This window comes from Chanos chanos, chromosome 6 (genome assembly GCF_902362185.1).
Source record: "Chanos chanos chromosome 6, fChaCha1.1, whole genome shotgun sequence".
NCBI classification, from domain to species: domain Eukaryota; kingdom Metazoa; phylum Chordata; class Actinopteri; order Gonorynchiformes; family Chanidae; genus Chanos; species Chanos chanos.
In genome coordinates, this window is record NC_044500.1 from 40,319,283 (window position 1) to 40,441,178 (window position 121,896).

The 121,896-nt window shown below is 39.5% G+C and overlaps 11 protein-coding genes across 14 annotated transcripts in view; 7 read left to right on the forward strand and 4 right to left on the reverse strand.

Moving 5' to 3' along the window:
• Positions 1 to 2,771, reverse strand: part of bap1 (BRCA1 associated deubiquitinase 1) — a 6,809-nt gene extending 4,038 nt beyond the window's left edge. Inside the window, exons 1-10 of one of the 2 annotated variants that reach the window (XM_030777144.1) lie at positions 2,626 to 2,771; positions 2,216 to 2,245; positions 2,050 to 2,104; positions 1,776 to 1,908; positions 1,407 to 1,526; positions 1,260 to 1,321; positions 974 to 1,116; positions 666 to 744; positions 405 to 528; positions 72 to 216 (exon numbers count right to left, since the gene is read on the reverse strand). In XM_030777144.1, coding sequence (XP_030633004.1) covers positions 72 to 216; positions 405 to 528; positions 666 to 744; positions 974 to 1,116; positions 1,260 to 1,321; positions 1,407 to 1,526; positions 1,776 to 1,908; positions 2,050 to 2,104; positions 2,216 to 2,245; positions 2,626 to 2,662 — 928 coding nt within the window. In that variant the 5' untranslated portion in view covers positions 2,663 to 2,771. Of the gene's footprint in view, positions 1 to 71; positions 219 to 391; positions 529 to 665; positions 745 to 973; positions 1,117 to 1,259; positions 1,322 to 1,406; positions 1,527 to 1,775; positions 1,909 to 2,049; positions 2,105 to 2,215; positions 2,246 to 2,625 lie in introns of both variants that reach the window. The other variant, XM_030777145.1, reaches the window with a different exon arrangement.
• Positions 2,772 to 3,342: 571 nt separating this feature from the next.
• Positions 3,343 to 17,660, forward strand: rad54l2 (RAD54 like 2). The gene is made up of 22 exons (XM_030776869.1): positions 3,343 to 3,421; positions 5,901 to 6,085; positions 7,107 to 7,401; positions 7,699 to 7,829; positions 8,107 to 8,247; positions 8,940 to 9,178; positions 9,354 to 9,536; positions 9,681 to 9,814; positions 9,913 to 10,109; positions 11,959 to 12,301; positions 12,634 to 12,811; positions 12,910 to 13,134; positions 13,325 to 13,443; positions 13,582 to 13,700; positions 13,842 to 13,941; positions 14,139 to 14,344; positions 14,689 to 14,864; positions 14,977 to 15,173; positions 15,598 to 15,782; positions 15,886 to 15,975; positions 16,082 to 16,171; positions 16,303 to 17,660. Exons 2-22 carry the CDS (start codon positions 5,953 to 5,955, stop codon positions 17,313 to 17,315), a joined length of 4,494 nt encoding a protein of 1,497 aa, XP_030632729.1. The 5' UTR covers positions 3,343 to 3,421; positions 5,901 to 5,952; the 3' UTR covers positions 17,316 to 17,660.
• A 1,799-nt stretch (positions 17,661 to 19,459) lies between these two features.
• On the reverse strand, positions 19,460 to 21,027 carry cyb561d2 (cytochrome b561 family, member D2). Its single transcript, XM_030777482.1, has 3 exons — positions 20,830 to 21,027; positions 20,645 to 20,682; positions 19,460 to 20,439 (listed from the first exon to the last, which is right to left on the reverse strand). The coding sequence occupies exons 1-3, from the start codon at positions 20,954 to 20,956 to the stop codon at positions 19,936 to 19,938; spliced, it is 669 nt and encodes a 222-aa protein (XP_030633342.1). The 5' UTR covers positions 20,957 to 21,027; the 3' UTR covers positions 19,460 to 19,935.
• Positions 21,028 to 27,626: 6,599 nt separating this feature from the next.
• rassf1 (Ras association domain family member 1) lies at positions 27,627 to 31,118 on the forward strand. Its single transcript, XM_030777372.1, has 4 exons — positions 27,627 to 27,635; positions 29,960 to 30,251; positions 30,355 to 30,470; positions 30,760 to 31,118. Exons 1-4 carry the CDS (start codon positions 27,627 to 27,629, stop codon positions 30,907 to 30,909), a joined length of 567 nt encoding a protein of 188 aa, XP_030633232.1. The 3' UTR covers positions 30,910 to 31,118.
• A 1,985-nt stretch (positions 31,119 to 33,103) lies between these two features.
• Positions 33,104 to 36,139, forward strand: tusc2b (tumor suppressor 2, mitochondrial calcium regulator b). Of its 2 annotated transcripts, XM_030777702.1 has the most exons (6): positions 33,104 to 33,196; positions 33,274 to 33,356; positions 33,685 to 33,713; positions 34,049 to 34,321; positions 34,663 to 34,783; positions 35,122 to 36,139. In XM_030777702.1, exons 4-6 carry the CDS (start codon positions 34,173 to 34,175, stop codon positions 35,185 to 35,187), a joined length of 336 nt encoding a protein of 111 aa, XP_030633562.1. In that variant the 5' UTR covers positions 33,104 to 33,196; positions 33,274 to 33,356; positions 33,685 to 33,713; positions 34,049 to 34,172; the 3' UTR covers positions 35,188 to 36,139. The 2 variants fall into 2 exon arrangements, with proteins under 2 accessions (XP_030633562.1, XP_030633561.1); XM_030777701.1 differs by lacking the exons at positions 33,274 to 33,356; positions 33,685 to 33,713.
• Positions 36,140 to 41,527: 5,388 nt separating this feature from the next.
• Positions 41,528 to 47,516, forward strand: hyal2b (hyaluronidase 2b). The gene is made up of 4 exons (XM_030776261.1): positions 41,528 to 41,730; positions 42,425 to 43,401; positions 45,082 to 45,171; positions 45,400 to 47,516. Exons 2-4 carry the CDS (start codon positions 42,457 to 42,459, stop codon positions 45,784 to 45,786), a joined length of 1,422 nt encoding a protein of 473 aa, XP_030632121.1. The 5' UTR covers positions 41,528 to 41,730; positions 42,425 to 42,456; the 3' UTR covers positions 45,787 to 47,516.
• A 3,527-nt stretch (positions 47,517 to 51,043) lies between these two features.
• On the forward strand, positions 51,044 to 53,408 carry abhd14a (abhydrolase domain containing 14A). Its single transcript, XM_030776262.1, has 4 exons — positions 51,044 to 51,397; positions 51,711 to 51,826; positions 52,165 to 52,400; positions 53,217 to 53,408. The coding sequence occupies exons 1-4, from the start codon at positions 51,066 to 51,068 to the stop codon at positions 53,397 to 53,399; spliced, it is 867 nt and encodes a 288-aa protein (XP_030632122.1). The 5' UTR covers positions 51,044 to 51,065; the 3' UTR covers positions 53,400 to 53,408.
• A 1,727-nt stretch (positions 53,409 to 55,135) lies between these two features.
• Positions 55,136 to 61,392, forward strand: LOC115814423 (aminoacylase-1). Its single transcript, XM_030777262.1, has 15 exons — positions 55,136 to 55,207; positions 55,918 to 56,057; positions 56,669 to 56,733; positions 56,817 to 56,921; positions 57,037 to 57,131; positions 57,356 to 57,432; positions 57,646 to 57,735; positions 58,172 to 58,228; positions 58,376 to 58,449; positions 58,558 to 58,607; positions 58,690 to 58,834; positions 58,981 to 59,049; positions 59,369 to 59,448; positions 59,871 to 59,931; positions 60,387 to 61,392. Exons 2-15 carry the CDS (start codon positions 55,925 to 55,927, stop codon positions 60,549 to 60,551), a joined length of 1,266 nt encoding a protein of 421 aa, XP_030633122.1. The 5' UTR covers positions 55,136 to 55,207; positions 55,918 to 55,924; the 3' UTR covers positions 60,552 to 61,392.
• Positions 61,393 to 65,579: 4,187 nt separating this feature from the next.
• cacna2d2b (calcium channel, voltage-dependent, alpha 2/delta subunit 2b) lies at positions 65,580 to 83,885 on the forward strand. The gene is made up of 38 exons (XM_030778368.1): positions 65,580 to 65,695; positions 69,765 to 69,846; positions 72,038 to 72,154; positions 72,494 to 72,553; positions 73,490 to 73,534; positions 74,375 to 74,495; positions 74,649 to 74,780; positions 74,906 to 74,963; positions 75,096 to 75,146; positions 75,275 to 75,374; positions 75,652 to 75,813; positions 76,008 to 76,118; positions 76,367 to 76,445; positions 76,679 to 76,728; positions 76,896 to 76,985; positions 77,286 to 77,351; positions 77,467 to 77,541; positions 77,672 to 77,746; positions 78,253 to 78,324; positions 78,712 to 78,783; positions 79,041 to 79,102; positions 79,224 to 79,300; positions 79,404 to 79,464; positions 79,718 to 79,815; positions 79,976 to 80,066; positions 80,264 to 80,326; positions 80,477 to 80,580; positions 80,693 to 80,791; positions 81,059 to 81,150; positions 81,277 to 81,324; positions 81,437 to 81,508; positions 81,649 to 81,801; positions 82,044 to 82,096; positions 82,197 to 82,252; positions 83,036 to 83,159; positions 83,294 to 83,403; positions 83,588 to 83,670; positions 83,784 to 83,885. The coding sequence occupies exons 1-38, from the start codon at positions 65,580 to 65,582 to the stop codon at positions 83,883 to 83,885; spliced, it is 3,282 nt and encodes a 1,093-aa protein (XP_030634228.1).
• A 2,715-nt stretch (positions 83,886 to 86,600) lies between these two features.
• LOC115815412 (myosin heavy chain, fast skeletal muscle-like) lies at positions 86,601 to 98,513 on the reverse strand. The gene is made up of 39 exons (XM_030778369.1): positions 98,310 to 98,513; positions 97,756 to 97,899; positions 97,507 to 97,663; positions 97,231 to 97,258; positions 97,015 to 97,126; positions 96,843 to 96,935; positions 96,647 to 96,710; positions 96,454 to 96,552; positions 96,261 to 96,364; positions 96,039 to 96,177; positions 95,810 to 95,928; positions 95,512 to 95,661; positions 95,246 to 95,416; positions 94,826 to 95,132; positions 94,658 to 94,731; positions 94,449 to 94,536; positions 94,061 to 94,178; positions 93,743 to 93,866; positions 93,491 to 93,627; positions 93,071 to 93,326; positions 92,695 to 92,937; positions 92,436 to 92,612; positions 92,181 to 92,326; positions 91,797 to 91,887; positions 91,313 to 91,702; positions 91,103 to 91,229; positions 90,913 to 91,031; positions 90,536 to 90,732; positions 90,270 to 90,453; positions 90,004 to 90,169; positions 89,792 to 89,916; positions 89,375 to 89,683; positions 88,122 to 88,325; positions 87,902 to 88,027; positions 87,522 to 87,692; positions 87,327 to 87,431; positions 87,136 to 87,231; positions 86,740 to 86,898; positions 86,601 to 86,621 (listed from the first exon to the last, which is right to left on the reverse strand). The coding sequence occupies exons 1-39, from the start codon at positions 98,511 to 98,513 to the stop codon at positions 86,601 to 86,603; spliced, it is 5,844 nt and encodes a 1,947-aa protein (XP_030634229.1).
• Positions 98,514 to 106,698: 8,185 nt separating this feature from the next.
• On the reverse strand, positions 106,699 to 119,469 carry LOC115813868 (myosin heavy chain, fast skeletal muscle-like). 2 transcript variants are annotated; one of them, XM_030776536.1, is made up of 39 exons: positions 119,266 to 119,469; positions 119,042 to 119,185; positions 118,794 to 118,950; positions 118,568 to 118,595; positions 118,256 to 118,367; positions 118,081 to 118,173; positions 117,833 to 117,896; positions 117,636 to 117,734; positions 117,432 to 117,535; positions 116,965 to 117,103; positions 116,710 to 116,828; positions 116,412 to 116,561; positions 116,146 to 116,316; positions 115,754 to 116,060; positions 114,935 to 115,008; positions 114,755 to 114,842; positions 114,543 to 114,660; positions 113,676 to 113,799; positions 113,428 to 113,564; positions 113,062 to 113,317; positions 112,732 to 112,974; positions 112,470 to 112,646; positions 112,193 to 112,338; positions 112,016 to 112,106; positions 111,533 to 111,922; positions 111,195 to 111,321; positions 110,938 to 111,056; positions 110,654 to 110,850; positions 110,388 to 110,571; positions 109,560 to 109,725; positions 109,345 to 109,469; positions 108,911 to 109,219; positions 108,624 to 108,827; positions 108,404 to 108,529; positions 108,098 to 108,268; positions 107,902 to 108,006; positions 107,543 to 107,638; positions 106,924 to 107,055; positions 106,699 to 106,719 (listed from the first exon to the last, which is right to left on the reverse strand). In XM_030776536.1, the coding sequence occupies exons 1-39, from the start codon at positions 119,467 to 119,469 to the stop codon at positions 106,699 to 106,701; spliced, it is 5,817 nt and encodes a 1,938-aa protein (XP_030632396.1). The 2 variants fall into 2 exon arrangements, with proteins under 2 accessions (XP_030632396.1, XP_030632395.1); XM_030776535.1 differs by having other exon boundaries at positions 114,935 to 115,011.
• Positions 119,470 to 121,896: the final 2,427 nt, after the last annotated feature.

Below are 121,896 nucleotides of genomic sequence, written 5' to 3' on the forward strand. Positions count from 1 at the left end.
ACAGTTCAAAAACAGTCCCTGGTTAGGGAGACAAATGAAACTACAAAGCAGATCAGAACACTAGATGGTACCTGAGGGTCCTGTCTGCTCAGTACTCTGTGATGCTAATGAGTCAGAGTCTGTCTCCTTTTTAACAGCTGGAGCTGCGTCTTCAGAGGAAGACGAGTCCTGTTGCTTACGGTCCTGGACAAGGTCTGGCTGGGTAACTCGAATCAGCTGGAGAGAGGAAGCACAGGACACAGACGCGCAAAACAATAAAAACATTTGGAACTGATGATAAAACCTGTACAAAACATTCACGATAATTAAAAAAAAAAAACGGAAAGGTTCAAGCATCACTCAAAGCAAATCTGTTCCAAACATGCACATGCAGACATATGAATCAGATTATTTTTAATACAGACCTGCTGTAGCCCTTCCAGAACAGTCTGGCGGTTACGTTTCAGAATCTCCAGTTTAGATTCGTATTTCATTCTACGGTCTGGAACCACTGCCATGAGGTTGAAGCGGATGTCATGGTAAGGTTCCCTACAGAGCACAAGGCAGTTCCATTGAGAGTGTACTGTGACATTCTGACAGTGTACCGTAAAAATAACGTTTGATACACATCTCTCCTTGTCTTTAAGAAACTTAAGAAACAAAATCAAACTGCCTTGCCATCTTACCCTGCTGTTGCCAGTCCTATTCTTTCCATGATGACACGTCTAGCTTTGTCAGTCCATTCCTCCTCCTCTCCCCAAGGACCTGAGAAGGAGAGAGAGAGAGAGAGAGAGAGAGAGATTCTTACCAATGAAAGTTTCAAGGGCATAAGACAAGAATTTCGCAGCATAAACTTGTATTAGAGGTGCCACAGACTTTGTGCTGACAGACGGTTGGAAAGGGAATGTTCCATGACTCAAGACATGTACCATTGTAACAGACTTTAAAACGTCAATAACGTAGGGGACAATTCTCTCATAGACTAAGCTCTCACCATGGTCGATGGGATAGGCCTTAAGGCCATCCAACTCAAAAAGTCTGTCTTTAATAGGCACATAACTGACGAAGTGGAATGCTTCCATGGTCCTCACAGCACTGATGCCATTCTGCTTCTCAGGCAAGTGTCTTGGCTCCGGTCTCCATAGAAACAAGGGAAAATGAAACAGCTTAAGGTGACGAACAGAAACAAACCAAAAGCCTTTGACTGACCAATGAAGCTTACATAAGATATTCACACATAAAATCAGAGGAGTATTTAATTGTTTAGAGTTAAGACCTACCTTGCATGGCTGTTGTGTGCCTTGGCCAGCTCTGGAGCATTTCCAATAGCATAGCCTTTGCTCTGCAAGCACACAAAAGGGACACCTTTGTTAAGTACACAAACACAGAAGGCGCATCCATAAATACAGAACAGTATGCATCCTTACCTCTGGACTAAACCCTTTTGTGAATGCCTTTATTCGACTGAGGGTCGCACCCAGCTCCACCCCACTGCAGTTTAGGAGCACACTTAGTAAAGCATGGGTGGCACAGGAGTTTGGAATAAGCTGCAAAATGGGAGAAAGGCAGGACAAGACAAAGGCGTGTTTACAGATGATAGCCTCTCTGTTCATAGTTAAGTGGACAGCACATTTCCAGAAGAAAAGATATCTGTCTTAGTTTGCAGATGACTGATGATTTACTAAACTCCATATTCAGCATTTACATATCAAGTGTCTAAATACTCTTCTACTCATATTATTCTTCTAAGTACTGAATGCAATGATGAATTATATGGTTTTTTCAAAGGTTCTTACCTGGTGAGCAAAAAACATGTCATTGACAATCTCATCGTCAATGACTGATGTCTCGTCCACAAGTGTTGACACCTTTCTCCTAGATCTTCGCTCCTCGATCCATTTGAACAGAAAAATGAAGCCGTAAACTGGGCTTCAAGGGTCAAAACAATAAACAGCATTGGTAGTCAGTCAGTGGATCCACATCAACATAACTACTCCAGTGACAGGATCATGTCTACAGAACTGGAGAACGCACTACCATAAAAATACCTGTACTAAATACAAATCATACCTTTGACATTTGCTTTGCAGGTCATAGATCTCCTCCACCTGAACACCTTTGACACCTAAGAACACCACATATTTTATAAACATTGATTATTTTATCTAAGAAAAACAAAGCAGCCCACATATGTGAACTACAAATTCTGTTCGAGCTTCCCGTTAAGTCAACTCACCGAAATCTTCCACCAAGAGGGTGAACAACCCTGAAAAATTATAAAAACGTTATAGAGCAAACAAGAAGGGTGAGATTATATTTACAGAGTAATGAAACAATACCTGATTTAAGAATTACTCTTGGTTACCTATGGCGCTATATCCAGCTGGTACAATGTAAGCAAAACACGGTATATCGCCCATTCGAGTATCAGAGCTAGCTGTACTCACAACTAGCTAGATCGTTGAACATGGATAAAGCAAAGTTCACATCATTTAGGTGAGAGTGATATCATAGATTGATCAAATACACTGAGCCACATTTTCATTGATGATCATGCATGTTCGTTGTTTAGTTAGGTCGTAAAGAGTTGGCTAGGCTAGCTAGCAGCATCAAGTTATAGGCTAGCAGGTTAACGTAGCGACTTACCGGGATCACTCTCGAGTTCCAGCCAGCCTTTATTCATATTTAGTCCGACCGAGTCACTTCTCCTGTGACTAGCTCATCAACCGACCCATGTTGTGTGAAAAAAAGCTTGACAGATTACGTGACTACATCAAGAGACAATTATCTACTTCAGGTTTGTGACAACAAACACAAAAGAGGCAGTTTGTCGATTGCTTATTACGTCACTAAACTAGCGCTCGGAGGAAACTTATGGCTGTGCTCCAATTGTTCCTAGGTAGGACCGCACGCTAGTTTAAAGTCCTGTTCTATGTGTTTTTGAGAGTTCTCTGTGAAAATGCCAGCAGTCAGCAATTGTTGGAGCCAGTTTATCTTCATGATAACCTCTAATATATTCTAACATTTAGTTACAGAATTTAAAAATTGCAGTGAAAAAGCAATAATGTTTATGGAATGCAGTCATAGCAAGTGAATTACTGCAGTTCTTTCATTTTATACTGTTTCCTCGAAAGGAATCAAGGGCTGAGTAAATGAATGCAAGGAGGAATGATGGAATGAAGAAAAGAAGGGAGAGAGGAGAGAAGTGGGGTTAGAAACAGGACGCGACCTTTGTCACTACGGCTTGAGTGCTTCATCTTAACTGTTCCCGGACCGTTTCATGTGCGGAACCTTTAGACTGGTAATTTTGAAATTGTGTCGGGGGATTTCTCTTACTGATACTCATAAAAAACTGTGGAGAAATATAAAAGAATCAACTGTTTATTAAAATTGATGAAATATCAGCATAAGATAGGCAATTTCTACGAAAGGAATGCAAAAGGTAAGTGTTTAATGGAAGACCCTCTTTATATAGACCGAAAAAAATCGTTTTTCTAATGAATATATAATGAGAATGGTCCTCAGAATTAGCTCGCTAGTTTAGTTAGCCATTTTTGTCAACTCTCTGCACAATAGGTTAGCATTTCTAAGCTAATTTATCGTTAGTGTCCCGTCCCTCATTGATAGCTAACGTTAGCTACACAATTAGCCAGCGTTTTCAGTTACCATTGTGCATAGGGATTTAAGTGAAATCATAGCCACGTTTATTCATTGCAAGCGGTTAACATGCATCATTTCTACGTTACGGGTCCCACAGGGATGTCGTTTTGACGCTAGTGTACGTTGCTAGCGCATGGGCTAGCTAGTACAGTTATATAAATGTCTCGTTCCCCTCCATTCCGGATGTACACTCAATAAAACTTAAGGTAATATTGCTTGCCATGCACACATTACGCCTATCACAGCACCCATTATCAGGAATGGACATCAGCATTACTGGCGACTCATATTCCCTCCAAGACCCCTGTGACCACTAGTTATTGCAGGCATCGTCTTGGTGTTATGAAACGTAGGCACTTAAGTTGTTATTGGCAAATTTGATTATTAGTATCACTATCCACCTACATTGCCTTACCTTAATGCCACTGTTGTCCCTCATATATTTTCTACTCTATGTTTTTATGGTTTGAGAAATAGAGGCTGCGTTTATGGATTTTATTTTTGTTCGTATATGCTCTGACTGGTGTGACAAAACAATATGGTATTGTGAAAATTTAAGTGCGTTTAGGTATGCGTGAATTCACACTCTTTATAGTAACGTACCAGCTGTGTTGCCTATCAGCACGTGCATTTGAGTGTTTACATCTTGTTACCGGAACCGTAAGCAATGAACCCCCCTGAACTTATTTTCATTCTCGCCACACTACGCAGGTGTTTGTTTAAAAGAGTTCTCACTTAGAGACTCAGATGATTCTACATTTGTGAATGGACTTGGCAGTTATCTCTTTACACGATCTAGTGGTGGAATGCAGAACATTTTAACAATACAGCAAAGTTATCAGCTAGACTTTGTCTTTCTCTCTCTCTGTCTCATTTTGTCTGCTTTTTCAGTATGTATACGAGGATATTGTTTTTGTGATTTGCATTATGGTGAAGTTCATATATTTTTTATGACAAGTTGTGCGGGAATTAGTAAATATTTAATGGTGGCCATGTATTATGTAGGCCTGTTCTACACTGGACTTGTATGTCCACAAACATAATTCAGTAGTCAGCAGCAACTAAGACATAACTTCTCATTGTGTTGTGGTGATTAGTCCCCAGTCCGATTTTTACTCCGCGTATATGATATAAACTTGATATATGATTTCATGTAGATTCTTCAGCTGTGTCTTCATGTTGATCTATACCTGGAACACTCCACAGATGCAATGAGCATAATGTACCCACTTTGTTAATGTGGGCGTTTGTTTAAGCCATACACAGATTGTATCCCGCTAAATCAGCGTAAGCCGTGTCTAGTGTGTGAAGTGCTAATGTGTAATACATTTATCTCTTATTGTTTGCCTTTGGTAAAACTCATTGTATGAAATGGATTGTGTGGATGTTCGGTGTCTTGTTCAGTGAACTTTATACTTCGGTTTCTGCCTGAGAAGCGAGAGCACCAGTAAAGCGTCGTCTGTGTGGGTGGCGGACTGTGGTGGGAATATCAATGTACTCATTGAGTGATAGACTGCAGAACAGAACAGAATGTGCTGTGTGAGTGCGTTAGTGTGTCAGAGAAAGGCTGGTGTCTTGTCATTTTCTGTCTAGCCTATACTTTAAACTACATGCTTGTGAGGAACAGCAGCATTAAGCAGTTCTTATGTAATGGCAGCTGTTATGTAATTTTCTCTCTCTCTCTCTCTCTCTCTCTCCCTCTCTCTCTCTCTCTCTCCCTCTCTCCCGCTCTCCCTCATAGACACCGGCCATCCTTTTTCCCTTTTTTGTGATGTCTTTGTGATTTATGTAGCCTCCAACAAAAATGTTTCTTCGTGGTCATAGTTCAAATCGTTTTATATGCCCATCCACTGAGATAACTGCATGCTGAAAATTCCTCTGTTATAGTTTTCAGGTGGTCACTGAGTCACTCCATTGATATGCTTCTCTCTTGTGCAGCAGAGTTTGCACAGTTTTTTTTAGTAATTACGTTTTTTATTTTTTGCTGTAAAGTCAGCTGATCTTAGTGTTATGGAGGAACAATCACTGTTGCGTTTCAGCAAGATAAGATTACTTAAGATTACTAGTCATGAACTCCAACAGGTAAGGCTTGACTCTCAATTCCTTGCGACTGTATTTAGCAGTCACCACTTTAGACTTGTGGTGTGGAAAACATCAGTGGAGTCAAAATTCTTGTAGACAGCTTAAGGTTTGTACCACAAAGTATGACAGAGTGCTCTGTATAGAGCAGTGTGTGTTAATGCTAAAACTCTCTGTGTTAGGTGGCTCATCTGAGGATGTTTAGGTAATGCTCTCTGAGACCCAGGGGACGCCATGTCTGAAGAGGCGATCTCAGGGAGCGATCTGGAGCCGAGCCTTAACAGCGAAGAGGAGGATTTGGAAGAGGAGGAGGAGATGGATGAGGAAGATGGAGAAAACGACGGAGATGACGAAGACGACACAGTGGGTGAGTGGTTTGATTTCATATTTCTGAATTCCACGTAGAATTTGCGCTTCAGACATGTGGTTGATGTGTCTCACACATCTCACTTAGCTTGTTCACCTGTGACAAATCGTTTTTAATATAGATATGAAGATTTGTCAGGGAGTTAGAAACAAACTTTAAAAGAGGTTTAAGAGAATATGTTTACAAAGAGCCAGGTAGAACTGTGCTTTTCATTATGTATGCATCCAGTAAAAGTTTGGGAAAATTAAGAGTGAAGTTGAGCTGTTTCCACAAGACAGACAAGCTTACCAGGATAAAAATCAGGTCATGACCTGACTCGTATAGTCTGGAATAGAACTGAGAGTCTGAAGCCTCTGGCAATAGTGTCTGCCCTCAAAACAGCGTGCTCAATGTCGGCAGTGCAAGTTCAAACCCGAACCACCGAGTAACCTGAATCTTACCCCATGTGCATTGCTCTGCAACAGTAACTTTTCTTTTCACTTGCTTTTATTGCACAGACTCTGAGCAAGTTTCTGTTGGAGCCAGCCTCTTTGTTCATAACATCCCACATGTTGCACTTGAGCACGAATTCTTCGTAGGGGTTTCACAGTACATATACTGGATAGTACAGCACAGGATGCTGACCTTGTTTCACCTTGCGTTGTGATACAAACAGCTTTCCACTAAGCTTTAACCAAGCAGTGAAATAAAAGCACTGCACATTGCACACATAGCTTACCAGTTGTGCTGTGCACCTCTCAAAGCTGTAAGTGAAATTGATTCCTCTAATGTAACTGCCAAGAAAAAAAAAAAGATATTAATTGTTCATTATTAATTGTTCATTCCACTCTACAGAGAAATGACCCAACAGTGACCAAAAATCTAGGCATGCACTGCACTATGGGTTTGCTGAGCCCTTAGACCTGACTTGAATGAATTGTTATTTGCATTCCTTTGTGAAATGATTGAATCCTTGAGTTTTTACTACACCGTCTGTCTACAGATCCTCCTGACAGCCCCTCCTCTGCCATGGAGACGGAAGACCACCCAGCAGAGGGAACCCCTCCATCTACCTCACCTTCCAGAGACTCCCTCCCCGACACCACCCATCAGCCTACATCCCGACCTCCCTCTAGACCCATGTCCAACCATTCCTCGAGGTCTACATCTCGCCCCTCATCCAGACAAGCGTCTCATCCGCCTTCTAGACCCTCGTCTCGTGCCCCTTCTGGGGCAGGGTCCCAGCCCCCCTCCAGCCCAGAGAGCCCCAGCACTGCCTCCAAGGGCAGTAAAAAGAAGAGGTCCTCCAAACCTGCTCACATGAGGCGGAATATTCGGTAAACTATCACAGACCTTTATCAGAACGAGAATTGCCCTATCTGCATAAGCTTGTGCAGTTATGTTTGACTATATCAGACAGCTGAAGTCGTTAGCCAGACCCAGAGCCACTCCACTGATGTTTGGTCAGTTTCCACTGAGTTTGTTCCACCCATCCTGTGTTATGAAGACATACAGGAGTTTATATATTAATATGATTTTCACACATTTTTGTTTGGCATTTACGTCTGTCACACTCACAACCTATTTTCCCCTTATTTAGTGCTCCTCAACATTTTCTCTTCTTCACCCTTCAGAAAGCTCCTAAAGGAACACCAGCTGGAGGCAGGTACTAAAGCAGCCCAGCAGGAGGAGCTGGAGAGGCGACGGCGACTGGAGCAGCAGAGGAAAGATTTTCCTTTAGCTGTACCCCCTGATCCGCCTGTATGTGAGTATCACTCTGGTACCCTCTCGCATGAGACCCTTCAAAGTGAAGAGAGACGTTATAATGGGATGTGCATCTCATTTAACCGAAATGCCCAGTGCTCACTTCTAAAACCCAGGTGCCCAGACTTAATTGGGAATGGTTGGTCACATTCTTTTGTTTTCTGTCATTTAGGTTGGGTAGTTGCTCTCTGTGTCTCTCTCTTGCAACTGTCATCATTTAATATGATTGATTTGCATCTCTCTTCCTTCTTTCTGACCCATTGCATCTTCTCTTAAAGGTGAAGAGGCATCGTGGTTAGGGGAAGGTTCTCAGGTTCTCAAGTCAACAGCAAGACAGGAAGTGATCTGTCTAGATAGCAGTGGGGATGAAGAGGACTCCAAAGAACCTGCCCTTCCACAAAAACCCTTCCACAGAGATGGTAATAGTGCGAACAGACACATGCTGATATGCCAAACCCACCCAGTGTGATTATTATGATACAGAATGCACTAGAAATCAGTAGTGCAGTCAAGACCATTAACCTCAAGTCCAAGTCAAGTCTCAAGTCAACAGCTCACAAGTCCAAATCATCTCAAGTCCAAGTAAAGTTCTGAATTTTGAGCGGTGTCACAAAAAGTGGATAAACAAATCAAGACATTTTAAGAAAGAGAGACACTTAAAATACTTATAAGATGTATAATTTCAACAATGAAATCGTAATAAGATTAACAATATCTTTTTAATGAAAGCAGAGATAGTAAAACAAGTTATCTTCACAGCAGAATGCTCATTTAGCACTCTCTTAAGGCCAAATTTGGAAATTGTGAGCCACTTCGTAGAGCCAAACCTTCCAAGTGTAAATATATGCTTGATTATTGCCAATATACTACTGGAACAAGTCCTTAGAAAATAAAGTTGTGGTTAGAACACAGCTCTTAACTCACAGCTCTCACACTCTTGCTACATTTTTGAATTGCAGTTGGCTGGGGACATGCTAAAATGTTGGCACATGTTGTTGATGTTAGCACAATGCTAGATTAGAGCTAGTGTCACAGATTTAAACTCACATACTGTCCATGATGAAGTACAGACATCACTAGTGTTTCACTCATATTCCTTGTCTCTGCCCAGATGTTATTGAGCTGAGTTCGGGTGATGAGGATGCCTTGCAGATCAGCAGTGAGTCAGCCAATGAAGATGAGGACAGGTCAGCCACCCCTGGCACAGAGGAGAGCAGTGGAGCTCATGTAAATGATGCCCTAAACCAGCCAGATGCACAGGGTAGAGTACTGGTCAACATAAACCATCCAGCTGAAGAGAGTGACCTGTTTCTGGCCCCACAGCTTGCCAGGGCAGTCAAACCTCACCAGGTAGGCTACACATGTCCAGAATTACAATGGAACCTTATTTGTAGCAACCATATTTTATATATTTTAATATATACATGTTTTATACTTAGAAAAAATATAACTTTTTGTTAAAAATTTTCTCCTCCCCATTTATGTGTTATTTTCTCTCTGTCTTTCTCTTCCTACCCACTCATAGATTGGTGGAATTAGGTTCCTGTATGATAATTTAGTGGAGTCCCTTGAGCGCTATAAGAACAGTAGTGGTTTTGGCTGTATTCTGGCTCACAGTATGGGTCTGGGAAAAACCCTCCAGGTCATATCCTTCGTTGACGTTCTTTTGCGGCACACTGAAGCACACACTGTCCTGGCCATAGTGCCTGTGAGTCCGTCACACTTACTTCAGTTTTCCCATGATCAAGAATGCTTTATCTTCCTTTTTTTTTTTTAACCATGTAAAGAAATATCTGACCATTTCATTATTTTCTCTCTGTTTCTCTTGTTCATTGGAAACTCTGCACTTCAGGTGAACACACTACAGAACTGGCTGGCTGAGTTCAATCTTTGGATCCCTACCGCGGACAACCTGCCCCCCGACAATGACCCAGAACACACTCTACCACGTTCTTTCAAAGTGCACATCCTCAATGATGAACACAAGTATGTAACTCAAAGCTGTAGCTCAGTCATATGTCAGTCTGCTGCGGTGCTGTGTCTTGTTACGAAGCAGAGATGACAGATGCATGTTTTGCCTTCAGGACGACAGCAGCGCGGGCCAAAGTGGTGGAGGACTGGACTCGCGATGGTGGGGTGCTGCTTATGGGGTATGAGATGTATCGCCTGCTGTCTTTGAAAAAGAGCTTTGTGACAGGACGCAAAAGGAAGTCCAAAAAACCTGTCGGACCCGTCATCATTGATTTGGATGAAGAGGATCGGCAGCAAGAGCTGATGAGAGGTCAGTCAGATAAAAAGAAAAAAAACACATTATATATATATATATACACACACACACACACACACACAGTCATGTGAATAAGTACATCATGGAAATTGTTGACTTTTTCAGCATATTTGAACAAACAAACAAACAAACATTTGACCCTCTTTGATACAGTGCCTACAGATAAAGGTGAAATACTTGAACAGAACCACAAATGAGCTTTTTCAATCATTTAATTCAACAAAAATACCAATAGATAATATTCTTCTGTGGAGAAAGTACACACTTGGCCTCAGAAGCTAGTATTGCCTCCCTTAGCAGAAATAACTTCTTGTAGGCGTTCTGCATAATTGTTCACCAGTCTCTGACATTGGCTTGCTGAAATTTTTGACCACTCTTCCATGCAAAATTCCTTCAGCTGCAAGATGTTTGGGGTTTTCTTGCATGTACTGCCTGTTTCAAATCCCTCCCACAACATTTCAATGTGATTCAAATCTGGGCTTTGTCTAGGCCATTCCATAACCCTCTATTTCCTCTTTTTGAGCCATTCCTTGATTATTATCCTGTTGAAAGGTCCACTTCCGGTTCAACTTCAACTTCCGGACGGATGGCCCCACATTATCTTTGATATGATGCAGAATTCATAGCTCAATCAGTGACTGCAAGCTGCGCAGTCCCTGAGGCAGTGAAGCAACCTTAAGCCATAGCCTAACATTTCCACCACCATGCTTCACAGCTGGTATGAGGTTCTTCTCCTGAAAAGCTGTCTTTGGTCTGCGCCAAAAATGTCTACTGTTACTGTGACCAAACAACTCTTTGAATCGTCTGTCCAGAGCACAATGTTCCAAGAGGCCTGGTCTTTGCCTACATGTTCATTGGCGAACTATAGTCTTGTTGTAATTTTCTTTTTTTGGACAGCAAAGGCTTTTTCCTGGTACGCCTCCCATGCAGGTTCAAATTTGTGCAATCTCTCTCTGATTGTAGACACATGCACTTTGATACCAACAGTTGCAAGAGTTACCTGCAGATCCTGTGATGAAATTTTGGGGTTCTTGGAGACTTCTTTTTGCATCAAACGGTCTGCTCCCGGGCTGAATTTGCTGGGGCGGCCAGTCCTGGACAAATTAGCTGGTGTTTGAAATCTACGCCAGTTGTAGATGATTTTCCTTATAGTGGAATGATTTATTTCAAATAATTTGGCGATCTTTTTAAATCTCTTGCCGGACTCATAGGCATCCACAACCTTTGTTTTAAAGGCCTAGAGAGAGCTCTTTAGATCTTGGCATGATGATACCACACACTTCAATAACTAAGAGAACACCAGACCCTAGATGTTAGGTTTAAATAAGACAGGTTCCACCTGCACTCCTTAAGAAGGTTCTAATCACTGGCGCCTAATCTGGAACACCTGATTCTAATTTTATGGATTTGAAGGTGTGATAAATGTAAGGGTGTACTTATTTTGTCCATGTGACTGATCTGGTTTTTTTTTGTATATTTAAATTATGAAAATGACTACAAAATGTCAATTTTATGTGTCACTTGTTGGAGTATATCACCTTAATTAATAGGCGCTGTTTCAAAGAGGATCAAATGTTTGCTTTCAAATATGTCAATATGTCAAATATGTAAACAGTCAACAGTCAGTTTCCACTGTCATCAGAAATTTTTTTGTACTAGTATTCATAGCTCAGGAATGTCCACTGATGGTTTTAGATGCATAGGTTATCTATTTTCATGTGAAATGACCATTCTTGAGTCTTAATAATGATAATTTCTCTAAATAATACTGCTCCACATGGAAAATACCAGCTGAGTATGAGGAATATGTTGAGATGACCTTGCCATGAACGAATGTTTGTAGGTATTGAGAAGGCCTTGTCCCGACCTGGACCAGATGTGGTTATCTGTGACGAAGGCCACCGAATTAAGAACTGTCATGCCAGCATCTCCAAGGCTCTGAAGAACATCCGCTCACGGCGCCGTGTGGTTCTGACAGGCTACCCACTTCAGAACAACCTTATTGAGTACTGGTGCATGGTGGACTTTGTTCGGCCTGACTTCCTGGGTACTCGACAGGAGTTCAGCAACATGTTTGAGCGACCCATCCTGAATGGACAGTGCCTGGACAGCACACCACAGGATATCCGCTTAATGCGCTACCGCAGCCATGTCCTTCACAGTCTTCTGGAGGGCTTCGTGCAGAGGTGAGAATACTGCTCTGCTATGGATGGATTGTATCAAGATTGTTTTGGTGCATTCACAGTATCTTAATTATTATGATTTCACTTGTAGGGTTTTCAGTTTGTAGGGTTAGCCAGTTTAAGCCATTGAAGGCTGCCCTAAACAGTAATACTTTAACTGAAAGATCTTGTGAACATGGAATGAACCTCAAAAGGGGACTAGAAGGTTTTACTCACAGTGTGTCTAAAAACAAAGTCACTCCTTCAGGCAGAGTTGCTTGTGATAGTTTTAAATACAGCTAAGTCCAGGCTGACCCTATCATAATTTTACTCTGATCTGTTTTTGCTCATTGCAGGCGAGGCCATGATGTCCTGAGGACCCAGCTAACCCCCAAGGATGAGCATGTCATCCTGGTGCGTCTCTCGCCTCTTCAGAAGGCTCTTTACACAGAATTCATGAACCGTTTCCGGGAGGCTGGTAACAGCGGATGGCTTGGCCTCAATCCACTCAAAGCATTTTGTGTCTGTTGCAAGGTAAGGATGAACCCTTGCATTTCCCCCAGAAAACGAAGTGTAGTGTAAAATGTTAAAAAAAAAGGTAATTTCCTGGACTCCTTCTGTTTTTGCTGTAGATCTGGAACCATCCTGATGTGTTGTACGAAGCCCTGCAGAAGGAGAATCTGGCGAACGAGCAGGACCTTGACCTTGATGACTTGAACTCCACTAGCAACACACGCTGTGCAGCCTCTGGGTTGAAGAGCAAGCCTTCAGACTCTACAAACAGCAAGATGGCAGTTGCTGGCGTTGGGCTTAATCCCCTGCAAGAGAAAGCTAACCAAGTCATCACCTATGAATGGGTATATCTCAAAAGCTTTCGTTTGTTTGCTTGTTTGTTTGTTTCTTTGGTTGGTTGGTTGGTTGGTTGGTTTTGGTATGTCATTTGTATAAAAAAAGTGCCGTAAATGTATATTATGATTCTCCAAAATCTGATTGCTCTCAGATATTTAAACTGTATCAAACAAAAGTAACTTTTTCACCTTATTTTAGGCAAAGGATATCATGACAAACTACCAGACGGGTGTTCTAGAGAATTCTGCCAAGATGGTGTTACTCTTTCACTTGATTGATGAGAGTGTAAGCAAGGGAGACAAAATCCTTGTATTCAGGTGAGAACTCATGACAGGTTTGTCTGCCCATACACTTGTGGCATGATATTTACACAATTGTCCTGACCCAAAGACATAGCTACACTCTTTTCTCCGTCTCCACATATGGAAACTGTGTTTTTGTTTATTTTTTACCAGTCAGAGCTTGTCCACTCTGACAGTCATTGAGGATTTTCTGTGCACAAGGCCCATGCCGGCATGCAGAGTTAAGCCTGACAGTCCCAGCCCAAACTGGATTCGCAGCATCAACTATTACAGTGAGTGGTGTTCCCTCTCTACTTGCTTTCCCTCTGATAACTGTAGAGAGTTCTCTCTTGCCCTTGGCAATGTTACAGTATGCTGTTTGTCTTTGTGGCTTTGGTGCCTGTGTGTTTGGTTAAACATGATCATGTTTGCAGGGCTGGATGGGAGCACGTCGGCCTCAGAAAGAGAGCGGCTCATCAATCAGTTCAATGACCCAGCCAATGACGCAGCGTGGGTCTTCCTACTGTCGACCAGGTAAGACATGCTTAAATCTGTTCTCGACGGTTAACCCTCAAAAACTGCAAGTTTGCATGTCTTTATTTGGATAATTGCAACTCTCATAGCCCAGAATCAAGTTGTTCATACCTGCCCTGGAAACACAAACTTGCTCTTCATTAGATAATGAAAATCATCCATAGTTTAACAGGCACGGTGGTGACATTTCCTTGCAGAGCGGGCTGTTTAGGGGTTAATCTGATTGGGGCCAACCGTGTGGTTGTGTTTGATGCCTCGTGGAACCCATGCCACGATGCCCAGGCAGTATGCCGTGTGTATCGCTATGGACAGAAGAAGCCCTGTTACATTTATCGCCTGGTGTGCGACTTCACCCTGGAGAAGAAGATTTACGATCGGCAGGTCTCCAAACAGGGCATGTCAGGTGAGAAAGAGAGACTGTTATCGTGCATTTAGTCCTTTGGCTATTCCTGTTCTCTTACTGTGTCCACCTCCCAGCAACTGCTTCTCCATTCTCTTAATTGAAGGAAATAGACAGTTGAGAGAAGATTGATCAAAGCTCCACTGAGCCATTTGGTGGGGTTGATTGTACAAAAAGGACTAGGTGTTGTTAAATTAGAGATGTGTTTTTGTGGTTATAGGGGAACCTCCAAGAGTAGGGTGTGCTATGTGTATTGGTGGGATTTGAACAAAGTACATGCATTAAAAGCCAACAGAGCTGTTCCGGACAGTTTACCATTGTCTAAACCTGTCTTGTCTCTGTGATAGATCGTGTGGTGGATGACTTGAACCCGGTTCTAACGTTCACACGGAGGGAGGTGGAGTCTCTGCTGCATTTTGTGGAGGAGGAGCCGGACCCAACCCAAGCACCTCTTGAGCCCTGTGAAGAAATGGAGGCTGTCATTAAACAGGCCTGTCTGCTCTACCCTCACCTTATAACCAAGGTAGACACATAAAAACAAAGACACACCATCAGCTCAAACCTGAAGACGTGATATTCTTCACACACTTAATTAATTATAGTTGCTGAGCTCTGTTATTTCTGCATTGCACCAGCAACCTTTCCACCATGAGTCTCTCTTGATGGACCGCAAAGATCTGAAACTCACTAAAGCTGAAAAGAGAGCTGCTAAGAAGAGTTACGAGGACGAGAAACGAGCTTCAGTGCCCTACTCTCGCCCTTCTTATGCCCACTACTATCCAGCCAGCAATCAGAGCCTCACCAACATACCAGCCTTCAGCCAGCGCAACTGGTGAGTCTCTCATAGCATTTGTGTCCTGTCTTTCCTTCTCCAAATTTGTCATCTCAGAGATTTCAGTTTGAGTCCTGAGTGCTTTTGACATGAGGTTTTACCAAATACCCTTAAGACTTCAGTTGGTGTGGATCTGAGTGTGTTTAAATTACAGTATCTGCAGATATTGATATTGTTTGCTGTTGACACACTGGACTACTGTCCATCAAACATGTGTCCTCAGATATGTTGCTTTTATGGTCCACCCTCAAGGTCAGCTGCTCTTTTGTAATTGTAATCATAATCCATTTCTAACTGGGGCCAGTGAGATAAAGAGGAAAAGGTAGTACACATCTGGAGTCAGATGAATTCCTAAATGATATCTCTTCCTTCTATCTCTTGTCAAAGACGCTTGTCCTAATGACAGTATGAACCTCACACACAGGCGGCCCAATCCTCGGTCAGATGAGAAGCCGATTGCCAGCGTTAGGCCTGTCCAGTCCACTCCAATTCCCATGATGCCACGGCAGGTGCCTATGGGTCTTGCTGGCTCCAGCACTGGTGTTAATTTTCCAGTCAACTACTTACAAAAGGCAGGAGTCTACGTTCAACGGATAATCACAACAACTGGTATTTGTTCTTCAGGCTTTTATTCTGTCTGTGTCAGTTTATTCTTTTTTTTTTTTTTCATCAAAGTATATCTTCCTCACTTTTTATGTTTTGCTTTGACCAGACATTGTGATCCCAGGATCCAACAGCACAACAGATGTTCAGGCTCGGATTGGCGCAGGAGAGAGTATTCATGTAATTAAAGGATCAAAAGGTACAGGACTTTCCATGTCACAGTCATATCCAGACTTAACTCTTTGTGAAAGTGATCTGTACTTTCAGTATCCTAAAGAGTTACTATGTGTATCTCTGCTGAACAGGCACCTATATTAGAACGAGTGATGGAAGAATATTTGCCATCCGCTCAGGAAAGACTAGACCAGCCGAAGGTGAATCCAGTGCTTCAAGAGGTATCGCATTCAAACTCAAACTTCACCTTTATAGTTGAATATGATATAAATATCAATAACAATATATTTTTGTTGTCACTTAGACTTCTAAGAAGAATTTGTGCCTAACTGTCTCTCTCTCTCCCTGCCAGATACCCAGAGCTCCTTAATGACCTCAGTCAGCAATGGCTGTGTCTCTCCTCCTGAGAGGAAGCGATTAACCCCGGATGGATTGGCACATCCATCTCCACTCGACAGTCCAGAGATCCTCCGAGAACTCCGCCGTTATGCTGTCAGCGAGGAAGCTGCTATGGTAAGAAATGAACTGACATCCTCAGAAACAGCAGAAGCATCTGGTGGAGACCAGACTACACAACAGAACCAGAACCAGCCTTCAGATCACAGCAGGCAGCTTGGCAACAATGTCATCACAACAGCCCCAGACATACGCGGCAACAAGCGTAAGCTGATGTCCGAGAGCCGCATTGCCAAGCAGCTACAGGGCAAACGGACGCTACCATCCACAGGAGCTGGAGGGTATGGGTTTGGATTCGGCTTTCCGCCTATGGGGCTCAACCCTGCCCTATTGGGTACTCTTGGTCACATGACACATCCCCTGCTGGCAGGAAGTGGTACAAGATCTCATTTCCTCCAGTCTCACGGTCAGACACTCGGAGACCTACACAACATGTTTCCTTCAACAGGGCCTGATCCCCTCAACCTTGGAACTAGTGGAAACACTTCCCTTACCTCATCTTCTGCCACCTCCTCTCTCAGCACATCCACTACCCCTTCAAGCTGTGCTGCCACCTCCTCCACCTCATCATCCTCCTCCTCGACCCTAACTTCTGGCTCCCTACCGCCATACTTGCTCAACCCTGGGATGGCGAGCCTACTGACCTCGGGGTTCCCTATGTCCTACAGCCAGTCTCTGATGCCAGACTCCAGGATGTACTCAAACCCTTCACTTCTTCCTGGAGGACTCCCTTCAACTGCCACCACCACCCCGACTGGCTCATCTGCCCCTGGCTTTCTGTCCCATTTGCCTAACTCCACTACCAGCCTGCTAGGGGCAGCACTAAGCCGACCAAACACCCACCCATCATTAGCAGAGAATGGAGGGAGCAGCTCGGATGATGATGTCATAGAGGTAATGGGCCAGTAGAGGTCACAGACAGAGATGATGTGCCTAGAGTGGCTATGGCTCAAATCTATCACTGGACTGGACAAAACAAAAAGAAACAAAAAACAAACAAACAAACAAAATCCTTATGCTGAATATGCATGTAACTGAGGACGTGAATAACCTGTGATCATCTGAGTTACCTGAGACCTGTGTAAGACAGACTGGGTAAATGTTGCAGTAAGGGACCAGAACTTTGGGCTTCCATTGAGGTGCCCACTCTCCGGAGCTTGGCTATGAAATGACTTTTACTTGTTACTAGGGGAAACCAATCAGAACTCATTGTGATTGTCTTTCTGGACTGTTTGCATTCTAAAAAGGTGACTGTAGAGTTATTAGCTGTTTGATAGAAACTGTAGCATCACCTTGAGAAAAAAAGCATATGTGACAATGCTCTTTTTATTTATATTACAATATTATATGTCTATCATTTTTTTTGTAAAAGGTGATCTTGATCACATATTCACATTCGTTTTGACCATTGCAGGGAGGGGTTTGTAAAGATAAACATGCCACAACGCTGTGCTCATTTAAGTGCGGCTGTAACTTTTTTTTCTTTAATGGGGAAAATACCCCTTATAACTCGAATGTACTTTCATGTTAGCCTTTAAAGACATTTGGTGGCAGGATGTGGGATATTCATACTATGTATTTTCTTTTATTGTCAGCCTTAAATGAGACACAGGGATCTTGGTTGTAGTTTACATCTGTGTAGCAACAAGTGATTTCTTTATTCCATAGAAACTAACCTTATCTTTCCTGATAATTTAATATTCAGACTGTTATAGTTTCCAGGACATTTCTTCATAGACCCAGATTCTGTCTTTGTTTAACAGTCAACACCATGACCAAAGTGAAAGTTCTGTTGTTCATACGTAATCAGAAGCCTTTTCTGTTAACCTTGTCTCTGTCATCTAATGCATATATTCTGTGACCATCGACAAATTACAATATTCCACTGATGTTCAGAGTGCCCGTTGGTGCACTTTTTCCATAGCCCTCCCAACATCTGCCTTTCTGATTGGTTGACACAGAATTAAAGTGGGTTGTTTTGTTTGTTTTTGTTTTCCAGTTGCCTCTCTCTAGATGCCCTAGATGCTGTTATGACATTCTAATGTGTATTTTCTATGTAATTATAGTATTCTTTTGTAACATCTTATCAGTGAAGGCACACCTGTGCTGGTTTGTCATTTATTTTCAGTGTACGAATTCAGTGTACTGAATTTATTTATTTATAATGGTGAAGATTAATTCATTGGCATTTTTTATTTTTGTACTTTTTTTGGTCGGCCTGTTTATACAGATCCCTGTTTTGTCTTCATCAGATGTCTCGTTACATTTTGTCAGAGTATATGACCATTATCTGTGAGAGACCTAGACGAGAAGACATTCATGTTGGTCTGATGTGTGAGAGACATGAACTTGTCATCTCAATTAGTAGTACAGAGGAGTGGTTTAAAATGACATTGTATTTATTTAATGTTATTTTAACAGACAGTAAACTGTATTTCTCTTGCTGTATTCAGAATATGTTGTCTAGTTTCTTTTCTGTATTTTTTTTAATCTGATTTAATCGGATATGTGTAGAGAAGAGCTACAGCTAACAGTGCACTCAAAAGGCTGGTCCACAGAAATGTAACTGGCCTTGTTCCTCGGGTGGTCTGCCTTCTCTCGCAGTGGTGCTCAGCGATGGGATTAATTCTGTTGTGGGCAAATTGACACAAAAAGAACTCTAATCAAAAGGACATTACTCTCGACAATACTATGCAATCTATACAATACTATGCAATCTATAGTTTGGACAAATGAATGGTGGAGGAAGCATGTGCACACTTCACTCGCCTTGCCTGGGGTAACTCATGGTGTAGGGTTATGGATTAGACTGTGGGTAATTGGGAACTGAGACACAGGTTAGGAGAAAAAGGAGGAACATTTAAAAAATGCTTTCATGTCCCACATTGCTTGAGACGGAGGCTGTGGACAAAATCCAATTAGATAGGAGGACAGTTTTTAACCTTTCATTAGTCTTCAGAAACAGCATATATAGAAACATTTTAATGTATAAACTAAACAAACAACTTTTTGTAAAAAGAAAAAAAAAAGTACACTTTTGGTCAGGCTTTACACAGACAGCTTATCGGCATTTGCCTAGTCACATAATCGCATTGACACATTACATAAATACACAAGAATAATGATCAGCAATGCCTCACGACATCGTTAAAAAAAATAAGATTTCAAATCATACAGTATACAGTATGTGCATGTATCAAATCTCAGCCAATAGCACTCTGCCATACACAAATATAAGCAATTTTTTCAGTTATAAGCAATAGTGTAAGCATTTTCATGACAGTAATTTAAACATAGAAATGACTAGACAGTACAGTTTGTCCCTGATTTTAGTAATAGTTTAAGGTACATAAAATGGCATGGTAAATTATGCTGAATCATTATCAAGGTACATTATAGCAAACACTGGTGAGCCTCCCTCTTTAACATCAGCTCAGTGTGGTCAAGTTTTCAGTCAACACCAGCAACACTGTCTGTAGTTATTCCAAGATGATTCATTTTTTAAATATATCCTTTGGCAATGTTGGCATTAAGACTGTAAACGCTTCTTGGCCATATAAGCATTTGTGACCTGGCTCATGATGGCGAATGCACTGAAGGTTGGACAAAGTGCTGCCAGGTACCAGGAATTTCCAGTCACAGAAGCAGTGAACCAGAGAGAACAAATACCCAGTAAAAGGCTGGCACTTCCCAGCAGGTAGGTAATAAGACCAGAAGCAGCATGGTAACGCTTAAGCTTGGCCAGTGACCAGCCTTTGGCCAGCTTATGATAGATCAAAGGCAGAGCACCCACTGACTGCATCCCTACAATACACACTGTAACCAGGCCAACTAGTCCATGCCAAGAGGTGAAGTGGGGCTTTCCATTTAGATGCTTGTTGTAGGAAATGGCTCCAAGACCCAGGACCGAACAAGAGGCACAGAGAAATTGTAGAATCCAGTGTAGCCGTCCTTTGGTTTTATGTGGGAACTTCCGAGCAGGAGAGGAATGTGGAGAGAAGATGAGAAGGGCCTCGGTCATAAGAAACGAAAACTAAAGAGAAAAAACACACATGGTCCCAAGAACGTGTTAGACACAGACAAAGCCAGGTGAGGAGGGCATTCAGGGTCACTCACTATCAAAATAAACAAGATGAGCTGCTCATCTGTGTTAAGATACAATATTTTATATACAAAGAGTATGATTTTGCAATACAAGTCGACATACGAGTCCTGTATGCAGAATCGTGTCAACCTACCGCCAGTGTCATCAAGAACGGATGCCACGAAAACAAACCTGGGCCAAAAAAAGTTGAGGTGTTAAACTCAATATTTTGAAGTTCAATGCTGAGGGTACGATAAGCATCAATAGCTGTGTCTGAGCCATCTATATTGTTACTCTGCATTGAATCTCGTAGTGAGAACTAACTTTTGCGCTACTTACTCGACCCCGGCTTTGCCAGTACTGACACGAAAACAGTGAAAGCCGCACACATTACATGCGTAAAAATCCCGGACAGTATCCTGGCATAACTGTATATTCGTGATTCGGATTCTGTATGCGATACCATGATTCCCCCGTGCCTACTCCACTTTACTGAAGAGATTAAGAAGCATCAGTTTCGGAGACTGACACACAGACACCCCATTTGAACTGTGATCTTGCAGTACTTCTGCTACTCGTCCGCCAGAGGAGCAATATGACGGTAGCAATGAAACAATTTTAAAATAAAAGTATCACTGAGTGATTAAAAACAAATATATATAATACATATCTAAGCCCTTACATCATTGTAGCTATTTAATTGTGTATTATATTAATTTTAAGCAATTAATTCCAATTAAATAAATAATCTAAGCCTAAATAAAGTAGGAAACTTCTGTTGAGATCTTTTATTATGACGTTTTAGTAACGTCTCAAAACCGGAAATACCCAGTCACTAAATATCTCGCCGTGCTGCAGGCTGTGCTGACGTGGGAGAAGGAATTTTCTTTACCAGGACTTTATTTTATTTTATTGTACTACTTACTCGCTTGCTTACTTACTTACTTACTTACTTGCTTGCTTATCTTGGTAGATAATTTACTTTTCCCAGTTCTATGCAATAAATGTGAAGTTGAAACACTTAACTGTTCTTAATTAAAGGATGAATATATAAGAATGGCATCGCAGTGAACCTTGTATGTTCTGCATTGGCAAGTTCACTGTAAACTCATTAAAAGACCTATTTTTGGAATACCCTTGTTTATTATGTTCAAACATTTGTGCAAACACCTATGTGTTAGTACTTGAGTGGTTGAGACCATGTTAGTGAGGTTTTAATGACAGACCATACAAGGTGTGCATTCAGAAAGGAACGTAAACTCTTCGTAGGTCCTGAAAGATACATAATTCAGATAATTCAAGTTTTTCCAATTGTGAGAAATCAAGTCACGTCATTCAAAATTGCTCATTCAGTACACAGCTTCTATGTCGAGCAATGACATGAAGGGTATTTTATTAGTAATTACGAAGTACCAGTGACCATACTAAGTGTTCCTATTTAGTCCATGTGAAGAGAATCCAATGAGATATCTGGTTAACATGCAAGATTCAAGAGATTTATTTGTTATGTGCTTGATTGTACAACAGCAGTGAAATGAATTGCAACGACTCCGACAACTGTGCAAACGTAAACCTATATATCAGTATAAAATTGAATAACTGAATAACTAATATGAAATTAGTGTCTGAACTGATTAACTAATATGAAATTGAAAACTGAATAACTAATAAAGCTATATATCAGTATAAAATTAGATAACTGGTGAATTGTGAGAGTGTCGTATGAGTGTACTCGTGAAATACAATGGTTTTACTGTTTACTGGAAGAGTTCGATACAACAAATCCTCTCTTACTTGCTCTCTGTTACAGTTTAGTGGACCCAATCAATATCAGTTATTCAAAACAGAAGTGTCCCTGTTCCTCTCCTGCTACAACCCAGGTTATATACTTGTCACTGCATGTTATGATGTGATGATAATTAAGATTATAATTAAGAATGAAGAGTTCAAATTTTGAAGAGGAACAGTTCAAATTTTGTGCGTATTAACATATTAATTCTTACCTTTAGATTTCACTACCTCTCTGCTTTGTTTTCTTGTCAAAGAGAGGAGCACGGATTATCCAGACACATGCCATTAAATAACTAGCTTAATTGGGGAATCCAGTGACTGTACTGAATCAGACATTCAAAACCAATTAAAACATTTTTCCACACTGGGAAAGAAAATCCTCTCTGCCTTGTGACTCATGGCATTCTGCCAGAGACACAACATTGCACAGAGCTCCTGTTATCTACCACAATGGCTCCCCAGAGTACCACCCCTTCCACTGCAGATAACATTTTGTCAGATTCACCAGTGGGACAGAGAAAAGCACATGAAGTGGTTAACTACATTTTGAAACTGGGTACATGTACCACTGCGTGGTAACACTCCACAACCCTCCTTTTGTCATCTTGTGAATGCTACCACAGAAAGGAAACAACTTTTGTATATTCATTTCATTTTGAATGTCGTCATTTTCTTCTTTTTGATTGATTGTGATCTGTTGTTCTGTGATACTCATGTCTCAAGCCCTTTCTTTAAAATATTAAAGTTAAGACTGCTGTTACCTCTGCTCATTTATAGTGACTCAAACCCAATCCACTGAAATCTTTTTTAAATTGTGCATGTGTGTGTGTTTATGTGCATATGTGTTTGTGTGTGTGTGTGTGTGTGTGTGTATGTGTGTGTGTGTGTGCGCGCACATCGCTGAGAACATTACTGGCTCCAAGAAGTGACCCTCTTTGGAACACACCTGAGTGATATCCACCTATTGCATCTGTATTTTTTTAGTGAGGACATAAAACTGTCTTAACTATCTTTTATGTAGTTCTTTCTGAATGGTCTGCATTGTCATCATAAATGAATCATAATATTTAGTGTTTGCATACCATGGGTCACTGTAAGCACTGACAGCGGTCCAGTCTAGATGGTTATTTCAGCATTTGCGATTTAAGCGTAAAACACAGCAGCAATTGAGTCCTGAGAAACATGAAATAGGACAGCTACTAATGCGGGATTAAGCACTAATCTGGTGTCTGGAGTGCATGCGCAAAGTGCACGATTGCCGGGGATGAACGAAATGCGTGTAAAGGGTTCTTAATATGTGAGACGAAAAAACAACTGGCACTGTTTAAAATAGCGATTTCGGAGCCGAAAAGACCATGAGACCACAGCAGCCAGCAAAACGACTTTCTATTATTTGTACATATAGAACGTGAAACGTAACGCAGAGATTCAGCAAACTAAAGAGGAGAGGGGTCCAAAGGAACATGTTCGGATTACACAAGGATAGAGTCAAAACTGAGTTTCGAGAGATCTGTTTAACACTAACTGAATCGTAATTTTGACTTTTGTCATTTTTAGGAGTGTCAGCTCGGTGATCAACATGTAAGGTAGGTTTCTTCTATTTAGACACGAATGTTTGTTAACAGTGGGTTTAATTACGTGGAAGAATGCTTTCGCCCATAAATGCTCACCATTATGTTGACTTCATACTGTTCAACAACAAAAACAAATTAAATTAGCAAACCACACTCACTTTGGCTGACATAATAGAACATTGTACGATATACGAATAATTTTACCTTAAAGATATTTATTTATTTGTTTATTTATTTACTTATTTATTTATTTACTTAGAGGATGACCTAGTTGCCTGTGGCTTCCTGCCATTTCTCAGTTTAGTTAGTATGTCACCGAGAGCCATCTATCTTTTTGAAGCACATTTGCTCTAAGTGCAATCACTGTTAATTTATTTTTTAAAAGTGAAAAGATTAATAGAAATAGTAATATAGTTAATTTATGTGATTAAAGGAAATTTGGAGAATGTGGAAAGTGTGTTTCAACACAAATATTGTGTTATACTGGTGTGTTCCATGTGGAAGATGATGTGAGAATTGTGTGTTCCAGTATGATGACAGAGTTAGATACTGAAATCTACATTCAGTGCCTTCCATGTGTCATTTGCTTATTTTCTATTCATTATATCAACATTCTTGGTTAGTTCAAATCACTTTTATTACTGAGGTGCATTCACATTTTCTGCCTCCTGTCAGAAATGTGACATATCTAGATATCTTTTTGTCCTGAAGAGATCATATTGCTTTTTACTGATTTACTTCCACAACAAAAAAAAATGTAAGGTAGGTTTCTCTTGTTTTGACATAGATGTTTGTCAACAAGTTCAATTAAGTAGAAGAATTTATTCTTTCCCCCATAACTACTTAGCATTTTGTTCATTTTGCCTGTTAAGAAACATAAACAAACTGAAGTCATAAACAAGTTACATTCATTCTGGTTGACATAATAAGGTCAACAAAGTATCCCCAGCAATGATAAAAACCCACAACATTATTGCAAGGGATTAACTTTAACCACTTTCAGCTGTAACCTACCATATTGATATAATCTTACCAAATTGTCATTTAATCATATTTAATCTCTGTGTTTTTTTTTTTATTTCTTATATTAATCCAAATGTGGTTGAATGGACAGAAGAAGTATTTCCTGGCATGAGACAAAGAGAAGATTTAGCTTCAGCGAGCTGTTTTGTCATACTGGTATCATATGCATTTTGTTTTGGCAAAATTTCACTGCAAGTCGTCTGACATAGTTGAAATCTGTTATATTTTTCTGACGCTTGCTGATTTTGGAAACTTTTGTTTGTATGTAGGGATACCACAATAGGGCCCAGAATCTGGTCTACCTCTGAGAGGGGAACATTCTGACCTGCATCTTTGGGAGAAACACATAACTTACAGTTATAATCACATATGTAAGCACCTTAGTGCTGAACATGAACCATGGTCCTAGACCAGTGACTGTTCGGGGAGTAGTGTAATCCCATCCTCACTCAGGGAATTGACATCTGACTGGCCACGCTTTGACTGTTCCAGGAACAGTATGGCACAGTGTGAGCTGATTGAGCTGAAGGACCTCACCTCCGATGACAGGATTGAGCTAGCTCCGATTTCCGAACCTCATCCTCCTTTAACTCCTCGCCTGGGGAAGCCACCAGAAAAACTTGTGCGTCTGGTGGGTGAGAGCGTGAGTGTGGAGGAGCCAGAATGGTTTACTGGGAGACCTGGGGTAGGCCATGACTTTCAGCTCTGCAGCTCTGTTCAGTTCACATGGTGTGACCTGTGTGGGGACTTTATCTGGGGTCTGTACAAACAGGGCCTACGCTGCACCAGTAAGTTCTCGACATGTCTCTGTGTATTGGTCCAATTACTCATGATATTTTACATTATTTGTTTTAATCTGCATTGTCATGTTTCGTACTGTAAGCACTGCAACTATCTATCACATTAGGGTGTCTAATTTTCCAGTTTGTATCACAGCAGTTTTTAATCAGTTTCATGTTTCAGTAAAATTAAGCGCAATGTCTACAGTGTGACCTGCACTACTGAAAGAAAAACAGGTCAGAGCATATGTGCCTGCAGTCATGATGAGTGACCAGAATATTATCTATTCACTCTTGCAAGCCTGTGTTTTCCACCGCTGAATAAACATTGCCATTACGGCTTCATGGCTATCTGGTTCAGTGCAAGCTCAGTTCAAAAGGAAAAGGATGTTTAGGTTGAAACACAGAGAGAGAGAAAGAGAGAGAGAGAGAGAGAGAGAGAGAGAGAGAGCAGATTTTGAAAGCTTATCACATTACTGCTTAAGTAAATGAAGGACATGCCATCTTTTTTTCTGAGCTCAGTGGTGAGATTAGAAAGGTTTTGGAAAAGTATAGTGCTGTGACAATGGGAGCAATTAGGACTGATGAACTCAAAGCCCCTTGAGTTAAAGTGGAGCAAGCTATTGTCCAAATCAATTATTCATTCAAGTGAGCCAAAAACTGCGGTCTTCTGTATTTGCAACACTAGGGGACGCTGGAAATCAACTTTGTGTTTGAGGCTCCAATTGAAATTACAAACTTATTTACAATAGTGTGGTGGACAAGGGTTAGATCATCTTCTTCATGCAAAGCAAAACCATTGAATATAGTCCAAAGAAAACGTAATATTGTTGTGTTAAAATTGAGCTCTTTCTAAGAGCCATTCAAATCAATAGGCTGTTAGTGTCACAGTTTGGCAGTCTGCGAGTTATACACAAGTGTCTGTTTATAGTCATTTCCACATCTCTATGTTTTGTTTTGTTTTTTTTCAAGAGCCTATAACACTAGATATTTGTATGTGGAATCAATCACATGAACTGCTGTGACCAAATATTTTATTCTTTATGAGTTGAAACCAATCTCCATGAGATGAGATTTATGAAGGCTATGCATGTTTATCTGTATTTCAGTGGCCTACAATGTAGAATGCAAAGTCCAAGAGCTTTTCTGTTCATGTTTCCCAAGACTGCAGATATACCTGTCACCACCGCTGTCAGGCTTACATTCAACTGGACTGCAGCTCAAACAGCAACCCAGTCACTGACCAATCAGACTTCACTGAAGATACCATAGAGACAGACACAAATGTGGTAGGAGTGACTTGTTTATCACGGTATCTGATATTGTCAACTTTTCTGGAAATCAGAATGTTATTCTTGTATCTGTCAGAACAGAAGATGAGTAAAACTGAGGCCAGCCATAACTTTAAGACACAAATGAATATGCACTCTCTCTCTCTCTCTCTCTCTCTCTCTCTCTGTGTGTGTGTGTGTGCATTTGCACATAAATATATAATTAAATCTCTCCCTCCCACTCATCTGTACAGTCTGGTCAGAAGGGGGAAGGTGGTTTACTGCTCTGTCTATATTAGTCTCAATGTGCCATATGCTCTTACAGATTTTATTGCCTTCCTCCTCCAGCACTGTCAGGTCAGTCACCAGAGGCAATTTATGACAGGGTTGGTGAAGAGAGGTTGCTTAGCAACCATTCAATAAGGCAGCTGTTCAGTTTTTGACACAGGCTACTGAAGGTATAATGCAAGAAACAAATGGGGCAAAAAACAAAACATTTGTTTTGTAATTTTGTATTTTAGTGCATAAAGAGAGGAGATGTAGATTAAAATTACGAAGGCTCTCAGAAACACGGATCTAGAGATCTACAAAGATACTAGGCTTTATTAAGGTACATTTAGCGCTTGGACTGTAGGCGTTATCTTAAAATGTCCCATCCCTCCTGACAGTCTGAGATATTAACTGCGATGTTTATTAAAATGTCCATTGTCTACGGTCATTATATAGTATTTGCGTAATTACAGTTCACAGGCCTACAAGAGGTTATACCGTCTGGAAAAAAAAAACATTTATACCGTCTGTGATTCCGTGAACGCTATAGGTTGATAAGAGGGTTGAGGGAGTGGCCTGGTTTGTCATGATTACACAAATTATCAGAGAAGCGATAGGATAGGATGCTGATTGCGCTTACGCTAGTGTTTGTTGTACTCTATGGAACAGCTGAGCGACGTATGACTTACTAGTCTGTAGTCTTACTAGTTCAGATGCTATCCTAAAGCATAATTTTAGTTTAATATAGGCTCGTTTTTTTTTCTTAGCAATTTTTTTGGTGAGCAAATTAACTGGACTTGCCCGAGCCATGAGTGGCGATGTTCGTGGCATTGCGCAAACCCCCTCTTTTGAGATGTCATGGGGTAGCACTGCCAGTAGTGGATATTGCAGCCAGGACGATTCTGATTCCGAACTCGAACACTTTTTTACTGCCCGAACGTCCTTTTTTCGCAAGTCTAAGTGGAATAAGGTAAGAATGCTCACTTTTGCTGCCCAGAGTTGGTTTGCTTTTGGTGTTTGCTATGTTTTACGACCTTTAAATTTATCTTTAAGATTTCATACTGCGTGCTGTGGGATGTTTAGAGCTATTTAAAAAAAAAACAAAAAACTTTTTAGTGTTCTTTGTTTTCTTAAGTTACAATAAAATCAGAGACGAAATTACTGATGACTCAAGGATGATCGCTATGAAAGGACGCTTTACGTTATGGCTTGAATAGATGTTAAGTGAATATTTAGAGATGGGAGGGGGTGCTCTCTGATTCCGGCAGTCGCATGCGGTTTCACAGGGTTGCCGGCCACTTAACTAAATTAGAAAGCTTTAATAACATTACAGGCTGTGTATATCATGATGCACTAAAGGAAAATCAATTAAAAGCAATCAGTTCCAGTTTTTTGTCTTTAGATTTTGTAGACATAGCAGGTTATATCAGCTAAGGAATTATAGGATTGTTTTCCTATAAGTGGATGTCCTATTCCGCAGTCCAAATAAGCCTCACTGTTTGAAATCACTCTGCAGTAGGTCGAACATTAGTATATGTGCGTTTTTTGTTTTGGAGCCCCCCGCCCCCACCCCCCCAAAAAAAAGGCATTAATATTTCTATAAATACGTTAAAGATAAAACTATTCTCAGATAACTAGCAAGAGCAAATATAAAAACATACTGAACTAAACAAACACACACAATAATGTTACATTTGCTTATGAGGTATTAGAACTGAAGTTCTATAGAAAGCTGTATAACTATGGTCAGTGTTGGTCAAACTAGCTCCAGACTTGGTTCTAATGATTTGTACATTAAAAAAAGCCCTCACACAAAAACTGTGATTTTCTTGTAGCGTTTTAGCCTGGCTTATTGTTCTCATGTCCCTGCCCTCCACCCTGCCTGCACAGCACAGCTGTCACGTTTGCCAACAAGAAGAAAGTCCATTTCCTGTCCCGCCAGGAACGTCCAGTTTTCAATCTCTATTTTTTCTGAGATTATCCGCGCTTGGATTTCAATATTTAAAAATGTGTCTAGCACAAATAGACTCAATACCCTCTTTACAGAGGTATCAAGTGTGTGTGTGTGTGTGTGTGTGTGTCTGAGAGAGGGGGGGGGGGGGGGACTGCTTGTGCACGGTAACTTCCTCCCTTCTATTTTTGTAAAGGAGGTGGGGTTGCTGTGTTCTGTCTCACTGAGCAGGAGGTAAAAATGCCTCATTATATCACCCACAGGATCTGACTGTGGGCTACTGAATGTAGTATTTAATTATCATTGCTTATGTAATCAACTTCTGCCACTTAAGCTTAATGAGACATAACTTTCTATAGATACACCAAACGGACAAATGTAGTTTTTTAGTGTTGCCTTTTCCTTGCATTTTTGTCGTACCATCATCTGTCAGGCAGAGACTAAGGAGACGTCTGTGTAAAAAGGCTGTGTGAAAAGAATATAGAGCTCTGGTAGCTACTACAAAGATTATTCTTGGAACGCTGACATTTGTCTCTTGATACAGGATGAACAGATTGACTGGGGTAAACAGCAGTTATCCATCAGTGAGATTCAGCAGAAGGTGAAGGAGTATAATGCTCAAATCAACAGCAACCTCTACATGATTCTTGTAAGTGAACTCACCATTATGTAACACACACACACACGCACACACACACACATACACGCCACTCTTTGTTTTAAGACAATATTGTGTTAATGTTTCCTTGTAAAGTCCTGCACCATATTTATCTAGTGGTTTTAATTTGATTTCTCTCAATGTATGTTCAGAATCGAGACGGCACATACACAGGCTTCATTAAGGTCCAGTTCAAACTAGCCCGGCCTGTGTCACTTCCCCCACCTCGGAAAACGACGTTAGTGCAAGATGGAGGCTGGCTGCAGTACAAGGGACTTAAACGTTGCACCTCATTCTATCTCCCCAAGGACACAACTAAGCATCTTCATATCAGCTCACAAACAAGAGTCCGGGAAGTCATCGAAGCACTGCTCAACAAGTTTACAGTTGTGGACAACCCAGCAAAGTTTGCTCTGTTTGAACGTGGTGAACGAGACAATCAAAGTATGCCCAAAAAGCTACTCGTTATTCATAGCGTAATCGAAGCTGTTTTTCTTCCTTAAAATACTCACTCTTGTCCCGTATCATCGTCTCCTGTATTTCTCAGTGTACCAACGCAAGTTGTCTGACGATGAGCGTCCACTTCGCCTTCGTCTGTGTGCTGGGCCAAGTGAACAAGTTCTCAGCTTTGTGCTCAAAGAGAATGAAACTGGAGAGGTTAATGTGAGTATTAATGTTTTAAAGAAACATGTAGACACGTCTTTATAGGTGAAAATGTCATCACGCTATCCCCCCATTTTCCATAAACCCCAGCTCAGGTTCCCAGGGGGCAGGAACTGAACTTCTCTCTGCTGTTTTTGCTAAGTCATGTAAATACAGAGCGAGAAGGAAACCAAATTCAAAATTAAGAGAGTCTGAGTTAAGTATGTTAGAAATACTTCAGATTGATCAGGCAGGTGAGATCTAATTAAAAAGAGAATTAGACTCTTTAACTTTTCTTTTTACCACACAGTGGGATGCCTTTAGCCTTCCTGAGCTAAGTAATTTCCTGCGGATTCTTCAACGTGAGGAGGAAGACCACGTCCGACAGATCGCACAGCGCTATGCCATTGCACGACAGAAGATAACGGAGGCTTTGGAGAACATAAGCACACCTGGTTGATAAGACGTGGAGTGAACACATGTACCTCAGACTAACATGTTGTGGGATAGTTTGGCTATCTCAATCCAAAGACTGAATGGTAGCAACAGGACAGGGCATGTCTCCTCCCTTAGTCAGTAGTAAATGAGGGAGAGGGGGGACAGAAAGGGAACGTTGAAAAACAGATGAAGAATATTTTCATTAAAGAATGACTGTGCACTGGAGATAAGGGTGGCTTGGATGATTAGCTGATATTAAAATTCATGGGCTACCCTTATCACATCAAAACTGGATATTGTTCATTTTATAGATGCACTAAACTAATATATGTACCATTCAGGTGTCTGTGAAAAGTGTTATTTTCCTACATGTCCTATATGTTTGTGTTTCAACAATGGTGTCTGTTCTCTGAATGTATACAAGACAGTCTAGTTTGCCACATCTCTGACAGCTGTTCACACCTCTAATATACTATAAGTTAGAATTTATTTGTCTGAGCATTTAGTTTTTCTGTGAAGTTGTCATTTGTAAATGTCCCTCTTTATCATACAGTTTTGTCTCATAATAACAATAATATAAGTCAAACTTCACCAGTGACCCTCAAAATTGCACCCCATTGCTGAATAATGCATGTTAGGACTCCATCATGAACAGTAAAGTGATCTTCCAAGAAGTCCATAACTCACATTCTTCAGCGCTTGGTAAAGATAATTACTATGAAGTAGTGGATGTATGGCACTACAAAGGGCATACCTAGATCAGGATATCACTTCAAACTAAGTAATCACCTGAGATGACTGATCAAAGAGACTGCAGGGAGATTAATGGCAACTTTTAAAGAGCCTCTTCCAAGGCTGGTCACAAGTGCGCACAAGATTAAACGCCCCAGACTCTCCGTTGTTTCTTCTGTAACAAGACCCAAGAAACCCATGCTTGAATTCTATAGTCATGTGGCCAAAAGATTTGTGTTCCGATTAAAGTTAAGTGGAATATGTTAGGGTAAATGTGTCTCTGGTTTTTCCATGAAATGAAACTATGGCATAGGTTGATGGCTAATATGACACAGAAACATGTGCTCAGGTTGTGCTCTTTGTCCTCCATCAACCAGATTTAAAAATACATAGAATGATATGCAAATCGTTAACTGAAGTTAAATTATCTCAATTAATTTAAAGTAACTTCTCAGTAATTTCATTGGTATATAAATAGAAACAGTCATGCTAAGTAATACTGTCAGGAAATTTTAACAGTTTGCTCTTAACTATATGAAGACAGTTGCAGTAAGACTGTAAGCTACTGTGAATACTGAAATGTAATCAACAAATTTAATGACAAGAGAGAGAGAGAGAGCACAAACATGAATGTTTGAGGCATAATGAAATCAAACAATGGACAAAATAAGTAACTGTTTTCAAATCACAATGAATGTAGACGTGTCATCTCCCTTTAGGTAAGACTTCTTTGATGGCTGTGACACAACATGAGACCAGAGGTGGCAAAAGTAAAAGTAGAAGTGCTTTTGCTTAAAAAAAAAAGTACTCTGAGTTAAACTGACAACCATTTTTGGAAATTGTAAGCAAGTGACTATTTCACTCTTACTTAACTATTATTCAGGAGGGATATTTTAACTCTGTTTAGAATATTTTTTTTAAGCAAAAGTACTTCTACTTTTACTTTTGCCACCTCTGCATGTGACTGTGCCATTAATTTGCATTTATCTCTCCAGATAGATATCCAACATTTTATTGGTGCCAGCCAGAAAATAATCCAATATTCAGAAATAAATGTATATGTTTTCATTTAGGGTTTATTTAAAAAAAAAAGAAAGAAAGAAAGAAAACTGACATTAATTAATTATTATCTGCACGTTTTTCTGTGGATGTTTTCATGACATTTGAACGACTTTCAGAATTTAATTTACCTTTCTTGTAGTTCGTGAAGGGAAAAACAATTAGCTGGAGATCAATTTAGACTAAATTTCACCTTTGTGCAGTTCTTGAAATATGCTCATCTTTTCAAACTAAGTCTGGAGACAAAAATGAACGTCGCCGAGTTACATTTTGAAATATTTAGACCTGAGCACATAACTTTAAAATGTGAATGAGCGCGGGCGGAAAGTAAGGACTTTTGTTTAGAAAATATTCCAGAGCAGTCAACACCATTTCCGGTTTGTGCTGTTGCTTGTTCTTAGAGGCTTCATAACACACTACAGCAATCCATTTACTGTACTGTACCAGCTAGCCGATGACAGTAGGAAGCTGACTTGATTGCCAAACAATAACTGTGATATCCATCAGAGCTCAACAAGGTACGTATTTTGTTTCCTCCTCGTGCGATTAAGATATTTTTATGAATCGAATTTCATGCTGATTTTTATGTCTCTAGACATAAACATCATACACCTGGCTTCCTTGGTAGAGTGAGCCACCATATTGCACGGATTTAGCTGAGCTGGATCAGATTGCTAGGTCAGTGTATTGGCAAATTTGACTACGTAAAATTGGTACAAGGACACCTCCTTGCCCTAAAACGAATTTACTATACTCAGAAAACCAAAGTAATGCACACAACTGTGAACTTAAAACAGCAGCACGAGGACCTCGTTACTTTTGCTGCTGTGATATACTCCTAAGGCCTAATTGATAATGCTAGCTAACTGTAAGCTTTTGCTTAGCCGTGACTAACCATTGAATGTACGCTAAAGTCATTTGTTCTGAGGTCAGTTACATACCATAAAATGATGTCATTTGAAATCATAAACGCTTATCTGTGCTAACGTTTTCTATTTTGTAGCAGCAGTTCTGTATAGCCTCTACCCAAACGTGGTACGTAACCATTGTTAGCGTGTAAGGCTTCAAACAATCGAACAACTGTTTATCTGAGGAAGTCATGGTGTTTTGATAATTTAAACGAATATTCTTTTAATGTACCAGCTTGCGTAATCATTTGTCTCTCCCCTCTTTGTTCTGTGTCAGCTTCCATTTCTAGTTTAAATATCTGTTTTTAAAATCTCGGACACTAAACAGTTAACTCCAATTTTATTTTGTCATTGTCCAAATTACTTCCTATTAAAATTTTAAAATATAGTTTAAAGAGTTTCATGCTGAAATGCATAACATTATAAGCAACTTATTGTTCACTTCATGTTTTCCTCCATTAGGTGTAATTGATGGATCAACTCTAGCACTGAGTAGCTCTTAGCACCAGGTCATCAGTGTCCTTACAGGGAATCACGTCTCTTACTAGTGTGCACTTGCCAACAAAATAATGTCCAGTGGTTGAAGATGGGAGGTAGCAGCTCCAAATCAAAAGGCTATTGGCCTTTTGGTGGTTCAGGCAGTGGTGATGAGCCAACCAAAGAGGGAAATGAGCAGTCCCTGGCAAGAGTCCGAAGCTTCCGAAACGCGACTCCCTTCGTGTTTACTAGAAGAGGGTAAATATAGCTTTGAGACATATTATGGTGGAAATCACAAGGGCTCGGCACATTGGAGTTGTATATCTGTATGACTGAGATATGTTTTGTAAGGATTTAAATACGTATGTATGTATAATATGACATGCGTAGCATTATATTGTACAAGATGTGTTGTTCACACTGTTGTAAGGAAAAACATTTTCCACACACTTTCTGTACTTGGTATTTAGTTTTCATGATAGCTTTCCCAAGCTGAGGAAGTCCACTATTGGTAAACAGTGCTCTAGTGAAATCATGTACATCCTAGTTGTGTAAGTCTTGTGTAGTCCTACAGTTTTGTGTACTCTGTACATTTGCAGCTCTATGTTCTTTGATGAGGATGGAGATCTGGCTCATGAATTCTATGAGGAGACAGTGGTGACGAAGAATGGACGAAAGAAAGTGAAGTTGAAGAGAATACAGAAGAACCTCATACCTCAGGTGAGTGACAGTTCTCATAGTTACTGTTGTTCTACGATTTTAGCCAATCAGAGCATCACCTTGTTCCTGCATGCATACATTTTCCTCAAGCCGCTTAGTATCCCAACTTAGGAAAAGCAGTAACTAATGTTATTTTTGTTTTGGGGTGGCAAACAAAGGAAACAAAACAAATTTTGTCATAAAAAGGATATTTTTCAACTGGGGGAAATCTTAAAACAAAACAAAACAAACAAAAAAAGCCAGACAGTAAATCCACTCTAATCACACCCCCATTACCTTATTCCTGTAAATTTTCTTTTTACTTACCCTTTATTCTGTCTCCCTTCATCTTTCCACAGGGGATAATTAAGTTAGATCACCCTTGCATCCATGTAGATTTTCCAGTTGTCATCTGTGAAGTTTGACACAAGGGTATCAGACTCATTAAATCTACCACAGCAAAGATTCCGTCCCTAATCTGCCTGGACTACCACCCTTTGCTGGATCCTGGATATAGTCTGTTTGTGAAGATTGGAGGCATCCTCCTGTAGCTGAGCCGTCTCAGCGGGCTCTGGTCCCCCTGCATGTGGAAGCGAGGCCAGCAGGCTGTGATGCATTTTTGAGCTGGCTGCCTGTGAACACTAAAGTTTTGCAGAAGACAATGATACCCTGACTATGTTTTTCTTATTTCTTTTTCCTTACCAACAAGATGTACATTGGTGCCCAAGCATGAGTGTGTGTTTTGAGGAGAAGTTATGAGTTATGATACCTGAGGATGAGCACTAGTGTGGTGTGAAATGTATGTGTGATACCTCTCCCTCCTCATTCTGTCCTGTTTTGTCTAGTGATCGTAAATATTCAGGAATGATTCACTGTATCAGATGCAGAATGTATGAAGCCAGTCTAAGCTTTTCTTATGAACATTTATAAACCTAATGATAATGGACAAGTGGCTCAGGTGAGACAGACTGTCTTAATGCTTTAACACTGACTTGCTGCCTTTTAGGAAGACATTACTGCCTCTCTGTAATGTCTTTGACACGGCAGATGTTGATGCAGAAAGCATCCTGAAGTTGTATGGCTTTGAGGCTGGGGAACATGTCAGATTTGAAGGATGCACATGAAGTGTAAAAATGACCTCATGCATTTCTAGATTTCAGTTTATGCCATGCATGTTGTTCCTGAGCCCAAATTTGCTGTCATGTCATTTTGAGCTAGGAACCCCCCCCCCCCCATTTTCTGGTTAAAATAATTTGATTTGGGATGTTGTGATGGAATGGTATTGGTGCCTGCTGTGCTATCTGGTGACAGAGCCCAGACATCTGTACGGTCACTGTGAAGCCTCACTAGTAAAATGCCACATATATCTGTGCAGGATTCATGTCTCTCTTAATTTATTACAACTGGTACGATTTGGTTGCATTTTTTAAATACAGCTGTAAAGACACACATTAAAATGCCTGTTGCATTTATTTCTTTGTATCAAACTCAATACAGACCCTGTTGTTGCCAGAATTGTCACCTTTCCTCTACTTGGCTCTGTTAAAAGTGCTTAGGGTTTGTCCATCCACTAGAGGGCATCTTTAAGGACTTAACTCCTCATAGGTCATGCTGGTATTGCATCCTTCTGACATTGTGTTTACAGGATGATATATTAACATGCTCTCTAATGACCTTTAGATGAACCACATTGTCCTGCTCGCTCGTGTTCCCTGCAGCATGCCATCTAAAGGCACAGTTTTATCATCTGGGTTTGGAACGGAGGAAGTGTGCGGTGTGCGATATTGGGCTGTTTTCCAACAGTCGTTTCACCCCAAATGTGAAAAACAACGTGCAAATAGAGTTATCAAGAGCCTCTTGGGACAGTTTCTGTAACCATTCTTGAACTGTCACAACAACCCTCCCAATGGCAGGATTGCTTCTAAACCACAGTGAGTCTTCCCAATTATCTGGATATAGGGTGGAAAATTTAGACTTATGTCACGGTTATTGTATGTTCACACAATACATATGAGGGCCTCCACCTTGTTTTTTAGATGTTTACAGGTCACACTACCATTGACTTTGCCGATTCTCTCCATTTGTCGGAATACTGAGAGGACAGTGTGATTCCCTCAGGGAGTCTTGAAATTAGTTTTAATGTGATAGCAAATCTCATACCATATGGGTCACAAAACTCCATGTTTGTGGATGTGGTTTAGATGTTCTTTCATTGGTACCAAACAGTCAGAATTCCACGATGCTGACATAGGGCCAAGGCTGAATCCTAATTAATGTAATGGCATGTAAGAGAAAGGGTCCTGGGTTGACCTGCTTAGCAATATGAAAGCAAGAGAGAGAAATTTCTGTGCCATACTTAAAAGAAGGCCCCTCTAGCATTTCCTTGGCTGCTGTTAAAAGATTTCTCTGACTAACTTTTCCTTATAACCTCACAGCTGACCTCTCACACAGATTTTCATGAGCTGCAGTCTATTTTGTTAAAACCCAAAATGACATTAGGTATTTAGTGTTCCTCTGCATTGTTTAGAGGGGTCTGTCCCCCAAACCATGCATGACTTAATTGTTTGGGAAAGCAAGAAAGTGTATGTGCGTTGTGTGTGTGTGTGTGTGTGTGTGTGTGTGTGCGTGCGTGCGTGTAGGCCTGTTTTTTTGGTCAGCAGTTACTGTCTGATTACTTTCAGATGATAGATTTTAATCACAACCATGTCTCTGTTTAGTTGAAGAGTTAAACACAAAAATTATGGAAAAAAAACTGCACAGAAATATGTCAAGCAAAAAGCACTGTAATAAATCCGTGAGCAATATTACATAACAGGGTGAGGAGAGAGCACTCGAATGATGGCTTCAGTCTAACTCTGCATCCACACTCACTTTGTTACATTACCAAAGTACAGATTAACACAGACTCAGAGTAGCTTTCTACATGACTTCAAATGGAATTTTTGAGCGTAAATCCAGAATAGTGATACAACGAAAAGGTAATTTATCTGGAATGCATTATCAAGGAAGTTCAAACTTTAGGGAATTTTTATAAACTTGGCTTTGGGTATTAGAACAGATTTTGAGTTCAATTAATAATTACATTTGGAAGAAAGAGGATCAGTTCCAGTCTTAGAAAATAGTTTATGTAAATTTCCTTATATGCCTTTAGAAATGTCCACAACCCATTCCAACAACACTGGCACGTCCTTGACAGCCCTGACGTTCTGTTCTGAAGTGACGTATGGGACATCGTGCCATGCTGTGACAGAGGTCACTTTAATGGTGATGTTGTTTGTGAAATTCCTTCCTGTCCATCTAATGTCCAATGGCCTGAATATACTCAAAGAGCACAGCATGACTCCAGAGAGGATGTCCCTGTCCCATAGCTTGGTGGAAATGACCTCTGCTTCTTTCCAGGAAGCAGCGTGTGTCCTCTTCTTTTACTCAAAGAAACATTTTTTTTTTCATATGTGGGCATGTGACGGCACATCATGGTTCATGTTTTTATGAGAATGGAAAGATCCTTATTACCAGCTGTGTTATTGCTCAGCTCAAAGGATCTAAGAGTTCTTATCCTCATAAAACTCCCCACTTTATTACTTTCTCTCACGTCAGTGGTATCCACTGAAATCAAATGCGGTCACCAAGGAGGGTGGTTTTTATGCTGAGTCACAATGATGCAGGTGCACCAAACACAAAATCTCAGTCTATGGTTCACACTGTGCCCTTCATTAAAGCACACAACAGGGAGCAGAGGTCAGATAAAGGTCTATTGAGCAGTAATGAGAGAGATTGCAGCGTGCTTACGACATGGCACATTTTTCCATGGTTGATTTGATGGAATTCTTCTTGTTTTTTATCTCCATATCTAGCATAATTCCACAAAAAAACAGGTGGTGTATGTGCATTTTGAAAATGGATGCAGTGTGAACACAACATGTAATAATGTCAGACGGTCATTTTAGATTCAAGTAACAGCAGCAGTGGAATCTTCATTTAATTTCACTTGGACGGAAGAGAATCCCATGGTCTCTCCTGTTCTTCTTGTTTCTTTTGATACAGATCTATTGTTCTAAAATATTCAGAAAAAAAAAACTGGGCTGTAAAGGAGACCCTGCACACAGGGATCCATGTCCCATGATCTGCATGTGAGATCTGAATGCTTCTCCTTAACGTGTCCTAGCTTGGAAGGGCAAGGCCCAGTCTGTCTCTGTCTCTCTGTTTCTCACTTAGAGATGGTCATAACTATGTGACACACAATGTCAATGTGCTTACCACAGGACTCTTTAAAAAGATTATGATGAAATAAACGGTTTCTGATGAAGTCAGCATGACACTAATTAATAAACAACTTTTCTTTGAGCTGACTTCAGCGATGCTTGGGTCAAGTAAGTCTCCAGTTTTACAAGCCAACAATAAACACCTGGATCTTGGGTGTGTTCTTGTCCCTAGACATAAGGAGCTTCTTGTACAATCCTCTGTCGTCTGAATTCCACCGTGCTCTTCCAAAGCATTGGAGACAACCCAAGGAAGCTCTTAGCTTCATATATCACTTAATCCCTTATCCAGAAACACATCCACAAACTAATATTTTTTTACAGACCTAGTGGAGAGTGATTGTTTCGGCACTTCTAAGGCTTCTACACTTCCATCCATGTCCCCTTTCCTATGGCAATTTGCCAGTCTGCTAAATGTATGTAGGATTGTTCAGATGTCCATCCTGCAGGGGGAGGCTTCAAAGAGGGGGGTCTAACTAGAGTCTGTTTAGCTGGGGGGCAGACAGGGCAGGACTGGGGCTGGATTATGGGTGGGATCTGTCAGATGCACAATTTAAGGCTGGTCCTGTCTTAGAAGTTGCTGAACAGATTCATGAACACAGCATCATATAAAGAAGAAACCGGTGAATGTAACATATCTGGTAAGGGTTACTCCTCAGTTTGGTGAGTGATATTGTAGGGTGGATTAAGGCAATGTTTCCATCAGATTTTTTGAAGATTAAAACTTGATTATGACATTGGTTGATAATGGTATGGTTAAATATGTAAATTCTCTTGAACAATTTAAGAATATATTCGACGACCCTTAACGTGTTTTGTTTAACTGTATTAACAAATTTGTCTTAATAAGATTCTGACATATTTCTACTTTACAGCTTCTCTTTACTGTTATAGTATAATCATGCTATTATTCTGTAATTCATTTCTGAACATGTCTGTTCAGAAGAATAATTTTAAAGATATTTTTAATGCATGTACCCTGTGAGCTCCAGCTCTCTGGATATGAGACAGCTTATTAAAATGGTCTAAAGTTAACAGCTACAAATAAGTAACAGAATTTTTGCTCCATAAAGCGTAACACAACCATACCACACACACACACACAGTCTACTATGTCAGTGTAGTCACTCATGCCTCTGCTGCTGTTTGTTCCCTTGTCAGACCATCATGTTGGCAAAACGAACTTCATAAGCTGAGACTTTGGAGTTAGCCCTTTGACCTACAGCTATGCGTGGCAATCACAATGGTTTCATAACTGTTAAATATGTTAATGCCTTTAGGGCATAGGCCCTGTGTCACGAGGCCTTAAGAGAAGGTTTCAATTGAAGCTGTCAGTAATCAAGCACATAGTGTTATCTGACCGTGGAATGTATGTACGACGACCAGCTTGGTTTAGTTTGTATGAACGAAAGATACGGATAGACTTAAAAGTGCATTCAGCTTCTCCATTTCATCACCAGGTGAGTCAGCAGGAAATGGATGTACACTGCTGCGTCAGCTGACACCCCCTCAGTGACCCCCCCCCAACCCCATCCTGAGGTCAATTTTCAGTTGTAGTATGAAATGCTTGTTTGACAAATCCTGAGGTCAGTCTTCAGTTCAGTTGTAGTTTACGGTGTCTGTTTGATTAAGACTTATAGAACGGCATCTTTGCGTTTTATTTAATGCACTGATTTTTATAACGAGTACATAATCCAATTCAACTACTTCACTATAATATTTTCTTTATTTTAAGTATTGTGTGGCATTCGTGCCATCAGATGTGTGATATGAATAAACTACGGCCCTCTCTTCCACGCCTCTGGGATTTTTTAGCATGTCTGCACCCTTGCTTAAGTATTCATTGTCTGGTTTAGCTGAAATACAAGGTGTTGACACAAGAATGGTGGCGTGCCAGCTGAAAGGCACAAGTACCACGTAAGCCCGCGAGTACACACATAATATTGTGCAAGCCATGTTAAGATACGATACCACATTGTATATCGTTTTCAACCTTTTGATAATACGATGAAACAGTTTAAGAACTAGAGGAAAGGCGACGGTATAATCGATTTTTAAAAAATAAATAAATAGACGAATTTGAAAAACATGTCTTGACTTAAATGACATCCGCTACCATTACTCAAGTGGCACACTCCTGTTGGCCTTCATGCAGACAAGTTCTCTCTCCTAAACTAAAGAAATCTGGGCACTATAACTATGATCTTTGAAAAGGGGGGTGGGGGTATAAGTTTTGAAAACGCTGGCTCTATTGCGGCAACACTGAAAAGCAAAATCTACATTTAGAAAAGTATTTTATGGTGAAAGTGCAAAAGACGTGAAACTTAGTTCCTCAAAGCACTTTAAAACGGATTGTTTCGAATAAACTTAACACTAGTCGGACACTGTAGGCCTGTTTACTGGTTCCCCCCATTTTCCTATCATGGAACAATCCGAAGCAAAAAGATCAGCACATTGAATTAGCTACCCTACCGAGCGTAAGGTCTCCTTGGCACGTTTTTATCGTAATTGGCTGTAAGCAAAGGGGAAATTTAATAGGATGAAAAACGAAGCTATAATCCCCTAATTTCTCTTTACAAAGAAATAACCGAATGGACTTCCGTTTTTAAGAAGACATTTTGAGGCTGACATGGATAAAATCTCCTGCTCTGTAGTTTGTTTGAAACCAGAGTGGAATAAGCCGGTGTCCTGAGACTTCGTCTACTCCAGGTTAGATTTTGATAGAGGGATTCCGTACTCGGAGAAAGTGATATAATTCTTGAATCCGCATTTCCGCTAATCCTTACTTGACAGGGAAACAGTGTATTAGTTGTAAGATCACGCCGTCATCAGTTCAGGATTTAAAGTTTTTCCGTGTATAGAAGTTGGAGCGCGTGTCCGCTCCTCGTAAGCGGGTAATTGTGTTTACCTCATAGTCTAATAAATCGTAATAAATCGTTTTGGTTAACGTGCATAAACAATTTGCAAGCAATTTGTTTTCTTTGTCGCTGCGGCTTTGGTTTTACTATTTCCGTCTGCATTCTATACTTTTTCAGTTAACCAATGAGTAGATAATTTCCTTTTAAACCTATACAGCGGATGTTTTAGCATATCTTATAGTCCTTGATTTAGGCTGTTCTCAGGTAAAATTTCTGTGCAACAGGAATTAATTTACATAAGGCTGATCGGCTGGTATGTGTCTCGAATAATTTATGTCAAATTACAAAGCTCTGTAGTACGAGGGTATCAATGTTAGAGTTTAATTTGTGTCTCGGTTGAATTGTCTTGTCGCGTGCCACAATCATAGAGCTGACAGTTGTTGAAAAAGTATAATAGTGAACAGTGGTTGGTTTGTGCATAATGGTCTCATGCACATGCCTGTACTTGGTTTCATTGTTGCCTGGTGTTATTGTCTCTTTTGTAGGGCAAAAAGCCTGAAGTTGGGGGTGAAGAGTCATGCCTACTTCTCCTTGGGTTCTGTCCAGCCAAGGCACATGGCTGCAGTTCTTAGCTCTGATGATACTATGGACATGCCTATATGCCCAAGTTTTGAAGTCTACAAGATGGCCTTTGTTTCCTCAGAAGCCCTTGCTCCTGGCCTGGAATGCCCCAACAGAGGACTGTAGTCCACGGCATGGGATACGCTTTCAGCTGGAGCAGTTTCAGATTGTTGCATCACCAAATGAGGGTTTTGTGCGCCAGAACCTCACTATTTTTTACAAAGACCGTTTAGGTCTTTATCCATACTATGAACGGGATGGAACTGCTGTGAATGGTGGACTACCACAAGTTGCCAGTCTTACCCAACACCTGGAAAAGATGCCACAGGGTGTACAGAAGTATATTCGAGAACCAGCAGCCAAAGGTCTTGCTGTCATCGACTGGGAGGAGTGGCGACCGCTTTGGATTCGCAATTGGGATGCCAAAGATGTATACCGAAATCGATCGCGTCATTTAGTCTCTCAGAAGAATCCCACCTGGTCCCAGGAGCAAGTCGCAAAAGTGGCCCAACAGGAGTTTGAATTATCAGCACAAAAATTCATGCTGGAGACACTGCGGCTGGCCAAGAGCTTGCGACCTGAGCAGTTGTGGGGTTTCTATTTGTTCCCTGACTGTTACAACCACGATTATCGAAATGGTCTAAAGAACTACACTGGTCGATGTCCGGATGTAGAGATGACACGAAATGACCAACTGAAATGGTTGTGGACTGAGAGCACTGCTCTGTTTCCATCTATATACATGGGTACAGTGTTGCGCTCAACACCTTTTGGGCGGCAGTTTGTTCGTAACCGGGTGAAGGAAGGAATGCGTCTAGCAGCTGCAGGTGATGGGTTGGCACGTCCTGTCTTTGTCTACACACGACCAACCTATGCAAATGAGCTAACCTTGCTGACTGAGGTGAGAGGATACCCTTTTGTCAGATGGGCTCATATGGAAGTTATGTTGTTTCTTTGGCCCTTGCAGAATTTGGCATAAGGATTTAGTATGATTCCTGTGGTTTTGTGCCTAATGAAGTGCGTTCCCATGCTTAGATTTTGATTTGGTTATAAAGCAGGAATTTTGGATGTTGGCTTTTTTTGTGTTGGAAACTAAGGAGAACAGTGCTGTCTTGTTTGAAGAGGCCCATAAACCTTCTTACCCTGTCACTTCAAGAGCCATCAGAAAGCATTTGGTGCTGCCATGTATACAACTTTAGTGAGGATAGACTGAACACAGAACTAGACAAAGGCCAATCATACTGAAAGTTCTGAGATGTGGACAGATTTTTAGTTGGCACACAGAATTCCTAAACACTGCTGTTGCAAAACTTACTATGATGCCCTGACTTTCTCAACTGCTCTGAATGCCAAACCCCCTTTTTTTTTTTTTTTTTTTACATTTTTTACATTATTCATATTTCAGAAGCAGGGTGTTATGGTATATTTTTCCTGGCAGTGGTGAGAGAAGGCTCCCTAAGGGAAGTTGGGAGCAAACAGTATTAAACAGACTGATATGTCAAGCCTCAACCTAAATTTAGAACTCACACAGTCATCTTGCGTCCCACAAAACAGACTCATCTGTGTTTCACAGAATCCCAATATTGGCCCTGTGGTTTCCATTAAACCTCCTCCTCCCCCCAGTATGATACCCATCAACAGTTTTTTTTTTTTGTGCTTTTGCACATACTTTACCATATAAGAAGCTCAAATTCTATTGAAAACCCATTCATTACTTTTAATAATGTGCTCATAACAATATTTTTCATGACCGTCATTTATCATTGTGAAATAGTAAGCCCATAGCATCCATCAGTACTCAAGCATGTCATAAAAGTCTGTGACTGCATTTGAAAGGAATGAAGGCTATGTGAATGCAGGTTAGTTTAGGATAATCTGTGAAGTTGTGAAAACCATTAAGTGCATTCACCCTTTCCGTACAAATACAACAGAAAATACATTATTTTCTTCTCTTCTCGTGGCAGTGTCAGATTAGTTAAATGTATAAATGGATTTGAGATGTAATGATCAGACATTTGGAGATGTCGTACAGTAATGCTAAGAGTAGTTGAAGAAAAGCTAAGCTCTCTTTTGTGATGGATGCATAGTAATTCTCATGTTGATATCTCATATTTTTTATGACTTTGATATTGTTATAATGTGAGATTAAATAAGTTATTGAAAGAAAAGGCAGGAATGACCAAGGGAGTGAACGAAAAGTTGGCACTGTGAAGATGAATGAGGTGCTGTCAGCTCATTGTTTATTTTCTCGCTGGAGTACTCTTTACAAAGACACACTGCAGCAGAATCAAGTGTGGGTGTGTGTATATGCGTTAGGCTGGTTGTACAGAAATCTGAGGGAATATGATGATTCAGAGAAGTAGAATGTCCGAAACCAAATACTTTTTCCCCTTCAGATTACACACCCATTACTGAGGGCCAGTGTGAACCTAATAGTCTGCATATCTCACGGAACTCTTTGGCCCTGTTTTTCGTTGTTGGTTTGGTTTGGTTGTCTTTTGTGATCATTATAGTCTGGTCAACGTATGGGTGCATTTATGTCTATCTGCGTGTGTGTGTGTTTGTGTGCGTATGTGCATAGATGGATCTGGTGTCCACTATTGGAGAGAGTGTAGCACTTGGAGCGGCGGGTGTAATCCTCTGGGGTGACTCTACATATGCCAGCAGCTATGTAAGTATGATACAACAGATTGATTACCATGAATTTGTCAGCTTCTGTTAAATGACCACGCCTTGATTTTTTTTTTTTTTGTCTTGCATTTTTTACCGCACACACACAGGATGAGATATTGTTGGTTTCATCATTGTTCCCTAACAGTCATATCAAATTCTTTTTAAATCTCATTCCATCCCATCACCACTCCCAATCTTGCCCCCCCCCCCCCGGTTCTCCTTTCAGTCAGCCTGTCACAGTCTGAATGAGTACCTGAAAGGCCCACTGGGTCGCTACTTGCTCAATGTGTCCACGGCAGCAGAGCAGTGCAGCGAGACGTTGTGCGGCTCACGGGGTCGCTGCCTGCGCAGACATCCTGACGCAGACACCTACCTGCATCTCAGCCCCCTCACCCACAGCATCGAGAGCCAGATGGGTCGGCTGAGCGTCAAAGGTCAGCTCGGGCCAAAGGAGCAAGCAAGGCTGCGAGAGGAGTTTCAGTGCCAGTGCTACAGTGGGTACACCAGTGAGTGGTGTACTCAGAGGGAAGCTGGCAATAGAGCCACGCCAGTCTGGAGAGTCTGGTTACCCAGTCTGGTGCTTCCTGTGGTGCTACTCAGCTTAATGCACTGAACTATGGCTGGGGTTACAAGCATTGCGGAACATGACAAACCCACCATAGAGAAAAGGAAGGGTTCTGTGCAGAGGCTAGGACGTGGCAACTCTCCTGCCTGCGACCAAGAGGAAAAGATATAACTGTCTGATCTGTAATGGATGAATGACCAAAGCCAACCATGCAAGCCAGGGGGAAAGACTTGGTAGAAACATGCTGCTTCTGTCAACTTCTGTCAAGTTGAGTTCAGTGCACTCTGAAAAGGTAGCCGCCTGCTATGCAGATGGAGGTGATCTGCATACAATGGAATTTTTTCCTCACTGTGTAAGAAATGACTGTTCAAGGAGAATGTTGAAGTCTGCGTGCGGATGTTTTGCAAATTTGTATGTCGGTGTTTGACTTTTGTAGTACCGTATGCCATTTGGGTTCTTTTGAACGATATTATATAGTCCATTTCTGAGTCTTTTTTTATTTTAATCCTGGAGGGATACTGAGAAAAATGCAATGTTAGGTGTTTTACTGTTCTGCAAAAGCACAGCATATAGATAGATATGTGCACTAATTTTCATTAGAGTCTAATGTTGTCATGATGCCAAAGTTTTTGTTTTTAAACCGCTAGCAAATCATAGCAAGATACTCAAGATACTCAATACTTTGCCTTAAAAAGGGGGGAAACACTGTCAGATTCCATTACTCTGCTTTATTTCAAACCCGGACAGTGTTCTCAGACAAAGCACAGACTCTTAGATCAATGGCATTCCAGGTAAAATGACAATAATCTGTGCAAACTAAAATGGCAGCGTAATCTGTAGCGTAATTTGCATACGATGGCACGAGCAACACTTCCATCACTACACAAATACGTGTGTATGAACATGCATATGGCTTCAGCGGAGAGAGACGTTTTGATCATTCTACACTTCTCTCGTTGTCATAAGAGGGGAATTAACTAGTCAGCTGTCACCTGTTAATCTTTGAATTCATTTAAAAGATTAGGATGTTTGGTCAGTTTTCACGCGTCGCCTCTCTTTAGGAGATGCTTTGAAATGCTGCTTGTACAGTGTGTGCCGGTGTGTTTAGTGGCTCACCTTTTTCCCCCACTTTAAAACCAGAAGATCTCAGTATTTCACCTTTAGCCTACTGTTTTTCAGTGTGTTTAGGTGTTGCTGGTGCTGCTGCTGTCTTTTCAAGGCTAGTTTCTGAACAAAAACGAGAAAGTGGTCCGCCTTCTCTACAGATGTTCTCATCTCACTTCACGTTCGCTGCAGCCCATATTTCAAACTCAAGTCATAGTTTTTTTTCCATCACATCACACACACACACACACACACACACACCACTAGTGCCACGGTGCTGCTGGGAAGCTTCATTTATACTTAAGTCTCTGTCAGTCTTTTACACCACTACTCTGTTTTACTGAGTGAAACTTTTGCAGTTATTTCCTAAATGTTTCAATGGAGTGGACATTCCTTTCAAATGCTGCCCAGGCCACTCTAACCTCGTTTGCTTTAGGCAACTGGAACAAATTTTTTTTTTTTTAACTTTTCTGTATCAATATCACATTTCTTGTGTTTGTATTTCATTTTAATTTTTGTGAAAGACTAGGAAGTGATGTATGTGCAGCTTAATTAATGTTTTGTTTCGTGCTCTTAAATCTCAGTACCATCTTTTTAAGCACACTGGGCCTCATTCAACAACTGTTCTTAAGAAAAAATTTGTTCTTAAAACCCACTTACGCAGCTTTCTGACATTCACCAATGTTTTCTTATTTGGGATTTGTTCTTAGGTAAGAACAGAATCTACGCACACTCAAGAGCACACTTACGCACATTTGAGTGCTGACACGTCTGTGCAAAAATAATTGTTTATTGCATTTTCTTCAGTTCTACACTTGTATAATATTAAAGGATTTAAATTACAATAATATTTTATCATTTATAATATTTCTTTATTAATTATTTTCATTATTTTTCAAAGCATGGTCTTTTAAAAGAAATAAACACTACACTAACACTTCATGTAACACTCCAGTGTGTAGTGCATAGGCCTATTTATTCATACTTTTGTGCAATGAACAAAAAGAGCAATATGAGAATATAAGAGCTGATGGAGACTGTGATAAGTGAGCAGTAGTTTTACATACACTACTTACGGGTTATCCCATCTGAAACCAGACAGGTTGTAAAGCAGGTGTGTGAGAATCAGTCAGTTTTACTTTTATGTATGGATAAATATTAAAACGCTTGGACAGAGCAGACTCAGCCATTGTAGCCTTTGCTTCTGTCTGCTACTGTGCGAGGGTTGCATTGAACCATTAAAGCGGGAGCAGAAGTGATGGCTCAAATAAAGAAATAAAGCGAGAGATAAAGTCGCAATTAAGCAAACTTTTTTTTTTTTTTTACCGCAGCCGAAACAGGCTTCCATAGATTGCTGTGTTTTGATGTAGACATTTTCTTAGGACCTTTCTCAAGAACAAATTTAAGAAACAACTTAGGAAGATGTTGGTGAATGAGGCCCATTGTCTTTTGAAACATCTCGCTTTGGGTGAGGGTACACAACGTGTGTTGTGGTTTGGGGTGGAATCACAGGGGCACTGGTTGTTTCCTGTATTTAAGTGCCTTTTTTACTTGCACCATCTTTATCAGCTTTATGTTAAACCAACATTTTTTATGTAACACAGCAGAACATGTTGTGGAAAAGCCATGAAGAGAATCTAAACCATTGAGGCCTTGTGTTTCTGCTCTTAAATGTTTTTTTTTTTCCTATATTACAGCTTGAAACCAAATTCTGTTATTCCTGTTAGATGTAATTTGAGCCAACTGGTCCCAGCCTTTGGGTTTGGGTCACCTGTGCATTTCAATAGAGATTTTACTAGGGCCCTGTCCACACGACAACGGTGAAAACGGAGTTTTTGGTGAAAACGGGAAAGTTTTGTTGCGCTTTGGCCTTTCGTCCACACGATAACGGCAATTTCGGGGCCTGAAAACACAAAGTTTTGAAAACAGAGGATTTCATAGTGGCATCTTTTGAAAACGCAACCCTTATGTCGCTGTGTAGACAGGCGAATACGAAACCTTTTGAAAACGATGATGACACGGCCCCACCTAGTGCAAGGCTATTTACGTTTTCCGTCCGCACCTCTGTGGGGGGTTGGGGGACTGTCATTTTCAAAACGCTCCGTTGTCGTGTGGAAAAGGTCATAAACTGTATGTACATTTGGTTTTACTGGATCAGTGAATTGTTATTGAATGACGGATATCTGATTATTTTTCCATTAAATGGCAAATTTGAAACATTTTTTGATGATACTGAGTAATTTTGTTTTAGCTGTCTCTTCATGTGAATGTGTAGTAGCTGATCAGTGGGCTGTAGTCCTGGTTTCATGCAGGCTTGATACTTTAGCAAGAGTTTTAGATGAAGTTCTTTTTCTTTCATGTACAGCAAGCCAAATAGGGTTTACCATCTCTAAAGCTACACTTATAAATAAAAGTGAATGGATGCGATTTGAGTATTTCATTTTGCAGACAAGAACACAGAACAGATCTGAGGAAAAGGCCTGCACGTCAGATTTACAAGAAATAGTGATTTAAATCTCAAGTCAAATTACGCTGGCTGCCAGGGAAATAAAAGCAAGCAGTCTGAACTGTGTAGGACCAAGGAAAATTTATCTGTTGGTAAGGGCACTTAGTTGAGTTACATGAAGTCTCCTTTTCCCATTATATTTTAATGTCTGTCTTTCCTGTTGTTGCCTCCTTTGGCTTGCAAGTTGTACACTTATGCTCCAGTTTTTCTTTTTTCCTTAGATCTCTCCCCTTTCTGAAGGGGGTACTAGGACAGTGCCAAAGGCAATATTATTGGACTGGAAGTACAGAGAAACCCTTGTTTCATAACTGAAACCAGACTTGGAGTCTCTGCTCATTTTTGGATCCAGTCTGTTGGCCCTCCTCCCTCAACTGACCCCCCAGTAAGGGATGCACTTCTGTTTACTGTTTTAGCACTGTGAAACTGTAGGGCTGAAACTTTTGTGTCAACTGCTGAACCACGACTTTACAGCAAAGGCTGTGCACCCAGTCTGGGAATAAACTGAGAATGCTGATATGTAGTATGTAGTAATTGTGTGAAGCAATAGAAAACTCAGTACAAAATTATATGCAGTATATGTAGTTTAGATTGTTATATATTATTTACTCTTTAGTTGTGTCACAGCTAATCTAGTACCTATCTAAATATGACAGTTAATATTACTAATTGACTGATATTAGCTGAGGCACTTCCATGTACTCTTCATGCGAAAAATATATGATGCAGTCTCATTTTCACCCAGGTGACAGCAGAAATTCAAAATGAACAGTTTCTCAGCATTCTAATTAAAAATAACTCGTGTGTTTAATTTGTCAAAGATATTTTCAGCATATTCTGACTGTACAAATTTCAAAGGGACACAGTCACAAGCAGTACATTTTCAAGTCATTCCTGCTTTTTACGTAAATTTGAAAAGGTATTGGCCAGATTTTGGTGGCTAGCACTTCTGCCTTCTGACAGATATTTCCTTCTTTTGTTTGTTAGAGTAATTTTAGAGTAAACATGCAGTTTTATATTTTAGAGCTCTGTACAAACACGAGGACGACTTCAAATCCTAAGTAAAGACTTTAAGGGAAACCCCAAGGTAAGTTGGATATATTGAATGTTGGTTTTCAGTGAAACCTCAGTTTTACTTTTAAAATGCCAGGTGCATCCGTTACAAGTTTCGCTTATAACAGTCCACTATACAAGTATAGACTTACCTACATCTTGATCTGCAACAGACATGTTGTAAATGATTTATCCGTTGTGTGACTTCCCTCAAAGTCCGATAGAAATCCCGGAACTACCATTGTAAGAAAGTGCTTCCAACCGGGACTATTTTTATGTGTCACTAGATATTTGCGGACGCTGAACCAGCTGCAACCATTGGCTACAATGAATAGGCTGTGTCAAGTAACATTAACCTTTTAACACTAATCTAATGGACATTCAATATTTAACTGACGCTGTCCGTTTGACTCACCAGTGACATCCTGTGTATATTTATGGTACACGTCGCTGATTTATATAAGTTAAAAACGAGTGGTAAGCATCTAAATGCTGTGGCTAATGTGACGCCGTTGCGGAATGCTGTTATACCTGTTATGCTTTGTGGTCATGCCCGTTTACCTTTGGTAGTAACGCGTTTGGTTTCATATGCCAGGGAAGTATTGCCCTTGACATTTAGTTTAGACTTGCTTATTCACCGAAGTATTCTCTGTATTAACAATTTATTATGCAGGTAAACCCCTTCAACGCCCGTAGTCTAACATCAATTTGTTTTACAGATCAAAACATCACTGCAAAAATGAACTTTGTGCGTCATCGTTTAGTGCTTGGATTAGTTTTGTTGGCCACCGTTCTGCTGTACCTTCTACTGCCGTCCATGCGTCAAGGTAGCATGGAACCGTCCTTGGACATTGAAAAGATGGGTCTTACACCGGCATCTCCTCAGCCGCCATCAACTACCAATGTTACGGTACGAACTGGACAGTTGCCCGGGGATCCCCCACTGTTCTTCAGGGAGGCTTTACCAAGTGATTCCACCGGTAGACAAATTTTGCCCAGGTAAGATAAACCATTTGGCGCATACTAACTTTATTGATTCAGACGACATAACATTTGATTTGGTTTGCCTTTAGACATACACTGTCAAATTCACTTTAAATATTGTATCCATTTAAGCATGAAATACTTAAATATTGTATATCGTAATGTACGTTATGATTTCATAGACTAGCCATAGAGGGGAATTTGCCATTAGCTCCAAGCACAGTCTGTAATTGTATGATAATTAGCAAACACACCAACTATCACAAACAGGAATTATTGATTTGATTGAGCAGCAGATTTCCATTTTAAAGGTGTTTTTTCTACTCAGACTGCAGGTTGTGCTACTACATGGCCAGGCATTTACTTCAAAAACCTGGGAGGAGCTGGGCACTCTTGGCCTGTTGGCCACCAATGGCTATCAGGCCATTGCTTTGGATCTACCTGGTGTGAACCCATTAATATGCATAGAGGTTTTAATTTACTTATAATTAATGACCATCTGTAGCATATAACTGAGAGCCTGTGTATGTTATATTGCATGTCTGATTACTGTGTATGAAGGAGAACACTGTATTTTATCTATAAATTTTTATTATTGCTTATTTTGGCCCATAGTTCATTTTCTGTTTTGGGGACTGTATTTCATAGTAATTAATAGTCAAAGTCACAGTGTTTTGCTTTATAAATGTAGCACCACAGAGTTCATTTCTCTGTGAAAGAAATTTGTTTATCTGAACTATGCATTTTCCCTCTTTCTGTTCTTTCTCCCTGTGATGAGGCAGGCTTTGGAAACTCTCCAGATTCCGAGTCCGTGAAAACTGATCAAAGTCGTGTGGATCTGTTGAAACGCTTCTTAGAGGCATTAGGAGTGCGGGCACCTGTGTTGTTAAGCCCATCCATGAGTGGGCATTACTCTTTGCCCTTCCTCATGAAACACAGCGATCAGCTACATGGTTTTGTTCCCATAGCCCCTGTTGGTACCCGAAGTTATACTCCAAAACAGTACCAGGACATCAAGGTGTGTATAACATACAGGGGGTCTGACTACGTCTCTGTGTGTCAATGGGGATATATTGGGAACATGGCCACATTTACAGACAAAACATAAAGGGAGGGGGTGTAAGCCATTAGAGAATTTTCAGAAAATTTGATTTGGTAGTTACTTCAGATAATATATCTTATACTTGGATAAGCACCTATAACATTGCCTTATTTTTGCTTTTGTTTCCTTAAATGTAGTTTGACACTATGTCTTTGTAAGAAAGTTATAGACTGATTAGAAGGCTGTTTTGAATTCTGGAAGGATAAGTATTGATTTCCATAAGTACTGAGGTAAACTTTTATATTTAGACTAACATTAGTTTCCACTTACTTTATTGCATTGTTTTAAAAATCCTTGAACAGCAGCAGGTTTTTGTGTCACAGATTAGTTAAAGTCCTTGATTAGCTTACTTTGGATTTGTCAAAATCAAGGATAGAGATTAGTGCTGATCTTGATTTGTATTAACAAAGTAATCTTAGTAAAGTGAGAGTTAGCAGCATGAAACCCGATGGTACAATCTGTCCTCCCCTTGAGATTGTACAGATAAATATGTACAGACAAACTGTTTTCGCTCATAGAATATTTGGAGAAATCCTTTTTTTTTTAACAACTTGTATGAGTAAGTAACAGGACACGATGTCTAGAGTGTAGCAAAGTAGGAGAATGAGCCTGTTTTTAAAACAAACAGAATGCAGGTTCACCGTGGTACAGGACACTGTAATATGTAAGTGGACTCTTACTGCTTGTGTGGTTACAATTTTAATACATCAATTTTCTTTTTTTTTGGGACAGACCCCAACTTTGATTGTGTATGGAGGGCTTGACACCAACCTGGGGGCTCAGTCTCACAAGAACCTGATTCAGCTGCCTCACCACATTGTGGTCAAGTTGGAGGGAGCACGCCATGCCTGCTACATGGACAAACCCCGCGAGTTTCATCAGGCACTGCTTGACTTTCTTAGCAAGCTAAAGTGACTGACAGAGCTAGCGAGAGAGCAGTTAGAAAGATTACTGCAGCTGCATGATGCTGTAGTAGAGGTTAAGGACACAAAGAACAGGTAGAGGGAAAAAAAATGACAAGATGATTACAAGCTCCTAGTGCAGTCAGTTTCTACTGCGTAGCACCCATGTCAAACTAAGCACCTTAGCCATAACCACTTGTTGACAGTTTGTTATTGTCTGTCAGCCGTTTACATCAAGACTAAGCGATCAGTTTGCTAACTCAACTTAAGCTTTGAAGTTTTGAATATTGAAACCAAATTGTTCAGCCATAGTAAGACTTTGCTATCAGGTGACCAAATCCATTAAGAAAAGTGTTGTAGTGCAGACTTGCTAGTCCCATTCCACATAAAAAATTCCACTGTATAATGTACTAACATCAGACTTAAGCAGTATTTGCATTATGTAGATTTGCGCACACACACACAGAGTTGCTGACTTACAGTTTGTTAAACTCAGAATATAGTTATAAAAGTGTATTTTCCTGTGGTACTAGGTAACAAAGAGATGAAAAAGAGGATAAGAGATCTTGAAAATATAGATCTCTCCCTGAAAAGAGTCTGTTACCATATCAATGTTGGCAAATGTCACAAGTTTATTGTGTGTAAAGTGTTCCATGCATTGGGTCTAAACTGCAAAATGAAAATTTCACTTTAATGTTATTTATTGTTAGATAGCTGTATTTATTTCCCAACTTACATTACATTAACTGTGTAATGTGTTCTGTGTATTGCAGCATGTTTGTGTGTGTCTCTCTTTTGACATAACCATAAGCCACCAATCAGAGTTATTCCAGGGTACTGCTGACAGCCCTCATTACTGAGTATTTTAAAGCAGATCAGTTGATCCTTGAAGGAGCCATTTTCCTCTGTAAGTGCTGAGGCATAAATTATTTGTGTTTGATTTTTATTCATAATAAAGGCAGAGACAGTATTTATTATCACGTCTGAAATTCTCACTTTTCGAAGACTGTGGCAAGAAACAAATGGAGAGGGTAGGTCAGGAGGATGAAGTTAAGGGTGGCAGAGAGGATCAAGGAAGACATACAGTTTATCTAGATTTTAGTTTATCTAGACATACAGTGTATCTAGTCTAGATTTTAACAGTTTTGGATAGGGTCAAGCATAGTTTGATCCTGCAGGATGTTAGGCAGAATTTTGCCACAACATATGTGCTTCATTGATGGCTCTTTTATCAGGGCACTAAGAGATGAGAATAACATAGCAAAAACTGAAGTATGTACTGAACTGTTGTGCAGTACACCAAGCAGACCACAGTAAAGAAGTTTCATGTATTGGATAAGAAATTTGTTGTTGAGTTCTTCTTTAACATATAGGTATTTATGGCGGGAAAATGGAAGATAGAAAGAATAGTTTTTAATCTAGAGTTTGAATCCAGTTTTGTCCATATGACTGACAGACAGTGCAATTAATTTAAGTGAAAACGCACAAGCATTCTGATACTTAAAGATTTAAACAAAAATGCCTGCCATTTTTCACGTACGTGCTACTGATATCAGCAACTGGCTCGGGTATGACATTTGATCGCAAAATGCCCCTTTTGCGAAGAGAGAAGAGATAATTCACTGTTTCGTGATTTTTTTTTGAGAAATGACATGGTGTCAGGTAATCTGTGGGAACGATCAAGTGAAACTGTAACCAGTTTTTAACAAATCGATGCGTCGTGGATCGACTTCACGTCCTTGCAGTGTGGTATCATCGAAGGGATCTTAGATTAGCTGAACTGAACGTCGCCGAAGTTTGTTGTGTGTACCTGGAACGAAGGTGAGGTATTGTCTAATCTCCGTGTTTATGAAATACGTTTACACATTTTTACCTTCGTGAAAGGTTTCTGATTATTAGATCACTGTGTAGATAGATGTTACTTTAGCTAATTTTCACTACAGATTTGCACTTGATTCGCTACATGTGACTACAGCCAGTTGGGCATTTGCCAATCGTGCATGCCCTAGTACCCCTATATCTTCATGTCACAACCCTGGTACGATGTGACATAAAGCCATGTTAGGTTATATACTCTGATATAGTTAACCGCGAAAGCTGTTTCAGTCTCCCAGATGAAACACTACCGGTGTTGGCTAACGTCATTAATCCGAACAGTTTTATAGCAGCCTCTGTAGCATAACCTTGTGCATAGAATGTTCTGTAATTGCCCAATGCGAGCTAGGCAGTGGTGCTCAGTTTATTTCGCCTAACGCAGTTGTGCCATTGGGCAACTTGTTTGCGATTGTTTATAACGTAGAAAAGCATGGGAAGTTGTGATAAAAGTAATGACGCATAAAATAATAGCTGCAGGTTAGAAAGGAGTGAACATGTTGCATAAATAAATTACGATCCTTTCCTAATAACAGTGTAAATGATATCCCTTGGTGTTTAAAGTATGCCCTCTGCGTTTTTCCGTTCTTACATAGTTTAGTAAACAGCGTGTCACAATGCAAGTTAATAATCCACTAATTTCACCACTGTCTGGACAGGCTCAGCATGCTTCCAGATAAGGACGGTCCAAGTGATCTTACAGGTGGTGGGATCCAAAGCAACTCGAGAGAGGATCCTGCTGTGTCCCTGTTTCGGGAATACTTACGTCTTAAAACGGTGCACCCAGAACCTGACTATGGTAACTTAGAATACAGTTTCCTGACGTGTTTTTTTTTTTTTTTAATGTGACGTTTGAAGAGATGGAAGACAACTCACCGCCGCAAAATACTGTCCTCTGAGTGTTTATTTATTTATTTTTTAAACAAAGATATATCATCAATAAAGTGTTAAGTTTGTAAAATCCTTTCCATCCTGTAACCCTTTCAGACATGAGAGAACCCATAAAGACACATTACAACATGACTTTCATACTTCAACTTTGTTTACAGCTTACAGAGTGTCAAAGGTCTTTTTGGCTTTGAAATACATTTTAATTCATCACTGCTGGGATCTTCTGTTTAGATACAGCTGTGTAAAAGCATTTGTCATTGTTGCCGGTGCACAGAGTTCTGTCTCTGTGAATGGGTTTGATTTAACCTTGAAGTAAATAAAGTAGTCTGGTAATAATTAGCGATTATATAAACAGTGTTATAGAAATGAACGTCTATTTAGTAAACAAGCATTTAAATGAACGTGGGGAATTTCATATGATTGTAGAGTTGGTACACATCTTTCTGTCACATCAGCTTTAATTTCACAGAGTTTTAATTAGAAATTAATTATAAAACTGCCTCTTTCTTATATTTTCAGATGCTGCTTTAAGGTTTCTTGACAGGATGGCAGTGGAGTTAGGCCTACCCATGCAGAAAGTTGAGGTCTGTTTGTCCTCATATTTATGCCCTATAATCTCTATTTTTCTTTATTTCTAACTTGTTTCTTTTTGTACAATCCATTGTAGGTGTGTCCCGGTAAAGTTGTAGCTATTATGACATGGGAGGGCACTAATCCTTCTCTGAAGTCAATCCTGCTTAATTCTCATACAGATGTTGTCCCTGTCTATCAGGTATTGCTTTCACAATAAAATCATTCATGTTTAACAAATACTCATCTTGAGCAACAGAATATTGTGGATTATGAAAGCGTTATTGCACGCTATGTGCTCTCAATCTTAACCCCAGGAACATTGGAAATATGATGCATTTGCAGCTGTGAAAGATGGTGAAGGAAACATCTATGGGAGGGGAACCCAGGATATGAAATGTGTCACTATACAGTGAGTTTTATCTTGAGTACCTCATGAACTGGTGTGATGAACTCTGGTCATTTATGTATATTTTTGCATCTTAGCAAAATGTTTAGATGTTTATTTGTTTATTTCAGCCTTGTTATCGTAAAAATGTTGTATGATGTTAAGTGATATACCTGTACGATTTGTGATCTGGACCTGTTTTACATTGTGGGTCTTAATGAGAAACCCTTTTTTCTGTTCCCATCCAGGTACATTGAAGCAGTTCGTAGACTGCAAGCAGCAGGGAAGAGGTTTGCTCGTACCATTCACCTGATGTTTGTACCAGGTCAGACTAATTGCTCTTATTTAAAATAAAGTCATTTACACTTTTATGGTGACATAGTAAAAGTATATGCAGATTAGAGAGTGTGGTTATATCTGTATATCCTACTATGTTGTTTCAGTGAGAAATAACATACTATGTATATATAGAGATGTGAGTATATAAATGCATGTTGTATAATTTTGCTTGTTATGCTTTTCATTTCTACAACTCCAGATGAAGAGATTGGGGGGCATGAAGGAATGGAGACATTTGTGAAACACCCAAAGTTTCTAAATTTGAACATTGGCTTTGCTCTGGATGAAGGTTAGTGATCGTCAAGCAAATAGTCACCTATTACCACGTAGAAACTGTATACCAAGTGAATGATTACCATTTTATTATGTTCACAATGCCTGTCACTAAGGAGAGCAATCTTCACCATTTCAACATTGTCACCATAACCTTATCACTTCTCATCCAGAACTTGTAAAATAGTTTGAAGAAAGTTTTATTAAGATTGAGTTGTTCTTGTTAAATTAATTGTTATTGGATGTTGATGGCTGAGAGCAGGGGTTTTCAACCTGTGCCCCCCCCCCCCCCCCCCCAGAGATTAGGAGATTTTTAGGCACAAACCAGCAAGTGCAATGAAAAAGGAGGGGGAGGGGGAGCACAAGTTCAAACCTAGACAAAGTGGGGGGCATATCATAAAACGTTGGAAACCCCTGGCTTAGAGTTTGGTTTGTCCTGTCTGCTCCCTAAGGCTTGGCCAATCCCGCAGAGGCCTTCACTGTGTTCTACGGGGAGAGAAGTCCTTGGTGTATGTATCACATCTGCCCTATGTGTGTCCTGTTATGTCTGTTGTGATGTGCTATCTTTAATTGTATATTGTTTTTAATTCGCTCCAAGATACTGTCTGTCTCTTTTGCTCCGGCTTTGTACATTTATACTCATGCTTCTCTTGTAGGGATTACTGTTCACTGTCCAGGAAGCCCTGGTCATGGCTCCAGATTTGTGGAAAACACTGCCGCAGAGAAGTTGGTGAGTGTTTTCACAACTGAAGCAGAAGAACACAACTGATCTAAACTAGACACCGTTCATCTCAAACAAACTGTCTTCTCACACTGCTTTGCTTTGATTCCTCCCCAGCGCAGGGTGATCAACTCATTTCTGGACTTCAGAGAAAAAGAGAAACATCGGTAAAAGGTTTAGATGACATGGTAATATGTCCAGAACTGCACCATGCAACATACTTTCACACTAAACATTTATGGTTTGTAGGTTAAGCACCACAGAATGTTTTACACTGGGCGATGTTACCACTGTCAACATGACCATGGTGAAAGGAGGAGTGGCTTACAACGTGATCCCTTGTGAGATGGATGTCAGCTTTGACATGCGCATTCCACCCACAGTTAACCTGCAGGTGCGTATTTGTACATGCATGTACATGTCTGAGTCTGAGTTTATTTGTGTGTGTGTGTGTGTGTGTGTGTGTGTGTAACTAATTTATATTCACTCAGTGTAGCCATAGTCCACTCATTTGAGCAGTGATTTCAATCTTGTTTCCAGGAATTTGAAGAGCAGATTAAAAGGTGGTGTAAAGAGGCTGGTGAAGGCATAACGTATAAATTTGCACAGGTAAGTAAACAGGTCCAGTTTGCATCCGTCCTATTCCTCATCTGCAGAGACCGATAGCAGCGCAGTGAGGGGCCTGTGTTTACCTGGGGAGTATACCCTGAATCAGAGTTTCCAAGGAAGCTGGAAAACATTAAGCCAAAAGTAAAAACAGACCAGTAGGAGAAGAGGTGGTGACCTTTTTAACAAAGAGCTTTGACATTAAACCTTACGGTGCTCAGTGAACTGAGAAGTCCCTCTCTGTAATAAAGCACCCTGGGTGGTCTTGTTTTCTTGTGTGAAGCATGTAGTTCAGATGCCTCTCATCTTTTTTCTTACACAGAAAAACATGAACCAGAGCACCACATCCACCGAAGAGAGCGATCCTTGGTGGAATGCCTTCAGTTCTGCATGTAAAGCCATGTAAGCCATGTGTCCTTGGTGGACTGCCTCTAGCTCTGCATGTAACCCCCCCCCCCCAAAAGAAGTGTAGGAGAACAGAAGGTGTGATGAATTACTTAAGGTCAATGTAAACAGTACATGTCACATTTTGAACTAGGTTGTTGACATTGTTGCTACATGGTTTGAATTTAGAATAGAAATTATGCAGAGGGAATGTGGCAATGCCAAGTTCTTTTCTTATGCAATTGTCGTATTGAATTAAAGAAAGGGAACTGTATATACTTCCTCTTATTTTGAGTATCAGACACATGCAGTGGGAAAGAGACAGAGAGAGAGAGAGAGAGAGCAAATACCTAGGCTCGCATTTTAAACTCTATTAGTGACATGGGAACAAATTTGCTCATTTGTGTTTCTTGTGAATTCACTTTGTCTCTCTGTAATAGGAATATGACTTTGAACAAGGAGATTTTTCCAGCTGCTACAGACAGTCGCTTTATCAGAGCGGTACGTGTCTCAAATGCATTATCTTTCTCTTCAAATGTCTCAAATGCATTATCTTTCTCTTCAGATGTCTCAAATGCATTATCTTTGTCTTCATTAGACTGTGTCCTAGATTAGAGAAGCAGTGTGGAATTGATTAACTCATTCTTGCTTTGCTTTTATTTTTTTATACTTTAAAATCACTCACATTTCCACATTGGTTTAATGCAACATTCAAGACACAGCCTTCAGTCCTGTGTAGTGATGCAAATAACTTTAAGATTGTTTCAAAAGATTGGTATCCTCATGATTATGTCTTTATGTTTTGAGGTGGGTACTATAGTTAATCCACTCCTGTCCAGAGAGAATATGAAACTACGAGTGAATATAAATGAGATCCGAGTGATTTTTTTTTCATAAACAAAAACAAACAGGATGTCTTTAGCACCTAACAAGAAAAAATGTCTGGTTACTTTTAGATTGGCCTCCCAGCCATTGGATTCTCCCCAATGAACCGGACGCCAATCCTACTACACGACCACAATGAGTACCTTAATGAGCAAGTGTTCCTGAGGGGTATCCAGGTGTATGAAAGACTGGTTCCAGCACTGGCCAGTGTGCCTCCTCTCCCTGGCGAAGTCTAAACTATAATCTTCTGCCCTTTCATAACAACCCCACCCCCCCCTTTTTTTTTCCTCACAAGCACTTTTATTCTCACTCTGTTTCTCTCTCAAGTTAAACCTGTTTTTCTTTTTTCAATCACTCTCTACACCTTCGTTGATTATTTAATTTTAATCAGACTGTTTTCTTTTCTCAGAATATCTTCATGTCTTTTTCATTCTCCCTGTCTCTTATGCTCTACCTTAACCATTATGGTGACTGTTGCACAGCCTGCACTATTCACATGAATATTTTGGCAACACCAAAGAATAGAATCAAACCAACTGTGAAGAACTGACAACTTCTTCTTTTGCTTTTACAATAACTCAGGATTCATTTTCACAATAACATCCTCACAATGTTTCAAGTCCTCAGTCTTATGTTCCAGATTTTAACGTGGGCAGTTTTAAAGTCTGTTTTTAAATATGAATGGATAATCGTTCATCAATATCTTTTGAATTCTAGTTTGCTCTAAGATCTCACTACATTAGAGATATATAAGATTACTTACAGTATGCTTCTCCAGATTGTGCATCTAAAGAAAAACTGAATCTGTGTTGGATATACAAGTTTGGTGTGTTATACTTGCATAGTATACAGTTCATTAGAAGTTGTTGAAGTGGAAATCCATTTGCAAATCAAACCTGGCCTTTGAGGATTGATCATTTACACCTATGTATGATTTCTGCATATGTTGTGATTGGCTCAAGTTTGATTTTTTTTTTTATGGGAACTCTGTAATACTGTATGTTAATTTATAATTTTTTCCCTAGGACTGAATTGTATACACCGTTGTAACCAATTAAATGATTTTACCAGAATTGATATTGAATTAGCATCTGGTGAATAAATATAAACTAAGCATACACTCACTCTCGCTCTCTCTCTCACTCTCACTCACCCTCTCTCTCTCCCTCCCTCTCTCTCACAGGCACACACACACTGTCCTACCTAAAAAAAAAAGAAAAAAAAAGACTATGACTAGCCACTAGGTGGCATACATGTCCCATGCTCATAAATAACAGAATCAGTCTTTCTTCACAAGTCTATGCAACTGTGCTCTAGGTCAGGGGTGTCAAACTCCGGTCCTGGGGGGCCAGGGTCCTGCTGATTTTTGTTTTCACCTCTTAGTTACCTGTCGATTTTCACCTTGAAAACAGGTGTGGACACTCTTCAGCCAATCAGTGATTCTATTTAGTTGATCTACAAGAAAAACAGCAGGACCCCGGCCCTCCAGGACCGGAGTTTGAGACCCCTGGTCTAGGTGAACCATTATGCCCTCTGGTTAGAGAGTTTGGGTTTTCGCTTGACTAAAGTGTTCAAGGAATCTTCTTGCTTTTGTGCTACATAAGTCCAGCTCTTGAGTTGCAGCGTTCTAGATCCTAATATCATCAGCTATGCTGGTATTTTTATTAGAGAAGACACATATTCTGGTCCAGGGACAAGCTAACAGATTTGTTCCAAATGAAATTTTAACTTTGGTGATAGTGAGCAGCTTCATCAGAATTAAGCTCTCTGGATTGCTCTCTTTTTGACTGATTGAAATATTTTTGTGTGGGTGCGTAATATATTTTGATATTGTTTTATCAGTAGTGTGTTCAAGAGGACTGAAAGCTTTCTTAAAACAAACAAAATATGCCTGGCTATTCTTATATTTACAAATACACATTTTTGAAAAATCTCTACACAAGTCTACCAGTGCTCTATTTTAGGCAATAGGTCAGTACAAATACAGAAACAAGGGAGTGATTCATAGGAGAATGAACTGGTGAGATAAACTGCTTTATTCTATTCAGATATAAGTAAAAGGTCATCCTGAGGCAAGCTTATGAATAATTATTTTTTCATAATGAAGAGAGGGAAAAACAATTGTGCTCTTTGTGGTAAAGAGGCCTGAAGAGATATTGTTAGGTTTTACGGGGGTTGCTTTATTTTTGTATGCATTGAGCACAACCAGGATAAGAGAACTTAGTGTGTGGGAGAGAGACATCCAAAGAGAGAGTAGAGCTATAATAAAATAAGAATGCAAACAAAATGTTATTATAGATTTTATTGTCTCTTAGACTTTTATAACAAGGTGGCATGTTATGAGGTTACCCTAATTACCTCAGCAATACACAGTCAAGCCACTAAAGATTAAATTATTAAACAATTTTCATTCATACATTAATTATATGATCAGTGTTACCAAAATTACATCTGAAATGTGTCAGGTTTTATTCATTAGGCACTGCGTATGCCCTGCCTGTAACTGTTGTCATTTTCTTTTGCCCAACTCTTCATAGCTGGTTTTATGCTTAAAAGATGAAAATAAGCAAAACAACACTAAGCTTTAGGACCACAGAGAGCAGCACAACATCTTTGCTTATGCTTAGAAGCTGCGCAATGTGCAGCTGGTTCTGAGCCTTTCCTTTTAATTGGTACCACCCACATCACATAGATCTGTACAGATATGAACCTCTCAGTTTGGATGTTATCCTGAATTTTTAGATTGCCTTTACATGTCCACTTGTTCATTTGTTAACACCTACACAGCGTTTATTCACATAGATCATTCATATGTTTCTTTACATTGCTGTTAATGCCTGACACATCTACCCACGCACATATATTTATTTATTTCTTCACCTACACTGATTTTGTCACTCAAACAAGTTGTGTATTTCTAAGCAAAAAAAGACAGAAGAAAGAAATATTTCTGTTTGCATTGGCCACCGCTGTCAAGCTGACATGCTCATTTTCTTATTTGTTCATTAACTCGCTTGTTTATCACCCCTGCTGGCTTTTGGCATTTCTTTCTCTGCTCTTCACCATGGAGGTAACATGACCTTTGCCACACAGATGTATGAGCTTAGTTTCAATAAAATTATTTATAGCGAGATCCAGAGACTAAAATATCATGTCACCACAGAGGTAATGCACTTCTGCTGCTAACAATGAACTCTGTAGATTTCTCCTAATTACTTTGTGAATTTAAATAAAATCTGCAAAATGAATGTGCTTAGAACAAAAATACAGGTTGCTCTGAGTTTGTCAACACATTACATAATATGTGATGATGGGATATCCAGTAGGTGACTTGTCGGGGGGACGGGGGGCCGGGGGCATCCCCCTTGTTAGCAAGATGAGCAAAATGCATCCCCCTTGTTAGAGTCCAAGACCACTGGGCCATCCCCCCTGTTTTAAAATGACAAATGATCTACTGGGGGTATCTATACACAGTATTTGTCATACCTTTGCCTGTCTTTTTCACCCCTATTTGTAATGCATTCTTCTTGAACTTCACAATGTCTTAGTGCCATCTGAAAAGATGTATGAAATAATATAATACACATCACCATTCACAACACCCACACAAACAGAGCATAGCTCGACACCCTCTAAAGATCCAACCCAATTAACAGAGAGACAATCTTCCTCCCATAGGGCACAGCATGAGCAGTGTGGTCAGTAATTAGACTCCACATCTCAGGACATGGCAGTAGGATTAAAGGCTGCTAGACTGTCAGAGATCTCTGTTAGCTGGAGCCTACCCTCAAAGCTTCAAACAGCTGCTGTATGCCCTGTGGTTAATCCTCTGCTAAATAGAACTGAAACGGATTCACTCATCAGAGACAAAAACACTATTCAATTCAAACTCAGAGGCAAATGTATCTCTGTCATGTCACATTCTATGTTGCCTTGACAGATAATAAGACTGTAACATTTTAAGTCTGTTTGCAGATTCAGAATGTCCTAAATCAAACCTAAACGTACCTCAACTATATGTTTATTTGGTCTCAACTAGTATTTGCTTGGTGGTTACTGAGCTCTTGATCACATATTCAGAAAAAGGTATTTCTTGTGTGGCAGAGTGGTCTGTTAAGCATTTTTGCCTTCTGTCAGTTCTCTTTGTCCTCCGTGCTCTTGGTTCTTACTGCATTGCATACTCTGTTCTCTATTGACTCTACCGAAGCTTGCCTCAGAATTCTTGCTGCAGTAGGACCCCTCCCTCTTCCTAAATATGTGAGAATCATGTTGTGCAGAAATGTCACAGAACAGTCCATTTCATGTGACCAGGTGTGACCGGGGGTTTTGTTGGGTCCAGTGGTAGTACATGTTCCGTTCCACAGCTGATGCCCACCTGTAGGTATTTTAGCCATTTCAAAGAGCTATCCACTTTCATCGACTGTGAGATTCTCAATCACCCACGACGGCAGACTTCAGGAATATACATAGGCTATAACGGACAAGTATGTCATCTTAAAACAAAATGATGAGACTTGAAAGAAGGTATTGAGTTGGTTACTGTTTCTAGCATGTAGCATGTAAAATTATGCATTGGAAAAATCTGTAATGGTGCATCTTTTAAAGTTCCAGAACATTCAGTTATTATTTCGTCTTTACACAGCAAATGTCCTAAAAATAAACGAAAATAAAAATTGATAGAAAATAGAATATCCAAAGTGTTATGAAATATAAAATTTATATTAATAAAAAAGATACTTCCAGTGAAACAGTTTCAGAGAAATACTGGGGTTATTTGGCAGTACACAAACACAGACATTTTAAGAAATGTACTTCTCAATTTCACGTAGGCTTTGTGAAAAGTTACTCTGCAATTTCGATACATGTAGCCATGAATTAAACTAAAGCGTTCTTTGCTGAATACGTGTTCGTAACTGCATATGATAAGGAAAAATAATAATGATAATAATAATAAAAATTGAAATACAGACTGGTTTGACATATCACTGTTTCAAGTCAACCTTGCTGTTTGAGGAACGTGCGAGCGAGCGGGCGAATGAGCGCGCGGGCGCCTCCGCAGCATCCTGTCAGCAGCAAAGAAGAGCCTGTACTCACGTTGTCGAGCCTGAGTTTTTCGCGCACCTAAATAATTTGGGCAATAGCTACGTAAAAAGAGGAGCGCATGTAATCATCATAAATTTGGATGTTTTCCCTTTTGCTTCGCGCTTTCCACGTTCGTTCTTTTTCAGTCGTTTTTCTTCCTGTTTTGTGATTTTTAATGGAAAATGGCGATATGTACACTGTCCTGCAGTGTCGTCTGCTTGGTATGCGCCCAGATAATTCTAATTTTCAGTGTACCTTGGACTGGAGTGGAGAGTCTCACGTTTCCTCAGCAATTCACGTAAGTACCACTCAACGGGCAGCTGCTGAGCTATTTATATAGATTTGGACTGCGGCTCATTGTTCCCAACGTGTATTACAAAAGGTACATGATCATGAATGGATATAACGTGCCATCATACACCTACAGGTAGAAAATAAACCTCATGTTACCTAGCCGCTGACTGGACACATCACCTTATGTGATTGAACGAGTCAACGTAATTGTGTTGTCACAACCAGTTGCTTTTATCATTAAGTGGTCACTTCTCTGAATGACTCTGCTTCCCGAGAAAAAGAAGTAAATGCATCAACCGGATGTTTCACGCAGCTGCTTTGAGTTTATTCAGTATGAGATTACGCTATTGTTTCACATATATCGGACACCTTGGTGTCTACGTAAAGTTACCGGTCGTCATTTTATATTAGTTGAGCTAAATGATTCAATCAAAATACTCTTGCAAATCGATATTCCAGTCCCTGCTCTACGATGCCTTTAATAAAGATTTCTTGTTCGGGTTTCCTGACCAAATGTAGTTTGAAGAGAAGATGAAGTTGATCTCCTAAATATCGTTTGGCTTCACGGTAGCATGCGTGAATGAATTATTGTAGTGGTAAACACAGCTTCTCTAGGGAAGGAGAGTATTCACATACTGCTCAGGAGAGTGGGTGTATGCCATGGAGTGATTTGTGTTTTAATGGCTGTGCAGCCTTATATAGCGCGTTTGAGTGAACATTGTGTGGGTGCAGAGACAGTACCAGCAACTGTCCAATGAAATACTGTGCTGCTCTGGGATTATGGCATTGACACAAGGTCTACACACAGTGGTATAAATAATCCCTATTGCATTCCACCATTTAATCACGCAGTGTCTGAGTTTCCTCTGCCCCTCTTGTAGCCTGTAGTTGCAAACACAGCTGGTTCTAGCCTGAAGAGCCCAGTTTATTGGGGCTCATCTCCAGTCAGGCCTTCTTGGGAGAAGAGAAATGCTATATACAGCTGGAGACAGTGAAAACTTCCAATCACTGTTTGAGTTACTGGAATGGGGTTGTAATGGTCCAATGAGAATGGGGGTCACAGAGACAGAGGGGAATTGGGGATGTCTTAAAGATGATGAATAGGTTTGGAGTGAAGAGAAAGGCAGCTCTCTCTCCTCTACCACCTTTTTATGCTGAGCATGTTAAAACAATGCCGTTGCCCCTGTTGTGGGTCGTCTTATGTAAGCGAAATGAAGCAGAATTGCCATATTGAAGAACAGCAGCTCTGTCCAATTAAGAATTGATACTGCAGCAGTCAGGATTTATTCTTTCTTTCTCCCTCTATCTCCCCCCTCCCTCTCAGTCACTTCCCCCATCCCAGAGCACTCCCATCCTTCATTTGCACTTTCTCTTCCTGCTTTGCTCCACTGTTGTACTCCTCATCAACCTCCTCATTCCTGCCCTGTTTACATTAGAACACTGTTCTCTGTCATCTCTACGCTTTTCTGTTATGATGTGTAACATTCCCTTATCACACTGACTTAATTTTTCTCCTACGTACGTTAAACTCCGTTCTGAACACGACTTTATTTTTTCCATGTTCCAAGCTCTCTTCATCTCTCCCAGCACATTCTCATTTTTCTCTGCATCCTCTATTACTCGTGCAACTCCTCTTTCATGCTGTAAAACTGAATGTGGGTCACAGCATGTGAAATGCTGTTCTCTCTTGCTCTTTCTCTGCATCTGTTTCTGTGTCTGTCTCTCTCTGTGTCTGTCTCTCTCTCTTTCTCTCTCTCTCTCTCTCTCTCTCTCTCTCTCTCTCTTTTCTCCTGCTCTCTGGGGTGTGCATGTCAGGTAAGAAAAGAGAAACATAGCATAACACTGTAGAACACGCGCTGTCTCACCACAGTTCTCTGTGAGACAGAACCTCCCTCTGATATCCTACAGGGATGGGGAGGAGGGAAAGGAAATGGAGCATGCTCAGAGAGCATCAAGCATACACCAACTGCTCTTACTCACTCGGTCTCACCACTGCATTACATAACTATCAGATTTAGTTTCATTTTATATCATTCAGTATCAGTTACACTCAATGGCTCAAATGAACATGGTCTCCATTTTGATCAGACCACAATCAGTGACAGAGACTAGATTCTGTAGAGTTCTTTCTTAACCAGCTAACATCACAATTGCATTATATATCTAAATAATGTGGACAGTAAATGTATGCTGCATTTTTGCGGAGTAAATTCTTCTTGTCAAGCATTTTAAGAAGGATCACTGAATTCATGTGAAAAGAGATGCATATGAGGTAGTTTTCAACATGGGCATCTCAGTCTTTAAAACAATAATGGGTGGAGAGTTTGTGCTATACTATCATGATGCTTGAACTTGGTATGTCTTGTACATGATAAAGGTTTTGAGCTTAATACACACACACACACACACACACACACATACACATATATATATATATACACACACACACACACACACACACACACACACACACACACACACACATATATATATATATATATATATATATATATATATATATATATATATATATATATATATATATATATATATATATATATACATACACACGCATTTTGCAGTCTGTCATATAGCTTAAACACGAAACATTACATAATGCAAATGTTATTTTATGTGAGCCTGGATCATTTTTGTGTACTTTTGCTAAATGTTAGCAATATAGCTGTTTATAAAATTAACATCATACATTTTCCTAACTAAGGTACTATAATTGTAGAAAGATGCTTAAATTTATTAGGGAGAGACTGCACTCAAAAGAGCAGATGCTGATCCTTTACATGCTGTAGTATTCACATGAAATATTTATGTATCTCAGTGCTATATGCATGAGTTTTCAGGGATATCAGATTATTATTATGACTGGAACTTTATTGTTTTTTTCATAGAGATGCATACAGAGAGAGGTTTACACACAGTAGTATTTAGATGTAACACCCCTCCTATAAGTATAATAAACAGAACAAGTGATGACAGGATAATAATAATAATAATAATAATAATAATAATAATATCAATAATATAAGTTTATTTAGAGTCCAGTATCACTATTTATAGTCTCAAAGGGCTTTACATGTCTATAACAAAGTCAAATCAAAATTATATTATCCATAAGTTCGAGAAAATAGTTAAGTCTTTAGTCTGGCTTTAAAGGTATGGAGGGAGTTTGCCTCCCCAACTTCTGTAGGTAAAAGCATTGCTTCCCCTACTGGGATAATGTAATTTTGTAATTTCAATTATTATTATTTTCCCATCACAGCCTGTTCTGTTTATTATACTTATTATAATGATAATAATGAATTATATATGAAAACACAAGAGAAAATGCAAAACAGAAGAGAACAAAGAGGGAAACAGAAAGAAAAAACAATGTCCAGACATATGATGTTATGGCGAGGTATGATGAGAGATATCAGATTAGAGTAGTGTGTGTGAGTTGTAAATGACAGAAGGCTCCAGCATGTCTATCTTACAGAGGTTTCACAAGCCTCAGACTTTCAATTGATGAAAATCCAAAAGACATTGTTTAAGATAGCACCTTAAGATAAGCTGCAAGAGATGCTGGTGTTGTAATATGCTGTATAGAATACTCTGTCTTCTAGTCACTGTTAAAATCTGCTCGCATTTCTTTGTTACTGAGAAATCTCACTTGTTTTAGTCGCATCAACGCATCCTAGCAGAGGTTTTAATGGCATCTTAATTTTATTTCCTGCTGAATACACTACAGTTCAAATTTCAGGAAGACTAAAGGAAGACAAGCAACTGCATGTGGTCCTGTTTTTGCCCATGAGAATTTGTGGTGTGTTGAATTGTCTTCTTGCAGTATGACGATGAAGACTCTAGTGTTCAGTCACCCATGCGGTGGCTTCATTTGAATAAACCAATGAACTCCATTCACTTGTGTCGTTCTGTAGATATTTTACTGCAAGGATTTTTAAGTGGAGTTACTGTGTTTATGTTACACCTGCATGTATCCGAAATGGACATGATTATGTTTTGGTTTTCAGTCAGCGGAAGCACTAATAAAATGTTTTCCACTCTCTGTGTTTCTGCAGGATGATGCACTGGGCTAGAAGTATCGAGCAGGAGATTGACAGGGTCCTCCAGCATGTCAGTGGTGCCCAGCAGCTCAAGGCGGTGAGTTGGTCTGTTGGTTCTGTGCTGGGCTTTCTTTTAGAGCAGGTTTCTGAAAACTGCCTCAGTCTCTCTAGGGTCTCAGCCTAACATTTACATATTATTCATGGTCACAAGCTGCTACATCTGTTCTTTGATGGTGTAATTGGTAGTATAATTGGTCAGTACAATGGATTTCTCAGCTTTGTTGTTGTTTTTTTTTTTGTTTGGTTTTTTTTGTAGATTTGTGCATTTTTTACTTAGCTTTTAACTGTGACTCATTGGTGCCCATTGACTGTAGCATATGAAAATGTTCTGTGGTTAAGGGTAAAATCTCAGAGGGTGTGTCTGGTCCTCTGTGGATGAAGGCTGTGAACTGAGACGTGTCTTCTTCATGCTTGTGTCACAACTGAGCAGATGGTTTGGCAGCCAACAGAAAACCCTTAATGAGTGCCAAAGGTTTTTTTTTTTTTTTCGTTCATTTTACCCATAATCCTGCACTGTGGACTGTTTCACAGAGAGTGTTGTTAGCTTCTTCTATCATTTTGCACTGACAGGTTTTGACAGAAACTAAACTGATCAGACACACCTCTAATGTCCGTGAAAAAAATTGTGGTGGATGACATCATACATTTAGCTACTGCAGACCTGCCAGACTGATCTGAAAAATATACTGTATCTGTAACGAATTTCATCTATGCGGCCTAACTTGGTAATTCTCTGTAAACTTCACCTTAGCTGCTCACCTGTCTTGTTTTTTTTTATTTAACCAAAACAATTTGACATAAATCAGTGCAGATCTTAAATGCAAAATCCATTATCCTCTTTGTGATGGCCCTGTGGTTACTTGGCACTGCTATGTGCAGTGACTATAGCCTATACTATATAGCCCTGCAAAGTGTGGATAAGAGAATGCATTAGTATTTGCAGGCATAGCTAACCCAACAAATGCTCTGAGTTCTGTGTGTGAAAGTCACTTGCAGTATAAGGGATATACCTAATTTAAGGAAACCATGACATGACTTTTAAGTAAAGTCATGTCGTGTTTTTTTTAATTAAAGACTGTGTTTTAGAGCTTGCATGTAAACATCATCTGCATGAAAGGGCACTATATACGTAGTAGGCCTGTAGGTGCACTGAGTCATTTTCAGGTACATTTGGACATTTAGGAAAAACAAAAGATATATACTGATCCTTTGTCAGGTCCACCGCTGCCACCGGACACGAGAATAAGATTTTTGTTTTGGTCAGATTATATGAAGTGGGAAGATGCTTGTACATCATCGTGACTGAGACGTTTTTGGCCTGTTTGATCATTTTAAAAGGGTCAGTCTTTGTGTGTTACAGACAGAATCATTCGCTCATCAGGTGTTTGGCACATTTTTTTTTTTTTCCTCTTCTTACACCTATTCCAGAATGGGTCCCGGCCCCTGTGTAAACCTCATTGTCTTTAGACCCTAATGCTGACCCTCCGTCTATAATCCTTTACCTCTGACCTTGGCTCTCATTGTTACTCCAAAGCTTTTGTGGTCCCAGATGGGACTCAGTGCTTTGCCAGCTGGCCCTCACAGCCACTTCTGTCACTGCTGCAATCTGGAGTACATCCTCTCCCCATGGACTTCTTTTTTTCTATTTCTGTAGTGCTTTTTGAAGGTTACATTTTTTTACCTCGCATTTCAACGGTCCTGTGATCCTCTGGTTTAACAGAATTGCCATTTGCTAAACTCAGCATGAACAGTAATGTAGTGATGTAGTGACAAGACGTGTTTGTGTTGTCTTTTTTCATCCTGAAATCTGTAAATAATCACCTAGGAAGAGCACGGTTCAGATTCTAATGCTGATTTATTGATCTTTGCATTAAGAAGTGAGAAATGCCACTGAAGTGCATTGATGAGGTGTGTTTTCCTTGTTGTTCGATTACCCTGATGACTGAATGGGCAGAATTCAGAATCCAAATGAGCTTTACACTGATATTCTCCATTGAAAATGTAATTCATTATAGTACAATCTATCTTTGGCCAAGGTAACAGTGTGCTTCCGAATATTCAATATGATCTATCTATCTATCTATCTATCTATCTATCTATCTATCTATCTATCTATCTATCTATCTATCTATCTATCTATCTATCTATCTATCTATCTGTCTATCTGTTTTAGAACATTTTATTTACTTGTTTTCCTGCATAACCAATTATTGTTCATTATACTTTAGATCTACAATGAAAAGAGGAGACAGTATAGTCTAGTGAAGAATAACCCACGAGAGATGGTGGAGAAGGTGGCATCAGACATTGAGAAGCTGTTGGCTAAAAAACGCACAGCACTTGAAGTAAGTGTGAGATGTAATTCATAAGCGTAGTCAGGTTCCGGCAATTTGCTCTCAAAACAACACTGATACACTGCAAATGTTATATGCTTTTATTTTGTACTGAATGTTCAACAGATCTGTGTATCTAAGGTGTACAAAATAGATTTTAATTTCACAACCAAATTTACTCATAAATTACTCATGAATTTCATTCTGAAATTTTAAAGATCTGTAATTCACCCCTCACACTAATGTATTTTAATGTTTCTATCATAGTATCTGGAGATGTAGGTGGAGGTTCATAGAAAATTTATGTGATGTTACACTTAACTTCTGAACCTGAACTTGTGACCCTTACAGAAACTGGCCAGTGCGGCGGAGCGTCTGCAGAAAGAGCATCCATGGCAGGATGACATTGAGGTTAGATGCTGGCACATGTTTTCATAGAACCTTATTCTAATTCCTCACATGTGCTGTTTAAGTCAAAAGTGAGAAATGTTAAAGAAGAGACTGTTGACTCACATAGTTTAAGATCTCATTAAGTAACTATGATTCAAGCCAGTGTTTTATTTTTAATTCTCTACATCCTTAAGGGCACTGAGTCACATCCTACACATCCTTGATACATAACACATGCCTTTGAAGTTCAATATGATGGTTATGAGAAGTAGTCAAGAGTGATACGCTCCTCCTCCTCTCTCTCTCTCTCTCTCTCTCTCTCCTCTGACCCCATTTTAAACTGACTACATCTGTTGGCTGCTTCAAGGAGATAGCGGTCTCTAAAACCCACTTGGCAGGCTCAGCATCATGACCCACTCTTATCAGTCCACTCTGGTGTCCAGTGGTTCACATGGTGGTTTCGGCTTTCTCGGCTGGAAAGGTTTCATTTGAGCCTTACAAATAGTGGCATCCTGTTTTTTCAGCTCATTTGCCACATTAGTGTAAAGCAAGGCAAGAGCTGTGTACTCGCCCCCTGCCCTCCCCCCTGCAACCCGCATCTCTCCCTGTGGCATTGACTCCCTTTAGGCGCGCTGCAGTGACACTCCGCAGCAGCAGCCTCACTTGCTCAGTGAGATTTGAAAGGGAAGCTTCCTGTGCAGCATTCAAACAGCATCACTGAAATTCAATTACATGCTTATTAAATTCTTTTCCAGTGCTGTAGACGAAAGGCCCTTCAGCTTTTGTTGCCTGATTAAAGGTTTCAAATCTACTAGTAATATATAAGACACATACTTGAACCCATGTCTTTGTCAATAGGTTCTTGTTATCAGGCAGTTTTTTTTTTTAGCTGCGACGTGGTGTGATTTGTATTGCTGCAATAGTCTTTTTTATACATTCATTTGTTTGGCTTCACAGAAGCTGGATATGGCATACTATGATTCCAAAGCAGAGCTGGATTATGTAAGTGTTTTGTTTCGCCTTTGCTATGTTTCTCTGTTTGGACGGCTTCACATTACGTGATTTTTTTTTTTTCATTGTAGTTTTGAACAGTGAAAAAAAAAAAAAGAAAGCTGGAGGTAATGCAAGGAGAACAAATGTTACCATCTGTGTTTGCTCTCCTTGCATGCGTACACATATATATTTCTGTGCACATATCACATATATTTGTGCATTGCATTGGTCTCATACCCATCTTTGTTCTCCCTGTGTTTGTTTGAACATATCCCTGTGCCTGTTCACTCGTCTGTTATCATTTTGTGTGTGTATTTGTGCACACCAATGCTCATCTGTTCTGCCAGTATCTGCTCTCGCATTGCAACTCGGGAACTTCCTAGCAATTTAACTTTTATGTCAAACAGGAGCCAGTGGTGTTGCCAAATCACGATTAAACATGTTTTTTTTCTTCTTTTTTCAGATGATTGACTGAATATCAATGCTTTTACTGATTGTGATAGGATAGAATTACTGGTTATTTCTTATTATAATAAATACTCGTTATTGGTTATTATTCAGTAGTTTGGATTAGTTAGATCTTTGCTATATGATGATGTTATGATCAGCACCGTACAGTTGGTTCTGGTTGTTAGGTTCTCTGCGTTGTCGTCTGGTTCTCACAGCAGCGTGACGGCACTTACGACTACAGCACATGCTTTGTAGAATTGCCTCATGTCAGCTTAGGTATGCATGTACTGTATGTATTCATTATGTAAGTCACACTGGATAAAAGTGTCTGCCACATGAATACATGTAAATGTAAATGTAAATGCCAGGACTTGTTACACCCTCTACAACTCTATGCAGGATGGTGATGGAGAGCCAGTGAATACTCTGAAGCTGGAGTTTGTTTATGACCCAAACTTCAAAAACAATGTCAACTACTCCTACACTGCAGTACAGATCCCCACTGACATCTATAAAGGCGGTGAGAACAAATAAAGCTCTGGTTAAAGCAAGTCGTTCTGTCGTTTTATGTAATTGTACACGTGTGCAATATGAAGAATTAAATAATTAAAGAGAACTTTTGAAAATGAATAAGAGAACGAAGAAGATGACACCCGTTATCTGCTCTAATTAGCCCCAGTGATTCTGAATGAACTGAATTGGACTCAGGCACTGGAGAGGGTGTTTATGGAGAACAGTCGAGAAGACCCTTCCCTCCTCTGGCAGGCATTTGGGAGTGCAACTGGGGTCACTAGGTACTATCCAGGTATGACCCTCCAGCTTTGTTAAAGTTAATCAACTCATAGCCTGGTTACAGCAGGATTCCCAAACTGTGCTGTCTCTTCCAAAGTTGATGTCTGGATTGAATTTTTATCTCTCTCCTGCCTATAGCTACACCATGGAGAGCACCAGACAAAATTGACCTCTATGATGTAAGGCGGAGACCTTGGTAAGCCCAGTCCTTTTTCACACCTGTATGGAAACAGCTAAAAATCTGTAGTCATGTGGACGCAAACGTATCAGTACGCTTGGAAAGGCTGACTTGCAGATGTAAAACGATCATTTTAACTGTAATCTCCAGGTATATTCAAGGGGCTTCATCTCCCAAAGACATGGTCATCCTTGTAGATGTGTGAGTACTATTTAAGTGCTTTTAAGCATTTAATTGTTGTGTGTGTGTGTATATACGAATGTTGATTTGGTAGAAGGAGTTGTTTAATGAGCAAGATTCACCGTCATTTCTTTTCCCTCATTAAACAGAAGTGGCAGCGTGAGTGGCCTGACTCTGAAACTGATCAAGGCCTCGGTGACAGAGATGCTCGACACACTGTCCGATGATGACTATGTTAATGTGGCTAGAGTGAGTATATTACTGTTGGCACTGTGTTCAGTGCAAGAATGATTATGCTAACACTGTGTTAATTACCAGAGCATTAACGAGGCAAGCATATGTACGGACCATTGTGATATCAATGGCATCGCAGTTCAAATGTGATTTTGAATGTTCGCGTGAAGGCTTGTTTTACATTGAGCTGATGTTGTATAATGGGTTAGTCTTTGTTTTAACTCTTCACACAGACCACCTGATACTTTTTAAATCTGTCTCTGTCTGCATCTCTCTGTCATTTGTCTTTCAGTTTAATGAGAAGGCAGAGGCAGTAGTTCCCTGCTTCAAACACTTAGTGCAGGCCAATGTCCGTAACAAAAAGATCTTTAAAGAAGCTGTTCAGCAAATGCAGGCAAAAGGCACCACAGACTACAAGTCAGGATTCCACTTCGCCTTCGATCAGCTTCTCAACGTGAGCCAGCTATGCAACTCTCGCAAGCGTCTTTACAAATCTGTCATCTCACCCACTATTATTCTCTGTGCACTCCTCATATCATGTTGTGTCTGACATGTGTTTCAAAAATAATCCGTCTGCGTTTTGTCGTTCGATCATTTTCGGATTTCTCCTTTGTCGTCTCATTCTGTTTATCTGTCTCCTGTTTGCAGAAGACTAATGTTCCCAGAGCAAATTGCAATAAAATAATCATGCTCTTCACGGACGGGGGAGAGGATCGAGCGCAAGACGTTTTTGAGCAATACAACTGGCCTAACAAGACGGTCAGTGCCTCTTGGGCCGAATCGCAGTATTGATGTGTATTCTTCATTCAGTTTTTTTTCTTATATTGACTCTTTCATGGGGTTATTTAGCGTTTCCTTTCTGGTATCGCTCTCTGCACTGCCTGCTGTCAGGATGTTTACCCCTATAATTACTGACGCAGTCTATGTAATTACGCAGAGCACTTTGCACATTTCACACTGTTATTATGCCTGCGTAATTTTCCAATATTTTAATTTTTCTACTCAAGGTTCGTGTGTTTACTTTCTCTGTGGGACAGCACAATTATGACGTCACGCCTTTGCAGTGGATTGCATGTGCCAATAAAGGTGAGAGTGTATGTGGTTATAAATATGACTTGATGTATTAATACAGCAGATTAGCCTTTGGCTAGGACATTGGCATTGAATATCGTCAAACATTTCAAATCTTTCAAACATTTCAAATCTCCCTCCCTCTCTCTCTCTTTTCTCTCTCTCTCTCTCTCTCTCTCTCTCTCTCTCCCTCTCTCTCTGTCTTATACCCCCTACCCACCCTCCCCCCCTGCGACCCCTTGCTGCAGGGTACTATTTTGAGATCCGGTCCATCTGTGCTATAAGGATTAACACCCAGGTGAGAGGCTCTAACAGTCCTAAATGCATGCCTCGTTGAACTGATCTGAGGTCAGGGACTCATAGGTCTCTTAAAGAGGAAATTAGAGTTTTTTGCAACATCCTATAATGTTTGTATTGAAAGTAGTGTCCGGCTCAAGCATGTTGTATTGTCTGTGTTTCTGTTAGGAGTATTTGGACGTACTTGGTCGCCCCATGGTTTTGGCTGGGAGTCGAGCCAAGCAGGTGCAATGGACCAATGTCTATGAGGATGCCTTGGTGAGACTGTTACTCTGATTCAATGATTTTTACTCAAGAACGCAGCGGTGTATAATGCTGGCAGAAACCCACTGTAGAGTGCCATTTATTCCCATTACAGATATTCTTGACCAAAGATGGTTCAGCTGAAGTCACATAATTTTTTAATTTCTCATTGCAAAATTCCCCACATGAATTCTTTTGCTATGAATGTCATGATTTATAAATTGTCACTCAGCACATATTTTATATTCATAAGAGATAAATTTACTTTTTAGAAATGTATTTTTTGACTGACTAATTGAATGTGGGTCCTCACAGGGTCTGGGTCTGGTGGTGACTGGAACTCTGCCTGTATTTAATCTGACTGTAGAAGGGAACTCACAGGTACTGACAAATCTGAGAGTCATATAAAGACACCGTAGACATAGCTTCAAAATGAACTGTTTATAGAGGGACGATTTGATACAAATGAATGGTAATGTGATTCCTCTGTCTCTAGAACCAGCTCATTCTTGGTGTGATGGGTGTGGACGTTCATTTGGATGAGCTCAAGAGACTTACTCCACGCTACAATGTCAGTTTATATTCTGTTTTACAATATTAACAAATACCATATTCATATCCTGAAGAACAATAAACAGATTTCAAATTAAATATTTATAGAAGAAAATGGAGAGTTTGTTTTTCTTCTTGTTTTTCTTTAGCTTGGAGCAAATGGATATGTTTTTGCCATTGATCCTAATGGATACCTTCTTCTGCACCCTAACCTGGAATCCAAGGTACTGGTCACAACCGGCTGAATATACAGATCAATAGTGTCTTTTATCCAGAAGACATCCATCATTCCAAAACTGTAGTTTGACGGGCAAACTTTGACATACTGGCAAACAGAAGACTTCAGAGAATGCAAACTGTGGTGTAAAAAATGGGCGGAACGACTAATTGAATGATGAGCTGAATGGTGGTTGATAGGTGGGCGACGCCCAAGGCTGATAGGTGGATCTGAATTGGGGAGGCGTGGAAGGGGTGACACCACTACAGCATTCTTTTAACGTTTAGAGGGTAGTTTATGAGAGCAGCCGTGCATGCAGTGCAAGTGCAGTGACAACTCATATTTTTTACTGTAATATGTTACAGATGTTTATATGGTTCATCGTTCTGAGCCTAATTAGGGTTTGCCCAAAATTATGGTTATCTGTGGGGTTTAGTGTTTGATTAATTCATGCATAGATACACAGTAAGCTCTTGTACAACAACTGCCTAATTAGATGGCTTATGTTTGCAGCCTGTCAACGTCCCAGAGCCTGTAACACTAGACTTTCTTGATGCTGAGGTGGAGGATAGCAGCAAACAAGAGGTACAACAACATTCTCCTTTTGTCATACTCAGGATCACATATCACAAACGAGAAACTGGGAATTCCTTATCAAACATGCAAAATGAGCACACAGCGGTATATCAGAATAAATCTCTCAAAATAACTGTATTTGATTTATATGAAAGCATTACAGAATCCATTAAGCTTATTTGAATCATTAGACAGAGTTTTACTTGAAATGCATTATCTGCACAGAATTACTATAAATAACCAGGCTTTGTCCTAATGCAGTAAGTTTTGTTAGTTTGAAGAATGTTTGTTTGATATTTCTGCTTGTTTTATACAATTTCCTGTACTTTTTACTAATGATCCCAAGGTATTAATAAATCAAATAGAAATAGCCTACTGTTCTCTTTTTGTCTCAAGATCCGAAGACAAATGATTGATGGCAGACCTGGTGAAATGACTATCAAGACCCTCATCAAATCCATGGATGAGGTACGTCTCCATGACCTGTGCTTATGTGTGTGTGTGTGTGTGTGTGTGTGTGTGTGTGTGTAAGCGTGTGTCTGTGTGCTTGTGTGTGTGTGTGTGTAAGCGTGTGTGTGCTTGCTCTTACGTTGCTCATTGAACTGGAGTTTTAGTCACTTTTACGATTTGCATGCTTTAACCTCGTGAACCTTTTATTCATTCCTATAGACTTTCTTAATCCCAGTGTGACTTGTAGGCCTGCTTACTTGTTTGTTTATGTGTAGATGTACATTGATGAGGCGATAAGGACTTACACCTGGACACCCATCAATGATACTGACTACAGGTAAGGGAATACAGTTGTAAAAGAGATCATAGATAGATGCTGTGGGCCTGTTGTTATACCTAAGATACTAGTACCACTTGTTTCCTCTCAATCTATCTTGTTATGATACTGCCACCTGCAGTCTAGGTCTGGTACTGCCTCCTTATAGTGAATACCACATTCAAGCAGACCTGAGTGATGTGATGCTTCAACTGCAATGTGAGTGCTTATCTAAAATCCCTTGTTCTGAACATTGTTATGTCCTACCTCAGACAGTATCCAAGTTCAGTTATGCTGGAATGAGTGTCATTTTTCTTCACAGATTTACAGTCCCTTTTGCCAGACTCATTTGAGTCTGCAGGCCATGTCTTCCTGGCACCCAGGTACAGTCACATCCTGGCATCTTGGATTTGTGACAAATTCAAGTGTGTATGCATCTAAATTTGCATCAAGTGTGTAACAACAACAACAACAACAGCAACAATATCAACATCATCATCATCATCATCAACAACAACAACAACAACAACAACAACAACAACAATAATAATAATAATAATAATAATAATACGTTTAAGTGATTACGGTATGTGTATCAGTCACCAAACATTGTTGTCTACATTCTTACGGCTCTAGAGAATACTGCAAGCGGCTACAGATGGCAGACAACAACACTGTATTCCTTGCAAACTTCCTCTCCCTTATGGTGGACATCACACCAGATACTCCAGGCTGTAGGTCCTCATGTTTCTGACTGATCTTGACTACTGTCTCCGCAGCTGTGCAGGGCACTAGCATAGTAACATAGTCAGTTAAGGGGATTTATTTTCCTGTAACAAGCATGATGTCAGGGTAGAGTTCATTGTGATATCTGTGTGTGTTCTCCATGAACAGGTGATCATGGTCTCATTCATAACCTCATCTGGGATTCTGGAATCATCTGGCAACTAGCTACAAGGGTATGGAAGAATAAAGATTTAAACACGTAAGTGTTTAAAACCCGACAGTACAAATCATTCGTTGAGGTGGGCCATTTTCTTACCATTGTCATAAGTTCTCCTAAGTGCACAATGGTTCACACACTGATGCGTCAGGGAGGTGTTTGAAAGCATTGTGCTCTTACCAGTGTTGGTAAGCATATTATTAGTTATTCATTTAAAATGAATTAAAAATCCTTTCCAGGTATGGCTTCCTCGCATTGTTTGCAGCCACAGACGGAGGTATTACAAGAGTGTACCCTAACATGTGAGTATGTCATATATGAGGGGTTGAAAATCGTGATAATGTCTAAACACTATATATATATTACACACACACACACACACACACACACACACACATTTAAATCCTGTCTCAATCTTTGTGGTTTGTGCCTATTTGTCTTGTGATTCACAGTGCTGCTGATTCATGGGATGAAGGTTATGAGCCTTTCAATGCCAGCTATTACCGTCGCAGTTTGGACAATAAGGGCTATGTGTTCAGAGCACCATCTCCATCCTGTGAGTTAGGGTTATCTGCCTGTTAAAGCAGTTCTAATAATTATTTCTGGAATAGTGGAACTGTTATGGCAAGAGTTCACAGGACCACTGATACTGTAAATTTCCCATACAGACATGGATGACCAATTGAATGCTGAAAATGGCACTCTGGGAATTCTTGTCAGTACTGCTGTGGAGGTTGTTGTTGGGGGCAAAACCTTGAAACCTGCAGGTGTGTTTGTGCATGCGGTACAAGGGGAGACTTTTTCTATTGGATCAGGCTCTCAGTTTTTTTTTTTCAATATAGCTATTTCATTTGGCTAAACTTTTCTTTCTCACTGTTCCTGCACTGCTAAGTTTCTCTTTCTTCTGGTCTAAGAGTGTCCTGAAGGCTTTTTGTTTCTTAGCTTTCTTTGTCTTACCTCTGTTTTTTTCTGGTTCTGTGTTCTCTCTGGGTTTCAATAATCTTTCCTCCTGTGCGGCATCTCTTGTGATATAGTGGTGGGTGTGAAATTGGAATTGGCGGCTTGGGTGGAAAAGTTCAAGGTCCTGGCCAGTAATGTGTCTGATGGTCGGCAGGGTTCGCATAAGGTACAGTAGAAAACCTGCTGATAAAAGCTCCACCAACCCACCCTGCCCCCCCTCCTCGCCCATGTCGTTGTTTGATATGTGAATGAGAAGGATGTGTATGGTATTGCTTTTGTGTATTCTCTGCAGTGTGGACTATCCCGAAGCTGTGAGATGGACTGTGAAGTCAACAGTGATGTAAGAAACTTTCATGGTCATTACACTCAGCCCTGACACTGCCTTCTTATACTCTAGACCCTTGTGTTTTACTATTAAAAAAAGGTTTATATCATGTTGGCACACTTATTAGGATCTGCTTTGCTACCTAATTGATGATGGTGGATTCCTGGTCATGTCCAATCAAAAGGAATACTGGAAGAAGGTATGGAAGTCTTAGGTTGTTTTAAATGTTCAATTTACTCAAAGAGTCTTTGTATTGTTATGAATGAATACCTCTGTATTTTATGTGCTTTGAATTCTTATATTATAGGGTTGGAAAATCTGTTTTTTCATCTCTCGCAGGTTGGCCTGTTCTTCGGTGACGTAGACCCCTATTTGATGCATGCGCTCTATAATAATTCCATTTATGCCCGTCGACAGACCTACCAGTATCACTCAGCTTGTGAACCAACAACCAGCAGCCACACGGGGGCAGCACCAAGAGGCATCTTTGTGGTAAGGGAATCCGCATAACTTTTTATTTTCGGCAGCCTTTCAGCTTTGTCAAACTGCCAAAAACATAGTGAAGTGACAACACATCTATAACAGATATAGCCTTCTCATGTAGTCAGCTGTTTTGATATCTGATATTGTTATATGTCAGAAATAACATGCGCCGTTTCACATCACCTGAGCATTAACTGTGAATTTCCTTCAATGGAATATTTTTGGTAATTTTCTGTCCGTACCCTCAACAGCCCTCCATTGCCGACCTGCTCAGTCTCGCTTGGTGGACCTCTGCAGCTGCATGGTACGACTCCAATACGGCTTATGATGTAGAGTAGAGGACCCATGAAACCCACTGAAGGGAATGTTTAAGATCCTGTAGTAATTTTCCTTATCGATCTCAGGTCTCTTCTTCAGCAACTCTTCTATGGACTGGCCTTCAGCAGCTGGTTCAACAGAGGTTTGTGTGTTTGCTTCTGTGTATACAAACGTGCTAACTTGAAAAAAAACATTTTGGTAACGCTTTATTTTACATTCCACTAATTACCAGGTATTACATAAGAAATTAGATGGTAAGAAAAATAGTTGTTAGGACAATGCCAAAAAAAACCTGGACAGGAAGTACTAAATAATTTTCTGGTACATAGAAACTCACTGGGAAACTAGATGGCAACAAAATATAGTCATTCGGAAAGTACCCATTAGAAATGTATAGTAAGTAGTAAGTTATTATCTAGGAAGTACATGGAAACCTACTAGGAAACTAGATGGTTATGGATAGGGTTGTTGCCATCTAGTCTCCCAGAAGGTTTCTGTATACTTAGCAGGAAATTATTTAGTACTTCCTATCCTAATAACTGTATTTTATTACTCATTTATATATCATATATCTCATTTGCATATATCTCATTTCCTAGTTAATACACGGTAATTAGCGGACTCTAAAATAAAGCGTTGGCAACATTTTTTGAGACACTTAACGTTTAGAGAAGATAACAGTTAATTTTAACTCTGCCTCACTGTTTAATATTATCTATATGTATGTGGAACTGTGCGTAGTCTCACAGTCTTTTGTACATTCCATGCATTTGCTCTGTGGATGTTCTGATCAGAATGAAAGCTGAGTATACAGGGATAATAAACCACGTAAAGTGACCAGTTTTGTGTCTGTGTGCAAGTGCAGTTCAGTTTGGATTATGTGCATGTCGAGAAGGTTTAAATGTGTGCATGTGCTCTCATGCAGGTGAAGCTCTGGCAGATGCAGCTGATTCCAAAGGCAGCAGCTGTGTGACTATACAGAGCCAGTTCTACTTTACCAACACCACCAATTCTTACAACCTGCTGCAGGACTGTGGGAACTGCTCTAGGTATTGCACTGTCAAAATGCATTGGGGTGTGTGTGCATGTGTGTGCGCGTGTGTGTGTGTGCGGGTGTTCTTATTTACATGTTTATAGATTAGCCCACAAGAGCAACATGTGTTTAGTGCATTCTCTCCCTTAGGTTATTTCATGCAAAGAGGATAGAGAATACCAACCTGCTGTTTGTGGTTGCGGAGACATTACCCTGCAGCTCCTGTGAAATCGAGAAACTAACGCAAGTCAGAACAGAATGTATCCTTCCACTAAGAACACATAGCAGAAAGTAGCAAAGTCTTTTTGTGTTTAATAGTTGCATTTTGTAAGCATGCAAAATGAATCTTTTTTTAAAGTCTTTTGCTGAGAACTTCACTGATGTTGACATTGCTTGTGTAGTAACTTGTTGGCAAGTAAGTTTTCTTGAACACTTTTGCTCCAGTCCAAGAAGAGAACCCCTGTGAAGTTTTGAGCTCTGCCCGTTATAGAAGAGGCCCAACAACCTGCTTTGACTACAATGCGTGGGTATGGCCGAAATCTATTTTGGTCACGGCTGCTCTTCTTGTTTAAATTGTTGGTTATTCTTTCTCTGACAACTATCTGTCGCTCTTTCTCCCCCCTCCCCCATATCTTTTTAGGAGAACACATCAGAGTGTGGACGGGCCCAGTCCTTACAGTCTCCAAAAAGATTTCTTTTCTGGATCCAACTAACATTGCTTCTCCTTATAATTTGCTCTTAAACAAAATAATTTATTTCATAGTCTTCTACAGTACTTTTTCTAGTACTCCTCAGTTGTTTTTCAACTTACCTTTATCCTGCAAACCCCTCTTGAATGACATTACATGTGTATGGAGAATGTCTTTGAAAGAAATGGATGGCTTGATTTGGTTTCTTAGTAATCTTCCATTATTCATTTTTTCAAAAAGCTCTTCTTTGTACTGGACTATGAAGCTTAATGTTTTGAAAATCATTTCAATGCTGTCAGTATTATGTATGCTCAAGATTGCTTGCCAAATTTAAATATAAGAGAGGATAGAGGAAAAATGGAAAAATCTTGATCAGTGTTCACAAAAATAGTTTTTATGGCAATAGTGTGAGTATTTTGCATTGTGTGCAACTACTGAATTGTTAAATTTTCTTGTCCATTTCCAGCTTTTATGCCAAGCTCAGGCTTTTGTGGTTGCTAGGATTTGGGGTAATTTAGGTTAAACTTCCCTGAATTTTTCCTGATTTGTGTATAGCTTACCTGCCTTGAAGTCATGCCCTGCTTTTCTTGAAAAAAAAAAAAAAGTCAGTGCTTTGTGAGACAATAAGAACTATTTTGTTAAAGTTGTTTTTCAAGATATTTGTAGAATGTCTTAAAGGCATATATTATGTATAAAACCTTTGCCTGGTTTGCTATCCGCTAGTGCCTTGGTGCACTACTCACATTGGTCAGACATGATGACTTAAGTTTGGCCAGTCCTGAGAGAGAGAGAATGGATGAAAAAAAGATTGTTTGACTGTTCTTCATTAACCCTTTGGCTACTGACTGATGTCCCATGGTTCTCAGTAAAGGTTACATATCCATGATGCAGACACAAAACCCATACATTTCCTTCTATCCATAGGGGAGAAATTAACTGTGTTGTGCATCTGACTGGGCTTAGTCTAAACAACAGACCAATTATGTTTTGCGTATTTATGATTGATAATACATTGTGGGTCGATGGGTTCACATTGGTCGGAACATGTTTCCAGTGTTAAGCCGGCCAACCAAACTAATGATGACAGTGAATTACGATAATTGTTTTTACAGCAGAGGCAAACTCAGCTCTGTTTTCTATCTTGGGATTGCCCAAAATACCTTTGTTGTTATTTGAATGGGGACGTACCCATTTTTGAAAATAACATTTGCAATGTTGAAAGTATTTTACTCCAGAATCACTTTAAAGAGATATATTGCATGGTGTTGATGAAAATTATACAATTAGATTTTGAGGTTTTGCCCATACGTTTTGTGACTCAGCTCCTATTTTTGCTAATGATTTTAGAGGTGAATAAAGAGAAGCTGATTAGGTAAACATGCTCCTTTTAGACCAGACCTAAAGCACAAGTTACTTGTACTGGTTTTATCCGGAGAATGTTTGAAATGAGGAAGCTGGCACAACATCTCCAGATCAGCTTGTCTTAAACAGTTGATTCAGTATTTAATGTATGAAATGTTACCCTGCATTTGACTTTGTTTAAGGGGCTTGGAGCGATATTTTGTCCTTCTTTTTGCATAAAGCCTGCTGTGTTGCTCTGACTTTGAAATATGAAAGGGAATGTTTTCATTTATGTTTATGTATGTGTGTGTGCATTTATTTTTTATTCACTTAGGTTTTTACTTATGTTTGTGAGAGAGTTTCCTCTCTGTTTCAAGTCTTCCGTATCACTTCATTCTTTTGTAAAGAAAGCACAAAGCGGTCAAGAAAGGTCAACTTTTGTAACATATGGTGTCATTCACATAAACTGAAAAATATTTATAGAACTGGTGATTTAAAAACATTCATATTTTTCACGTCATCTTGTGTATTTGTGTTTTTTCATTGTGTATTTGAAGGTGAAGTCAAGATTTAAAGGTGACATGTAACACTTTGTAAAGGAAACACCATAAAACATATGATTTATCAGTCTTATGCTATGCAGCATCAAAATGACAACATATGTAGTGCTAAGTACTTACTAGAATTTGGAGGGATATATGCTAGAATAATGCTGATAATAGCTGTGACTGCCTCCGAAGTACAGTCTTAACACATCCTTCAAGACAGATAGTAATTGACCTCAGTTTTGCAGAATAATTCATTTAATATACTGAATTACTAATGAAAAAAAAAACATTAAAAACCCATTATGAGTGCTCCATTTAATGGAAAAAAGCTGTTACAGTCAAAATAGTCAAATTAACTAAGAACTTTCAAAGGCTGTTGTAGAGCTGTGGCTTATAGAAAATCTTGTTGCTAAAATGATTTTTGGCCGCTGCCAGAGAACTACAATCATTTTTGATGGTTACCAGAGAAGATCACTTTGATTCTGTTAGTTAATCTGGACTAATCTGCTCATTTTTTAGCAGTTAAATGACAGATTATTGTAAACTTGCTACTTCTCCTCTACACCATCACCGGGATTAGTCATGTCTTCAGGCTGTGCTAGAAGAGCTCACTTATCCTGATTTCTCAAATACCTCATATCTTATTTTTATAATCATTCTATGAATTTGCTTCTGATGTAGGCGATTATGTTCAATTTTATAGATGACATGGATACTTGTTGTGTTGGTTGTGTTATGTTAATTATAAAGAATATAATATCAGAGACTGAAAACAGACTAGGAGAAACCACTGCATTTTATTTTAAATTTACATACATGAGTGTATCACAAGAGGACTATTTCATATTATATGTTCTTGTCCACTTGTTAAAGATTTCTTCATTCTGCAACCTCCTTTGCCTAAAAAGAATCAAAGACAATAACACATTTCAACATAAACCCTTCTTTTTGCATTCCAGTGTTACAATATATTGCGTTATAATATATGATATTCTTTTTAAACAATTTGGCTGCAAACTTGTGGGAGGAAACTTGATCCCTGTACCTTTCCAGCATCACGGCTCTTGGCTCTCAGTTTGTTGACCTGAGACTCAGCTATGTCAGCACGCTCCTGGGCTTCCTCCAGCTCATGCTGCACCTTCCTGTACCTGGACAGGTGAGTGTTGGCCTGTTCCTCCTGTGAGGACAGTTACAATTAGGCGGCAAGATGAAATCTGTGCTGCACTGATACGGTGCCACTTGGAAAACAGTGGCTTAGAGCACTTGAAACTTATATATGGTATACGCAACAGATATAATATTGGAATATTTCAACAATTTAGCAACTTGTTTAAAATTAAATTAAATATACCTGACTGAAGAGACATATTCAGGTTTAGCTTCTGAAATGTGGAATTGGAATTAATACACTTACAGCTTCCTCTGCCTGTCTCTTGTAGGCTTTTACTTTCAGCTGCAATTTTTCTACCAGATCTTGGAGTCTGGTTACATTCTTCTTGTCTTCTTCAGTCTGGAGAATTAAAATATTATTATTAAATTAATGCATCTTACTTCAAAGAATTATTTGCAGTTTCTGTCATTATACACTGTTTATGGGTACAATACCTGGTAGGTGAGCTCCTTCACCCTCCTTTCATATTTGCGAACACCTTTGATAGCATCGGCTCCACGCCTCTGTTCAGATTCAATCTCAGCCTCTAGCTCACGCACCTGTAATTTGGGGAATATTTTGAGTTGGAATGTTTCTTACAAATGCTGAGATCATTTTGAAAATATAAACAGTTTCTCTATATGATTTACCCTGGCTTCCAGTTTCTGGAGCTGTTTCTTTCCACCCTTCATGGCTAGGTTCTCAGCTTCATCCAAACGGTGCTGCAGGTCTTTGACAGTGACCTCCAGGTTCTTCTTCATTCTTTCCAGGTGGGCACTGGTGTCCTGTTCCTTCTTCAGTTCCTCTGCCATCATGGCAGCCTATAATTCATATACATTGTATCTAATTATAAATGTCGTTATGGACTTACTGAAATTATTAACCATTTTTCCCAATGAGTATTCAGGCCTTAGAACAGAGTTAGAGAAGTTTACTGCCTAATATGAGCACTTATCCATTGAACCACATATTGTGCTTAGTTTTGCAGTTTTTCAGATAATGGCACTGACGAGGCATATGAACCACTCACATCAGTAATAGCCTTCTTGGCCTTCTCCTCTGCATTTCTTGCCTCCTGGATGGTGTCATCTACTTCACTTTGAATTTGGACAAGGTCAGCTTCCAGCTTCTTCTTGGTATTTAAAAGGCTGGTGTTCTGAACAAAAGTATTTATCCATCAGATATGGTTGTAAGATATAAGGTTACAGAGATGCAGAGATAAAGAGTTTTCAGATCAACACTCAATATACCTGGGAGTGCAGAAGTCCAACACGCTCACTAGCATCAACCAGTTCCTGTTCAGCCACTTTGCGGCCTCTCTCAGTTTGTTCAAGAGCAGCCCTAAGCTCCTCGATCTCTGCTTGCATCAGTGCATTGCGGCGCTCTACCATGGCAACCTGTTCTTTCATGTCCTCATGGCCCCTCAAAGCATCATCAAGGTGCACTTGGGCATCCTGATAGGAATAACAATAACAATATATAATACGGGGGACAAAACAAAACATGAATGACATGTCTGTGCATCAGCCATTATGTTTCCTCAAATCGATTCATATCATTGTGCATCACAACAAGATAAAAATGCCCATTCTGTTTGCAACATAGACTTTGATTTCACTAACTAGTAGTTTCATTAACTACACATTATTGAAAAAATGATCGCCGTATTCTGTAGTCGCCTCCACCGAGTCAGGTGTGGGAGCTAGTGAGACAAAAGCCTGGTGTGGCAGCTGGATTACCCCCGCAACCTATACATCAAAATTAAGCTTAGAATATGCAAAAAAAAAGGTTGAAAGTCATTTCATTTACTACACATTACTGAACAGTGATCGCTATATTCTCTAGTTGCCCCCAACGAGTCAGTGCGAACTGCCGTAACGTTAACACATCAAGAATTGCGAACGCAGCATCAGTGGAATTTAAAATGATTCTCTTCAACTGAAGGATATTTTTCTATATATCTTTACTATAAATAGTTTGCATTTACAATGCAAAAAAGAATCTTTTGATTTATGAAATATTTTTTCAGTTTCTGATTGTTCAATGTCCCCCAGTTAAAGGGGGGTGCTGGTGGGCTTCAGACAGCTCACAACACTTAGTTTAGTTAGAAATAAAAAGAAAAAAGAAAAAGAAAGAGAGGTGAAAAGTATGAGGATGTGGAAATATATTTCATAATTAATTATATGCTAATATTAAATCAATGTGATGCTTTGAAGGCACAAAAATTGCATTACCAATGAATGTTAGGTTAGAAAATACAACATTTGCCTGATTTAACGTGACTTCCACTGTAAACCATGCCCACCTCCGGCCTACTATCCAAATACAGATATGGAGATGGACAGTTTTGTTGGTTGAACAGATACAGATACAGATACAGATACAGATACAGATATAGATACAGAAAATGATGTCTCCATACACTTCTAATATATAACAATAACATATATTAGTGTCCTTGAGAAATCTGACAATATAATATAGAGAAGATACTTGAACAAACCTTGAGCTGTCCTTGAAGATTCCTGAGCTGTTTCTGGGCCTCAGCAGCCTGGCGATTAGCATGGCTCAGCTGAATCTCCATCTCATTGAGGTCTCCTTCCATTTTCTTCTTGATTCTCAGGGCATCATTTCGGCTCCTGACTTCAGAGTCTAGTGTGCTTTGCATGGATTCAATCACCCTCTGGCTGTTCCTCTTGATCTGCTCAATCTCTTCATCCTTCTCAGCAAGTTTCCTGTCAATCTCACCCTTCACCTGGTTGAGCTCAAGCTGGACACGAAGAATCTTGGACTCCTCATGCTCAAGTGTACCCTGAGGAATGAGAATTAAATTGCATCAAATTCAGATATAAAATGATTTACAATTACCCTCAGTGTGGAGCAGGATACATTCTCACATTTCCAAAAACAAATTGACCACCTCAGCTTCCTCAAGGGCAGTTTGAATTTCTGATTTCTCAGTCTCCACCGTCTTCTTTGCCTTCTCGAGTTCATGAATAGTCTTTCCAGTCTCACCAATCTGCTCAGTCAGGTCAGAGATCTCCTCTGTAAGAATGATAAGGTTAGAAATGAGTGAATGTCATATGTTGACCACAAATGAAAAACTTGAACGATGATTTCTCAATAGCATACGCTGGAGGTTCTTGTTCTCTCTCTTCAGGGTCTCAAGCTGGTCTAGAGCTTCTTCATATGAGTTCTTCATCTTAAAGAGCTCTGTGCTTAGAGAGCGAGCCTCTTTCTGGGCACCCTCCAGCTCTGCCTGGCCCTCCTCATACTTCTGTTTCCATTCTGCCAGGACCTGTTGTGATCAACCCATCCCATCAATAATACTGCAGTACACCTGAAACATTTTTAAGTAAGAAAATATGTATTGGTTTATTGTTTTTTCCTCTTTTCACCTTGTCAAAGTTCCTCTGCTTCTTGTCAAGGTTGGCTGCCAGTGCATTGGCCCTCTCCACATCAATCATCAGATCCTCCACTTCACCCTGCAGTCTCTGTTTGGTCTTCTCCAGGGAGGCACACTTGGAGTTAACAGCCTCAATGGATTCCTCAGCCTCCTGCAGACGCTGAGCAAGCTTTTTTCTGGAGAGAAGAAAATATTGTTTAAAAATCTTATGTGAATACCAGCCAATGAATTTCAGTTTGAGTGCTTTCCGTTATTTACTTTGCTTCCTCGAGCTCCTCAGTACGCTGGATGGCATCAGTCTCATATTTTGTCCTCCACTGAGCCACCTCACTGTTTGCCTTGGACATTGCACGCTGTAACTCAGCTTTGGCTTCCTGCTCCTCCTCAAACTGCTCTCTGAGTAGGTCACAGTCATGGCGTGCTGATTGAACAGCATGAGCGAGGGCACCCTTTGCCTGAGGGTTACCAGATGTGTTTAATATAAAAAGTATACCAATGGAGCATAAGACATATATCGAGGGTTTATCGAATATAAGTGAAAATAGTATATGCATGACGATGTAAATTTACAAAAATATGTGCATGTCACCCTTATATATCCATATGAATATAAGTAAATACAATGTGAACCACACCTTCACTTCTTCCTCAATTTGTCTCTTGAGCTCCTCAATCTGTTGGGTATATGCCTGCTTTCCTCTGGTCAGCTGGGAAACAAGAGCTTCTTTTTCCTCCAGCTGGCGTCCGAGCTCCCCTGTTAAATGACTGATCAGTAATTTCACACTGTAATGAAAAATATTTTAGTAAATTTACTAGGACACTTACCATTCTCAGTTGCCAGTCTTGCTTTTTGTGCACTCATATCATTTAGCTGCCGAACATTCTCATCATTCTTGGTTTTTAGTTCGCTCAGCTGATCCTCAAGGGTGCGACACATTTTCTCCAGATTACCCTGTGAATAACTTTTGTTTAGAGTTTCTCAGAGTAAAATGGTGTATGAAGGATGTCTACCTTGTAAATGGTTACTATTCATACCTTTGCTTTGGCCACAGCCTCCATGTTACTACTGAGGTCATCTATCTCCATTTTATATTCACTTTTCTCCTTCTCCAGCTTTTGCTTGACACGCTGGAGGTTGTCAATCTGCTCTCCAAGTTCTGCCACGCTGTCTGCCTGCTTTTTGCGGAGAGCAGCGGCAGTGGCTTCGTGTTGCAGGGTGGACTCTTCAAGATCACGTCGCAGTTTCTGGAACTCGGCCTCGCGCTTCTTGTTCGTCTCAATCTGAGCAGCAGTGGCACCGCCAGCTTCTTCAAGCCTCTCACTGATCTCCTCAAGTTCCCTGGAGAGATCAGCTCTCTGCTTCTCAACCTTAGCTCGAGCAGCACGCTCAGCCTCGATTTCCTCTTCCAGCTCCTCAATACGAGCCTGAGGTTGACAGAAGTTAAGTTTGTAATTTACTTTCTAAAATGAAATCAGCAAAGTCAATTTTCTTTGTAAAATGATCAGATCCAGATTTCACCTGGAGTTCCTTGATCTTCTTTTGCAGCTGAGCACCTAGAGACTGTTCATCCTCAACCTTGCCCAGTAGCTGACTGATCTCAAAGTCCTTCCTGTTTGTTTTATGGAAACAGTTCATATTTTATCATGTGTATAATAAATTATATTTAATGATATATAGTTATATGCAGTAGGCAATTTGTAGGCGGATGAGGAGGGATGTCAAGACGCATCCAAGATGCATCCCCTTTGTTAACCTGCCATCCCCCTATGTACTCTATAGAGTAGTGTCAGCGACCATTGGGACTTCCAACCTGTCACTGTGCCATCCCCCCGTTAAAAAATAACAAATCACCTACTGGTTATGTGTTTATTTCAGCCTATCCTCGTTATTACTAATACTTACTTCTTGAGCTTCTCCTCTGACTGCTGTTTGTCATTCTCCAGGTCCATTATGGACTCCTGGGCCAGTTTCAGATCACCCTCAAGCTTCCTCTTGGCCCTTTCAAGGTCCATTCGGAGCTTCTTCTCTTGTTCCAGAGATCCCTCAAGCTGTTTTGGTGAGAAAAAGAATTAATAAAAATGCTAATGTCAATGTTCTCAGAATAAGATTTTAGAATATAACCACATATCTGTTCTTTTCTGATAAAGTCTGACTTACGTCATCCACTTGTTGTTCAAGTTTGGTCTTTGATTTAGTCAGAGTATTGACTTTGTCCTCCTCTGCCTGAAGATCATCAAGAGTTTGCTGGTGTGCCTCTTGGAGGGCTTTCTTCTCTTTGGTTAACTTAGCAATGCTCTCATCCTGAGAGGCCATTTCCTCAGTCAGGTTCTTCACCTATGGAAAAACATGATTTTAGATTACCATGCTCTGGTGGAGGAAAACTAATAAACAAACAAAACCCCTCATATAATGAAACCTTGTTTTCTGTGGCATGTTTCTCTTTTTCCACTTTAGCCAAAGTAAGCTCGAGGTCATCAATGTCTTTCTTCAGCTCAGAACACTCATCCTCCAGTTTCCTCTTCTTAGCAGTTAATTCTGCATTGATTTCCTCCTCATCCTCCAATCTCTCTGTAGTCTCTTTGAGTTTTGCCTCAAGCTGGATTTTAGCTTTGATGAGCCCCTCACATCTCTCTTCGGCATCAGAGAGGTTCTCAGTTTCCTAAAGGACAAAAATGTGAGATTAAAGGTATTATTTGGTCATGTTAAAATTGAATATATCTATATTTTTGCTACCACTCTCTCCATTAACACACTTTGTGGGATGCTTTGCTGTACATATACACAAAACTTACTGCTGCCACTTGTAATTGCAGGTCATTCTTCTCTTGCAGCAGAGTTACCATCTTCTCTTCTAACTCCTTTTTCTTAGCCAGTGCTTGAGCAAGGTCCTCCTTCATCTTTCCATAATTCTCCTTCATTTGGGCCAGTTCTTTCTCAGTCTCAGCACTCTTCAGGAGAGGCTTAATCTTGAAGTAAAGCTTCATCCATGGCCAGTGTTTCACATTCATGAATGAGCGAATGTTGTATTGAATAGTGAAAATGGACTCCCTGTAAAAAAAAACAATCAACTTATTGTCAGTTGTTGAGATGAAGTCTTGATTTGCAGGATAGTAATACAATGTAACACAGTGTATTCATGAGAAATTAGTTCACTTAAACTGTAGACAGAAAGCAGATTTTAGTCACTATTGAACTCAGGAAAAGTGTTGTACCTCCTCTCCATCATCTTGACAAACTCTCTTCTCATGAGATACCCACGGCAGAGAGCTTGAGTCATGGTAACCAGCTCAGCCAGTTTTTCATCTCGCATCTCCTCAAGGGTACCCAGCAGACCAGCTTTGAAAAACACCTGCAGTGGTAAAGAGTATTCACACTTATATGTGAAGTAATCAATAATTAGGACTAATTCTTTAATGAGACAAAGTGTGTGAGTACAACTATGAGTACCATTTTGGATCTCTTACCTTTGTGTGTCCAAACTTATACTGACTGTGATCAACATCAATGGAACCCAAGAGTTTCTCTGCGGCCTTCTTGTTGTCAATGAATTGTCCCTCAGGAATGACACTGGCATTTAAAACTTTGTATCTAAATAAAATGAATGTTTGTACTCAGGTCACACCGTACTTGTCTAGACATGGCCTGAATAGACAGAGAGTGAGGGTCGGAGGGATCTTCATTTATACAAAGAATACAGTAATAGGAATGAAACATATCTGCGGCTATAAGTTGCAAGAGGTTACCTGAAGTTGCCATGTATATCAGTCACAATTTTGAATTACCTTTGTTTGAAGTCACCATAAAGGATTCTGCTGGGGAATCCCTTTCTACAGATTCTGATACCCTCTAGCACGCCATTACACCTCAGTTGGTGGATAACCAAAAAGTTCTCCATCAAACCTGTTAAAATACACAGGGATAGAAACATTTAAGAATTTAGACCAAGATGTCAAAGAGACTTTCTTTTTTTCCTGGTTGGAATTGTATGAAATGACAGGGACACACACTCTTAGAATTAGTATTAACACTGAATTTTTGCTCTGATTCTTAAATTCTCTCATAATAGAGTATGTGGTGCATATGTCCTAGTTACAAACTCAGATATCAGACAAGTAATACAAAAAATTTAAAAATTGTAAATGCAAATGACTATATGTATTTAAATCCTACCTGGAGTCTTGGACTCATTAGGAATCAGGCAGCGCACAAAGTGGGGATGAGTGCTCCTCAAATTGGTCATTAGTTTCCCCAAGTTCTCCTATAAAAAGAGATGTATCAGTTCTGTGCAAAACTTCAGAATACTAGCTCAAATTTTTTAAAAATGGGCATGCAGTTTTTCCCTTTGATGCCTAAGTATTTTAATTTAACATAATACAAACCCTGAACAGAGCGGACACTGTTTGGAAAGAGCCACCCTTCTTCTTGCCCCCCTTCTTGCCACCACCACCAGCATCTTTACAGAAACACATACATCACCAGTTAAATGCAGTTTACTTCAGGGTCAAAGTGAACATTAAAACAGAAAATACTAATTGCATGATATATACCTTCAGCAGAGGCATGAGATGCATACAAGAAAGCCAGCAGTTTGACTGAAGACTTTTGGTAGAGCTGCACAACAGAGTCGTTCAGTGGGTCCTTGTTCTTGTCTAACCAGCCAACAATGTTGTAGTCAACAGTGCCTGCATAGTGCACCAGGGAGAAATGGGCCTCTGCCTTGCCTTTGGCAGGCTTTGGCTTCTGGAAACATGGGGTTTTACCCAGATGCTGGTCATACAGCTTGTTTTTGAATGTTGTGTCTGAAGCTTTGGGGAACATACACTCCTCCTCAAGGATGGAGAAGATACCCATTGGCTGTTAAAGAGTCAGATGTATTGTCAAGGAATTATATTACTGGATCTTTGACATAGAGGAGTGAATCTCTTCTTTAGATGGATATAGTTTTAATCAGCAGATAGACAACTCACCTTCTCAATAAGCTCAATGCAGGCAGCCAAGTCCATACCAAAGTCAATGAACTCCCAGTCAATGCCTTCTTTTTTGTACTCTTCTTGCTCCAGCACAAACATGTGGTGGTTGAAAAACTGTTGCAGTTTCTCATTGGTGAAGTTGATACAAAGCTGCTCCAAACTGTTGAACTAATGTTTAAAAAGAAGATATATTAGCAATGCATGTTAGACAAATCAAAAATCCACAGAAACACCTGGATGAATGAGTTAACCTTAATGCTTACATCAAATATTTCAAATCCTGCAATATCTAAGACTCCAATGAAGAACTGTCTTGGCTGCTTTGTGTCCAGCATCTCATTGATACGGACGACCATCCACAAGAACATCTTCTCATAAACAGACTTGCAGAGGGCCATAACAGCATTGTGTACCTGAAAGCACATCATGTTTACTGATGTACAGTTCTGCATTATAACACAGTTCTGTATCCTGTGCTTACTTCAGTGTGCCATCAACAGAGCAGTGTTATCAAATTGATGTGTACACAGCAATCAAGATTCATTATGGTACAATCCTTACCTGTGGAACAGTTTGGCCTTTGGTTACAAACTCGTTTCCGACCTTCACTCTTGGGTAGCACAGAGCTTTCAGCATATCAGCTGAGTTTAGGCCCATGAGGTAGGCGATTTTATCAGCCTCTGAAACAATGTTATTGGACTTTTATACCTCAATAACAAAACAAAACAACAATGATAATGCCAATAATAGTAATAGTAATAATAATAAACATCTGTGGTCAAACATTTACCCTCAGTGCCATCAGGTTCAGCTTGCTCCTCTCTCTGCTTCTGCTTGAACTTCATGTTCCCATGATGCACCACAGCACCAGTCAGCTTGTAGATACCCATCTTTTCCTCAGCACTGAAGCCCAAGATATCAATGGCTGTCTGCAATTTTAATTTAAAGATATGTGTGAGATTAAGTTCCTGTACATGCTTATATTCCGCTGCAAAGTGTCCTATCCACTTACATCTGTGGCAATGAACTCTTCCACATCATTAATGCTCTTGACTGTGATTTCACCTTGGCTGACCATAGGGAAATCATAGGGGTTGGTGGTGATGAGAAGTGCCTCTGTGGAAAGGAGGAATATGATATTTATATATTAGTTAAAGTTAAATATAACAACTGGAATAGAAACTTTTAATATAAACTTTTCTCACCAATCAGCTCAGGCTTGTGGCCAGTCATGAGTTGGTAGAAGATGTGGTAACTCCTCTCAGCCGACAGCTGGAATGTTACTCTCGACTTCTCAAGTAGGTCTGAGATATCAGTAAAGTGAACTCAGTCAGTTTCTTAAGTTAATGTGGAGTGGATAAATATTGGAGACTAAATCTGATAACAAGTTGGACTTACAGGTTTCAATATCAGCAGATGCCAACTTTCCAGTGGATCCAAAATGAATTCGGATGAATTTACCCTAAGCACATTTAGACAAAATACAATGTTCAAAATTTGAACATTCTACAACTCCAGTTGAAATAACATGATTTTTTGTTTTAAGATGTCTATTAGGAAATAGTTTTAAAAACAGCACTTCAAGAACACTCACAAAACGGGAGGAGTTGTCATTCCTCACAGTCTTGGCATTACCATAAGCCTCCAGCAGAGGGTTAGCTGCGATGATTTGATCCTCCAGTGACCCCTAGAGGTGATTTCAAAATGTAAAATATTTGCTCTGTGACTGACTACAATTGTTTTTCAGAAACAACGCAGTAACTAACCTGCATTTTTCCTGGAACAGGCTCTGCCTTCTTTTGTCCAGACACTGCAATTGTTGCAAAGTACTGGATGACACGTTTGGTGTTCACAGTCTTTCCTGCACCAGATTCTCCACTGAGGGTTAAAAGTTACCAATATAAAGTAGAATCAGTCTTATTACCTATGATGGTTAGGAAGTGAGAAGCAATTTTTTTTCCAAACTACTTTGAATAACTTACGTGATCAAGATAGATTGGTTCTCCCGGTCTAGAAAGAGCAAACACACATAGTTGAAGAGAGATACACTTTTTTTTTCCTTGATCTGAATGCACTTTTGATGTATTAGTGGAACTGTGGCATCAAACATGCTTACAATTTTACAATTTTTTTTTATTTGGCAGACCCTTTTAGCCCATGCGACTTACAATCACTGCTTCTAAGAACTGTGTAATACATTAGTAATGGGTCTTAAAACTAGGTCAATAGTTCAATAAAATTTCCCCTCTTCATCTTACCTGTGAGCATGAACTGATAGGCATTGTCAGAGATGGAGAAGATGTGGGGTGGGGCCTCAACCCTCTTTTTGCCTCTGTAGGCAGATACTACAACTGCATCATACACTGGGAGCCACTTGTAGGGGTTCACAGTGACGCAGAACAGCCCAGAGTAGGTCTGAAAGAGTGTGCGGCAACAAAATAGATTTATTCACCTCCACGTATTTTTAGCAATAATTAAATGCAGATGTAGTGTGGTGTAGTGCCTACATAGATCATCCATGCTGCAAATCGCTCTTTGAGGTTATACAGCACAGCTGGTTCATTGAGGTGGGTCATCATGGCCATGTCCTCAATCTTATCAAACTTTGGAGGGTTCATAGGGTAGATCTCATCTTCTTTTACAGTGAGGGTCTATATTGAAGACAGATAGATTCACTTTTTTAACATTTCATTGCTTTTTTGGATTCATAAATTGTTAGATACATCATACATTTTATAAGAACATATGATACCAGCTAGTAATCTAATCTAATCTAATCTAATCTAATCTAATCTAATCTAATCTTGTCTAATATAATATAATATGATGTAATATAATACAAAATAACATGTTGTTATTTTATATAAACATTGTTCTTTTTTTATGAAGAGAGTGCCCCTCTATATGCATGTTTTTATATGCTAAGTGGAACTGAACTAGTGACAAACAATACAGTCCTGAGTGTATTGTTCCACTGGGGCTTTCAATGTGCCATTTAGTACAATTAGCAAACATGAAAATGGCCTTTTATTCATGTAGACATTCGTGATTGTGAACTTACTTTCCCACACAGAGTTTCAACAGTGGCTTTGCCACCCTCTTTACTCTTGAGAACTCCTTTTAGATACATCTCCTCCTTGTCAGCCACAAAGTACGCTGTTTTGGCATCAAAGGGTTTGTTCTGAGCCTCAATCCTCTCCTTTTCTGGCTTCCGGAGGTAAATGGCCGCCGGGCCAAATGCCTCCATCTCCGCGTCAGTGCTCATGATGGCACTTTGCTGGGAAATCAATGGATTTCATCAGATTCATATTCAATGTGAAAATATACATTTTATACAAAAGACTGGACACAGATTGTTGTTGTGCACTGCAGTTATTGTGATAAATCCTGTTAGCATTTGATTATTTTATGCTTTGAGAATATTAAGAAATAAACTGGTTAGAAACTTATATACTTCACCTTTTTTCAATGCCCACAGACAGAGAAGTTGTGAGATGGTGCGTTGTGTATCATTACTAGAAAAAGAAGCAAAACGCCCAACAGACTCTTATTTTCTATATCTTATTGTTATATGTTCTGTTCAAAGATTTTTTTTTAGTAGGTCAAATCAAATCAGCAAACAGTCAATTACCAGTCTCAGTTAATTTAGTTTATACAGTCTACATCACTACATGTTAATATGGTGCGTTAATAGCTCCTGTAAGAAATACTTCAGTTTTGTCAAGATCAAATCAGGTGGTATACATATATATATTAAATAAAACAATATCCCTAGGGTCTAAACACTTAACTGTGTTGTAAACATCACATTCCTACTCACCCACCTTGGCTGGGTCCCTGTCAGTCCTTGGAGGAGCATGAGACTGCATCTTTTATAGGGATCTAAATGTTCACTCAGCAGAAATGACATGCCCTATTTAGTTATGTGTTTAAGTGTATTATAATATGGAATTTTGCTCTATATGGCTACGTACGTTTGACCTTTATCTCTTGAGGAGCCATATGAGCTCACATGATCATGTCATTTACTATAAACATGGAGCATCTTAAACTTCAAACATATTATTTTCATAATGACAGGATAGCACATGCAATAAATGTGGTGTATATATATAGAACAGTATCACAAAAACTTTCATCCACTTGTGGAATCTGTTATATCTGATACCAGTAGCACATAGGGTTTGAGGTAGAACTTTAATATGAGGATATTAAAGAGGCTATTACACTCTTAAACATCATACTGTTGGTCACTTCTACACCAGTGCATATTTTCCCTTTTCCAGTTTTCATGTGTCAATCCCTCTCATTAAATCACATGAAAAATTCTGTCATTTTCTGCATTTTCTGACTGAACAGACATATAAGGAGCTCCAGATAATGATAAGAATTAAAATGACCTTGTGCTGTGTAAATTTAAAAGTGGCATATTTTCACAGCTGTACAGGACTGGTCTTTTTAATAGGCCATATGACTTTACAGTGGCCCAATTTAGATGAATTAATGCCTTTAAAATGCCACTGTCTTACTGTTGCACGATTCATTTGAGGTCATAGAGTGATAAATTTGCTTAAGTGTTTTCCTCATTCTTGTTTTGTGATATATGTTTATATCATTCAGTCACATTTCACCACAATTCAATATCAGAAATTTGTTCAGATAAGCCTCATTGGATGAATAATATTTCAGTTAAATCTGCAGTTAAAAATGGTATCTAAAACATTTTAATGAGCTCTATATATGAAATGGGGCCTCCACAGCTGTGGAGGAGTGGTTAAATGTCACTGGAGTACGGTTGCAGGACAGCCTGAAAAAGACATTTTTATAGCCTTAAATGACATCAAAGTAACTCACTAGCCCAAAAGGGAAGGGAAAAATAAGGACCAGTCAGGCATATTAATTTAGTTGATTGAGTTAATTAAGTGAACTTAATCAGCGGAACTGAATGAGTGGGCCAATCAAGAATGTCTCTGGAATATGTTTAGTAAATAGGGGTATTGTTGAATCTACTCAAAATTTTATTTTAAGGTGAATTTTTGCTTTTAATCAACTAATGATTCTCCATTTACTTATTTACTGTGGTCTAATAAACTGTGGGTAATGGAATTCTCTCTAAACAAAAAGTCACTGAAATGTAATATATCCTTTAGTCTGATGGAGCACCCAAAAGCCAAAATACTCATGTTCCTAAAACATCATAGAATTTCCTATGACAAATTTTCTAAGATGGCTTGGAAAACATGAATAGCTGGCACTTGTAAAGAAAAAGGAGAATTTACAAAGAAATGGCAGTATTTCAACAAAAATGCTTTAACCGGATTTTTTTCCCTTTCGTAACTCTATAGAAAGTCCAAAATAATCGCACCAATGCAGAGAGAAACATATGTACAGAGAAGCTTAGGAGATGATAAATGTTTGTTGAGTACTGAAGTCTTTAATGGAAAATCTGTTGGCAGTGAATGGTTCACTCAAGGAATCAAGTCTTGGCTGTGAGAGAGCTCTTGAATGAAAAGCATTTGCCTTGCCTCTGAAGCGGTTCTCAAGAATTACTGCCGTAGCCATCCTGTGCCGTATTAGTTACAGTTGCTGAAATTGGCTTCCACTGTGATATACAACCCTGGCCCTTGAGGTAGCACAGCTGCAACAACCTTTTTTTACATTTTGGACTGTGTGCCCTTATGTTAGCAGTGGTGTAATGGTTAGTATAAGCAAAAGTGGTCCATGGTTGTTAATGTCATATAAATTAATTTAATCAGTTAATGGTGTCACTCCTACTGCATTTGTATATACATTTGTAGTCAGGCACATGTAGACGATTCAGTGCACTCACATATGCAGTCTTACTGTTGCCGGTTTGTGCATATCTGAATGAGATAGGAGTTCTGTTTGGATTTTTTTTTGCTGAATTTGCATCTTAAAGGTTTAGTTAAATCCCTGTGGCCTACAAGCATATCATGGAGAAACTGAGCCCTTCCCAAGCATCAGCACCCATTTAATGAGGATGCCTTCCTGTCTGTTTTTGGATCTGTAACTGCATCTCCTCTCTTCCCAAGGTTACCCATAGAACTTCAGGACTTTACCATTTTACACCTTCATTTTATGGGCCACCAATGCTTGCCTGTCCTTTGACTTTGTCCTTCTTACCCATTTTATGAGAAGTCATACTGACACAGAATGATCCCCATTGCCTTGTGATGTTCTTCACCATGTCCTATTTATCTTTCAGTAAAGACAGTTTTGGAACTGTTTTCAGCATCCCTGAAGTTTTTATTTTCCTGCTTTTTGATATATCAAGTACCTGATCTTCTCACTTTGCTTGAATATTTTTGTCAATGTAGCATTGTTTTTCACCTTTGCATTTGTCAGTCAATGAATGAATTGTTACACAGGTCAAGGGTGCCTGTAACCTTTATGACGGGCTATTATTTCTTAGCTGAGACATCTGTGTGCCAGTTGTTAAGCCTGGTTTGAAGAGTCCTTTGGGCATGACATTATGCAGCCTCTCACAAGAACAAAGAGGAAGTGACAATGCAGTGCGAGTACCACACCAACCCAAGAAGCTCTGCTGATCATCTGATGTTGCATCATTGCAGGTGAAACTTGATGTTACTGTAACAAGTTAACAAAAAACCCCAAAAATTCAATGCAATGAATGCCGCAATCATATACTCCACTCTAATTTCACAACTGTGACTCAGTCAAGAAACTCTCCCAGCTGCTGGCAGCTAGCTTATTTCCTTAACTGTCAGTCAAACTATCCATTTATAATTCACAATCAGCTAACAGTCACCACAAAAAGCAATGAATATTTATTAAGGTGTGGTAGTGAAAGACAAAGTAATGACACACTTGAACACAATGAACAGAATGATGTCAGCTCCATGTTTTTTTCTCTGGCTTTATTGTACAAGTGTTCCGAGGTAAGAAGCAAAACTGGTCAAATATCAAGTGCAAGTGTTTGAGATGAGAGATGGAAAAGAACTCAAAGAGGCAGGGAGGATAGTTTTTAAATATTAACCTAAAAATTTATTCAGACATTAAAACTGTAATCGAACTAAGTGTCTATGTCAAAGTGTTTTGGAGTTAAAGCATTGTTAGGTCTGTGTGACCTCTTTTACAAGAGCAATAAAGCCTAGGCCTATGTTTTTTCCTCATACTGATACTTTAGCTAATTTTACAGAGAATGAAAAAGGTGGAGTACCAGTGGCAAAATGATAATTAATAGTTTATTTTTCAGTTTCAACATAGCTGTTCTTGCCTCTTTGAAGCCATCAAAATGTGTTTTTCAGGCTAGATAAATTCTCCATATATTGTTGATCAGTTTTATATATTTTTGTGTTATGTATATTTCTGTTTTGGGTCCAGAGACAAGTTTCTTGAAATTCTCAAAAACAAACTGCAGTTTAGCTGTGATATGTCCTGTGTAATGAAGGTGACAGAAGACCCAAGTGCAGAGCTGTGGTGCTTTAATAAATCAGTTCAACAAATCCAAATCCTTAGGAATAGTCAAAAACACAGGCCAGGGTCAAAATGAACACAATGAGCAGGGTCAAAGAGGCAGGCAAATAGGTCAAAACACAGGAACAGAATAACAGATAGAATCACTGATGAAATGTTCAGTAAGAGCAAGCTCAATAACTCACAAAGAGACGCCTGTAACTGCAGTCCGTAATTCCTCAGTGGTGATTAGGTGAATTTGCTGCAGGTGTGTTAAAACTCAGGTGACTCAGAGTGTGGGCGTGGCTGAACAGAGGATTGGCTGGAAGCAGGTCTGACATTTTGTGGAAGAGAAGCTGTTTTTTTTGTTATTCATATCCAACTGCTAGGCTCTCTCTTGCACTGCAATGTAACTTTGTTATAATATAAAGAAAATACCATGGTAGTGCAATACCATGACCGTGAATGACTCTTGTAAGGGCATTTCTAAAATTTTGTCGAGATAAATTCTTCTATTTTTTTTCTTCTGCTCTAGTTGCCTTGGCCAATCATGTGTAAGCTACTTATTTTTGGCCATGAGATGATTAATGCATAATGCAGCCCATACACATACCATACAGAAGCTTCTGGATGTCTGTATAAGCATACACATATATTAATACTTTGGATTTTCTATGTTGTTAGCATTTGGTGAATCATGCTCTGTTATCTTGTTTTCTATAGACTTTTCAGTTATCTTTCACAGACCAACAAATGCCTTAGACAAGCACCAACTACATCTTTTGAGGTGTCTGAGCATCAAAACACTCTTGTAAAACTCTATTTCAAAGTATAAATTGAGAGAAAATCCTTCCATTGCTTGAGCAGAGGCAGAAAGTGTTTCAGATAGTTGCTGGTTACCTATATTAAAATATAAGCATCCAAAAATCTTTTTTACCCCTTGATCTTATTGGGCTTTTAATGAGAGACTCTTTAGACCTTTAGACCTGTGATGTTAGAAATTCAGAATGAATAGAAATTCATTTGCTTAGTAGAAAAGTATTTTATTGAGCATGGAGTCAATGAGAATATGACTGATTATAGTCCTGTCATACTGCATTTCGATGAGGACAAAATACAAGTCCTTCTTTAGCTGTGATCTCACAGCTTTGCTGTTTGGCACAGGCCTATTGTAGCATTACTACTGCACTTACTTTGTTCCTGTGGCTCATAGCACCAAAGTTGCTCCAAACAATTACAGACAAAGGCAGTAGCTCAAGAGGAGCGCCCGAGTAAGTATTGCTGTTAATGAATTTTATTGAATGATTGTTTCTGTCTGTTACATGTATAATGTTGTGATTATTTAGCTTTATTCCTGAAGTCAATGTAAAGAGTTAGTAAGTTAGCCTTTGTTTGCAAGTTATTTAATGAATCTGTGGCAGATGTAAGTTGAAAATGGCTAGCTGGTGTTCTCCTCTCAGTGTATTCTTTACTTTGCAGATCTGAAATGATAAAGCCCCCCTATTGTGTTTAATGTCATGACATGACAAATAGCGTAGTATACAGGTCATGACTTGCACTCTGCAGTGGTTTTTTTTTTTTTTTTTTGATTTTGATAACGAGTTTGGTGTGTTTATGGAGCTGACATTTTCAGAAGGAATAGAGGATATGGAAATGAACAAACTACTATACTCTTCAGTAATGTTTTGTCACACTAGCTTACGCATGTGGGCCTAATTCCTCAAATCATATACAGCTGTGGGGCTGTGTGAAGTTACCAAGTTACCCACAGTTAGTTTTGAACATTTAAAAAAATGTTTGGTTTTCACCAGTCTGTGATTAGGCCTGATTCTAAGAAGAAGTTGTACTGACACAATCTGGAGAGTGATAGGATGTGGTGTAAAAGAATTTCAGGATCAAATTTAGAACAGTACAGCATTTTGCAGTTATACAAAGCAAAAGGAAAATTCATAGACTGAAACTAATTAATCATTCTAAGTGTCAGAGAAGGGACGGTGACTGAAAATGTGGAGGAGTGGAGAAATGTCACTGGTATACAGTTGCAAGGGTTAGGCAAGTGATCTGTTTTTACATTGGTACATACCATACTTGGAAGAGTTGACTCCCTCTTCTTTTCAACATCCATAGCTAGAAACCTGAATGATCTGGACCAGATGGCAAACCAAGGTATGATTATAATTTTATGTTAGATGGGATTTTGAAAGTAAAAACACTACACGCAATGTGATGACAGTGGACATATTATTGTCAATCGCCTAATTAATCTTCTTATAGATTTATTTCTTTTTCATTGAAAGGTAGCTAACCTAATGTACATAACTGTGATATGCCTTTATGGTAAGTGCACCTAACAGCTACATTTGTATGGTGACTATACACTGTAGTTCTTTATTCTAAGCAACAGTGCAACTGGCCAACTAATAATTAACTTAGTTATGAAAAAGCTGTATGTACAGTGCTGTCAGAGTTACTACAAATGAGTTTTATACATTCACGTTGTTTGCAGTGAATCCAAAAATGTTTAAAAAATGAGCAAGCACAGGAGGGTAAGACCAGGTACTGTAAAACAGTGCAGCGGTACAGTTTCACATATTCCTTCACTAGCAGTGTCTCAGTATTTTCAACTCACAAATTACCAGTTCAGGCATGTTGTGAGTCTCCTTTACATTCTTATTCGGACAATATTCAAATATAGCAACTTGCTCAGCTGCTCTCAGGCAACTGTCTTAAATGTCAAAGTGTGATGAGGCTTGTTCTGCAGTGACTTCTGAGTAACTACTAATCTTCTCTCTTATTCTTTAAGCTTATTCCACAGACTGGGCAGGTTATAAAGTATGAAGACATTTTCTTTGTCTTGGTATTGTCAAAATACTTGAATGATACCACCTAATGTATCTGCAGTAGTGAGGATGATTTTGTGACATGCTGCATTGCCTTGTATGTGCTATTTTTAGTAGACAAGTGATATTGCCTACTGTTATATTCATTCATATTCACATTTAATTTTAGTATGTTGAGTAAATACAAACAGAGAGGTTGTAGTGACTTACTATGACATTACATGAAATTATAGAGTTCAGTCAGGCAAGTCAGCTTGATGCAGTTGACTGATTTATGTATGAAGACAGTATGATTCAGCAGAATTATTTTTTTTTTGTTCTTACGTCAATGAGTAATGTCAGACAACACTATGCAAAGGGTGTGAGAGAATAAGAGTATAACATTTAGAGAACATTTGTTTGAGGAAAATAGTTTACCATCTATTTATGGGTCAATGAACAATACTTGTGATGTTAAGTTACTGTGAAGGTACCACTGCAGTGATACGAGAAATGGGATGAGGGAAATGTCCATGCCAAAATGTAGTACCAGTGAGCCAACACCAGAGGACAGACTAAGGATGTGGTTAGTATCATAGGGCAGTACCACTTCAGTGTGTAGACTAGAAGGCAGCAAGGCAGACTGGCTTCATCCTTTTGATGTTCTACCTATTTAGTACTTTAATATCCACTGTGGAATGTCTCGTTTAAAAATTTCTTTGAACTGAACCCTCATTATCTTCTGCTCCTTTAGGAAATCTTTCAGTGCAGGACAACTGAAAACAACTGGGAAAAGTTACAAGTGGGTAAAGTACATTGCAACAGTTATCACAAGTTATTAAGCACAAAGGTTACTGAATATGAATAGGCATATTTTAAAGGAACCAGCAGTCAAATCAGATGTCTTTTTCTTGGTTGAACCAACACTACTTCTGTCGGTCGGGATACTATCTTAAGAGTTTGCTAGCTGTAGTAAACTATTAAATGACGTAATTCTCCTGTGGATGAATGCTGATTTGATTTAAATGATTTAATGGCACATTTGGGCTTTAGGCTACATGTAATAACAAGTCCAACAACAAAACAGAGATTGTTCAAGCTACTTTTATTGTTCTACTATTTCCATAAGAACATTTAACAAGTAATACATATTATATGATCACTTGCTACTTTATTTTATCCAGATGTCATCATTCATTCTTGAGAATCCTTGCCCTGAAAAGGAAATTGTTAAAGAAAATGACGAAAATCAGCTCAAAATTTTAACTAGACGTATTCTTAATAATTTTTACTCAAAATAGGGGTTGGCCCATTGCCTTGTAATGTCTACAATAGCCTGGACAGTACTGAAAAATACTGGTCTTTATTCCATTAAAAGTGTATGAAACAAAGATCATTTAAACCCTTAATACACATTACCTTGCTGATATCACGACTCTTGGCTCGTAGCTTGTTGACCTGGGATTCAGCAATGTCAGCACGCTCCTGAGCTTCCTCTAGCTCATGCTGCACCTTCCTGTACCTGGACAGGTGAGTGTTGGCCTGTTCCTCCTGAACAGTGTTAAACATTAAATGGGTTGAAATAACATAGCATACAGTAGAGGATAACAGTGATAGAGAAAGACCCTTTAAATGTGTAGATGATATTTTTTTTTAAAGGGACTTGAACTAATGGAATATTGACCGGTGAAACTAGCAACGAACAATTTCTAAGCAGCAAGTTGCAAAAATATGTATCTGAGATATTGTATATGATATCCTGTTGGTTCTGACTTAATATCCAAATGGCAACAGCTTTCAAAATTTCATGTAGACATTATTTTTATGTGTTTGCGTGAAAACTGAAATGTCAGTAGTAAAAATTCAAAATGTTAAACAGGGTGAACCCTGGTTGCTACTATTTAAATGTTTTGCTCACACATAGACTGATCTGTTCTGTAGTGAACATATCGTAGACTGCATAATAGCATACAGTATTTTCTAATTGCTTGTTCAAATAGAATATTGTACAGCTTCATCACATGTTATGAGCACTTACAGCCTCCTCAGCCTGTCTCTTGTAAGCCTTGACTTTCAGCTGGAGTTTGTCCACAAGATCCTGCAGTCTTGCTACATTCTTCTTGTCTTCCTCAGTCTGTGTGTGTAAATGATGGTAGTGGTCTTTGAATCATGCAGCACAAGAACCTTTAGGCTGTTTTTACACCCCCCCCCCCCCTTTGCTTTTCTCTCTGGCTGAAGTGAAAGCTAAAATAAGACACCTTGTCTAAGTGTGTTTTCAGCTTTACATATTGGAGATGGTCACATTTAAGCTTGTGCAAAGACAGTTGTCTTACTTACACTATTTGGTACCTGGTAAGTAAGATGGTACCTGGTGGGAAAGTTTGAGTGTGATGGTACCTGGTAGGTGAGTTCCTTCACCCTCCTCTCGTATTTGCGGACACCTTTAACAGCATCAACTCCACGCTTCTGTTCAGCTTCAACTTCAGCCTCCAGCTCACGCACCTTCAACAGAAGTTGAAATTCTCAATCACAGTCCTGGTGCTTACATGTGGTTAGATTATATTATATTTCTGGATTGAAGACTGATTCATACTCTGGCCTCAAGTTTCTGAAGTTGCTTCTTTCCACCCTTCATGGCCAGGCTCTCAGCTTCATCCAAACGGTGCTGCAGGTCTTTGACTGTGGCTTCCAGGTTCTTCTTCATTCTCTCCAGGTGGGCACTGGTGTCCTGCTCCTTCTTCAGCTCCTCCGCCATCATGGCAGCCTATAATTCATATACAGTGTAACCAATTATAAATGTCCTTTCACTCATGAATGGGTGTTCAGCCCCTAGAATTCACTTAGAGAAGTTTGTCCTTAAAATAAGTGCAAAATAAGAATAACAGAATCTCCTACTTACATCAGTAATTGCCTTCTTGGCCTTTTCCTCTGCATTTCTTGCTTCCTGGATGGTGTCATCTACTTCACTTTGAATTTGAACAAGATCTGCCTCCAGCTTCTTCTTGGCATTGATAAGACTGGTGTTCTAAGTATAAAAAATCATTTATTTTCATGTGTTATTTGCTATCTTCATCAGGTTTGATTTTACTGTTTAATAGGATATAAATTAACTGTTATACCTGAGAGTGCAGCAGGCCCACACGTTCACTGGCATCTACAAGCTCCTGTTCAGCCACTTTGCGGCCTCTTTCTGTTTGCTCCAAAGCAACCCGCAGCTCCTCAATCTCTGCTTGCATTAGAGTGTTCCTACGCTCCACCATGGCAACCTGTTCTTTCATGTCCTCTTGTCCTCTAAGAGCATCATCAAGGTGAAGTTGTGCATCCTAAAGTCAAAGTAAAATAGCTTTAGATGTTTTGTAAACAACATTTCTGCCAAGGGGTGGAATTTTTTTTTCAGAGAATATACCTTGAGCTGCGCTTGGAGATTCCTCAGCTGTTTCTGGGCCTCAGCAGCCTGGCGATTAGCATGGCTCAACTGAATCTCCATCTCATTGAGGTCTCCCTCCATTTTCTTCTTGATTCTCAGGGCGTCATTTCTGCTCCTGACTTCAGAGTCTAATGTACTTTGCATGGATTCAATAACTCTCTGGCTGTTCCTTTTGATCTGTTCAATCTCTTCATCCTTCTCAGCAAGTTTCCTGTCAATCTCACCCTTCACCTGGTTGAGCTCAAGCTGGACACGAAGAATCTTGGACTCCTCATGCTCAAGTGTACCCTGAGGAATGAGAATTAAGTCTCAGCAAATTAGTTTGTATGTGAAGTATGTACTAGAATTGAATATTATTTTAATCATTATGAAAAATGCTTGTCTTAAAACATAAGATTCAGAGAGACTGCCACCTCAGCTTCCTCAAGGGCAGTTTGGATTTCTGCTTTCTCAGACTCCACTGTCTTCTTTGCCTTCTCGAGTTCATGAATAGTCTTTCCAGTCTCACCAATCTGTTCAGTCAGATCTGAGATCTCCTCTGTAGGGGCCAAATATATAAATAAATGTTTGAAATAAGCACATTTTTGCAGATGCTTACAAGCCCTATCATACTTGTATTTTGACTTACGCTGCAAGTTCTTGTTCTCCCTCTTCAGGGTCTCCAGATGGTCCAGAGCCTCTTCATAGGAATTCTTCATTTTGAAAAGTTCTGTGCTAAGAGAACGAGCTTCTTTTTGAGCACCTTCCAGCTCAGCTTGGCTCTCCTCATACTTCTGCTTCCATTCTGCCAGGACCTGGCGTGATTATGTAAATAAACTTTTTTATTGCCATTTTGTATCAATCGTAGAAATATGTTACATGTTATGTAAATATTTTGGACAGAAATAGACTAAATTGAAATTAAGGTTATTTTCAAGAGTATATAACATGCCCATCAGTCAGTTAGGCAGATAAAATGGTTAACATACATAAACTTTATACTGTATGTCACACTTTTTGATGTTTGTTGAGCCAGTTGTTTTAATACTGTAACAGAGTTCTGTTACCATTATTTCCTGGGCTGGTGCAGGGCATGCTGGGAGTGGATTTCTGTTGTGGTTTCTATTGGTAAAGAAGTTTCTTGTTGAGATTTTGCATTGTTCTGTAATGTTATGTACTGTTTATGGTGTGTACTTGTTGTCTGTGGTTATCAACTGGGGAATGTCTGAGACATGTTGTGTCACCGTTTTGTGGTTCAGTAGAGCACATGGGTATATAGCAGGGATGTAGTCAAGACAAGGCAAGGTTATGATGTTAGATAGTAATTCATTGGCATTTGACTGAGTGAAAACTCTCATCAAGAAAAAGATTTGTTTAATCATAAACACTCAAGTCTGCATTTCTGACCTTTGTCGCAATACCAATGAATACAGCATACTCATTCCTTTATATATTTATTACTCCTACAAAACCTTACTTTATCAAAGTTCCTCTGCTTCTTGTCAAGGTTGGCTGCTAATGCATTGGCCCTCTCCACATCAATCATCAGATCCTCCACTTCACCCTGCAGTCTCTGTTTGGTTTTCTCCAGGGAGGCGCACTTGGAGTTAACAGCCTCAATGGATTCCTCAGCCTCCTGCAAACGCTGAGAAAGCTTTTTTCTGGAGAGAAGAAGATATTATTTAAACATCTTATTTTAATACTAGCCAATGAATTTCAGTTTGAGTGCTTTCCGTTATTTACTTTGCTTCCTCGAGCTCCTCAGTACGCTGGATGGCATCAGTCTCATATTTTGTCCTCCACTGAGCCACCTCACTGTTTGCCTTGGACAATGCACGCTGTAACTCAGCTTTGGCCTCCTGCTCCTCCTCAAACTGCTCTCTGAGTAGGTCACAGTCATGGCGTGCTGATTGAACAGCATGAGCCAGGGCATTTTTGGCCTGTAAGTTAAACCTGATATTGAAGCTCTTTTCATAGAAACCAATCAATGATTGTCATAATTGCATGTATTGTAACTAATATCTCACCTTAACCTCCTCCTCAATATGTCTCTTGAGCTCTTCTATCTGTTGTGTGTAAGCTTGTTTTCCTCTAGTCAGCTGGGAAACAAGGGCTTCTTTTTCCTCCAGTTGGCGACTAAGTTCACCTTAGTTAAAAAGACAGCTTTGTGTTTGTGTCGGTCAGTCCAATTAATTTCATGGATTTTTGTCAGATAAAAATACTGTTTTAACATTTTCAAGTATTTCAGTTTCAGGTAAATGTAATCCAAATGTTATAGACTTACCATTCTCTGTTTGAAGCCTGGATTTCTGTGCATTTAGATCGTTCAGTTGACGTACATGCTCATCATTCTTTGTCTTCAGTTCACTTAGCTGATCTTCTAGTGTACGGCACATCTTTTCAAGGTTTGCCTATTAGATGGGGAATAGGGGGGCAAATTTGTCATACTTAGTGAATGAGATGTGCACAGTAAGAACAATGATGTCCATTACTATTTTCCTTTGTCAAGCAATTAATACCAACTATCTGTGCTTGTGATATTTAAATATCTTTATTTGGAAGTTCCAGAAATATGGTCAATATTGTTCTTATGGACCAAACTCCCTGAGCTAATTCTCTCACCTTAGATTTGGCCACAGCCTCCATGTTGCTACTGAGGTCATCTATCTCCATTTTAAACTCACTCTTTTCCTTCTCTAGCTTCTGCTTGACACGCTGGAGGTTGTCAATCTGTTCTCCAAGTTCTGCCACGCTGTCTGCCTGCTTTTTGCGGAGAGCAGCGGCGGTGGCTTCGTGTTGCAGGGTGGACTCTTCAAGATCACGTCGCAGTTTCTGGAACTCGGCCTCGCGCTTCTTGTTCATCTCAATCTGAGCAGCAGTGGCACCGCCAGCTTCTTCAAGCCTCTCACTGATCTCCTCAAGTTCCCTGGAGAGATCAGCTCTCTGCTTCTCAACCTTAGCTCGCGCAGCACGCTCAGCCTCAATCTCTTCTTCCAGCTCCTCAATACGAGCCTGGAATATATTTGTATGTAAATACATCTTGTCATGTTCAGTTGTCTGTATGTCCGACTTTAATTAAATACATTTCACATATAAATGAATCACCTGAAGTTCCTTGATCTTCTTTTGAAGCTGAGCGCCCATTGACTGTTCATCTTCAATTTTGCTGATAAGCTGGCTTGTCTCAAAGTCTTTCCTGTCAGGATAACACCAAATGTTGATAAATTGAATTTTTTCTTGTGGGAAAATTGTTTGATAAATGAACATTAGCATTTCTTGTACTTTTTGAGCTTCTCTTCTGATTGTTGCTTGTCATTCTCCAGGTCCATTATGGATTCCTGGGCCAGTTTCAGATCACCCTCAAGCTTTCTCTTTGCTCGTTCAAGATCCATGCGAAGCTTCTTCTCTTGCTCCAAGGAACCCTCCAGCTATATGTGTAAAAGATAATAAGTCAGTTATTATAAGAACAACCCAACATACAAATCATTAAACCCAAAATAATGTCACTTCATGATAGGCTTTGGCATTGTTTAGGTAAATTTGCAAGACTTTTAATTACATCATCCACTTGTTGTTCAAGCTTGCTCTTGGCTTTGGTCAGACTGTTGACTTTATCCTCCTCTGCCTGGAGGTCATCAAGGGTCTGTTGGTGTGCTTCTTGGAGAGCTTTTTTCTCCTTTGTCAGTTTTGCAATTGCCTCATCTTGAGAGGCCATCTCCTCTGTCAGATTTTTAACCTGTATGGGAATATTTGATAAATAATATGTGATTATTGCTGTTTTGAAGGTACATAATTTAACATCTGTTTGGAAAAACATTAACCTTGTTTTCAGTGGCATGTTTCTCCTTTTCAACTTTTGCCAGCGTTAGTTCCAAGTCATCAATGTCTTTCTTCAGCTCAGAACACTCATCCTCCAGTTTCCTCTTCTTAGCAGTCAGCTCAGCGTTGATTTCCTCCTCATCCTCCAGTCTCTCTGTAGTCTCTTTGACTTTTGCCTCAAGCTGGATTTTAGCTTTGATGAGCCCCTCACATCTCTCCTCAGCATCAGAAAGATTCTCAGTTTCCTATAATAAAAACATTGAAAAACTTTTTGTCAGCCTCAGTACATTTCTTTATGGGCTCTTCAAAGTTTATTCTACTCTGACACTTACTGCTTGAACTTGTAGTTGCAGGTCATTTTTCTCTTGTAAGAGAGATACCATCTTTTCCTCAAGTTCCTTCTTCTTAGCTAATGCCTTTGCTAGATCTTCTTTAGTTTTTTCAAAGTTTTCCTTCATTGCTGCCATTTCCTTCTCAGTCTCAGCACTCTTCAGAAGAGGCTTGATCTTAAAGTATAGCTTCATCCATGGCCAGTGTTTCACATTCATGAATGATCTGATGTTGTATTGAATGGCGAAGATGGATTCCCTGTTAAGATGAATTAAAACAGTGAGGGGGCTTGCAGTGATGCTATTAAAGGTTTGATTATGATACTGATATAGATACTAAATCACTGTATTGTCTTTGATGTTTAATACCTCCTCTCCATCATCTTGACAAACTCCCTTCTCATGAGGAAGCCACGACACAGAGCCTGAGTCATAGTAACCAGCTCAGCCAGTTTTTCATCTCTCATCTCCTCAAGGGTACCCAGCAAACCAGCTTTAAAGAACACCTTCAGAAACAAACAATTTTTCCTTTTTCTATTTACTCAAACAGTATATTGCACAGATCAGATCACACTAACAGAGATTTCTGAATGTTGCTCTCTTAAGTGATGTCTTACCTTTGTATGTCCAAATTTGTATTGAGTATGATCGACATCAATGGAGCCCAAAAGTTTCTCTGCGGCTTTCTTATTGTCAATGAATTGTCCCTCAGGGATAACACTGGCATTTAAAACTTTGTACCTAGATGACATAAAAATCAGCATAGCTCCTTATGTGATATCTTGACATGTCAAATCTATGTTCAGTACCAGTTCATGTCAGGCGCATGATTACTTCACACAACATCAGACACTGACAATTGATTAAAAAGTTGTCAAAACGTTACATTATTACAATATTAAGGAATAGTATTACACTGAAGATTATATCAGACAGTAGTGGTTCTAGCTTGTATGGTGCCCTGGGCAAACCCCTCCTGCAGCGCCCAAAACTCAAAAATTGTGCGTATACCCCCTGCCAACAAACAAAGTACCATTCTGCACTAACTGAAATTTTTATTTAGGCAATTTTGCACAAACCAGAAAAAAATGCAACAAGATGTCTGTGAAAGTATATATTCACTGTATTATGAATGAATTGTGGTTTATTTGGTAGCATTTCGTAGTGTGACTGATTTTACCAGTGGCATTAGCACTGTACAAAGTTAGAGGTGCGGTATTTGATAGATTCCCCCACTCCCTCTACCTCGGCGCCCGCACCGACAAGGTTAATAGGCCCGCACGGTGACATGATATCATCGACGTGACGTGCAAATGAACGATAGAAAACCAATTGTGCAAATGCCACCATTCCGAATTTTTTTGTGCGGACGCCCCGTGCCCCCCTAGCAAGATACCACCCTGCGCGGCTGCCAGTGTTGCCCATACCTAAAACCACCACTGATATCAGATATTATATAAATGTCATATATACAATGTCTATACCTTTGCTTGAAATCACCATAGAGGATTCTGCTGGGGAAGCCCTTTCTACAGATTCTGATACCCTCAAGCACACCATTACACCTGAGCTGGTGGATAACCAAGAAGTTCTCCATAAGACCTGTTGATATTATTTGTAATGTTTAATGGTTCATAAATAAAATATGCTATGTAATAATTTGATCTCGTAAATGTTTAAAAATGTGAAAACGTACCTGGGGTCTTTGATTCATTGGGGATTAAACATCGCACAAAGTGAGGATGAGTGCTTCTCAGGTTGGTCATCAGTTTGCCCAAATTCTCCTAAGGTTAGAAAAATTAATAAAAGTAGATCAGTTAAAGTGAAATGGAATATGTGGAATATCAGGGGCATGTTTTATCTGTACTACACTTACCCTGAACAGAGCAGATACTGTCTGGAATGAGCCACCCTTTTTCTTTCCTCCCTTCTTGCCACCACCCCCGCTCTCTGCTATGTTAAGGAAATTTGTGAATAAGATATATACTAACTGGGCACTTCATTAGAAACACCTACTCTGTAGGCACACCTTGTTGATGTACAGTTAGAGACCATGACTTAATTGTTGCCATGCACAGTTCGTTTTGGCCATCCTCTAGCCCTCTGTCAATGATAGGTTTCTGACCACAGGACTGCTTTTGGATGCATATTTTTGGGTGGTGGACCACTTGCAGGTTAGTAGTGATTCGCATAAAAACTCCAGCAATGCTGCTGTTTCTGTTAGTCTCATATCACCATGACTAGCACTACCACGAGGCTATCATATCATTGTCACTGGTATGTTGAGAATAATACCTGGTGAACAGCAGTCCTGCTACCCTCTACCACTGATGAACGTGGTAGAGGGTAGCTGGTAAGTTGAGCATGACAACATATGTGCTGCATTCTATAACTGCACACCTTTCCATTGTACCTTTATGGTAGGTATACCTCAAAAAGTTTCTTATGAGTGTAAGTCGAAGTTAGATGTTTACAATAAAGTGGACCATTCAACACTCACCATTAAATAAAGTGGTATGAGTATCAAGAAAATTAGATATTTGAATTAGTTAATTGTTCTTAATACTTAATAATGGAAGTAGTTTCTGTTTAGTGGTATTTAAAGTCAAACCGAAATGTCTTACTCAACATGTGATCAAAGTACGGGCTGTAGTACATAAAAGAAGAACGGTAATGCAAGAGAATTAGCTTGTACCTTCAGCAGAAGCATGAGATGCATACAGGAAGGCCAACAGTTTGACTGAAGACTTTTGATACAGCTGTACAACCGAATCATTCAGAGGGTCCTTGTTTTTCTCCAACCAACCCACAATGTTGTAATCAACAGTGCCAGCATAGTGCACCAAGGAGAAGTGGGCCTCTGCCTTGCCTTTGGCAGGTTTGGGCTTCTGGAATGCTGGTGATTTACCAAGATGCTGGTCATGCAGTTTGTTTTTGAAGGTTGTGTCTGTAGCTTTTGGGAACATACACTCCTCTTCAAGGATGGAGAAGATACCCATTGGCTGTTATAATTAGAATGAAATACATTTCAACATGTGAAAATATATCAAATTGCTTTATTCATTTAGAAAATGATCCATGATTTACCTTCTCAATGAGCTCAATGCAAGCTGCCAAGTCCATACCAAAGTCAATGAACTCCCACTCAATGCCTTCTTTTTTGTACTCTTCTTGCTCCAGCACAAACATGTGATGGTTGAAAAACTGTTGCAGTTTCTCATTGGTGAAGTTGATACAAAGCTGCTCCAAACTGTTGAACTAATGTTTAAAAAGAAGAAATATTAGCAATGCATGTTAGACAAATCAAAAATCCACAGAAACACCTGGATGAATGAGTTAACCTTAATGCTTACATCAAATATTTCAAATCCTGCAATATCTAAGACTCCAATGAAGAACTGTCTTGGCTGCTTTGTGTCCAGCATCTCATTGATACGGACGACCATCCACAAGAACATCTTCTCATAAACAGACTTGCAGAGGGCCATTACAGCGTTGTTTACCTGAAAGCACATCATGTTTACTGATGTACAGTTCTGCATTATAACACAGTTCTGTATCCTGTGCTTACTTCAATGTGCCATCAACAGAGCAGTGTTATCAAATTGATGTGTACACAGCAATCAAGATTCATTATGGTACAATCCTTACCTGTGGAACAGTTTGGCCTTTGGTTACAAACTCGTTTCCGACCTTCACTCTTGGGTAGCACAGAGCTTTCAGCATATCAGCTGAGTTTAGGCCCATGAGGTAGGCGATTTTATCAGCCTCTGAAATAATGTTATTGGACTTTTATACCTCAATAACAAAACAAAACAAAACAACAATGTTGATGCTAATGATAATGCTACTACTACTGCTACTGCTAATAATAATAATAGTAAACATCCGCGGTCAAACATTTACCCTCAGTGCCATCAGGCTCAGCTTGCTCCTCTCTTTGCTTCTGCTTGAACTTCATGTTCCCATGATGCACCACAGCACCAGTCAGCTTGAAGATACCCATCTTCTCCTCAGCACTGAATCCCAAGATGTCAATAGCATTCTATGTTATAATAGAGACATGTGGCAAGTAAATGAATTTGAGTAATAATGTAAAGAAATACAAGTAACTGTTGAATATGGGAATATGGAATATGCATTACATTATGTCATGAACTGTCATAAATTGACATTGAAAGATTTCCTACATTTGAAATATTTGACAAATATCTAAAACAGTAGTTTGCAGATGTGTTCTACAAAAATACGTTCAGTATGGTTTGTACATACATCAAAATATGAGTATGAATTAAGACAATAATAAGCTATGAAATCATCTATATTTCATCACTGACTGCAAGAACCTGACTTAGGGATATTGATTGGCTTACATCTGTGGCAGTGAACTCTTCCACATCATTTATGCTCTTCACAGTGATTTCACCTTGGCTGATCATGGGGTAGTCATACGGATTGGTGGTGATGAGCAGGGCCTCTGAGGTAAACAGAACATGTGTGGTAAATCAACTTCTTCATATTCTAAAATATAGAAATTATGACTAAAGATTGTGTGCAGTTATATGCACAGCTTTTACCCAATAGTTCAGGCTTGTGGCCTGTCATGAGCTGGTAGAAGATATGGTAACTTCTCTCAGCAGACAGCTGGAATGTCACCCTGGATTTTTCCAGCAGATCTGTGAAGATGTGCAGTGTTTTTTTTTTTTGTTCTGTTTTTTTCTTTTGAAATAGGCAGTTACAAAGAACAGTGGATCACTTGCAGCAGTTGACTTACATGTTTCAATATCAGCAGAGGCCAACTTTCCAGTTGTCCCAAAATGGATTCTGATGAATTTACCCTAAACATAAATGTAAACAGTTTTCAAAATTTGTAAATGCGTTAACAACATACTGTTTTTGCTGTCTCTAATCATGTATGAAACTGAGCACCATTTAGAAATTTAACATAGGATATAATACTGTGTTATGTATTATATCCTATTTCATTATTAAATAAAATCAATGAAAAATTGAAATACTTACAAAACGGGAGGAGTTGTCATTCCTTACAGTCTTGGCATTACCATAAGCTTCCAGCAGAGGATTAGCTGCAATGATTTGATCCTCCAGCGATCCCTTGAGATAAAAGTAACCCCTTTTAATAAAAGGGTTGGAAATAAGTAATACATAATAATAATCTATAAATTTAGTCACTGACCTGCATTTTTCCAGTAGCAGGTTCTGACTTTTTCTGTCCAGACACTGCAATTGTTGCGAAGTACTGGATGACACGTTTGGTGTTCACAGTCTTTCCTGCACCAGATTCTCCACTGTGGATTTATATTCAGGGTAAAAAAGAGAGCTGTTGAGGTATGTTACATATATAACGATTAGGCAATAAATGCACAATTTAGTCACTGAAAAATTTTAGGAAAAATATCTCATAGATGATATAGATAGATAGAATATATATAGAAAACATTTAAATCATGGTATCGTTTTTGAGAGTTTTGATATATAATACACTTACGTAATGAGGATAGATTGGTTTTCTCTATCTGAAAGAGGAATATAAAGTGTGAAACTTGCATTTATAGTTCTGTAAATTACCTATGCATTTATGTTTTCCTGTCATGGTGGTATGTAGTAGTTTCTGACATTTTCTAGTACATTGTAATATTTTATATATTAGTGTGGAGTAATTTTCCTAAAAGAAAAGTTCATCAAACTGAACGGAAACTCATTCAACAACATACCTGTGAGCATGAACTGATAGGCATTGTCAGAGATGGAGAAGATGTGGGGTGGGGCCTCAACCCTCTTTTTGCCTCTGTAGGCAGATACTACAACTGCATCATACACTGGGAGCCACTTGTAGGGGTTCACAGTGACACAGAAGAGCCCGGAATAGGTCTAAAGATAAAAAAAGGCATATTTATTGATTAGCTGCAATAGCTAAAGATTTCGGTCTGTTAACTGGTCAAAACTAAATAACTGAACCCACGTAGATCATCCAAGCTGCGTAACGCTCTTTGAGGTTATACAGCACAGCTGGCTCATTGAGGTGGGTCATCATGGCCATGTCCTCAATCTTATCAAACTTTGGAGGATTCATAGGGTGGATGTCGTTCTCCTTTACTGTGAGAGTCTGACAGAAAAAATGAAGAGATTGGTGTAAGAGTGTGCATGTTGACCCCTAACATGAATGTCTACTACAACTTTACTCACTTTTCCACAGAGAGTTTTGACAGTGGCTTTGCCACCGTCTCTACTGACAAGCGTACCCTTCAGGTACATCTCATCAGCATCAGCCACAAAGTATGCGGTTTTGGCATCAAAGGGTTTGTTCTGAGCCTCAATCCTCTCCTTTTCTGGCTTCCGGAGGTAAATGGCTGCCGGGCCGAAACACTCCATCTCTGCGTCAGTGCTCATGATGGCACTTTGCTATTGAAAAACAATCAAGAAGACAGAAAAAAGTGAATATTAGGAATATTACTTTTTATTAATATTTAGTAAAAATACATATTTACATTGCCATAGTGCAATCTACGCACACCAGATGGCTGATCTCCTGAATGTTTTCATTTACTTGCATTGTACACTTTTGTAAAAATGCCTACCTTCTTACACTCACTGCTGGTCCCTTTAAAAAGTATGCCTACCTCAAAATACAATAACAGACTGCAGCCCATCTGTTGCCATGCCCAGTTTGTCAGCTACCCTCTACCTCTTTTCATCAATTGCTTTGTTCTGACCACAGGACTGCTGTTGACCAGATAGTATTTGGGTGGCAGATCATTATCAACACAGCAGTGACACTGACATGGAAGTGTCATGACAGTGGCTGCTGTGTTGGTATGAGTATACCAGGCACAGCAGCATTGCTTGGGTTATTAGACGTGTCAGTGCAGGGTTGAGAGTAGTCTGCTACCCAAAAATATCCATTCAGCAGCAGTGCTGTGGTCAGAAACCAACCACAGATGAAGGACTAGACGGTGGCTAACATAAATTGTGCATGGCAGCAATTAAGCCATAGTCTCTAACTGTACACCAACAAGAGGTACCTTCAAGGTAGGTATTTGTTATAAATTGGCTACTGAGTACATGAATAAATTTAAACTTATTTAAGAGATCTGTGAGGAAAACACAGGAATTAATGCCAACACGATCTTCCCATCAGCTTTTTTGGCCTGTCTTTTCTTGAGCCTGACCTCAGCTTTTTGGGGTCAGCAGGGACAGTTTTTGATTGAATTTCAGACATCATAATAGCCTTTTGATATGGGCTCCAGTTCAAAGTGTTATGTGTCTGAGATGAATAGAAAAAAGGCAGTATATATTACTATACGTTACAGTATATATGTTTTTTTTAATGACCTGCAATTGAAGAAATGCATAGATTACCAGATGTGGTATGGTTTACTGACCATTTGCTTTCATCACTGCCAGTACAATCTACCTTTTCTACAGATTACTGGTTTGGATCATGAAGTGCAGGGAATATGCAGTAGCATCACTGGATCCAGTGGCATCGGTGATTAGCCCAAATATTCTGTTGTTTTGTCAAGTCATAGATGTATGGTAATATTTATCCATAAAATCAGACATTGTAAAGGGGCTGTTTTTGGAATTTTTAGTTTGTATGCTTTTATGAATTGGAGTTATTCTATCCATTATGCAAAGTTTCAGAATTAGGTCGTGAAGAAAAAAAGCCTTAAGATTATGTTCAGAAGATTTATACAGAATTAAAGCCTTCTACAGAATTTTTAGATATCTCCTCTCTTAATATTGAAGACTGTAAAAGACTGTAAAAGTCTTCAACCTGACAAACAGTTGATTCGACTAATTTTTACAAAAGAAAATGACACTACAGTTTAAAACAGTGTAATTAATTGCTTTACCTCCTCCCTCACTTAGAGAAAAAAGGTTATGTGGAGTTGCCGGTTGCCAGGAGAAGCTGAAAAATGAAACAGACTTGGTCAAAATCATATCTTGGCTTAGAATTGTTAACATTTTTCATTATTTCAAATGATCCAAAAGCAAATTTTAGGTCCTGCATCTGGAAATCCACTCATAAATTTAGTCTTATAGAGGAAGTGAACTTTCATCACATAACTTCTGGTAGGAAAATAATGTAGTTTAGTGTATTAGAGAGAGTAAAATAATGTAGTTTAGTGTATTAGAAAGTGTAAAGAACAAGTCATTAGACCGCAATACTAAGCTGCGTTTAGCAGTAGTATTGAGAGGAAATTATTATGAACAGTTCATTTTCATTCATTGGAGCACGGGTTTGATGTATTTCAACATGACACCATAACTCACTTACCTTTACTGTGTTCCTGTTGATCCTTGGACAAGTTGGAGGCTGCTTCTTATATAGACAGATGAGAGTGATCACTCAGCAAAACTGACTTGCTCTATTTGGTCATGTATTGTAGCTCTGTTGAGGCATGCACCTTTTTTGCCCTTGACCTGGTATCCTATGGCCATAGCATATCCATTGATGTTTGTTATTGTTGTTCTTTTTTAGCGATGTGTCTTTAAACAGTTGCCTTGTTATAACTTGTAAACTTTAAATGCGCCTGTTAAAATAAGTGAAGAAGCTAAGTAATTTGTTACGTGTTTAACATGACACTGAAATAGGCTTGAATCCTTGTTATGAAAAAAAAACCCACACACACACACACACACACACAAAAAAAACCTAAAAACATTTGGGACTGATACTGCAGTACATATAATGCACTGAGGTAATTTATTCGTAATTGGCAATTTAAAATGTAAAATAAGCCCTCAAGACCGTTGTTGAAATTTTTGGTGATATATATATATATATATATATATATATATATATATATATAT

Coding starts and splice junctions, on each gene's coding strand:
- abhd14a (XM_030776262.1), top strand. CDS start 51,066: ATGCAGGTAAACCCCTTCAACGCCCGTAGTCTAACATCAATTTGTTTT. Junction 51,398..51,710: donor GGTAGACAAATTTTGCCCAG/GTAAGATAAACC, acceptor TTTTCTACTCAG/ACTGCAGGTTGTGCTACTAC. Junction 52,401..53,216: donor AACAGTACCAGGACATCAAG/GTGTGTATAACA, acceptor TTTTTGGGACAG/ACCCCAACTTTGATTGTGTA.
- cacna2d2b (XM_030778368.1), top strand. CDS start 65,580: ATGGCGATATGTACACTGTCCTGCAGTGTCGTCTGCTTGGTATGCGCC. Junction 74,781..74,905: donor GGTCACTAGGTACTATCCAG/GTATGACCCTCC, acceptor TCCTGCCTATAG/CTACACCATGGAGAGCACCA. Junction 82,097..82,196: donor TGGACCTCTGCAGCTGCATG/GTACGACTCCAA, acceptor TATCGATCTCAG/GTCTCTTCTTCAGCAACTCT.
- hyal2b (XM_030776261.1), top strand. CDS start 42,457: ATGCCTACTTCTCCTTGGGTTCTGTCCAGCCAAGGCACATGGCTGCAG. Junction 43,402..45,081: donor AGCTAACCTTGCTGACTGAG/GTGAGAGGATAC, acceptor GTATGTGCATAG/ATGGATCTGGTGTCCACTAT. Junction 45,172..45,399: donor CTACATATGCCAGCAGCTAT/GTAAGTATGATA, acceptor TTCTCCTTTCAG/TCAGCCTGTCACAGTCTGAA.
- LOC115815412 (XM_030778369.1), bottom strand. CDS start 98,513: ATGAGCACTGACGCGGAGATGGAGGCATTTGGCCCGGCGGCCATTTAC. Junction 97,900..98,309: donor TTGAAACTCTGTGTGGGAAA/GTAAGTTCACAA, acceptor TCTTCAATATAG/ACCCTCACTGTAAAAGAAGA. Junction 91,230..91,312: donor AGGCTGTGGCCAAAGCAAAG/GTATGAATAGTA, acceptor AGTTATTCACAG/GGTAATCTGGAGAAAATGTG.
- rassf1 (XM_030777372.1), top strand. Junction 30,252..30,354: donor TGGTGAACGAGACAATCAAA/GTATGCCCAAAA, acceptor TGTATTTCTCAG/TGTACCAACGCAAGTTGTCT. Junction 30,471..30,759: donor ATGAAACTGGAGAGGTTAAT/GTGAGTATTAAT, acceptor TTTACCACACAG/TGGGATGCCTTTAGCCTTCC.
- LOC115813868 (XM_030776535.1), bottom strand. CDS start 119,469: ATGAGCACTGACGCAGAGATGGAGTGTTTCGGCCCGGCAGCCATTTAC. Junction 114,843..114,934: donor CAGTATCTGCTCTGTTCAGG/GTAAGTGTAGTA, acceptor TTCTAACCTTAG/GAGAATTTGGGCAAACTGAT. Junction 111,057..111,194: donor CAGGCTTCAAACAGAGAATG/GTAAGTCTATAA, acceptor TTTTTAACTAAG/GTGAACTTAGTCGCCAACTG.
- LOC115814423 (XM_030777262.1), top strand. CDS start 55,925: ATGCTTCCAGATAAGGACGGTCCAAGTGATCTTACAGGTGGTGGGATC. Junction 56,922..57,036: donor ATGTTGTCCCTGTCTATCAG/GTATTGCTTTCA, acceptor TCTTAACCCCAG/GAACATTGGAAATATGATGC. Junction 57,132..57,355: donor ATGAAATGTGTCACTATACA/GTGAGTTTTATC, acceptor GTTCCCATCCAG/GTACATTGAAGCAGTTCGTA.
- cyb561d2 (XM_030777482.1), bottom strand. CDS start 20,956: ATGGTATCGCATACAGAATCCGAATCACGAATATACAGTTATGCCAGG. Junction 20,683..20,829: donor ACTGGCAAAGCCGGGGTCGA/GTAAGTAGCGCA, acceptor TTTTTGGCCCAG/GTTTGTTTTCGTGGCATCCG. Junction 20,440..20,644: donor CGTTCTTGATGACACTGGCG/GTAGGTTGACAC, acceptor TTTTCTCTTTAG/TTTTCGTTTCTTATGACCGA.
- tusc2b (XM_030777702.1), top strand. CDS start 34,173: ATGGGAGGTAGCAGCTCCAAATCAAAAGGCTATTGGCCTTTTGGTGGT. Junction 34,322..34,662: donor TTCGTGTTTACTAGAAGAGG/GTAAATATAGCT, acceptor GTACATTTGCAG/CTCTATGTTCTTTGATGAGG. Junction 34,784..35,121: donor AGAAGAACCTCATACCTCAG/GTGAGTGACAGT, acceptor ATCTTTCCACAG/GGGATAATTAAGTTAGATCA.
- rad54l2 (XM_030776869.1), top strand. CDS start 5,953: ATGTCTGAAGAGGCGATCTCAGGGAGCGATCTGGAGCCGAGCCTTAAC. Junction 10,110..11,958: donor GCAGCAAGAGCTGATGAGAG/GTCAGTCAGATA, acceptor GAATGTTTGTAG/GTATTGAGAAGGCCTTGTCC. Junction 12,812..12,909: donor CATTTTGTGTCTGTTGCAAG/GTAAGGATGAAC, acceptor TTTTTGCTGTAG/ATCTGGAACCATCCTGATGT.